Genomic DNA, 140,222 nt, shown 5'->3' with positions numbered 1-140,222 from the left:
AGGGAAGCCACGATCCCCGTGTCCCTGCTGGAATTCCATCGGCTTCTCCCACAGGAAAACACGACCTGCAGCATCTGGGGGAACAGCACTGACTACCGGAGAACCCCGGCGGAGGAGGACCTGTCCCACACCCCACACCTGGTATCCCCTCACGGGGCCAATCCCGGCTCCAGGATATCCCAAAACAGGGAAAAACCTGGAATAGGGATGGCCCATGGACATGGGAGGGGCACGTGGGCTCCGGAATTTTTTTAGGAGGATTTTAAGCCCTTCAGTCGTTTTATTTTTATTTTTTGTCTCAGCCACTGCAATTTAAGCCCCGTTAATACTCGGGATTTACGGGGAGTGAGGGGATTCTCCAGCTCACAAAGATCGGGATCGGTTTTTTTCCAAGGGAAAACTTGGAGGGAAAGAACAGCACAAAACCCAGCAACATTGGGAAGTTTGGGGGGGAAAATTTAAAGAATTGTGGGGATTTGGCCGCACAGGAGGACGGACACACGGGATCCTCCCTCCCTCAGTGCTGCCAGGGACGAATCCCAGTGGGATTTTCCCTCCTTTTCCAGCGTGATCCCACATTTCCCTTTGCAGAACCGCAGCAACTCCGACGTGGTTTCCATCGACTGCGAGGTGAAATTGGCCCCCAGCGAGGAGCTGAACCTGCACTTGCGTGGGAATCTGTGGATGAAGTCTCTGAAGGCAGTGAGTGCTCACCGGAAAACGTGGATTTCACCGGAAAACGTGGATTCCTGGGAGAAATCCCCCAAAGGAACACTGGCACCCCAAAAACGTGGGGGTTTTCCCTTCTTTGGGGTGGATTTTGTTCCCAAAGCCGCTTATCCTTCAGGATCGTGCATCCACAGCACCTCATAATGGATTCTTTCATTCCATAATTTATTAATTACTGCAAATTTAATTAATCTAAAACCGCTTTTTTTGCCGTCATTCCGCCCCCACTCCCTGCCTTGCATCCTCCTCTCCCATGGATGCAAACAGAATCCCTATGGATGCAAAGCCATGGGCATGGGATGGATCCCATTGGGAATGGGATGGATCCCATTGGGAATGTGGGCTCTTTTTCCATGTGGGATGCTCATCCCAGCCCCTGGAGATGGATCCCATTGGGAATGGGATGGATCCCATTGGGAATGTGTTCTCTTTTCCCTATGGGATGCTCATCCCAGCCCCTGGAGATGGATCCCATTGGGGATGGGATGGATCCCATTGGGGATGGGATGGATCCCATTGGGAATGGGGGCTCCTTTTCCATATGGGAAACTCATCCCAGCCCCTGGAGATGGATCCCATTGGGAATGGGGGCTCCTTTTCCATGTGGGATGCTCATCCCAGCCCCTGGGGATGGATCCCATTGGGGATGGGATGGATCCCGTTGGGGATGGGATGGATCCCGTTGGGAATGTGTTCTCTTTTCCCTATGGGATGCTCATCCCAGCCCCTGGGGATGGATCCTGTTGGGAATGTGTTCTCTTTTCCATATGGGATGCTCATCCCAGCCCCTGGGGATGGATCCCATTGGGGATGGGATGGATCCCATTGGGAATGTGGTCTCTTTTCCCTATGGGATGCTCATCCCAGGCCTCTCTGTGCAGCTGAAGTTCAAGGCACTGAAGCTCACCACGATCGCGGCGCTCCAGCGGCGCTTCCGGAGCCCCTTCGTTTTCCGGGAGGAGGATCCCAGCCGCCAGGTCAGCCCTGGGATGGGGGGATCCAAAATTTCGGGATGCTGCCACACCCTGCCCTGATCCCACTGGGAAAATCCCTGTGGAGGGAGGGACCCAGGTTTGGAGGAACTCGGTGCGGCCGTGGCCGGAGCCGAGCTCCGATCCTGGAATCTCCGCGATCCGCAGGGAAAGCTGAGCCAAATCCTTGGCGCAGCATTCCCAAAGGAAGGGCCAATCAGCATTCCCAAAGGAAGGGCTGCCCAGCATTCCCAAAGGAAGGGCCAATCAGCATTCCCAAAGGAAGGGCCAATCAGCATTCCCAAAGGAAGGGCCAATCAGCATTCCCAAAGGAAGGGCCAATCAGCATTCCCAAAGGAAGGGCCAATCAGCATTCCCAAAGGAAGGGCCAATCAGCATTCCCAAAGGAAAGGCTGCCCAGCATTCCCAAAGAAAAGGCTCCTCAGCATTCCCAAAGGAAAGGCTGCCCAGCATTCCCAAAGGAAGGGTTGCCCAGCATTCCCAAAGGAAGGGCTGCCCCGCATTCCCAAAGGAAGGGCCAATCAACATTCCCAAAGGAAGGGACAATCAGCATTCCCAAAGGAAGGGTTGCCCAGCATTCCCAAAGGAAAGGCTGCCCAGCATTCCCAAAGGAAGGGCCTATCAGCATTCCCAAAGGAAAGGCTGCCCAGCATTCCCAAAGAAAAGGCTCCTCAGCATTCCCAAAGGAAAGGCTGCCCAGCATTCCCAAAGGAAGGGTTGCCCAGCATTCCCAAAGGAAAGGCTGCCCAGCATTCCCAAAGAAAAGGCCGCTCAGCATTCCCGCTATCCCCTTCTCCCCACCCTTCCTGCCTGGAATCCGCAGCGTTTCCTCTCCTCCAGATCACGTTCGAGATCTCCAAGCCCGAGGAATGGCAAATTCCCATCTGGATCATCCTTGGGAGTACCTTTGGAGGTCTCCTGCTCCTGGCCCTGCTGGTCCTGGCGCTCTGGAAGGTGAGCAGCTTTTGGGGGATTTTGGGGGATTTTTGGAGATTCCCGTGCCTGGAGGAACCCTCTGGATCCGTGTCCAGCGCCCCAAAAGCTCCTCAACACCACCAAGAATCCTCAAAACCTCCTCCAAAATCCCCTTTCCCATACAAAAATGATAACCAGGACCAAATTCCAGCTGCTCTCCCATGAAAAGCTCCTGGAATCACAGCGGGATTTTGTTTCTCTTCCCTCCCCACAGCTCGGGTTCTTCAAGAGCGGGAGCCGGCGGCGAGCGGCCGAGCGGGAGCAGAATTCCCACGGGATGGAGTGACTCTGCCGGGGCCAGGAGCCCCCTCCCAGCTCCGGAGATTCCCGGGATCCCGCGGGATCTGGGGGCTGAGCTCGGCGTTGCAGCAGGATGAGGGAACGCTCCTTGTGGGACAGCACTTAAAAGCCATTAAAACCCCTCAAACCCACTGAAAATTCCCCAAAAATCTCCTCGGAGGTGCTTCCAACTGGGATTCCATAAAAACCACCTCAAACCTATGGAAAACTCCCCAAAAAACTCCTTAGAGGTTCTTTCAACGGGGATTCCATACAAAAACACCTCAAAGCAACCAAAAATTCCCAAAAGATCTCCTCAGAGGTGTTTCCAACTGGGATTCCATAAAAAACACCTCAAACCAACTAAAACTTCCCAAAAAAATATTCTCAGTGTTGTTTCCAACTGGGATTCCATAAAAAACACTTCAAACCACTCAAAAATTCCCAACAAATCTCCTCAGAGGTGTTTCCAACTGGAACTCCATAAAAAACACCTCAAACCAACTAAAAATTCCAAAAAAATTATTCTCAGTGTTGTTTCCAACTGGGATTCCATAAAAAACACTTCAAACCACCCAAAAATTCCCAAAAGATCTCCTCAGAGGTGTTTCCAACTGGGATTCCATAAAAAAATCCTCAAACCACCCAAAAATTCCCAAAAGATCTCCTCAGAGGTGTTTCCAACTGGGATTCCATAAAAAACACTTCAAACCACCCAAAAATTCCAAAAAAATCTCCTCAGAGGTGCTTTCAACTGAGATTCCATATACAAACACCTCAAACCAATGGAAAATTCCCAAAAAAATCTCCTCGGAGGTGCTTTCAATGGGGATTCCATGAAAAACACCTCAAAGCAACCAAAAATTCCCAATAAAATCTCCTCGGAGGTGCTTTCAATGGGGATTCCATAAAAAAACACGTCAAACCAAGCAAAAATTCCCAAAAAAACTCTCCTTGGAGGTGCTTCCAACCGGGATTTCAGAGGTGGCAGCAGCGGGGATGAGGGGACACCGACACGAGGGGTCCCTGATGTGGGGCTGGAAAACTCCTTAAAATAATAATATTATCCCAAAAAAAACCCTGGATTGCTCTTCCCGTGGCGGAGCTGTCGCAGATCCCGGGCTCTGCTGGCCACGGCTCTCAAACTGCCTTCGTTAAGAGGAGTAATTAAGCGGAGGAGTTAATTAGTCTGAATGCACTGAATGGAATTCTTGTGATTTCAAGCACCTTAAATAAATGCCCAATCTCCGGTGTCCAGCTGTACATAATTCTTCTAAAAACAGGAAGGAGAGGAGGGGGGGAAAATTTAAAAATCCTGCCAGAAATAATTAAAAAAAAAAAAAGAAGAAAAAGGGAAAAAAATAAAAACCCCAAACTTAGAAATCATTTGGGAAAAAAATTAAAATGGTTTGAAAAATGGATGAAAAAGCAGTTTGATGAGCTGTGTCCCAGCAGAGCAGTTTGGGGAGCCCACGTGTATCATACCTGTACATAGCCGGTGCCATGGAAATCATGGAATTTTGAGGGCGGGAATGCGCCCTCGGCATAGCGGAATTATTTATGCTAATATTAATTTTATGGAGAAGAGGGAAGCGGATTTTTCTGGATGCAGGATGAGGTTCGGGAAATACTGTTCCTGGTATTTTTTAAGGAATAAAACTACGGTATTTTAAAAATTCCCGGTGTCTGCTCCCTTTTTTTCTGTGGGTATGAGGGGAGCTGCTCTGGGATCGGTGGGAGGACGGATCCGGGAATTTTTCCATCGTTTATTTCTGTGGGATGTGAGGCTGCCCCGGGAGGTTTGAAAGGGAGACCCAAACTTGGTACAAAATGGGATTGAAAAATTCCCAGATCAGATATTCCATGCTCAGCTGGAGTGGGAATTCTGCAATTCCCCATTTTTGACGGACTATATATAAAAATATATATACAGATAACTATATATAAATATATATATATATATATAATTTTAATATATTATAAATATAATATATATTATGTATTTTATATATATAGACTATATATTAAAATATATTACATATATTTTTATATGTAGACATATGTGTATCTATATATTTGAGTATATATATTAAAAATATTAAAAATATATCTATGTATATAATTAGCTATATTTGTATGTATTTTATATATACATTTATATACACAATTTTTATATATTTATATTTATATTTTTATATATACATTTTTATTTTTATTTAGATTTTAATTTTTATTTATTATTATTTATGTGTATATATATAATATATATATATCAGATAGATATATATATTTTATATATATATCTGATATATATATATCTGATATATATATATATGATATATTTTATATATATATATATATATATATTATATATTATATATTATAGATAGATAGATAGATAGATAGATAGATAGATAGATAGATAGATAGATATATGACACTTTCCACTATCCCAGGCTGCTCCAACCTGGCCTTGGACAATTCCAGGGATGTGGAAGTCTCAGCTCCTAAACGTGGAGATCCCAAACCTGACCCTACAGCTTTTCCCTCCATGGACACAAACCCCGGACAAACACCAGGAATTCCAAAGTAATTCCACATTCAACGTTTATTTCCTTGTCATACAAATAGAAACGTGGGCCCCAAATCTCGCCTGAAAGTTCTACCCGGATTGTTCTTTAAAAAAACCCCCCGGAACATTCATTCATCCCGACGGTTAAAAAGCTGCGTGGGGAAGGAGCAGAGGGTTCCGGAGCCTTGTCCCAGCGAGTGACGTTTTCCTGGCGGAGCATCTGCCACTTCTCCCAAAGTTCTCAAGCGACCACGTCCCCGCACAACCACTCGCTCATCAGCACAGAGCTCGATGAGAGGAGAAGTTTTTATTTTTTTTTGGGTTTTTTTTTTTGGTAAAAAATCAGTTTTAAGAAGAGATTTTTTTTTTATTTCCCCCACTGGAAGGAGTAAAAACCATGAAAAAATCCTCGAGTCCGACTGAGGGAGGCACAGACTCCAACGCCTCTTGGAAAAGCCAGGTTCAAGGAAGACTCTCTTTGGCGGCAGGCGGCTCCGGTAGGCAGACGCAGCATCTGGAATCCAAGAGTGCAGCTGGACAGACGTCGAGTCAAAAAAAAAAATAAAGGTGCGTGTTGAGCGTCGAAACAAGAGGAGAAAACCCAAGTTCAGAGCAGTTTGAAATGTCGGGACGCACACAAACACAAATTCCCTACCCACTTCCGAGGGACTTCATGATGTTTGGATAGGAGCGACGGAGCTAGGGAAAAAGAAACTATGATTCTGGCGTGGAATTTTGGGTTTTTGTCCAAAGGTTCTTCAATACTTACTGGAGCAGTATTGAAGAGCTTGATAATGGAATTCAGCCCCTCAGAGCTGAATTTCCACCTGCATTTCCTAACAGGGCATCCCTCACGTCTGTAGCTGTAAATTTTGATTTAAAACACAACTTTTAAAACGCTGCCGACACCTTCAGCGCGAGCTGGAAGGCGTAAAAGCGCGGTGAGGTGTGAGAGCGCCGCGCTGCTCTGGGCGTGGGCACCCCGCTTTTAACCCAGCTACCACAGAATTCCCAATTTTTCTTCTCCCGCCTCGCTGCGAGGAGTTCGAAATCCAATTCCACGAATCGCGTCGGACACGAGACGTTCGACGGGAGTTACCCGGGGGATTCTTCTCGCGACGTTTAGAAAACCGAGAGCTAACGAAGGGATCCTTTAAATCAACAAAAAAGAAAAGGACCAAAATCTCAAACACCGGATTCAGCGACGGGACGACGATGTGGCTTTTCCTGCCCCCCGCCCTCCACCATCTCCACCCGAGAACCGAGGCCGCAGACGGAATCCAGAGGAACCCAAAACCAAAGGAATGGAGAAAAACAATTTCACGGACACGGGTGTATTCTGCTGTCTGGTGTTGTCCCGGGATAGCACCACCACGAAAGGTTGGACAGGGCCTAGTGGAACTGGACAAACTCCTCCAGAGTTCTGGGGATCTGGTTTTGGTAGCTGATGTTGTAGATCCGCACGGCGCGGGCAGCCAGGCACTTGAGACTCAGCTTCATTTGAGTTTTAAGGAGGATTTCGGACACCCCGGTGGTGCTTTTATCCAGAGGGGTTTTCTTCTGCTTGTTGGTCATGTCCGTGTGGGCGCCAGCCTCCACCAGGCTGATGATGATGGAGTGCAACGTCAAGAAGTCGCTGATGGGCCGGTGGTACTGCACGATGATGTGCAGAGGGCTGTTGCCCTCGTTGTCCACGGCGTTGACGTCGGCGCCGCAGTCCAGCAGCAGCTTGGTGACCAGGGCGTTGGGGAAGCTGCACACGTCGTTGGTGTGGAAGTCGTCCACGGGCGTGCCGGAGTTGACGGCGTGGTGCAGCAGGCTGGAGCCGTCGCGCGTGCGCGGGTCCAGGTGGATCAGGTTGTAGATCTGCTTGTTGATGCGGGACTGGTCGTCCTCGCTGCACTGCGTCTTGGTGGAGATGCACACCAGGTAGAGGAAGGTGAAGATGTTGCACTCGTAGTTGTCCACGGCCGTGTGGATGTCGGCGTCCGGGGTGGTTTTGATGCGCGCCATGCCCTGCTCGATCTCCAGCACGCTGCAGCGCAGGACGCTCTCGATGTCCTTGGCTTTCACGGGCTCGTTCAGGTGGATCATCTGCGAGAAGACCTGGGCGAACCTCAGCAGGTCCTTGTGGGTGTTCCTGTTGCCTTTCTGCCGCAGGTGCAGGGCGTGGAGCCAGAGCTTGATGCACTGCTCGAACTCCATGTTGTCCGCGTAGACCGCGCCCCGGTAAATGATGGGGTGGGAGACGTCGATATTGTCCGAGCCCAGGATTCTCTCCCGCACTATGAGGCCTTCCATGTGAAGGGCGTCTCTGTCCTGCCTAATGGACTCTAATTCCTGAGGGGTCCTGCATTCCGACCTGTTTCCGTAGGCCTCGATCTGGGGAAGCACCTCCTTCTCGATGACGTTCTCGCTGTCGCGGTACCTCTCCAGCATGGCTAAATATAAATAGTGGTAAGTCTTCAAAATGTCGTAGTTCTCCCTGTCGTTGGCAAACGAGGCCCCCAGCAGCTCCAGAGCTTCGATCCTGCTCCTCCTGTCGCAGTCGGCGTGAGCCAGCAGCAGCTCCACCACGTCGGCCTTGCAGCTCTCGGCGGCCACTTTGAGCGGCGTCATGCCGTGGCCGTTGACCATCATGGCCGCCTTCCACTTGACCAGCTCCCTGACGATCTCCAGGTGGCCGGCCTCGGCGGCGAAGTGCAGGGCGGTGGCCCCGCAGTGGGCCTTGGCGTTGGGGTCGGCGCGCTGCTCCAGCAGGTACCGCACCACGTCCGTGTGGCCCTTGTAGGCCGCGATCATCAGGCAGGTGTTGTCGTACTTGTTGGCGATGCTGATGTTGGCGTTGTTCTCCACCAGGTACTTGACGATGTCCAGCCGCCCATCGAAGCAGGCCGCCCGCAGCGGCGTCGAGTTGGTCACCGTGGTGTGGTTGACGTTGGCGCCGTGGCTCACCAGCAGCTTGACCACCTCAAAGTGGCCGGCCCCGGCCGCGCACCACAGCGCGGTGGCCCCGTCGATGACGAAGCTGGGGACGGGAGGACAGGCAATTAGGCTGGCGCTCTTCCAGAAGCATCCCACACCCAGCCAGCCCACCCCTGGATCTCAAGGAACCCGTCGGGATCACCACGGCCAAGGAACGAGGCCAACGGAGCCAACGCTGGAAGTTGGAGCTTCAAAGCAGCTCAAAGGGGTTTGGCCGCCTTGAAGACCCCACTTACAAACTCCAGCCTCAGTGTGGAGAGCTCTGGCAAGAGGAGTTCTAAAGTTATCCCTTCGGTGCCACAAAGCGACCAAGAAAAACCTTAAGGTGGACATTTTGACCTAAAAAACCAGATTTAGACCCTGGCAGCAAAACTGGCTCCAAGATTTCTGCTCACTTCCCCTGGCCCCTCTCCCCGAGCTGCAGCTCCCCAGCGCTTCCCTGTTTGAGATCCCGTGCCCTGAACCTGCCCGGCAGCCTGGTGACACGAACGGAACCTCGGGAAGAAAATAAAACCCAAAAAAGCAGAAGTTCCGAGCTGGGCTGCTCCACAGATCTGTGTCACGTGGTGGCCCTGAAGAACAGGGAAATGAGGAGACAGATCCTTCTTTCCAAGCTGTTTTCGTTCCCTTAAACCCAGCACACAAAATCAAGGATTTGTCTTTCCCATCCCCTGGTTTCTGAAGGATTTAAATGAAGAAACGGGCAGGATTCACACACCCTCAAGGCACATCCCAAACACACACAGGAAGGACAAGTTTTGTCAAAAAAGCCACGCTCCCCAAAGTTAAAATATGGTAAGATCAGCTTAAATTTCACTTTCACAGAGATTTTTAATTATTTGGTGAAGCCCTCGCAGCTCCACAGCAACTGTTTGTAAATCCAACACCTCCAGAGGCTCTTTAAGATCTCAGAGAGAATTCCCAATGAGAAGTTCCTGATTTTGTAAAGAATCCCATGGAAATATTTCTGTATCGAAGCAGGAGGAGAGTCAGGAGGGGGGATTTCTTTAGGACCACGAGGTGATTTGTTGGTGTTTTGAGGCTCCGAGTGGAAAGCCCAAGGGAGAGGAGCTGCTGGGCCACCTTATCTGAGGAACAACAATCCCTGGGGATCACATGGGCTCTGCTCCTCTCTCCGCATCCATCGTGCCTCCCACAGCTCCTCCTTCGATCCGTGCCAGGCACAGCCTCTGGAAAACATCCCCGCCCCAGCCAGGCAAAAATCCAGCATCTGCTGTCTGCCAGGAGAGCCTTCCTCCAGGAATTCTCACCCCAGGAATTCTCAACCTGCTTCTGATTGGGGGGGAAAAAACCCAAGAAACAAAAAACAACAAAAAACAACAAAAAAAAAAAAAAAAAAAAAAAAAAAAAAAAACAAAAAACAAAAAACACAAAAAAACACAACAACAACAAAAAAAAACTGAACAAAAAACCCACAACAAACAAAAAATAACCCAGCTGGAAGGGAAAAGGAAGGAATAAAAATCAAACCACACAGGGAAGTGGTTCTCTGTGTGAAAACTGAGAGGTGTGAGAACCCTTCTTGATGTCACTGTCGCCTGCAGTGGCAAAAATGTCCCAAAAAGGCCACTGTGGCCCAGCAGAAGCTCTCAGGGCTGTGGATATTATCCTGTCCACAGCTTTAGGGGAATTCCTAAATGGAAAAGGCATTTGTGGCTCATCAAGGTGGGATCTCCAAGCACACGGGCATTTCCACCAGGAAGTCACCGGATCGTGACCTCGTTGTGGCCTCCAACACCCTCGCGACGTTTAGGTGGGGATGTTGTGAATTAATTTCTAAAAACAGCAGCAAGGAGGGCCCTGGGCACTGCCAACCTGCCAGCCTGGGAAAATCAGAGAGCAGATCCTCCTGGGAGCTCTGCTGAGGGCAGGGAAGTGGTCACGGACCATGGAACAGCCCCGGGAGGGACCCACAAGGGCCACCAAAGCCCAGAATAATCTGGGCTGGAAGGGGTCCACAAGGGCCACCAAAGCTCAGAATAATCTGGGTTGGAAGGGGCCCTGGTCATGGAATTATCTGAGGTGGAAGGGACACACAAGCACCACCAGGTCACAGAATTATCTGGTCTGGGAAGGGCTCCCAAGGCCATGGAGTCACAGAACAGCCTGAGCTGCAGGGGACAGTGAGGCACAGAACCAGAACAGCCGGGGGTGGCAGGGGTCCACAAGGACATCAAGGGACAGAACGCTGAGCTGGAAGGGCCCGTGAGAACCACCAAGTCAGGGAACAGTCTGAGATGGGACCACAAGAACCACCAAATCCCAAAACGGCCCGAGTAGAAAAGAACCCACAAGGACCATCAAGTCACAGGACACAGAGCTGGAAGGGCCCCACAAGGGTCCATCAAGTCAGGAATAATGTGAGCTGGAAAGAATCCATAAGGACCATCAAGGGACAGAATCTGGAGCTGGAAAGAGACCCACAAGGGTCACCAAGTCACAGAACCCTGAGCAGGAAGAGACCCACAAGCACCACCAGGTCACAGAACACAGAGCTGGAAGGGCTCACAAGGGCCACCAGGTCATGGAACAGCCTGAGGTAGAAGGGACCACAAGGACATCAAGTGACAGAATCCTGAGCTGGAAGGGCCCCACAAGCACCACCAAGTCACAAAACAGTCTGAGTCGGGAAGAACTCACAAGGAGCACCAAGTGACAGAATTCTGAGCTGGAAGAGACCCACAAGGGTCACCAAGTCACAGAAAACTGAGCTGGAAGAGATCCACAAGCACCACCAAGTGACAGAATTCTGAGCTGGAAGAGACCCACAAGCACCACCAAGTCACAAAACAGTCTGAGCTGGAAAGAGCTCACAAGGACCACCAAGTCACAGAATCCTGAGCTGGAAGAGATCCACAAGGACCACCAAGTGACAGAATTCTGAGCTGGAAGAGACCCACAAGGGTCACCAAGTCACAGAAAACTGAGGTGGAAGAGATCCACAAGCACCACCAAGTCACAAAACAGTCTGAGCTGGAAAGAGCTCACAAGGACCACCAAGTCACAGAATCCTGAGCTGGAAGAGACCCACAAGGACCACCAAGTCACAAAACAGTCTGAGCTGGAAAGAACTCACAAGGAGCACCAAGTGACAGAATCCTGAGCTGGAAGGGCCCACAAGAGCCACCAAATGACAGAATAACCCAAGCCAGGACCACAAGGACCACCACATCCCAGAAGATCCGGCACTGGCACGACCCCACCACCAAGCCAGGAGCCGCAGCAGCACCATCACCATGGTCTCACGGACACTCCACACTGGAGACGCTCCCGATCCCCACCAGCCCCGGAACACCGGGACCACCGGAGCCCCGCACAGCCCCGGAACACCGGGATACACCGGGACCACCGGAGCCCCGCACAGCCCCGGAACACCGGGATACACCGGGACCACCGGAGCCCCGCACAGCCCCGGAACACCGGGACCACCGGAGCCCCGCACAGCCCCGGAACACCGGGACCCACCGGAGCCCCGCACAGCCCCGGAACACCGGGATACACCGGGACCACCGGAGCCCCGCACAGCCCCGGAACACCGGGACCACCGGAGCCCCGCACAGCCCTGGAACACCGGGACCACCGGAGCCCCGCACAGCCCCGGAACACCGGGACCACCGGAGCCCTGCACAGCCCCGGAACACCGGGATACACCGGGACCACCGGAGCCCTGCACAGCCCTGGAACACCGGGATACACCGGGACCACCGGAGCCCCGCACAGCCCCGGAACACCGGGATACACCGGGACCCACCGGAGCCCTGCACAGCCCCGGAACACCGGGATACACCGGGACCCACCGGAGCCCCGCACAGCCCCGGAACACCGGGACCACCGGAGCCCCGCACAGCCCCGGAACACCGGGATACACCGGGACCCACCGGAGCCCCGCCAGCCCCGGAACACCGGGATACACCGGGACCACCGGAGCCCCGCACAGCCCCGGAACACCGGGATCTACTGGAGCCCTGCACAACCCCGGAACACCGGGATACACCGGGACCCACCGGAGCCCCGCACAGCCCCGGAACACCGGGACCCACCGGAGCCCCACCGGAGCCCCGCACAGCCCCAGAACACCGGGACCCACCGGAGCCCTGCACAGCCCCAGAACACCGGGATACACCGGGACCCACCGGAGCCCCGCACAGCCCCGGAACACCGGGACCACCAGAGCCCCACCGGAGCCCTGCACAGCCCCGGAACACCGGGATCTACTGGGACCCACTGGAGCCCCGCATGACCCTGCCAGCCCCGGAACACTGGGACCCCCGGCGCCCCACCGGATCCCCGCAGAGCCCCGCCAGCCCCTCCGCCCGCCCAGCCTCACGTACCCATCGAAGCGCACGGTGCCGGTCTGCTGCGTGTGGACGCGGTAGTGCTCGAGCAGCAGCCGCACCACCTTGGCGTGCCCGTTGCGGGCGGCGATGATGAGCGGCGTGGAGCGCTGCCCGCCGTGCTGGCTCACGTAGCCCAGCAGGTACTTGATGTCGCTCTCGGAGCGGTTCAGCAGCAGCGCGGCCAAGGTCAGCACGCGGCCCTCGCTCGCCGCCTTGTACACGTACCCCGCCAGCCCCTCCATGGCCGCCGCCGCCGCCGCGCCGCCCCGGCCCCGCTCCGTCCTGCCGCCCGGCCCCGCGGGGCGCACATGCGGCCGCCGCCGGGGCGCGCCGCCCCCGGTACCAACCCGGTACCGGCACTCGGCACCGGCAGCCGATACCGGCTCGCACTACCGGCAGCCGGTACTCGATGCTCGGTACCCAGCTCTGGATCCGGCACCCGGTCCCGGCCCTGGTACCGGCACCTGGTACTCGGTACCCAGCCCTGGTCCCGGCACCCGGCTCCGGTCTTAGCCCCGGCACCCGGCCCTGACTCCGGCCCCGGCCCCAACACCCGGTACTCGGCTCCGAAACCCGGCCCCGACACCCGGTCCCGGTCCCGGTACCCAGCCCCGGCCCTGGCTCCGGCCCCCGGCCCCGTCACTGGCACCCGGCCCTGGCCCCGGTACCCGCTCCCGGCCCGGCCCTGGCTCCGGTCTTAGCCCCGGTACACGGCCCTGGCTCCGGCCCCCGATCCCGGTACCCGGCCCTGGCCCCGGTACCCGCTCCCGGCCCGGCCCTGGCTCCGGTCTTAGCCCCGGTACCCGGCCCTGGCTCCGGCCCCCGATCCCGGTACCCGGCCCTGGCTCCGGTCTTAGCCCCGGTACACGGCCCTGGCTCCGGCCCCCCGGCCCCGGTACCCGGCCCTGGCTCCGGCCCCCGGCCCCGGCCCTGGCCCCCGGAGCCCAGCCCGGCCCGGCCCGGCCCGGCCCGGCGGAGCGCAGCCGCCGCCCGGCAGGCAAGGCGCGGCCCCCCCGCCGCAGCGCGGCCCCGGAACCGCCCCGGAACCGCCCCGGAACCGCCCCGGAACCGCCCGGTGCGCCCGGCGGAGCGCGGCCCGGCCGGCAGCGGGGACGGAGCCGAGCGTTCCGGGAGCGGGGACGGAGCCGGGAGCGGGAGCGGGACAGACCCGGGCTGGTCCGGGAGCAGGGACAGACCCGGGCCGGGAGCGGGGACAGACCCGGGCCGGTCCGGGAGTGGGGACAGACCCGGGCCGGGAGCGGGACAGACCCGGGCCGGGAGCGGGGACAGACCCGGGCCGGGAGCGGGACAGACCCGGGCCGGGAGCGGGGACAGACCCGGGCCGGGAGCGGGACAGACCCGGGCCGGTCCGGGAGCAGGGACAGACCCGGGCCGGGAGCAGGGACAGACCCGGGCCGGGAGCGGGGACAGAACCGGGCCGGGAGCGGGGACGGACCCGGGCCGGGAGCGGGACAGACCCGGGCCGGGCAGGACAGACCCGGGCCGGGAGCGGGGACAGACCCGGGCCGGTCCGGGAGTGGGGACAGACCCGGGCCGGGAGCGGGACAGACCCGGGCCGGGAGCGGGGACGGACCCGGGCCGGGAGCGGGGACGGACCCGGGCCGGGAGCGGGACAGACCTGGGGCGGGAGCGGGACAGACCCGGGCCAGTCCAGGCAGGACAGACCCGGTCCGGGAGCGGGGACAGACCCGGACTGGTCCAGGCAGGACAGACCCGGTCCGGGAGCGGGACAGACCCGGGCCGGGAGCGGGACAGACCCGGTCCAGGCAGGACAGACCCGGTCCGGGAGCGGGAGCGGGGACAGACCCGGGCCAGTCCGGGAGCGGGGACAGACCCGGGCCGGCAGCAGGGACAGACCTGGGCCGGTCCAGGAGTGGGGACAGACCCGGGCCAGTCCAGGCAGGACAGACCCGGGCCGGTCCGGGAAACCCTGAGCCCGGCTGGGACGGAGCTGCAGGACGGGCTGGGACAGGGCCCGCAGGGTTACGGGGATAAACTGGGTTTTGTTGGGTCCCTTCGTGGGACACCTTGGGAGCTTGGCCTGGCTCCAGAGCAGATGGATCCCAGGTCATCAGTTGTCACACTTCTAGGAGTTAAGGGAATAAAGCAGGGCTTTGTTGAGTCCCTTCATGGGGACACCTTGGGCACTACAAGAGCCTGGACTCCCACTCACGAGTTTTCACACTTTTAAGAGTTAAAAGAATAAAGCAGGGGTTTGTTGAACCCCTCATGGGGACACCTTGGGTGGTACAACAGCCTGGCCGTGGCTACACCCAAGTTGGACTCCCACTCACGAGTTTTTACACTTTTAAGAGTTAAAGGAATAAACAGGAGTTTGTTGAGTCCCTTCATGAGCACACAGTGGGCAGTACAAGAGCCTGAGCGTGGCTACACCCAAGCTGGATCCCAGGTCATGATTTTTCACATTTTTATAATTTTAGTCCATTTCCATATTGGGGTTCATTGTCCAATTGCAGCTCCAGGTTGTGCAGTCCCATCCTGCCGGGTTGCTCTCCTCAATTTATTGTTTGCACTTTTTGGTGCTGAAGCTGCAGCGGTGTCCTTGGCTCCGGGCTGGAAAAGGATTGCTCTGTGTGACTGAGCTGTGAGGGAGCTGCTGACACTCTGTAGGAAGCTCCGAGCTACAGCCTAAAGCAGTGCAGAATCCATAAAATAGGAAAGCTGAAATTTAGGGCATCAGCAGCACCGCCAGGGCACGGCCCAGTGTCCCCAAAACACAAAAACACAGACAGCTGCCCGTGCCACCAGCCCAGTTTTCCGTCCTCATTCCCCTGCACCACCACTGAGGTTGGAGAACATCTCCGAGGTCACCATGCCACGTCCAGCCCTCCCCTGGGCACCTCCAGGGATGGGCGCCCCAAACCTCCTGGGCACTGCTGCCAGTGCCTCTCACCCTGCGCTCTTGAGAGTTTTCAAGTGTTTTTCTAAAAGTTGTTTACACTTTCTGATATTTACATATTTTAACTGAATTTTCTCGCACGTGTTTATGTAATTAATGATTGTTTTGTGTTCTTTTTTGTAGGTAGAGAGAATTGACGGACAGTTTGACCAGTGTGGTTGGAGAGGTGGAAATTTCACCCTCCAATCCACTGTCACTTTTATTATTGTATATATTGTAGAGTTAAAAAATAAAGTTTGCTTTTTAAAGTTATTTTTCTTTCCTTTTACATCTAGCCTGCTTCTGTGACTTATTTCGTGTCACGGCGTGACACCTGACCACCCTTTCCACGGAGAAATTCCTCCAGGTGTCCAACCTAAATCCCACCTAAACCTCCACTCCGGTGCAGCCCAAGAAAATATCTTGGAATTCCGGGAGCTGAGCCTGACCCTCCCTGGCTGCCCCCTCCTGCCAGGGAGTGTGGAGGGCGAGATTGGGTTGGACTGGGCTGGGTTGGTTGAGTTGGGTTGGTTGGGTTGGACTGGGTTGGGTTGGACTGGACTGGGTTGGGTTGGTTGGGTTGGGTTGGACTGGACTGGGTTGGGTTGGACTGGGTTGGGTTGGGTTGGACTGGACTGGGTTGGGTTGGATTGGGCTGGGCTGGGCCAGGTTCAGCTGGACTGGGTTGGGCTGAGTTGGCTGGGCTGGGTTTAGTTGCGCTGGGTTGGGTGGGTTAGACTGGACTGACCTCAGCTGGGTCCAGCTGGGCTGGGTTAGACTGGGTTAGACTGGGCTGGGTTAGACTGGACTGACCTAAGCTGGGTTAGACTGGGTTAGGCTGGACTGACCTCAGCTGGGTTAGACTGGGTTAGACTGGACTGACCTCAGCTGGGTCCAGCTGGGCTGGGTTAGACTGGGCTGGGTTAGACTGGACTGACCTCAGCTGGGTTAGACTGGGTTAGACTGGACTGACCTCGGCTGGGTCCAGCTGGGCTAGGTTAGACTGGACTGACCTAAGCTGGGTTAGACTGGGTTAGACTGGGCTGACCTCAGCTGGGTTAGACTGGGTTAGACTGGGTTAGACTGGACTGACCTCAGCTGGGTCCAGCTGGGCTGGGTTAGACTGGGTTAGGCTGGACTGACCTCAGCTGGGTCCAGCTGGGCTGGGTTAGACTGGGTTAGACTGGGTTAGACTGGACTGACCTCAGCTGGGTTAGACTGGGTTAGGCTGGGCTGACCTCAGCTGGGTCCAGCTGGGCTGGGTTAGACTGGGTTAGACTGGGTTAGACTGGGTTAGACTGGACTGACCTCAGCTGGGTCCAGCTGGGCTGGGTTAGACTGGGTTAGACTGGGTTAGGCTGGGCTGACCTCCAGCTTTGGGCTCAGTTTGGGTTTTTAAGCCAGAACCAGCAACTCCCATCCCCTCAGCACACGTGGGACCCTCCGCCCTGGCTCTGGGGCCACCATCCCCGGCCTTGTCCCCTCCAGCCCCGCTGGGCCACCTCCCTGGCTGGCTGCTGGTGACACGAGCCACCCCTGCCACCGAGGGGACACCGGGGACACCGGCGGCCCGTGGCGGATCCGGTCTCAGCCCCGTTAATTTTTAACTGCGAGTCCTGACACCGGAGCCGCGGCGCTCCGTGGGACGTGAATTATTCACGGAGCAGCAGCCGGAGCCCGGAGAGCCTGGAGGACACCAGGGGACACCAGGGGACACGAGCCACATCACCGTGTCAGGCACCGGGTGACAAGCAGGGTCCTGGCAGGATTCAGTGGCTCCGTTATCTCCGTGATCTCCTCCACTTTTCAGGGATATTTTCCCAGGTGCCACCCTGGGGGAGCAGGGATGGCGTGAGGAGGGTTCCCTGCTCCTCCAGAGGGACAGAACCTCCCTTCTGCTGCTTCTGGGAGCTGCCTCAGCTTTGGTAGCACCAGAACTCCAGGCCAGAATTCCTCAGTGGAATACACGGCAGCTCCCAGGGATTGTCCTGTTCCCATCCCGTGTCACACCCAAGGGAACGGGGACAGGGTGTGACACCCAGGGGTGATGGAGCCTCCGTGCCCACACCAAGCCCTCCACGAGGGGTTTGGAGCCTCCTTCCTTCCCTGTGAGGGTGGCGAGGCCCTGGCTGTGGCTGCCACATCCCTGGAAGTGTCCGAGGCCAGGCTGGACAGGGCTGGGATAATCCTGGGATAATCCTGGGGAGATGTCCTTGCCCATGGCAGGATGCACCTCCGGATTTAGACCAAAACTCCAAACCCCCAGCGAGAGCAAATTCAGCCCCGAGGGCTGCAAAAAGATCCCGTCCCGATGGATTTATCCCAGAGCAGGAACAGAGCGGGGCATCCCCGTGGCCCAGGGAGATGGAAATCCGGGAAGAGCGGCGCTTGCTCGTGCCCAGAGCAGCCGCGGCTCCTCATTCCCAAAAAACCGGGGCTCGGAGCGATGGGTTTGCACGGAATGTCCCGAGCGTTCGCTGCCAGCCGCTCCGATCCCCTCCGAGCATCCCAGCGCCGCCGGGAGCTCCCAGGGCCGGCACAGCCGCGGTCAGCCCGGCCCGCCGCTCTCCGAAAGGGCCGGGACAGCGGGGCCGGGACAGGGACAGCGGGACCGGGACAGCGGGGCCGGGACAGGGACAGGGACAGGGACAGCGGGACCGGGACAGCGGGGCCGGGACAGGGACAGCGGGGCCGGGACAGGGACAGCGGGGCCGGGACAGCGGGGCCGGGACAGGGACAGCGGGACCGGGACAGGGACAGCGGGGCCGGGACAGGGACAGGGACAGCGGGAGAGGGACAGCGGGACCGGGACAGCGGGAGACGGACAGCGGGACCGGGACAGGGACAGCGGGACCGGGACAAGAGTGGGACAGGAGGAGCGGGGCCGGGGGACCGGGAGAGGAGCGGGGCCGGGCTCCCGGGGCTGGGCTCTCCCGGTTCCGGTCTCTCCGGTCTCTCCCGGTTCCGGTCTCTCCCGGTTCCGGTCTCTCCGGGTCCCGGTCTCTCCCGGTTCCGGTCTCTCCCTGTTCCGGTCTCTCCGGGTCCCGGTCTCTCCCGGTTCCGGTCTCTCCCTGTTCCGGTCTCTCCGGTCCCGGTCTCTCCCGGTTCCGGTCTCTCCGGGTTCCGGTCTCTCCGGTTCCGGTCTCTCCCGGTTCCGGTCTCTCCCGGTTCCGGTCTCTCCGGTCTCTCCGGTCCCGGTCTCTCCCGGTTCCGGCGCTGCCCCCGCCCCACGGGCGGGCCCGGGGCCGTCCCCGCGCAGCCGCCGCTGCTCCGCGGGCCGGGCCGGGAGCGGCCCCGGGATCGGCACCGGCGCAGGAGCGGCAGCGGCCCCGAGCGGCCCCGAGCGGCCCCGAGCGGCCCCGAGCCCCCCCGAGCGGCCCCGAGCCCCCCCGAGCGGCCCCGAGCGGCCCCGGGCCCCGCGCCGGGCGATGCAGGGCTCGGCGCGGCGCCGGCCGCTCCCGGGCCCGGCCCCGCCCGCCGGGCCGCTCCCCCCGGGCAGGTGAGCGCGGCGGGGCTCGGGAACGGGGAAATCCATCCCGGGATCTCTGGGGAGCCTCAGCCCATCCAACCCCCCGGCACAGCCTGGCCTGCGCCCCCCGGGACGGCCCGGCCCCTTCCCGGGACCGCCCCGGATGCTGCGGGTGCGGGACGGGCCGGGGTCGGGTCCGGGACGGGCCGGGGTCGGGTCCGGGACAGCCCCGGGGTCGGGATCCGGGATATCCCCAGGTTTGGGGTCCGGGATATCCCCAGGTTTGGGGTCCAGAACATCCCCAGGGTCGGGATCCAAAACATCCCCAGGGTTGGGATCCAGGACACCCCAGGGTTGGGGTCCAAAACGTCCCCAGGGTTGGGATCCGGGATATCCCCAGGTCAGGGTCCAGAATATCCCCAGGTCAGGGTCCAAAACATCCCCAGGGTCAGGATCCAGGATAACCCCAGGTTTGGGTTCAAAACATCCCTAGGGTTGGGGTCCAGAACATCCCCAGGGTCGGGTCTGGGACATCCCCATGGTCAGGATCCGGGATATCCCTAGGGTCAGGTCCAAAACATCCCCAGGCTTGGGATCCAGGACAGCCCCGGGGTCAGGATCCAGGACATCCCCAGGTCAGGGTCCAGAACATCCCCAGGGTTGGGATCTGTGACATCCCCAGCGTTTGGATCTGGGATATCCCCAGGTCAGGGTCCAAAACATCCTCAGGGTCGGGTCCAGAACATCCCCAGGTTTGGGGTCCAGAACACCCCAGGGTTGGGTCTGGGACATCCCCAGGTCAGGGTCCGGGATATCCCCAGGTTTGGGGTCCAGAACATCCCCAGGGTTGGATCTGGGACATCCCCGGGGTCAGGATCCAGGATATCCCCAGGTTTGGGGTCCAGAACATCCCCAGGGTTGGGATCCAGGACATCCCCAGGTCAGGGTCCAGAACATCCCCAGGGTTGGGATCTGTGACATCCCCAGCGTTTGGATCCGGGATATCCCCAGGGTTGGGTCCAGACCATCCCCAGGTCAGGATCCAGACCATCCCCAGGTCAGGGTCCAGACCATCCCCAGATCAGGGTCCAGACCATCCCCAGGTCAGGGTCCAGACCATCCCCAGGTCAGGATCCAGAACATCCCCAGGTCAGGGTCCAGACCATCCCCAGGTCAGGGTCTGGGGCATTTCCAGGGTCGGGGTCCCCCAAGGTTCCCCCACTGGGCTGTGTCCGGGTCATCCCGGCGTACCTGGGTTATCCCAGCCGATCCAGGGTTTGGCAGACTCTTCCAGGGAGCCGCAGCATTCCCGGCTCACCCAGGGTACCCCATCCTCAGCCTCCGGCTCTCGGGGTGCATTGAACCATCCCAGAGTGGTTTGGGGTGGAAAAGACCTTAAAGATCCTGGGCAGGGTCACTCCGTGGACCTTGGGCAGCCCCAGGCTGCTGCGGCTGATCCCGTTCTGGCTTTGGCACCAGGAGAGGCGCCGAGCCGCTTTTCCTGCAGGGAGGTGAAGATCCAGAGGTGCTGCGGGGCATTCCATGGAAAGGCTCTGCTGGGCTTGGATCCTGGCAGGAGGCAGAGGGAGCCGGGAGCAGGAGCTGCAGGTGACGCTGCTGCGTCCCGAGCATCCCGCTGCTGGGACTCCAGCTTTTAGCCCTCGGCCCAACTCCTGGGAGCTGGGATTTTGCTCCGTCGTGCAAAAATTAAAAATAATTGCACTGAATTCAGCACTTTTCACCTTGCTAAGAGACCAGAGGAGCCTCCCCGCAGGGATGGTGACAGCTTGGTGCTCTCCTGTCCCTGCTGCTCCTCAGCTTTGGCTTCCCAGAGCCGGGCAAGAGCAGCTTTGGCGTGGGGTGAGGGCTCTGCCTCCTCCCAGAGCTGCTCCAGGGCTCCGTGTCCCTCTGTCCCCTCCAGGCACGGGGTGGGCAAGGCCGAGGACACCTCCAAGACGTCCCCGTTCCACCTGGACCTGTGGTTCTCCTTCACCCTGCAGAACTGGGTGCTGGATTTCGGGCGCCCCATCGCCATGGTGAGTGAGGGGACAGGGCCAGGGGCTGTCCCCTGCACCAGGGGGTGTCCTGGAGGAGCTGGCACTGGGGCCAAGCCCGCTCCAGGCTCTGGGAAAACTCTTCCCCTTCTCTCTCCCACACCTTTGTTTTCACACCTGGGAGGCTCCTCCTGCTCTTCCCCATTCCTTGCCTGCATCCCAGAGCTTGGGGCTGCTGCTTCCATTCCATTTCAATGGAATTTTTTTCCCAGCTGGAAGCTGGCAGAGGGTTCAGGAAGATCCAGGAATCCCAAATGCCTTCCTTGACCCCCACAGCTTGGGCTGGGAGTGAAAACTTCCAGAGGGTGATTTTCGGGAAGTTTGCTCCACGATGAGCTGCCCAGCTTGGTCCCTTCCCAACCCCCTGAAGCCCAGCTGAGCATTCCCGAGCAATCCCAACATTTTCCCTCTCCCGTGGCTGCTGACGTGCTGCTCTGCCCTCTCTCCTCAGATCATCTTCCCCCTGGAATGGTTTCCTCTGAACAAACCCAGCGCTGGGGATTATTTCCACATGGCTTACAATGTCATCACCCCCTTCCTGCTGCTGAAGGTAAAGGATTTCTGATGGCACCTTTTAAAGAGCGCCTCAATTTCCTGCATGTCCAAAGCAAATCCCCCTGGAATTCTGGCTCCAGGAAGAGTCAGAGCTGAATTTAAAGCTGGGAATGTCCAGGGGGTTCCCATTCCTGATTTTGTGACGTTTCAGAGGTTTTGAGGGTGTTGGTTATTCCCAAATCCCTGTCAGCAAGGAGGATTTCTGATGGCACCTTTTAAAGAGCACCTCAATTTCCTGCATGTCCAAAGCAAATCCCCCTGGAATTCCAGCTCCAGGAAGAGTCAGAGCTGAATTTAAAGCTGGGAATGTTCAGGGCTTTTCCATTCCAGGTTTTGCAAAGGCTCAGAGGTTTTTAGGATCTTGGTTGTTCCCAAATTCCTTCCAGCCAGAGTTCCCCACTCCAGGAAGGATTTGTGATTCCACCTTTTAAAGAGCACCTCAATTTCCTGCATGTCCAAAGCAAATCACTTCCCCCTGGAATTCTGGCTCCGGGAGGAGTCAGAGCCCTTTTCCCAAATGATATTTTTAGGACAACACCCACCCTGGGCTTAAAAGGCAGCTGGAATTTGAGTGGATTTTCTAAATTGTTCAGAGCTTCGTGACACTTGCCCTTTGACATTGGAATTGTGGCTGGAGCTGGGATTTATCCGGCTCCAGCTGCCAACCTCTGCATCCCATAAACCACTCATGAGGTGTCAGACCATTAGGAATCTTCTCCCATTAAACTCTTGAGGAGAAAGCAATTATAAATCTATTTTAACCTTCGTTAGCTGGCAGTTCAGTTGTGGCCTGAGGTGGAAACGATTCCCTCTGGATATTCCGGGAGGATTTCAAGGCTCTGGGCGAGAAGGGAATGCCCAGGATGTGGGAGCTGACCTTTCCCAGGTGATTTCTGCAGGGCTGAGCCTCAGGAAAATCCAGGCTGCATTTCCCTGGCCCAGGGACGTGTCCCAGCCCTGTCCCCTCTCCTTGTCCTCCCGTGACATCCGTGGGCAGCTCCGGGGGAAGGGAAAGTTAAGCCTCCAAATTAAACCCAAATAAGTTCAAAATGAAACACAAATAAGGAGCTTTTTTTTTTTCCCCTGCTCAGGGAGGGCTGCAAAGCTGATTCAGGGAGAGGAGGGTGCCCTGGCAGATCCCAGAGCTGAGCCAGCCAAAGCTGGAAAACTCCTGGAGCTGGGATCTGCCCCGGGAGCTCTCCCTGCTTTGCAGGCTGAGTGTGGAGCTGCATCCCAAAATTCCTGCTGCTGTCCCAAGGCTTGGCCCAGGCCCGGAGCCAGCCCCAGGTGCTTGGCATGGGGCAGGGAGAGAGCCCAGCACTGAAAGAGGTGCCCAAAAATCACCCCGAGGGGTTTGTGGCACTCGGCTCCTCCTGGCTGCGGGGTCCAACTGTGGGGAAAATAGGGAGCAGCACCCCAAAATGTTCACCTGGGGGATCCTGAAGCTCTTTCTGGAGCTGAGTCCTGATCCATGGGGAAAATAAAAGGGAACAGGACCCCAAAATGTTCACCTGGAGGATCCTGAAGCTCTCTTCAGAGCTGAGTCCTGATCCGTGGGGAAAATAGGGAGCAGCACCCCCAAAATGTTCACCTGGGGGATCCTGAAGCTCTCTGTGGAGCTGAGTCCTGTTCCATGGGGAAAAAAGGGAGCAGGACCCCGAAATGTTCATGTGGAGGATCCTGAAGCTCTCTTCAGAACTGAGTCCCATTGCAGTGGGGAAAAAAGGGAGCAGGACCCCAAAATCTTCACTTGGGGGATCCTGAAGTGTCCTGAAGCTCTCTTCAGAGTTGAGTCCTGTTCCATGGGGGAAAAAAGGGAGCAGGACCCCAAAAAGTTCATGTGGAGGATCCTGAAGGTCTCTGTGGAGCTGAGTCCTGTTCCATAGGAAAAAAAAAGGAACAGGACCCCAAAATGTTCAGGAGCTGGGGGATCCTGAAGTGTCCTGAAGCTCTCTGTGGAGCTGAGTCCCATTGCAGTGGAGAGAAAGGGAACAGAACCCCAAAATGTTCACCTGGAGGATCCTGCAGCTCTCTGTGGAGCTGAGTCTGATTCCATGGGGAAAATAGGGAACAGCACCCCAAAATGTTCAGGAGGACCTGCAGGAAGCAATCACAGCCTCAGTGTCAGCTCCTGGTGCTAAAACCACAAAATCCTCACAGGAGGAGATGGATGTGATGATTTTTTTAATCCAGATTCCAACTCAGGATATTTTGGGATTTTTGGTGATGAATTTCTGAACGCTCTGGCAAACAAAAAAATAAAAATCCCAAAACGAGCACGGGCAGGAGCTGCCACATCCCTGCTGCTCCTCCTCCTCCTCTCCTCCTCTCCCCGTGCCTGCAGCTCATCGAGAGGTCCCCCAAGACCCTGCCCAGGTCCGTGGTCTACCTCAGCATCATCACCTTCGTGATGGGTGCCAGCATCCACCTGGTGGGAGACTCGGTGAACCACCGGCTGATCTTCAGCGGGTACCAGCACCACCTGTCCGTGAGGGAGAACCCCATCATCAGGAACCTCAAACCCGAGACCCTGGTGAGGGTTTGTGAAATTGGAATTTGTAAATGGTGAAGGAACCTCAAACCCGAGACCCTGGTGAGGGTTTGTGAAATTGGAATTTGTAAATGGTGAAGGAACCTCAAACCCGAGACCCTGGTGAGGGTTTGTGAAATTGGAATTTGTAAATGGGGAAGGAACTTCAAACCAGAGACCCTGGTGAGGGTTTGTGAAATCAGAATTTGTAAATGGTGAAGGAACCCCAAACCCGAGACCCTGGTGAGGGTTTGTGAAATTGGAATTTATAAATGGTAAAAGAACCTCAAACCTGAGACCCTGGTGAGGGTTTGTGAAATCCCAATTTGTAAATGGTGAAGGAACCCCAAACCCGAGACCCTGGTGAGGGTTTGTGAAATTGGAATTTATAAATGGTAAAAGAACCTCAAACCTGAGACCCTGGTGAGGGTTTGTGAAATTGGAATTTATAAATGGTAAAAGAACCTCAAACCCGAGACCCTGGTGAGGGTTTGTGAAATTGGAATTTATAAATTATAAAGGAACCTCAAACCCGAGACCCTGGTGAGGGTTTGTGAAATCTCAATTTGTAAATGGTGAAGGAACCTCAAACCCGAGACCCTGGTGAGGGTTTGTGAAATCTCAATTTGTAAATGGTGAAGGAACCTCAAACCCGAGACCCTGGTGAGGGTTTGTGAAATTGGAATTTGTAAATGGTGAAGGAACCTCAAACCCGAGACCCTGGTGAGGGTTTGTGAAATTGGAATTTATAAATTATAAAGGAACCTCAAACCCGAGACCCTGGTGAGGGTTTGTGAAATCTGAATTTGTAAATGGTGAAGGAACCTCAAACCCGAGACCCTGGTGAGGGTTTGTGAAATTGGAATTTATAAATTATAAAGGAACCTCAAACCCGAGACCCTGGTGAGGGTTTGTGAAATCTGAATTTGTAAATGGTGAAGGAACCTCAAACCCGAGATCCTGGTGAGGGTTTGTGAAATCTCAATTTGTAAATGGTGAAGGAACCCCAAACCCGAGACCCTGGTGAGGGTTTGTGAAATCTGAATTTGTAAATGGTGAAGGAACCTCAAACCCGAGACCCTGGTGAGGCTGAGCTGGGTTCAAGCATTTCTAAAATCTGAATTTATAAATGACCTTAGTAAGGGGCTGAGCTGGGCTGGACATTTCTAAAATCTGAATTTATAAATGAGCTGGGCTGAGCATTTCTGCAATGTGAATTTATAAATGACCTTGGGAAGGGGCTGAGCTGGGTTCAAGCATTTCTAAAATCTGAATTTCTGAATGACCTGGGAAGGGGCTGAGCTGGGTTCAAGCATTTCTAAAATCTGAATTTCTGAATGACCTGGGAAGGGGCTGAGCTGGGTTCAAGCATTTCTAAAATCTGAATTTATAAATGACCTGGGAAGGGGCTGAGCTGGGTTCAAGCATTTCTAAAATCTGAATTTATAAATGACCTGGGAAGGGGCTGAGCTGGGTTCAAGCATTTCTAAAATCTGAATTTATAAATGACCTGGGAAGGGGCTGAGCTGGGTTCAAGCATTTCTAAAATCTGAATTTCTGAATGACCTGGGAAGGGGCTGAGCTGGGCCCGGGCGTTCCTGCAATCCGAATTTCCCGATGGTGACTGTGGCTGCTCACTGGGATTCTCCTCCCATTCCCATTCCCGTTCCCGTTCCCATTCCCATTCCCATTCCCATTCCCATTCCCATTCCCATTCCCATCCCATTCCCATTCCCATCCCAGATCGATTCCTTCGAGCTGCTCTACTACTACGACGAATATCTGGGGCACTCCATGTGGTGAGTGATGATTCCAGCAGAGATTTTGGGATGGCTGAGGGGGGAGGGAGAGCTCAGGGTGGATAAACCCCGGCTGGCTCCGCTGGCCGGGGCTGGATTTGGATTAGGATCCAGATTAGGGTGATCCTGGAAAATCCCCCCTGCTCAGGGATATTTTGGGATTGGAACGCAGGAGCAGTTTGTCCTTCCAGGGCTGGGCGGAAGGTTCCTCTGGTTCCTCCTCCAGCAGCCCCAGGTGTGCCCCAGACACCCCAAATATCCCCAAATACCATTAACAAACACCCCAAATATCCCAAATAAACACCCAAATATCCCAAATAAACACCCAAATATCCCATATATCCCAAACAAACACCCCAAATATCCCAAATAAACACCCAAATATCCCATATATCCCAAACAAACACCCAAATATCCCAAATAAACACCCAAATACCCCAAACAAACACCCCAAATATCCCAAACACCCCAAATATCCCAAATAAACACCCAAATATCCCATATATCCCAAACAAACACCCAAATATCCCCAAACACCCCAAACAAACACCCCAAATATCCCAAATATCCCAAAATCCCCAAACACCCCAAACAAATACCCAAAAAACCCCAAACACCCCAAATATCCCAACTAAAAATCCACTTCCAGTTCCACGCCCCATTGTGCCAAGAGGTCTCTCCCCCAAACTGGGATGGGCTTTTCCAGAGCCGGGATCCCACAGCGGGAATTCCACAGCGGGAATTCCACAGTGGGAATTCCACAGCGGGAATTCCACAGTGGGAATTCCACAGCGGGAATTCCACAGCGGGAATCCCAGAGCAGGAATCCCACAGTGGGAATCCCACAGTGGGAATCCCAGAGCAGGAGTCCCACAGTGGGAATCCCACAGCAGGAATTCCAGAGCAGGAATTCCACAGCGGGAATTCCACAGCAGGAATCCCACAGCAGGAATTCCAGAGCAGGAATTCCAGAGCAGGAATCCCTGATTAGGGAATCCCTGATTAGGGAATCCCAGAGCAGGGATCACTGATTAGGGAATCCCTGATTAGGGAATCCCTGATTAGGGAATTCCAGAGCAGGAATCCCTGATTAGGGAATCCCAGAGCAGGAATCCCTGATTAGGGAATCCCTAATTAGGGAATTCCAGAGCAGGAATCCCTGATTAGGGAATCCCAGAGCAGGAATCCCTGATTAGGGAATCCCTAATTAGGGAATTCCAGAGCAGGAATCCCTGATTAGGGAATCCCAGAGCAGGAATCCCTGATTAGGGAATCCCTAATTAGGGAATTCCAGAGCAGGAATCCCTGATTAGGGAATCCCAGAGCAGGAATCCCTGATTAGGGAATCCCTAATTAGGGAATTCCAGAGCAGGAATCCCTGATTAGGGAATCCCTAATTAGGGAATTCCAGAGCAGGAATCCCTGATTAGGGAATCCCTGATTAGGGAATCCCTGATTAGGGAATCCCGGATTAGGGAATCCCAGAGCAGGAATCCCGGATTAGGGAATCCTGGATTAGGGAATTCCAGAGCAGGGATCCCTGATTAGGGAATCCCGGATTAGGGAATCCCAGAGCAGGAATTCCTGATTAGGGAATCCCGGATTAGGGAATCCCAGAGCAGGAATTCCTGATTAGGGAATCCCGGATTAGGGAATCCCAGAGCAGGAATTCCTGATTAGGGAATCCCGGATTAGGGAATTCCAGAGCAGGAATTCCTGATTAGGGAATCCCAGAGCAGGAATTCCAGAGCAGGAATCCCTGATTAGGGAATCCCTGATTAGGGAATCCCAGATTAGGGAATTCCAGAGCAGGAATCCCTGATTAGGGAATCCCTGATTAGGGAATCTCAGATTAGGGAATTCCAGATTAGGGAATCCCAGAGCAGGAATCCCGGATTAGGGAATCCCGGATTAGGGAATTCCAGAGCAGGAATCCCTGATTAGGGAATCCCTGATTAGGGAATCCCGGATTAGGGAATTCCAGAGCAGGAATTCCTGATTAGGGAATCCCGGATTAGGGAATTCCAGAGCAGGAATTCCTGATTAGGGAATCCCTGATTAGGGAATCCCGGATTAGGGAATTCCAGAGCAGGAATCCCTGATTAGGGAATCCCTGATTAGGGAATCCCGGATTAGGGAATCCCGGATTAGGGAATTCCAGAGCAGGGATCCGCAGCTGCTCCATCCCCTCCCCAGCCCGGGAGCAGCTCAGGGTGTGGGGTGGCTTTGGGGCAGTTCAGTCACTTCCAGGCTGATCCCAGCGCTGGGAATTGCTGGAATTCCTGGTGTTTTTCCCAGGTACATCCCGTTTTTCCTGATCCTCTTCATTTACTTCTCCGGCTGCTTCGAGCCGGCGGCGCGGCGGGGCCGGATGCCCGCGGCCGCCCGGCTCCTGCTGGGGCCCAGCAGCCTCTACTACTGGTGAGTGCCGGGATGGGCCGGGAATGCCCCGGGAATGCCGGGAATGCTCCGGGAATGCCCCGGGAATGCCCCGGGAATACCCCGGGAATACCCCGGGAATGCTCCGGGAATACCCGGGAATACCCAGGAATACCCCGGGAATGCTCCGGGAATACCCTGGGAATGCTCCGGGAATACCCCAGGAATGCCCCGGGAATACCCAGGAATACCCCGGGAATGCTCCGGGAATACCCTGGGAATGCTCCGGGAATACCCCAGGAATGCCCCGGGAATACCCAGGAATACCCCGGGAATGCTCCGGGAATACCCTGGGAATGCTCCGGGAATACCCCAGGAATGCCCCGGGAATACCCAGGAATACCCCGGGAATGCTCCGGGAATACCCTGGGAATGCCCCAGGAATGCCCCGGGAATACTCCAAGAATACTCCAGGAATTCCCTGGGAATACTCCAGGAATTCCCCAGGAATACTCCAGGAATTCCCCAGGAATACTCCGGGAATACTCTGGGGATACCCCAGGAATACCCCGGGAATACTCCAAGAATACTCCAGGAATTCCCCGGGAATACTCCAGGAATACCCTGGGAATACCCCAGGAATTCCCCAGGAATTCACCAGGGAGAGCTGCTCCATTCCCCCGGGCAGCTGTTGCTCTGTGGGGCTGGGAATGCTCTCCCTGGGATCCCAGGATCAGCATGATCCCAAAAAAGCTGGGAATGTCCTCCCTGGGATCCCAGGATCAAAACTGATCCCAGAACAGCTGGGAATGCTCTCCCTGTGATCCCAGAACAACTGGGAATGTTCTCCCTGGGATCCCAGGCTCACGGCTGATCCCATAATCCCATAAACCCGGGATCACTCTCCCTGGGATCCCAGGCTCACACAGATCCCATAATCCCATAAACCCAGGAATGTTCTCCCTGGGATCCCAGGCTCACGGCTGATCCCATAATCCCATAAACCCAGGAATGTTCTCCCTGGGATCCCAGGCTCACACAGATCCCATGAAAACCCAGGATCCCTCTCCGTGCGATCCCAGGTTCACACAGATCCCATAATCCCATAAACCCGGGATCTCTCTCCCTGGGATCCCGGGCTCACACAGATCCCATGAAACCAGGAATGCTCTCCCTGGGATCCCAGGATCAGCATGATCCCAAAAAAGCTGGGAATGTCCCCCCTGGGATCCCAGGATCAAAACTGATCCCAGAACACCTGGGATCGCTCTCCCTGCGATCCCAGGCTCACAGCCGATCCCATGAAACCAGGAATGTTCTCCCTGGGATCCCAGGATCACACAGATCCCATAAAACCTGGGAATGTTCTCCCTGCAATCCCAGGCTCATGGCCAATCCCATGAAAACCCAGGATCCCTCTCCCTGGGATCCCAGGCTCCCGGCTGATCCCATGACCCCGGGATCGCTCTCCCTGGGATCCCATAAACCTGGGATTGCTCTCCCTGGGATCCCATGACCCCGGGATCGCTCTCCCTGGGATCCCAGGCTCCCGGCCGATCCCATGAACCCAGGAATGTTCTCCCTGGGATCCCAGGCTCCCGGCCGATCCCATGACCCCGGGATCCCTCTCCCTGGGATCCCAGGCTCACGGCTGATCCCATAATCCCATAAACCTGGGATCACTCTCCCTGGGATCCCAGGCTCCCGGCTGATCCCATGACCCCGGGATCCCTCTCCCTGGGATCCCATAAACCCGGGATTGCTCTCCCTGGGATCCCAGGCTCCCGGCCGATCCCATGAACCCAGGAATGTTCTCCCTGGGATCCCAGGCTCCCGGCCGATCCCATGAACCCAGGAATGTTCTCCCTGGGATCCCAGGCTCCCGGCCGATCCCATGACCCCGGGATCCCTCTCCCTGGGATCCCATGAACCCAGGAATGTTCTCCCTGGGATCCCAGGCTCACACAGATCCCATGAACCTAGGAATGTTCTCCCTGGGATCCCAGGCTCACACAGATCCCATGAACCCAGGAATGTTCTCCCTGGGATCCCAGGCTCCCGGCCGATCCCATGAACCCAGGAATGTTCTCCCTGGGATCCCAGGCTCACACAGATCCCATAATCCCATAAACCCAGGAATGTTCTCCCTGGGATCCCAGGCTCCCACAGATCCCACGACCCTCGGATCTCTCGGGGCGCTCTCCCCGCAGGTACCTGGTGACCGAGGGCCAGCTCTTCATCCTCTTCCTCCTGACGGTGCTGGCCATGCTGGCGCTGGCGCTGCGGCGGCGGCGCCGGGGGCTGCTGCCCGACAGCAACGGGCGCTTCCTGCTGCTCTCCTTCCTCCTCGGCCTCCTCCTCGTGGGCGCCTGGGTGGGCTGCCTGTGGCACGACGGCGTCCTGCGCAGGAGGTACCCGGGGCCCATCTACGTCCCCGAGCCCTGGGCCTTCTACACGCTGCGCCTCGCCCGCGCGGCGCCCTGAGCAGAGGAGCTTGGGGGGATGGAGATCCCCCGTTGGGAATAAATCGCCTTGGAATGGTGGTGCTGCTGGTGGTTTGGTCACGGAGGGGTTAATGGGAGTCGGGTGGTTGGCGCTCGGTGCTGAGGGAAGGGATGGGGGGGGAACGGACCCAAAATTTGGGGGGATGGGGGAATTCCGGGGGTTGGGGAACCAACTGGTTCAGGTGTCACTCATGGGGTGGGAATTCTGAGGAATTCCCAAAAAACGGCACCAAAATTTGGGGGGAAAGGGGAATTCCAGGGGTGGGGAACCAACTCGTTCAGGTGTCGCTGGTGGGGTGGGAATTCTGAGGAATTCCCAAAAAATGGCACCAAATTCCATCATGATGGGGGAATTCCGGGGGTTTGGGAACCAACTGGTTCAGGTCTCGCTCGTGGGGTGGGAATTCTGAGGAATTCCTGAAAAATGGACCCAAAATTCAGGGGGAAGGGGGAATTCCGGGGGTTGGGGAACCAACAGGTTCAGGTCTCGCTGGTGGGGTGGGAATTCCTCAGAATTCCTGAAAAATGGACCCAAAATTTGGGGGGAAAGGGGAATTCCAGGGATCTGTGCACCAGCACCTTCTGCTCTCACTCAGACACAAGAATTCCACAGAATTCCCAAAAAATGGCACCAAATTCCATTTGGGATGGGGGAATTCCAGGGATCTGCACCAGCTCTCACTAATGGCAAATTCCCAGAAAACAGCCCCAAAATTCAGGGGGAAGGGGGAATTCCGGGAGTTTGGGAACCAAGAGGTTCAGGTCTCGCTGGTGGGGTGGGAATTCCTCAGAATTCCCAAAAAACGGCACCAAAATCCATTTGGGATGGAGGGAATTCCTGGGGTCTCTGCACCAGAACCTCTTTGGATTTTGGTTTTTTTGGGATTTTTGGAATTTTTGGATTTTTTTTGATTTTGCAATTTTTGTATTTTTGACTAAAAAAATTACAAACATTCCAAAAGAAAAAAAATATTATTTTCATTTTTGAATTTTTTGACTTTTGACTTTTTTCATTTTGGAAATTTTGGACTTTTGGCCTTTTTTCATATTGGAATTTTTTGACTTTTGGCTTTTTTAATTTTTTAATTTTTGGACTTCTGACTTTTTTCATTTTTTAATTTTTGGACTTTTGATTTTTGTCATTTTGAAATTTTTGGATTATCGACTTTTGTCATTTTGGAATTTTTGGAATTTTGAATTTTTTAATTTCTGAATTTTTTGACTTGACTTTTTTAATTTTGGAATTTTTGGAATTTTGACCTTTTTCATTTCTGAATTTTTTGACTTTTACTTTTTCATTTTTGAATTTTTGATTTTTTTCTCTTTTGAATTTTTGACCTTTTTCATTTTTTAATTTTTGGTCTTTCAACTTTTTTAATTTTTGAATTTTTCGACTTTTGACTTTTTTTATTTTTTCATTTTTGTCTTTTTTCACTTTTTCATTTTTGACTTTTTTAATTTTTGTCTTTTTTCATTTTTTCACTTTTTCATTTTTCTATTTTTCCATTTTTTCTTTTTTTTTTTTCATTTTTCCATTTTTGACTTTTTTCATTTTTTCATTTTTGTCTTTTTTCATTTTTTCACTTTTTCATTTTTCCATTTTTGACTTTTTTCATTTTTTCATTTTTCCATTTTTGACTTTTTCCATTTTTCCATTTTTCCATTTTCCATTTTCCATTTTTTCATTTTTTCATTTTTCCATTTTTGACTCTTTTCATTTTTCCATTTTTCCATTTTTCCACTTTTCCATTTTCCATTTCCCATTTCCCATTTCCCATTTTCCATTTCCCATTTTCCATTTCCATTTTCCATTTCCATTTTCCATTTCCATTTTCCATTTCCATATTTCCACTTTCCCTTTTCCATTTTCCATTTTCCCTTTTCCAGTTCCATTTTCCATTTCCATTTTCCATTTCCATTTTCCATTATTTTCCACTTTCCTTTTTCCATTTCCCATTTCCATTTCCATTATTTCCATTTCCATTTCCATTTCCATTTCCATTTCCATTATTCCCATTCCCATTCCCGTGCTGGACTCTCCGGCCGTGGCTCTGTCGGTTCCGCCCGTTCCCGTCCCGCCGATCGCGATTCCCGCACGGGAAACTCCGCCCGAGCTCCGCCCGCCGCGGACTCTGCCCGGGAACCGCGGAGCCGCCCCGGAACCTCCGCGACTGCCCCAAAATCTGCTCGATTGGCCCCAAAATCCGCGCGATTGGCCCCAAAATCCGCGCGATTGGCCCCAAAACCTCCGCGACTGCCCCAAAATCCGCGCGATTGGCCCCAAAACCCGCTCGATTGGCCCCAAAATCCGCTCGATTGGCCCCAAAACTCCGGGACTGCCCCGGCCATGGTGAGTGAGCGCTGCGGGCTCTGCGCTCCGGGATCTCCCGGGAACCCGCTCGGGATTCTTTAAATCGATTTATTTTCTCCTCTCCCTTCCTGCTCCAGGCGAAGTTTCTGTCCCAGGATCAAATTAATGGTAGGTGGGGTTTGGTCCGCTTCGGGCGTTCATTAGCGAGATTATTTACTTTTACTTTTATTTTTATTTTTATATATATTTTTATTTTTATTTTTATTTATTTTTATTTTTATATATATTTTTATTTTTATTTTTATTTTTATTTATATATTTTTTTTATTTTTATTTTTATATATTTATATTTATATACATATATTTATATATTTATATTTATATTTATATTTATATTTATATTTATATTTATATTTATATCATTTGTATTTATTTCATTTATATTTCTATTTTATTTCTATTTTATACATTTTTATTTATATTTAAATTTAGAGTTATCTATTTAGCGTATATTTATATTTATATATTTATGTATATTTCTATTTATTTAGATTTATGTCTTTAGATTTTATTTATAGCTATATTTATATTTAGACGTATGTTCATGTATTTAGAATTGTCTCGATTTAGGTAGATAGAGAAATGCCGCGTTTCTGCCCCGGAGCGGCTCAGCTGCGCTCGCTGTCCCCCAATCCTTCCTGCTCCCGGCTTTCCCGGGATGCGCTGCCTGGGAAAAAAAAATCTGGGAATTCTGCCCAGGTCCTGCCTGGGAAAAAAACAGGGAAATCTTCCCCAGGTCCTGCCTGGGAAAAAAAAAACAAAAAAAAAAATCCCCAAAAAACCAGGGAATTCTGCCCAGGTCCTGCTTGGGTAAAAACAGGGAATTCTGCCCAGGTCCTGCCTGGGAAACAGGGAAATATCTCCAGGTCCTGCTTGGGAAAACAGGGAAATCTCCCAGGTCCTGTTTGGGAAAAAAAAAACCTCAGGGAATTCTGCCCAGGTCCTGCTTGGGAAAACAGGGAATTCTGCCCAGGGCAGGAAAATATCGCAGCGCAAAAGCAGCAGAGGGAGCAGCGCTCCAATCCCACCGGAGCAGCGGAATTCCAGGGAAAAGCAGCAGCAGCCCCGGGAATTCCAGGGAAACAACAAACTGCCCCGGGAATTCCAGGGAAAACAACAAACTGCCCCGGGAATTCCAGGGAAAACAACAAACTGCCCCGGGAATTCCAGGGAAACAACAAACTGCCCCGGGAATTCCAGGGAAAACAGCAAACTGCCCCGGGAATTCCCGGGAAAACAACCCTGGGAAAGGGGAGCGGCGCCCGGGGCTGGCCAAAGGAAGCTGAACTAAGGGTTTGAACAGGAATATTAATGAGAGTATTATTAATGAGAGCATTAATGAGAGTATTATTAATGAGAGCATTAATGAGGGCATTATTAATGAGAGCATTAATGGGGGTATTAGTGCCAGTCTGAGCGGCTCTGCCGGGGATTGGCGAGCAGAGGAGGCGGCGGCCGGGCCAGGGGAGGTCACGGTGCCCACGGGCACGGACTGGCCCGGGATAGCCCCGGGACAGCCCCGGGAGATGCTGGGGACAGCCCGGGACAGCCCGGGACAGCCCCGGGAGATGCTGGGGACAGCCCGGGACAGCCCCGGGACAGCCCCGGGAGATGCTGGGGACAGCCCGGGACAGCCCCGGGACAGCCCCGGGAGATGCTGGGGACAGCCCGGGACAGCCCCGGAGCATCCTCGGGGCTTTTGTCCCCTGCAGCAGGAGATGGGGGAGAACTCGGCAGCCTCCGCCTCCAAAATCTTCCACCACCTTCATCCATCATCATCCTCCTCTCCTCTCCTCTCCTCTCCTCTCCTCTCCTCTCCTCTCCTCTCCTCTCCTCTCCTCTCCTCTCCTCTCCTCTCCTCTCCTCTCCTCTCCTCTCCTCTCCTCTCCTCTCCTCTCCTCTCCTCTCCTCTCCTCTCCTCTCCTCTCCTCTCCTCTCCTCTCCTCTCCTCTCCTCTCCTCTCCTCTCCTCTCCTCTCCTCTCCTCTCCTCTCCTCTCCTCTCCTCTCCTCTCCATTTTTTCCTCTCCGTTTTTTTCCTCTCCCTTTTTTCCCCTCTCCCGTTTTTCCCTCCCCTTTTCCTCCTCCCTCATCCCCCTCCATCCCTCTCCCACCCCCTCCAAGCCACAAAAATCACTTTTAACCAAAATCCGCCGCTTTCCCAGCCCTTTTCCCCCCCTTCCTCAGCCTGGAGCGCCCCAATTAGCGCCGCTCGGGGCTTTAATTACTTTTAATCACCTTAATTGCGGCTGGTCCCCTCCCCCCGTGCCAGTCAACCTCGGGAAAGGCGACACCGAGAGCGGATCCGGGAAAGGCGACACCGGGAGCGGGAACAGGACCGGGAACGGGAACGGGAGCCTGACCGAGCTCTGCTCCTTCATAAGGAGCTCAAGGAACGACCTGACCGAGCTCTGCTCCTCCTCAGAGCTCAAGGAATGGCCTGACCGAGCTCTGCTCCTCCTCAGAGCTCAAGGAATGGCCTGACCGAGCTCTGCTCCTCCCTAGAGCTCAAGGAATGGCCTGACCGAGCTCTGCTCCTTCTGAGAGCTCAAGGAATGGCCTGACCGAGCTCTGCTCCTTCATAAGGAGCTCAAGGAATGGCCTGACCGAGCTCTGCTCCTTCCTTAGAGCTCAAGGAATGGCCTGACCGAGCTCTGCTCCTTCATAAGGAGCTCAAGGAATGGCCTGACCGAGCTCTGCTCCTCCTCAGAGCTCAAGGAATGGCCTGACCGAGCTCTGCTCCCTCTGAGAGCTCAAGGAATGGCCTGACCGAGCTCTGCTCCTCCTCAGAGCTCAAGGAATGGCCTGACCGAGCTCTGCTCCTTCCAGGAGCTCAAGGAATGGCCTGACCGAGCTCTGCTCCTTCCTTAGAGTTCAAGGAATGGCCTGACCGAGCTCTGCTCCTTCTCAGAGCTCAAGGAATGGCCTGACCGAGCTCTGCTCCTTCCAGGAGCTCAAGGAATGGCCTGACCGAGCTCTGCTCCTCCCTAGAGCTCAAGGAATGGCCTGACCGAGCTCTGCTCCTTCATAAGGAGCTCAAGGAATGGCCTGACCGAGCTCTGCTCCTTCTCAGAGCTCAAGGAATGGCCTGACCGAGCTCTGCTCCTTCATAAGGAGTTCAAGGAATGGCCTGACCGAGCTCTGCTCCTCCCTAGAGCTCAAGGAATGGCCTGACCGAGCTCTGCTCCTCCCTAGAGCTCAAGGAATGGCCTGACCGAGCTCTGCTCCTCCCTAGAGTTCAAGGAATGGCCTGACCGAGCTCTGCTCCTCCCTAGAGTTCAAGGAATGGCCTGACCGAGCTCTGCTCCTCCTCAGAGCTCAAGGAATGGCCTGACCGAGCTCTGCTCCTCCCTAGAGCTCAAGGAATGGCCTGACCGAGCTCTGCTCCTCCCTAGAGTTCAAGGAATGCTTTTCCCTGTACGACACGAAGCAGAAAGGGAAGATCCGAGGCTCGGAGCTGCTGGCCGTGATGCGCTGCCTCGGCGTCAGCCCCACGCCCGGGGAGGTGCAGAGGCACCTGCAGCTGCACAGGATCGGTGAGGCACAAGGATTCATCCCGGGAAATTCCCTTTTCCTGCACCCCAGGCAGCAGGAGCTGTTGTGGTGTGTGAAATCCAGCCCGAGGATTAAACCAGCGCTGTTAAAATCCCTTAAAAAAAAAGCAGGAGGCAAAGGTTGAATATGGATTTGGAGGGTGGGAGGCTGTCCGGGCCAGAAGGATGTTCAGCTGAGGGTCTGTGGGAAAAACAGAGCACAGAAACCGAGGAATTGTGAGATTGGGGTGTGGGGGGATTGAAAATTCAGGATCCGGGTTCAGAGAACAAATTTAACAGAGTTACAAATGGGATTTGAGGAGGAAAACCCCATTAGTGCCATGGCCTGATCCAGGTCAGGGACAGGGAAAGGAAACCCCAGGAAAGGGAAAGGAAACACCAGGAAAGGGAAAGGAAACATCAGGAAAGGGAAAGGAAACCCCAGGAAAGGGAAGTGGGGGAGGACGAGGAGGGGTTTTTTGGGATCCAGCCCCCAACCAGAGCCGTTCCCACAGGACCTGCCCTTCCTTTGCAGACAAGAACGCAGAGCTGGACTTCTCCACCTTCCTGAACATCATGTACAGGCAGATGAAGCAGGAGGAGCCCGAGGAGGAGATCCTGAGGGCCCTGGCCATGCTGGACAGGCAGAAGAGAGGAGTGATCTCCGTGCCCGAGCTCCGCGCCAAGCTCACCCGCCTGGGCGAGAAGCTCTCCGAGGAGGAAGGTACCCTGCAATTCCCCCTGGGACTTTTCCTTTTCCTTTTCCCTTTCCTTTCCTTTCCTTTCCTTTCCTTTCCTTTCCTTTCCTTTCCTTTCCTTTCCTTTCCTTTCCTTTCCTTTCCTTTCCTTTCCTTTCCTTTCCTTTCCTTTCCTTTCCTTTCCTTCCCTTCCCTTCCCTTCCTTTCCTTTCCTCCCTCCTCTCTTTCCGCCGCCGCCTCTGGGGTGAGGAAGGTCCTGAGCCAGCAGGAGACACCAAAGTAAAAAACAGCCCAAAAAACCCCAAATTCCTCCAGTTTGTCAGAAATTTGGCTCCGAGGGGCACAATAAACCCAAAAGCCCATCTGGACTAAAGCTGTGATGAACTCACAGAGATGGACATCCACGCTCCAGAGATTTTTCCACGGAATTAAAATCCAGGTGCTGACTGAGGCCACCCTGAAACTCCCACCTGATCCCAGAGGAGATTCCCAACAAACCCCCCAACCCCAACCCCGCAGCGCTGCTTTCCTCCCGAACACCCCCAAACCCCAAAGGTCCCATCCCAACGGGATTTTCCCGTTTTCCAGTGGATGACCTGCTGAGGGAAGCCCGGGTTGGGCCCAATGGAACCATCAAATACGAGGAATTTGTGCGCCTCGTTTGCCTTCCCTCGGTGGATTACTGAACCCTGGGTGGATTCGCTCGGAGCAGCACCTGCAGCGCTTTTATTTCCATTTTCCACTTCCTAGTCACACTCAGGAACCATCAACTGCCTTCCAAAACCCGATTTTGCCTTCATTTACTGCTGACCCTTCCATAGGTTCCCCCCTGATTCCTGGAAAAATCAAGAAATAATATTATTATTATTATTATAGCTATTTTATGATAGCAATAATTGTTGAAATAAACTGAGTGTGGTAACGCGTGCCGAGCTTTGAGAAGATGATTTGAAGAACGTTTGAAGGTCGTGGCACAAGGAGCTCGTGGTCGAGGTCTCCTGGTCCTGGAGAAACCAGCACAGCCCAGCAGGGTTTGGTGTCTGCATAAGGGAAAAACGGGGCCAGGAAAATTCCCCTTTTCCATACCAGGAAAAAACTCCCCAGGAAAATTCCCCTTTTCCACACCAGGAAAAAAATTTTCCCAGGGAAACTCACCTTTTCCACACCAGGAAAAACTCCCCAGGAAAATTCACCTTTTCCACACCAGGAGAAAACTCCCCAGGAAAATTCACCTTTTCCATACCAGGAAAAAAATTTCCCCAGGGAAACTCACCTTTTCCACACCAGGAAAATTGCCTTTTCCACACCAGGAAAAACTCCCAGGAAAATTCCCCTTTTCCGTATCAGGAAAAAACTTCCCAGGAAAATTCCCCTTTTTCATATTAGGAAAAAACTCCCCAGGAAAATTCTCCTTTTCCACAACAGGAAAAAAATTCCCCAGGAAAATTCCCCTTTTCCACACTAAGAAGAACCTCCCCTGGAAAATTCTCCTTTTCCACACCATGAAAACCTCCCCAGGAAAATTCCCTTTTTCTACACCAGGAAAAACCTCCCCTACTCCCAAATTTTCCACACCAGGAAAATTCCCTTTTCCATACCAAGAAAAACTCCCAGGAAAATTCCCTTTTCCACACCAGGAAAAAATTTCCCCAGGGAAATTCACCTTTTCCACACCAGGAAAATTCCCCTTTTCCACACCAGGAAAAATCTTCCCTAACCCCAAATTTTCCACAACAGGAAAATTCCCTTTTCCACAGCAGGAAAAACCCCAAAATCTGAGCAAATCCCAACAAATCCCAACCTCCCACACATCCCTGTGAGGGTAAAATGGGGATTATCCTCATGGAATATCAAAAGTGGGGGAAAATACGGAAAATTAAATGGCATTGCTGAAGTGTTCCCAAGGCATGGAAGCAGATCCCGGGATTTCCGTCCTGCAGGGAAGGAAAACATCCCGATCCAAGCTCTGATCCAAGCTCTGATCCAAGCTTGGATCCCTCTGTTCTCCCAAAAATCCCCATCCCAGCGAGCTCAGGCTGGGATCCCCACGCTCCAGGCTCTCTGAGCAGCTTCTTCCATGGAAAATCAGCTTCTTCCATGGAAAATCAGCTTTGTTCCATGGAAAATCAGCTTTGTTCCATGGGAAATGAACTTGGTTCCATGGGAAATGAACTTGGTTCCATGGGAAATGAACTGTGTTCCATGGAAAATGAGCTTGATCCATGGACAATGAACTTGTTCCATGGAAAATGAACTTGGTTCCATGGAAAGCTAATTAGGAGTTGAAGGGAGTGGCATGTCACACACACCTGTGCACACACCTGAGCATGTCACACACACCTGTGCACACACCTGTGCGTGTCACATTCACCTGTGCGTGTCACACACCTGTGCACACACACCTTGCACACACACCTGTGCATGTCACACACCTGTGCATGTCACACACACCTGTGCACACACACCTGTGCGTGTCACACACACCTGTGCGTGTCCCACACACCTGTGCACACATACCTGTGCACACACACCTTGCACACACACCTGAGTGTGTCACACACACCTGTGCATGTCACACACATCTGTGCACACACACCTGTGCACACACACCTTGCACACACACCTGTGCACACACACCTGTGCACACACACCTGTGCATGTCACACACATCTGTGCACACACACCTGTGCACACACACCTGTGCATGTCACACACACCTGTGCACACACACCTTGCACACACACCTGAGCGTGTCCCACACACCTGTGCACACACACCTTGCACACACACCTGAGCGTGTCCCACACACCTGTGCACACACACCTGCGCCCCCAGGTGTGAGCACCCCGCGGGCACAATCCCACCTGCAATTCCAGGGATCTCGCTGGAGAGCTGGAGAGCCACCGAGGCGGAGTTCGGGAATTTGGGAGTTCGGGAATTATTTGGGAGTTTGGGAATTTGGGAGTTCAGGAATTTGGGACTTTGGGCATTTGGGAGTTTGGGAGTTATTTGGGAATTTGGGAGTTATTTGGGAATTTGGGAGTGATTTGGGAGTTTGCGCCTTTGGGAGTTTGGGAATTTGGGAGTTTGGGAGTTTGGGAATTTGGGCCATGGATCGGGAATGCTGCCGGGCCGTGGATCGGGAATGCTGGCAGGGCGTGGATCGGGAATGCTGGCAGGCCATGGATCGGGAATGCTGGCAGGGCATGGATTGGGAATGCTGGCAGGCCGTGGATCGGGAATGCTGGCAGGGCGTGGATCGGGAATGCTGGCAGGGCATGGATCGGGAATGCTGGCAGGGCATGGATCGGGAATGCTGGCAGGGCATGGATCGGGAATGCTGGCAGGGCATGGATCGGGAATGTTGGCAGGGCATGGATTGGGAATGCTGGCAGGCCGTGGATCGGGAATGCTGGCAGGGCATGGATCGGGAATGCTGGCAGGGCATGGATTGGGAATGCTGGCAGGGCATGGATCGGGAATGCTGGCAGGGCATGGATCGGGAATGCTGGCAGGGCAGGGATCGGGAATGCTGGCAGGGCATGGATTGGGAATGCTGGCAGGGCATGGATCGGGAATGCTGGCAGGGCATGGATCGGGAATGTTGGCAGGGCATGGATTGGGAATGCTGGCAGGGCGTGGATCGGGAATGCTGGCAGGGCATGGATTGGGAATGCTGGCAGGGCATGGATCGGGAATGCTGGCAGGGCATGGATTGGGAATGCTGGCAGGGTGTGGATTGGGAATGTTGGCAGGGCATGGATCGGGAATGCTGGCAGGGCATGGATTGGGAATGCTGCCGGGCCATGGATCGGGAATGCTGGCAGGCCGTGGATCGGGAACGTTGGCAGGCCGTGGATCGGGAATGCTGGCAGGGCGTGGATCGGGAATGCTGGCAGGGCAGGGATCGGGAATGCTGGCAGGCCATGGATCGGGAATGCTGCCGGGCCATGGATCGGGAATGCTGGCAGGGTGTGGATCGGGAATGCTGGCAGGGCATGGATCGGGAATGCTGGCAGGGCATGGATCGGGAATGCTGGCAGGCCGTGGATCGGGAATGCTGGCAGGGCATGGATCGGGAATGCTGGCAGGCCGTGGATCGGGAATGCTGGCAGGGCATGGATCGGGAATGCTGGCAGGCCGTGGATCGGGAATGCTGGCAGGGCATGGATCGGGAATGCTGGCAGGCCGTGGATCGGGAATGCTGGCAGGGCGTGGATCGGGAATGCTGGCAGGGCATGGATCGGGAATGCTGGCAGGGCATGGATCGGGAATGCTGGCAGGGCATGGATCAGGAATGCTGGCAGGGCATGGATTGGGAATGCTGCCGGGCCATGGATCGGGAATGTTGGCAGGGCGTGGATCGGGAACGCTGGCAGGGCGTGGATCGGGCCGGGCTGCAGGGCCCCTGCCCCTCCTGGCACGGCACAGGTTGGCAGTGCCAGCCCGGAGCCCGGAGCCTTCCTCCCGCTGGGATCACAGGGAATGGGGAATGCTGTTCCCAAAGTTCCAAACCCCAGGATACCAAATCCCACCACATCCCATTTCCCATGGGATTTACAGGGCTTTGGACCTGGAGCCTTTCTCCCAGTGGGATCACAGGGAATGTGAACACCAAGCTGAGCTGCCACTCCCCAAATTCCAAATCCCAGGATACCAAATCCCACCACATCCCATTTCCCACGGGATTAACGGGGTTTCGATCCCACTGCTCTTCCCAGCCTCCATGGAAAGGTGGGAAAAGGAGCCCCGAGCAATCCCAAATTCCTGCTGGATGTTCCGGGAGCTGGGACACGCAGGCTCCAGGCAAACCAGGGCACTCACAGCCCCAATTCCAGAAAAATCCATGAAAAATCTCCTCCTAAACTGGGGAAGAGACATTGCTAGCAGAGGCTGAATCACATCCAAATCAGACCGTTTCAAAAATAAGTCTTTCCCATTTTCTATCCTTTTATTTCTTTTTTTTTTTTTTCCTCTTTTTTTTTTTTTTAACTGACATTTAATAAATTATAAAATCGGTGTATGGTGAAATAGAATATATCAGCCAGATATGTATGAAATACACATGCATGGGAAAAAACTATTGAACTCACCTGGAACTCACACACACGGATCTATAAATACATATATACACACACATATACATATAAACACCAACAGTTTCCTTTTTTCCAAAATTCAAGTCAACTATTTAGTGGCAGAGGGATGCTGTAAAAACACTAAAAACAATTTTTGATGCCACATCATGTGAACCTTTCAAATAACCATACGACTGATCAGACAGCAATATCTAATGCTACTTGGATTAAAGATTTTTTTTTCTTGATTTTTTTTTTTAATTTTTTCCTGTTTTTTTTTTTTTTAACTTTTTTTTAAATCAATGCAAGATTTATTTTTTTTTTTGAGACGACTTCATAGGCAAAAGGTGGCCCTTGTCAATGCTTGAAGCAACTATTTGCAATCAACAGTTTTTTTGGACATGAAAAGAATTCAGACAAGTTTCTGCTAATTTTAGTATTCCTTAACTCTCTTTTTTCCTGATAAACTCAATACCTGCACTTTCAACCAGTTATAAAAATATTTTTCACACCAGAGGAAATATTTACTCTCTCTGACATGGACTTTGGGACACAAGAGAATCACTTCCTTCCCTCCCCCTTTCTCTGACTTTAAAGAATCTCCTGAAAAAAATCTGCATTCCAGCTATTTACACATTCCACTCCTTAAAAAGAAAGGATCAGCCCAAATAACCAAAAAAAAAAAAAAATTTCCTATGTCATGCATAACTTCAAAACAATGAGAAAAGAAACTAGGAATTAAATATGGAAAAAAATCCGAAATCATTCTGAATTTTGGAAGCTGCTACCCCTAAAGGAGCTGGGTGGGGAGGCACAAATTTGGGTTTTCCTGGGGGTTTTTTGGGGAGCAGGGAACGCCCACGGGGCAGCTCTGGCCATGCAGGGGTGCTGGGCACAGCAGCAATGCAGCTGCACTGCCAGGCAGCAATGCAGCAGCTGCACTGCAGGGGCTGGTTTGGGGCTCCACTCCATAAAAATGAAATATTTTATCCCATAAGTCACTCCTCAGCTGGGGTTTGATGTTGATTTGGGGTTTCACCCCATAAAAATGGAACACTTTGTCCAAATCTAATTCATTTCTCAATGAATTCCTCAACAAGTCACTCCTCAGCTGGGATTTGGGGCTCCACCCCACAAAAATGAAATATTTTATCCCATAAGTCATTCCTCAGCTGGGATTTGGGGCTCCACCCCATAAAAATGAAATGTCTTATCCCATAAGTCATTCCTCAGCTGGGATTTGGGGCTCCACCCCACAAAAATGGAGCATCTTGTCCAAATCAAATTCATTTCTCAATGAATTCCTCAAGAAGTTATTCTTCAGCTGGGGTTTGATGTTGATTTGGGGCTTCAACCCACAAAAATGAAATATTTTATCCCATAAGTCACTCCTCAGCTGGGGTTTGATGTTGATTTGGGGTTTCACCCCATAAAAATGGAACACTTTGTCCAAATCAAATTAATTTCTCAATGAATTCCTCAAGAAGTTATTCCTCACCTGGGGTTTGATGTTGATTTGGGGTTTCACCCCACAAAAATGGAACACTTTGTCCCACAGGTCATTCCTCAGCTGGGATTTGGGGCTCCACCCCACAAAAATGAAATATTTTATCCCATAAATCATTCCTCAGCTGGGATTTGATGTTGATTTGGGGTTTCACCCCACAAAAATGGAACACTTTGTCCCACAGGTCACCCCTCAGCTGGGATTTGATGGGGTCAGGCCCTCAGGAGTTACTGGATCCCAGAAATGTGGAATATTCTGAGCTGGGAGCATCCAAGTCCTCGCTCAGAGCATCTCCAAGTCCCTCCGTGTGCATCCCTGGGAGCTCTCCCAAAATTCCTGCAGCTCTGCAGCCCTGGGGAGCCTGGGCAGTGCCCTGCACCCTCTGGAGGTGGAATTTTCCCTGAAATCCAACCTAAACCTCCCAGTCAGCTTCGTGCCGTTCCCTGGATGGATTTGCATCATTCCTGATTAAAGCATGGAATTCAAAATTTGAATTTACCCCCTGGGGTAGAGGGGCAGACGGAACCAGAAATGCCAAAATCCCAAAAAACCAACCCCACTCCTGGAAGGCTCCGGGCTGCTCTGCTGCCAGAATTACACAATCTGCACTAAATATGGGATGGGGGAATTAGATTCCACCAGCCAAGGGAAATGTCTCCAAGGGGAGAAAAAACCCTCTCCCCAAGCTTGAACTTTAGAAGCTCAGCTCCTCTCCCGTTTCTTTAACTGTGGAGAAAATAATGCCATTGATGTCCAAACTATAGGGGGGGAAAAAAAAGGAAAGAAAGAAACTCACATGACAAATGCACAGGTGTAAAATCTTCAGCATCCATAAAAATGAACTGAAGCTCCTTGTTTTTCTTATTTTTTTTTTCTCTTTTGTCTTTTTTTTTTCTTATTTTTACCAGCGAGGCCATCTTAGGTTTATATACAAAAGTAAAACTGAAAATAGACTTTTTTTTTTTTGTTCTCTGTACACATAAATTTTTTTTCCCCTTTTTTAAAAAAAGGAAAAAAAAAACCAAAAACCACCTTGTCTTAACCTTTTTTTTTTTTTTCTCAACAGAAAGGAAAACCGAGCACGAAGATTTCCTCTGTTCCCCACCCACCCCCCCAAAAAAAAAAAAAAAAAAAAAAAAAAAAAAAAAAAACAAAAACCAAAAGAAACTCCCTCCCCAGCCAAAAATAAAATAGAAAGGGATCAGTCCAAGGAGATAATGTCTGGTATGATACCAAAGATTGAGGCCGTGTCCGTGGTGCTCCTGCTGGGCACGGGGTGCCCGTGGGTGTCCCGCAGGCTGGTGGAGGACACCAGGCTGCTGTTGCTGCCGCTGCTGCTGCCGTTGGTGGCTGGCAGGGAGCTGCTGCCCCCCGCGTTCAGCTGATCCAGGAACATCTGGGACGAGGTGTAGGGGAAAAAACGGGAGTGCAAAAGTTCCTGGTCGTCCGAGGCGGAAACGGCGGCGGCGGCGAGGAGGGAGGTGTTGTAATGCTGGCGGGAGACGAGGGGTTAAAATTCGGGGGGTTTGGGAAAGTTTGGGGTTTCACAGCAGCTCACAGCACGAGGTGAGATGGGTTTTTGGCTCTGTGGGCGCACAGTTTTGAAGCCAAAAGGAAATGGGGATGCTGGGGGTGCAAATGTGGTTTGGAAACCCAAACCCCACAAACAGCAGGGAGGGAATGGGATCAGAGCACAGAAACAGGGAAAAGGGTAAGCAGGAATGGGATTAGAGCACAGGAACCAGGAAAAGGGTGAGCAGGAATGGGATCAGAGCACAGAAACAGGAAAAGGGTGAACAGGAATGGGATCAGAGCACAGAAACAGGGAAAAGGGTGAGCAGGAATGGGATCAGAGCACAGAAACAGGGAAAAGGGTGAGCAGGAATGGGATCAGAGCACAGAAACAGGAAAAGGGTGAACAGGAATGGGATCAGAGCACAGAAACAGGGAAAAGGGTGAGCAGGAATGGGATTAGAGAAACCAAACCAGGAAAAGGGTGAGCAGGAATGGGATCAGAGCGCCCAAAGCAGGAAAAGGGTGAGCAGGAATGGGATCAGAGCACAGAAACAGGGAAAAGGGAGAGCAGGAATGGGATCAGAGAAACCAAACCAGGAAAAGGGTGAGCAGGAATGGGATCAGAGAAACCAAACCAGGAAAAGGGTGAGCAGGAATGGGATCAGAGCACAGAAACAGGAAAAAGGGCAAGCAGGAATGGGATCAGAGAAACTAAACCAGGAAAAAGGGTAAGCAGGAATGGGATCAGAGCACAGAAACAGGAAAAGGGCGAGCAGGAATGGGATCAGAGAAACCAAACCAGGAAAAGGGTGAGCAGGAATGGGATCAGAGCACAGAAACAGGGAAAAGAGTGAGCAGGAATGGGATCAGAGCACAGAAACAGGTAAAAGGGTGAGCAGGAATGGGATTAGAGAAACCAAACCAGGAAAAGGGTGAGCAGGAATGGGATCAGAGCACAGAAACAGGAAAAGGGTGAGCAGGAATGGGATCACAGCACACAGACCAGGAAAAGTGAGAGCAGGAATGGGATTAGAGAACAGAAACCAGGAAAAAGGGTGAACAGGAATGAGATCAGAGCGCCCAAAGCAGGAAAAGAGCAAGCAGGAATGGGATCAGAGAGCCCAAACCAGGAAAAGGGTGAGCAGGAATGGGATCAGAGAGCCCAAACCAAGAAAAAGGCTGAGCAGCAGCATTTTTGGGGCTTTGTTTTTTCGTTTAGCTGTTCAAAAAGTTCCTTTGGGGTGCTCCTTCCCAGCACCACTGAACGTCCAGGCTGCCCCAGCCTTCTTCCCAAAGATTTCTCCACAGCCAGGGCAGCATTCCTTGGATTAGAATCATTCTCAGGTCTTGGATATTTGGATTTCCTGACCCAAATTCCCAGTGCAGGCTCTGCTCTCCATGATACCCAAGTATCCCTCAGCTTTTAGGGCAATTTTAGTGCAATTTCCCTCCTTGGGAGGGCAGGGAGACATCCCAGCTCCCTTTTTTTGGAGGAAAAGGGACCAAGCTGCACCTTCATTCCACAATGAAGTGGCTGCCGAGTTTAACATTTTAAAATCCCCAAATGTTTCTCTTTGCTGGGCCTCATCCCACACGTGTGTTTAGACAATGCTGCTGCTGCTTCCCACACAGCAAATTCTGCTGAGAAAAGTGTTTGCCACAGGATTTGCTTCTCCCTGACTTACCTGATTGTCACCTGACAGGAAAGGGAAGAAATCCAAACCTGTCAAGAGATAAAAAACAAAATTCAGCTCCTCCAAACAGCCCCTCTCCATTTTTTCACCACTTATTTTGAAAGAAACCAGCCTAACATCGACGACACTTCCAATTCTCTTTGCTACCAGTGGTACCAACCTCATTATTTTTGTTTTATAATTAGGTGAGTGCCTGGAGAGCTGTGCAGGTGCAGCCAGAACTCACCTTGCAGGTCATAAGGCATGGGTGTCATATGGAATGGATGCCTGTAGTCCTGGATGAGTGATGTGTTGATGTAGCTGGTGTCCACAGCAGGAAGGCTTGGGGTTCTTGACACAGGAGAAGCTTGGTGGGGTAAATTTAAAATGCTGGAAGGGGAAAAAAAAAAGATGGTTAAAAAGCATAAAATACACTCTTGTTTGTTGCTGTCCCATCACGGGATGCTTGTTTGCTTATTTTCAAATTGGACTTCAATTCTAAACAATTCAAAACAACTCAAAACCCATTCTGAGCTTCCTGGGGGATGTGCAGCCATCCCAAAGCTGCATCACACACTCCCCAGGCTTCCTCCTCCCAACATTCCAGCAGGAACATCCCTCCAGTCCAGGAGAGCTGAGGTGTAGGAAAGGAAAGCTCAGCCCCGAACAGCAGGAACTGGAAATGCTGCTGGGATCCCCAGAAATGTGTTTTCAACAAGGACAGGAGAATCCTGAAGGAATCCTGACCCCAAAACCCCCCCAGGACCTGTGGGACCCCAGCGCTGACACCCCACAAGGGGGTTCCAGCTGGAAAAGGCCCTGGGGGGTTGCAGCAATTCCCACTGTGGAGCAGGAACCTCTTCCCACAGGATCCCTGGCTTCCATCCCAGAATATTTATGCAAACCAGGAGCTATTTCCAGCCTGGCTGCCCAGGTGTGCCCAGGTGTGCCCAGGTGTGCCCAGGTGCTTGTGGCATCCCCAATTCCCACAGCCCTGCCCCTCCCTGGCTGCTGCTTCTGCATTTCCCAATGGAAGAAAAACATTCCCGGCTCTGCAAAATCCACATTTCTGTGCCTTTTGCACCATTTTACACTCTTATTTTTTTTCAAATACAACTTCTTCATATTTCAATTTTCGTATTTCAATATTTCATTTGTGTTGCACACTCAAAGCTGTGATTCTCTGTGCTCCATTTCACAAACACAACTGAAATATCTGTGTTGTACACGTAAATCTTTGATTCCCTGTGCATCATTTCACAACTGAAATATTTAATTTGTGCTGCACACTCAAAGCTGTGCTTTTCCTTGTACCACTTCACAAACAGACCTATTTATGTTGCACACTTAAATCTTTGATTCCCCTTGCACCAATTCACAAACACAACAGAAATATTTCATTGTGTTGCACACTCAAAACTGATTCCCCTTGTACCACTTCACAAACGTAACTAAAAACTTTAATCTTTGATTCCCCTTGCACAATTTCATAAACAGAACTAAAATATTTATGTTACACACTTAAATCTTTGATTCTCTGTGCATAATTTCACAAACACAACTGAAATATTTCTGTTGTACACGTAAATCTTTGATTCCCTGTGCATCATTTCACAAACACAATTGAAATATTTATGCTGCACACTTAAATCTTTGATTCCCCTTGCACCAATTCACAAACACAACAGAAATATTTCATTGTGTTGCACACTTGAAACTTTGATTCTCCTTGCAAAATTTCACAAACAGAACTAAAATATTTCTGTTGCACACTCAAATCTTTGATTCCCTGTGCATCATTTCACAAACAGAACTAAAATATTTCATAGTGCTGCACACTCAAAACTGATTCCCTTGCGCAATCTCACAAACACAAAAGAAATATTTGTGTTGCACACTCAAATCTTTGATTCCCCTTGCCCCAGCCCACAAACACAACTGAAATATTTGTCCTGCAGCCTCTGAGAGCCCTGCAAGGCTGCTTTGTCCTGCAGGGCTGCATTGCTTTGCAGCCTCTGAGAGCCCTGCAGGGCTGCATTGTCCTGCAGCTCTGAGAGTCCTGCAGGGCTGCATTGCTCTGCAGGGCTGCATTGCTCTGCAGGGCTGCATTGCTCTGCAGCCCGAGAGCCCTCAGGGCTGCATTGCTCTGCAGGGCTGCATTGCTCTGCAGCCTGAGAGCCCTCAGGGCTGTGTGCTCACCCCTTGCTGTTCATGGGAGATGCTGGGGAGATGGAGGGACAGCTCCTCTTGGCCGAGGGCTCCTCGTCCTCCTCGTCGGAGGAGCTGTCGATGGTCAGGTCGATCACTTCCACCTTCTTGTTCTTGTTGGATTGTTGGTGAGAGGACACCTGGTGCTCCAAGGAGGAGCTGATGCATCCTGCACAGAACCAACACTCAGCTACAGTCACAGCTGGCTAAAAAAGCTCAAAAATTCAAAACAAAAATCATCACGGGATGTTGGTAACTTTAAACACCGTCAGACCCAGACAGGTGTGATCCAATTAACTGAATATAAATGATGAAAGCTATAAATGTCTGTTTAAAAATGAGAATTTTGGGAGGTGAAGGAGCACAAACACAACTGTTTGTGTTTGTGTTTGAGCCCAGAGTGTCCTGCACAGCCCAGCCATGGCTCACCATCCACTCCATTGTAGGATGCTGTCACCTCCTGCACCTCCTTCTTGGACCTCATGGGAGCCCAGGATCCATCCTCCTTGAACTGGATCTCATCACAATCTGTGCAGAACTTCAGGATTTCCATGAACAACCTGTCCATAAAAATGTTTCATATCAGTGATATCAGTGCTAAAAAGAGCTTTTTCCCCTTTATTAGTCAGTGTAAGTCTGAATTTGTGGCAAAGCTTTGTTCTGCTCTTCTCTCAGCTGCCTCCTTGATAAAAAGGAATCACTGACAAAATTCGAGTATTACCTAAAATAAAAATCTGCAAAAATGAAGATTTTTATTGAAAAGCACTGAGAGGGCAATCCTGCAGAGTCTGTGACACAGAACTCTCTATTTCCCGTAACAAAGGAAATCTGTGAACCAGAGCTGATAAAAAAAAAATCCTCTCCTTACCCGCTTTGACAAAACCTAACTGAGCAAACCTCTCTTAAATCTGAGGATTTAGGGACTTGTGAAACTTCCTAACAAATGCTGAGCATGGGAATCTCAATTTGCAGCCTCTTCTCCCACAGGCACCTCCTAAAATTTTCGGATGCTGGCAGCACATCACTGCCAGTGGGAATTCCAGCTTCTGACCAGGCCCATTCATGTGGTTCTGCAGGGAAGAGCTTGGCTTTAATTAGAGTTTGGCTTTAATTAGCTCCCTCTTTCCCAGACTGGAGCATTTTCTACCAATAATCTTCTCTTTGGGATGCTCCAGTTAGATCAGATCCAACATCTGCACCTGCCAGCAGCAGGAGAAGTAAGGGAAATGTGGGGTTTGCATTTTTCCTGGTTTTTGGCTCTGCTGTTTCAGGCAGGAACCTCAAGCATGAACCCCCCAGCTCTTTGAGCCAAGGCAGATTTATCCTGGAAATTTGGGTTGCAGAACAGAACAGCCTGAGGGTCACCTCAGGAGCTTTTTACAAGGCTCCAAAGGGATCCTGAGTGACCTCATCCTTCCCTGGCAAAATAAAACACACATTCCCTGAAAGACTCAACGTTGATGAGGTGGTTTTTTAAAAATTTTGGGGTTTCTTGGGGTGTTTCAGCTTTGCTTTTGGTGTTTTTTTGTGTGTGTGCTTCATCAACTTTTGAGCTTTGTTTTTATATTCAGAGTATTCTCAGAAACCTCTACTTGTTCTCTCCCTTTATATTAAAAAACCCAAAAATTTCTCTCTTAAAAGAATTAAGAGGCAAACACAGAAACCCACACTTGGCCCAGGCCGGGGTGATATTTATTTTTTTTTTTTTAGTGTTTTGCAAGCAGGCAGAGCCAGGGAATCAATGTGTGTGCCACTTTCTATAGATAGCAGCTCCCCGAGTGTGAAATTGCACACGGAATTGTGCAGGCACTCCCAGGGGTGGCACCATCCATCTGCTCTGCCTGTTATCAGCCCTGCCAGATGTGTGCAGCTGCTCCATGAGAAGAAAATCCAGCACGTGCTGTCTGCACCTAGGAAAATTCAGGAATTTCCAGAGAACTGCCCTCATTATTATCAAGTTGAGTTTGAAGGAGCAGAGTTCTTGCAGGAGCTGCTCAGGAATTCCTGAGGGAATCCAACAGGGGAAATTCAACACGGGGAGCTCCAAAAAAAGAGGGAAATCAACTCCATTTCAGGCAGGAACACCCCATGTGGGCTCTGATTTCAGCTTCACTCACCCATCGATGATGAGATGCTCGTAAGGAGCTTTCTTGTCACACACAGGGCACACCCAGGTGGGTTTTTTCTCGTTCATTTGGATATAGAGAGTGGCATCAAAACACTGCAGGTGGGAGCAGGTCAGGGCCCTGCAGGGGATGGTCAGGCGCATCTTGCCAAGCTGGAAGAGGAAAAAAATATTATTTTATTACTTTAGGATTAAATGAACCACCAGGGCCTTCCTGCCTGGAAAGAGACAGGAGTTAGGTTGAGTTTCATTCCACAAAGAACTCTCAGAAATCTGAGTTTTGTCACATGCACAGTTCACTCCTTCCAGTATGTTTGAAATGGCATAAAAGTGAATAAAAATTATGTTTTGAATTATCTTGATCCAGGAAGCTGAAGAATGCACCCAGCCATATTCCTGCAACAAAATGCACTGAGCACCTGTAAACAGCAGTGTGCTGGATGGACCAAAAATAGAATTGTTATGTATTATTCCGTGTATTATATGGACCAAAACCAGAATTATCCTGCATTATCATGAAAGTATAATCAGACTGAAAGGATAGCAGACAGCGAAAGCAATTCCACTTTAATCTGAAATAAAAATCTCCTCACAAAACCCCACCAGAGTTGCAAAACTCCAAATGTTCTTGCTTGCTATATTATTGCCATTTTTTCTGCTTTCAGATTTTGCAGCCGTTTTTCTCTGCTCTGCTTTTTTTATTTTTATCTTTCTGAAATCCTTCTTACCTTCGCTATTTCTGTGTCCCCAGAATTCCCAGGGGACACAGAATTCCCACAGGAGATGCTCTGGTGCCAGGTGTTTGGCACCTCCTCCTCTCAAATCCATGGCCAAGCACATGATTCCCATCCCCAAATCACATTATTCCCATCCCAAAAACCACATTATTCCCATCCCAAAACCACATTATTCCCATCCCAAAATCAGCTCCCCCTGCCCTGTGTGTGGCAGGGATTCTCATCTCCCAGGTGCTGGGGCAATTCCTCGTTTGATTTTTGGGCACAGTCCCCCAGCTCAGGAGCATCAGAGGGAAAATCTGGATGCTTTAAAAGCAAAATAAGGGAATTCAAAGGCAGGAAGGATTTAAAACCCCATCTACTGAGAGGAAAAAAATTAAAAACCAGGAAGATTTTTATCAAGCCAAGCCCAACCTGCCCTCTCAGAGGATCCAGTGACACATTTAAATGTATGCTTACGTATATTTTGAGTAACATTTCCAAGTTAATGCAATATTCATTTTCCCTGGGGGATTTCAGGAGCTTTTCAGCACACAGAGAATTTCAGCTGCTCTCTGTCCCCACCAAAGTTACACCAGGTAAACACGAGGTAATTTCCACCAAAATCACTTTTGAAGGAATAAAAATCAACTTACTGGACAAAGCAGAGACACTCTTAGGCTGGTTGTTGCTATTTCACTGTCTGGATCAGCAGTTAGTTTCTCTTTAACTGGTATTTGAAAGAAGAAAAGGTTTATTTTATGTTAATTCAAACATGAATTGGCTGATAAAGAAATAAAATAAGTCTGAAATGGTGTGGTAAGCTTTGAATTCAAAACCCCTAAAAATGTGTTTATCCAGAAAGGTTTTAACTATTTTGCATGCAACTTTGTACCTGACCATTATTTAATATTTAATAGCACATTAATTTAATTTCTAACTCCAAGCTGAAGTTGGTACATTTGTTAACAACTCTCACATGGACAGGCACCACTATAAACCCCCCAAATCCTCATCAGGTGATTGCAAACTGAAAAGCAAATTGAGCAACAGGCAGTCAGCAGTACCCTGAAAAATATCTGAGATTTACTGCAGTGAAATATTGAAGTCTTTCATTCCTGGAGTTTTTCATCCTCTATTTTTATTGACAAGGGCTGTTTCATGAGCAGTCATTGGCAAAATTAACAAATCAGACTCATTTTATTCCTGCTCCAAGAACTGGACCTACGCCTTCATCCTCACCTGGCAGAGCAGCAGCCACCTGGAACTTGGTAGATTTTTGTGCATTTTGTGCATAAATCTGTATATATTTCTGCATTTTGTGCACAAATCCGTAGATTTTTGTGCATTTCATACAAAAATCCGTAGATTTTTGTGCATTTTGTGCACAAATCCGTAGAAGTTTGTGCATTTCATGCACAAATCCATAGATTTTTGTGCATTTTGTGCACAAATCCGTAGATTTTTGTGCATTTTGTGCATAAATCTGTATATTTTTGTGCATTTTAATGCATTTTGTGCACAAATCATCAAACTGCATTAGGACAAATTAATGTCCAGCATTATTTTTTACTGCTGCACTCATTTCTTCCCCTCTGGAGAAGGTGCAACACCTGATGAGAGCATTAATTAAGGAGTAATTCTATATGGATCAGGTGTTGGGATTTTCCTCTCTCCCTGAAAACCAACCCCGCAGTACTTTGTGCTGGTTTTATGCCACAAACTTCCACCAATTTGTTGTCAAGAGGAAACAAAAATGCAGCAAATTCACTCTGGACTGAGGAGGGGTTCTGTTCCCACAATTTTGGGAACACAAAATGCTCAATGGAGCTGCTCCTGCCCAGGCCCAGTTTGAGGCCTTCAGCCCTCAATGCCCACTGTATAAATCACATTTGTGGCCATTTTGCACTATTTTTTACTGCTGTACTATTTTTTTTTCCCTCTGTAGAAGGTACAACACCTGATGTGAGCATGAATTAAAGAGTAACACCACTACCAGGGGCTGGGATTTTCTTCCTCTCCCTCAAAACCAACCCTGCAGTACTTTGTACTGTTTTTATGCCACAGATTTCCACCAATTTGTTGTCAGAGGAAACAAAAAGGCAGCAAATTAACACAGGAACTTTGTGCTGGCCACACTCTCTGGGCTCACCCACAATTTTGGGAACACAAAATGCTCAATGGAGCTGCTCCTGCCCAGGCCCAGGGTGAGGCCTTCAGCCCTCAATGCCCACTTCCCTGTAAATCACATTTGTGGCCATTTTGCACTATTTTTTACTGCTGTACTATTTTTTTTTCCCCTCTGTAGAAGGTACAACACCTGATGTGAGCATGAATTAAAGAATAACACCACTACCAGGGACTGGGATTTTCCTCTCTCCCTGAAAAACAACCCCACAGTACTTTGCACTGTTTTTATGCCACAAACTTCCACCAATTTCTTCTCCTGAGGTACTGAATGCCCACTTGACTGCAGAGCACAGTTGTGCCATTCTGCACAAACAAAGCCAGGATGGCTGAGCTGAAAGAGATTCTCTTGCATTTTTCCCCTCACAGTGTCAACAGGGTTCCTGGCCTGGCTCCTAGTGCAAACAAAGGCTCTGAGTCTTTGAATTGCAGCTGAGCACAAAGAACACCACTATCACATTCCCAGAGGGCTGTAGGAAGTCCAAAGCTTGGTTAGCACAGTCCTAATTTCAAATATCCCCTCACAAAAGTGTGGTTTTTAAATTTTTTTTTGTATTTTTTTTTTCCTTTTTACAAAAGCCCAGCAGACACGTACTCAGTGCTCTGGAGTGATCTGGGTTCCGGATTCCCTTGGCCCGCAACCGCTGCAGGAGCACCGTGGAGGAGAGCTGCTTCACCAGGTACACTGCCATGGAATAGTTCTGGAAAACAATACCAAAACATCAGGGAAAACCCCAAAAACAACCCCAAAACCATCAGGGAAAATCCTGTCTGCAGCACATAACAGTTTGATACAGGATTGCTGGAGAACCATGGAGGAGAGCTGCTTCACCAGGTACACTGCCATGGAATAGTTCTGGAAAACAATACCAAAACATCAGGGAAAACCCCAAAAACAACCCCAAAACCATCAGGGAAAATCCTGTCTGCAGCACATAACAGTTTGATACAGGATTGCTGGGGAACCATGGAGGAGAGCTGCTTCACCAGGTACACTGCCATGGAATAGTTCTGGGAAAAAATATCAAAATATCAGGGAAAACCCAAAAAACATCAGGGAAAACCCCAAAAACATCAGGGAAAACCCCAAAAACCATCAGGGAAAATCCTGTCTGCAGCACATAACAGTTTGATACAGGATTGCTGGGGAACCATGGAGGAGAGCTGCTTCACCAGGTACACTGCCATGGAATAGTTCTGGGAAAAAAATATCAAAATATCAGGGAAAACCCAAAAAACATCAGGGAAAACCCCAAAAACATCAGGGAAAATCCTGTCTGCAGCATGCAACAGTTTGATATAGGATTGCTGGAGAACCATGGAGGAGAGCTGCTTCACCAGGTACACTGCCATGGAATAGTTCTGGGAAAAAATATCAAAACATCAGGGAAAACACCAAAAACAACCCCAAAACCATCAGGGAAAATCCTGTCTGCAGCACATAACAGTTTGATATAGGATTGCTGGGGAACCATGGAGGAGAGCTGCTTCACCAGGTACACTGCCATGGAATAGTTCTGGGAAAAAATATCAAAACATCAGGGAAAACACCAAAAACAACCCCAAAACCATCAGGGAAAATCCTGTCTGCAGCACATAACAGTTTGATACAGGATTGCTGGGGAACCATGGAGGAGAGCTGCTTCACCAGGTACACTGCCATGGAATAGTTCTGGGAAAAAATATCAAAACATCAGGGAAAACCCCAAAAACAACCCCAAAACCATCAGGGAAAATCCTGTCTGCAGCACATAACAGTTTGATACAGGATTGCTGGAGAACCATGGAGGAGAGCTGCTTCACCAGGTACACTGCCATGGAATAGTTCTGGGAAAAAATATCAAAATATCAGGGAAAACCCAAAAAACATCAGGGAAAACCCCACAAACATCAGGGAAAACCCCAAAAATATCCAAGAAAACCCTGTCTGCAGCATGTAACTGTTGTTATGGGATTGCTGGGCACCACGGAGGAGAGCTACTTCAATTTTATGTTGATAATATTCAGTACTACACTTGTGCCAGTACACTGAATTTCATATTGATAATATTCAGCACTGCACATGTCTCAGGATATTTAGTTTCATGTGGATAATATTTAGCACTGCACATGTCTCAGGATATTTAGTTTTATATGGCTAATATTCAGCACTGCACGTGTGTCAGGATATTTAATTTTACATGGATCATGTTCAGCACTGCATTGGTGTCAGTGCATTTAAGGAAAGCTGTCAGGTCAAATATGATCTGATTTATTTATTTATTTATTTATTTTAATAAAAGCCTATTTTGTTTTCAAAATAGGAAAATGAGCAGCAATGCCTCTTCACAAGATGCATATCTGGAAGCATCTTTTTCTTCTCCTCCTGCACTCAATTGTCTCTGAAATGTGAATTTCATCACCAAAGCAGCTCAGAGGCAGAACCCAACTCTGGCAAGTGCCACAGCTCAGGTGAACCTTCCCTCATGGAATGAATTCTTCCTGCCATGGACTTCAAATTCCTGGGATTTCTGATGCTCTCATTTTTCTTATCATCTCCAAAAAAATCAGGTTATAAATGTCTTTCTGATAATCTGACTCAGCAGCAACGCCTCTCAACCCCCAGAATGGAAAGGACCAGTTCTCACATTAGGGTACATCTATTATTTTTTGATTTGAACATCGGCTAAACCTGGAGCTGCATTCCTACAATTTAAATAGAAAAATAAAAGTCTTCCCTCAGCAACTGCCACATGTTTCCACTTTAAAAAAATCCATGTAATTGTGACAGCCCCCATCCTTTATTTAGGATCTGAAGGCAGGATCTCGGTGATATATCTCACCACAAAATCACACCAATTGGAGCAGCATCAGAAACACCACATTTTAAATATTTCATTCTCACAGTGAACGCTTCTCACGTCGTTAAAAACCACTACTGCCTTAACTTGTTTGTTTAATGCCTCAATTAGGAGAGGAGTTAGAAAAATGCTAATTAACGTTGTGAAATTATTTACAGACAGCTTGAATCTACAAAGGCAGGAACTTGCCCCAGGCATCTTGTACAGAAGAAACAGATTGTGCAAAACCCTGGGTGAGGGCTCCAGCAAAGGTAGGGAGCACAGCTGGGACAAGAACTGCCTCTTGAGGGATGGGGGGAAAAGGAACTCAGATTTTGTGCTACACAGGCACAGCCAAAAAGAAAATAATCCTTCACATTTCATTGTCGAAGTCTGAAAAAATCAAATTAAGAAAGGTTGTGTCTTAATATCTATTTAGGAAGGGTTGTGTCTGAAAGAATGTGTTGAGGAAGGGTTGTTTTTATATAGAATTCCAGGATGGTTTGGGTTGGAAAGGATCTTAAATGATCCCATTCCACCCCTGCCATGGGCAGGGACACTTTCCCCATCCCAGGCTGCTCCAACCCTGTCCTACAATTCTGGATAAAATGCTTATTTATGCCAGAAGTTACCCAAAATGCTCTTTATAAACAATTAAATCTGTGAAATTATGAGAACCAGGTTTCACAGATTAATCTGCTCTGAGGGATTCACACCTCAGGACTTAGGGACAAGAAGTGCCTCAGGTTTGAGTCAGTCCCTTGGGAACTGGGGCACTTCTTGTCCCTAAATCCTGCAGTGTGAATCCCTCAGAGCAGCACCTGGCACCTGCACTTCAGCACGCAAAGCCAAGCAGGCTGATTTGGAACTGCTTCTTTCTGATACCTGCAGCTCTCATTAGGTAACAGAGGATTATTTTTTGGACCAGAATGACTCAGCCATCCTTGATGCATCATCTGAATGGGGATTTGTTTTCTGCTCCACAAGAAATCCACCACGAAATCCCACCCTGGTGTTTCAGAGCTGCCCATTGTCCCTGACTGGAGTGTAAGCATTTTTCCACGCCGGGCTTTGCACGCTGACAAATTCTTGGCCAAAGTTTCACCTCAGGACAATTCTGGGCACTTCTAAAAACAGGCTGGGGGCAGTGGCAGCAGCACACGGTGCCTCTGGAATGCCCACCCAGCAGCTTTGGTGCCAGCACTGAAAGCAGCTCAGTAATTCATGGCTGGTTGAGCAAAGTCACTTTTTGCAGCACGTTCCAGATTTCATCAGCCCGCTGGAGCATCAGCGATTTTCTGACACCGGGTGTAACACAAAAATGATCAAAACGTGAGGTTTTAAATGGGAAGGATGAGGAGAGCAGCTAGGAGAAATGTAAAAAAGGCCAATGGAATCAGGTGTGCTGTGTCCACACTCACAGGGTCGATGGTGCCCGCTCCTTGCCAGCCCAAGCCAAGCTTTGGCAAGTCCCTGCAGTCAGGAAAAGCTTCAAAGCCTGAAGCTCGGCCAAATCAACAAACAAAAGCTTAGAGGATGCCTTGGTCTCTTGAGCTGAGCCCTCCCTGAGTGACAAAGATGAGGAGGGAGAGATCCCACCCTGAAGGTGAGGGGGGATTTGAGGGAGCACGGAATTCCAGCTGAACCAGGGCATCTGAAATTGGAATTCCAGCTGAACCAGGGCATCTGAAATTGGAATTCCAGCTGAACAAGAGCATCCAGAATTGGAATTCCAGCTGAACCAGTGCATCCCCAGCAGGATGTTCTGCCCAGGATCATCCCCAAAGCAGCCAGGAGGGACCCCAGGGCACTCACTCTGCCAATCTCTGCAGTCCAGGACACCACGATGGTGTTGGGGACCGTGGTGGACAAACGGACGAGTGAGGTAATGTTGATTGGTCGGCTGGGGCGCTTTGGTTCCACACCGTTTTTGGTTGGTGGTAGGTAGCCCTAAAAAACAAAAATTCAGCTCTCAGAAGAAAGAATCCCACAGGGCTTTTGCCTCCTAACACACACAGATTGAGCTCTGTGTTTAATTCCAAGAGAGAGGGATCAGACAGTAAAATATTGAGCATTTTAGAAGCTCTTTTTCCTGATGGAAATCCAAAATCCTCTCCTGTCTCAGCAAAACTAAACAAAAAAAAACCCAGACTTTGGACCAGAGTTTCTAAAATTCAGTCATTTTTTCTCTGTTCATGTTAATATTATTAAATATATGATCTTGAAAAGGAGTTTTTAACTTCCATATGAACTTGTGGCTCTACTGGCTAGAACAAATTATCTGATATTTTCTATTCATTCCAATGTTCCAGAATGTGGAAACAAAGATTGGGATAAATTTTCAGGCAGGGTAATTCCTAATAATGCATCCCAAAATGAGCATTAAAAGGAGATTTTACTTACTGGAAGGCTGCATGGTTTCCCATTGACTTTCACACACAGATTGGGTGGGAAGTGATCTTCTTGTGGACAACTGGTTTCTGATAAACAAAACCTAAAAGCAAAGAGCTGCCATCATCTTTCACTTTTAAAGCGATTTCAAGATCATCTCTTCCTAGAAAGAATTGTTTCTCCACTGAGCCATGAAATCATGACAGATCTTGCTAAACACAGCCCTCAAACGATGTCACTAAGCAGGAAAACCCCCCAAAATTACAGTGCAGCCTGGAGGTTCCTCCTCAGATTCCTTGAATTCCTCAGCCTGACTCATTCCACCCCGATTTCTCCTCTGCCTCTCCTCCAGCCTGACCTCTCCACACAAGACCAAGGTGCCACAAATGACATTTCCCCCACGCCAGCTGCACTTCCAGGCAGTTTCTGCTGTTGGATTTCTTTGTTTCCCAGTCCCCAGAGGTGTTTTTGCTGCTGATCTCCAGCAGGACAATGAGAATTCCAAGGAGCAGCCAAACCCCTCAGCCCCCCTGGATTCCTTCCAGGACCTGCCCATGCAGAATCCAAGAGGGGCTGGCTGCTTTCCCTCCTCACTCCCTTGGTCCATCCCACCCCACCAGGCTGAGACAAAGGATTTAATCCATATTTGATGGATTAAAAATCCTCAAATTCACCAGGCTGGTGATTCCTAAAGTGCCTAAAGAAGGAGATCTTGGGATGTCCATGGAATCCATCCCTGCTAAGAAAAAATCCCACTCATGGATTTTTCCAGCCCCGGGCCATGGAATGATCAAGGTGGAGTTACTGGAAGGATTCCCTGACAAGAAAATCAACCAGGATGAGGAAAATCAGCTCTTTTCCATCCAGGAATTCCCAACCTGGCTGATAAATCCTAAAAACCAACAGGCAACAAAATCCCTACCTTAGCTGGACCTGTACTGTGAAGTCACATTTGGTCCCAGAAATATCCCTGGAAACAAGAGGAAAAAACAGATTAAAATATCCTGCTTTTGACAAAATTCCTCAGTATTGCAATACAGATTCCCCAGGAGTTTGCTGGAAGTTCAATTAATGGAAAACACTTCATTTTGACACAAAGAATTGGAAAATTCCCAATTTCAGGTATGTATGATGTACAGCAGACTTTGCTGCTCCTGCTCAGACCACCACTCTAAAGAGAGGTTAAAAAGAAGAGATTTTAATTTTTGAGGCAAATAAATAAATTTGTGTCTGACCTCTATTTTTGTGGGGGCTTTTGTTTGATGTTTTTTTGTTGTTTTTTCTGGGGGAGGGTTATTTGATTTTGTTTGTTTGCGGGGTTTGTTTGCTTTTTTTCGTGGGGGTTTTTGGTTTGATTTTTTGTTTGTTTGTTTTTTGTTTTGAGGGGGGTGTGGTTTCCTGGGGTCATTTATGTGGGTCTTTTGGATTTTTTAGTGATATTATATATATAATATAGGTAATTACAGGTATTTTATATATAATACAGGTATATTAGAAAGAAAATTCTGATGGGTGCCCACAAAGTCACAACTTTGTAATGAATTAACAGAGAAACTGATGGCAAGGAAAAGCTGCAGGAAGAAGAATTCTGGATTTGCAGGGAGCTCAACCCCAGAGAAACCCATCCAAAACTCACTGGTGGGGTCGAATTCTCTCCTCCCCACACAAGGAGACACACAAATCCCCCAGAGGAGTTTCCCCTGCTGTTCCCAAGCAGGGCTATGGGAAGCTGGGTGGATTTGGGGTGAGTTATTGTCAGAATCTGGGGTGTTGATGATTCCGAGATTGTAAAAGTCTCTGTCTGTCAGCCCCGCTGCCAAAGAAGAAATCATAATTCCTCTGTGCTGGTTCCCAGGCTGTTTATTCTGTTTATCTCTCACATGTTCTGCTGCCCTGCCCAGCTCTGTCCTGCAGGGCAGCGTGTGGGGCTCTGCCCTCAGTGGGATGTGACAAACATTAAATACCAGAAACTCCCTGGGCTGCATTTACAAGAACGTGCCAATATCTGTCACCTACGTTGGACAGTGTGTCCCCAGCCTGAACCAACAGAAAAATGCCAACACCACAGTGAGACATGGAGGGCATGAAGGAGGAGAAAAAGGACAAGGCACACCCAATTTCCTCCAGCTTGTCCCCTTTGGACCCCTCATCTAGAATCCTAAAATTTTACTTTTGCACCCGTGCCACACTTAATTATTACTGATATCAAACACTCAGAGCTGGTAATTGATCCTGTAAGATTGAAAACTCTTTTCCATGGGCAGAGATCACAGCCAGTGTCTCTGGGGCTCTGTCCAGGGGGTTCTGAGCCCTGCCAGGGTCCCAGGGCAGCCAGGGGGAATTATTTGGATTTCAGTGCTTTGGCTTTCAGGGCTGCTGAGCCCACTCACATGGAGCTGCTGATCTGCTGCACTTGCTGCGGCGTCAGCGCGAAGGCGAAGCAGGTTTCCCGAAACCTCTGGCTGTTATCTGAGGCTGCAAGAGAGCAGAAACATCAAAAAGCAGCCAGGACAAGCAGGAAATAATTCAATCAAGTCAGAACACACGTTTTTGGAAACTCCAGCAGCATCAGACACGTCTGGCTCTGAAGAGCTTTTGAGGAAGTTGCTGTTGGAAGCGTCCTGTAAATAAAAATACAATGAACAACATTTATATGCCTGTAAAATGTACATTAAAATAGGGATGGAGGTAACAGCAGAGCTGAGGCAAATCAAGGCTTTTATCGCTGTAATTCCACGTCAAATTGCTCTGATATGAAATAAAAATTCATCTGAGGATTCTCAGCAGTCACTTTTTATTTCCCTCCGTGCACCAGATCAGGCTGGGCCTGTCAAAGTTCAGAGAGGGGCTGAGCACATCTCACATTTCACTCGGAGGTTTTATGGACTTCAGTGCACCAAATCTACCCAGAACAAGCCCAGAACTCGTGAGACCTGCAGCTATAAAATCTGATTTTAAAGCCTTCCCACTCTGTGCCACGGCGCTCCAGAACCAAACAGTGCTCAAGAGGAAAATGCTCCTGCTGGAAATTAATGTTAAATATCCCTGAAATCGTGGTTGTAGCCGAAACACAGCCTTTCACAGGGCCACTGCTGCAATGAAAAGGGTTTTTTAAATAATAAATTGAAAGAAAGCATCGTCTCCCAAGATGAGGATTCCACACACTCACCAACACACATGGAATGAAAAGCTGCTTGTAGGTTGCACTTCAATCTCATTATTCTTCATAATTTTGTAAGTTCTGAATAAATTTGTAAGCTCTGAATAAATATGATATAATATAAATATTCTGAATAAATAAATAAATATCATTTTCTGTGTGATAAGTTTCCCATTTTTTGCTTTACTATAATGCATTCCTGACTCATCCCTGAGTGACAGCTGAGTGAGGATTTCAGGGTGAGAATTGAGATTTTGTTCCAAGCAGCGTGTGGTGGGCCGGAACCAACAATAGCAAAGACACCGAGTGTAAATATTACAGCAGGAGCTTCCCAAAATTCCATTTTTTTATCTTTCCTGCATCACACTGCTCCAAAAATCCCTGATTTATCCCATTATTTGCTGTCGTGCATGAGCAGGAATGGGGACATGGAGCTGCTGTTCGGAATCTTTGAGAAAGAATGAAGTTTTATAAATATCTCAGATTTCGAAATGCATTCGTTTCCTCCCTGCTAGCACAACGTCTGCAGGAAGCAGACACAATGTACACAATTAACAATGAAAATCTGCTTCCACGTTGGCTCTTCCATAGAATTTGACACCTATTTTTAGCTATAAATGGCAGGATCACAATTACAAACTCTAATTAACAAAAGCTGAATTAGCGAAGCTCATGCAGAGAAATGAGGGAATTCCAGTTATTGTTTCCTGCTTTTCCATGGGTTTTTCTGCTGGGTTGATTTTTCTCCCAGGTATTATTTGTTTTAGCCTGGAAATTGTCAATTTTGGCTTTGTTAGAAAAGTTCTGGAAGGTTTTTGGGAACCTTTGGTGTGAACTCCAGTACTTCATTAATTAAAAACTGCTGACTGCTTAACTAAAGCCACCTTCATTTAAAGCTCAATTATGCAGAGAAGCTAACCAGCAGCTACCAAAATTCCTTGGATTTCCCAAGGTGGAAAATCCATCTGCCCATCTTTTTTTGCAGCAGCTCCAATTTTGGGAATCCAGCAGGGAAATGGGCAAACGGGAAGAACTGGAATTGTGTGCAGCAGGAAAAATGTGACAAAGTTGGACCAAAGGCTCTGAAATTCCATATTTTTCCCTCTGCTCCTGTGGATAACAGATTTATTTTTACTAAACTGTGATGTGAAAAGTGGGGTTCGAGCTTCCATATTCATGGAATCACTGAGTTATCACAGCTGGAAAAGACCTCAGAGCTCACCAGGTTCAACTCCTGATGAACCACCTTGGCAATGAAATCAAAATCTGATTTTTGAGCCCTTGCAGTGATGGTGATTCCACACTTCCCTGGGAAATCTGCTCTCCCAGGAAAGGAATATTTCCTAATATTTCCTGGTCAGATTACAGAATTTATACATTTATTTGGGAGAAACCGAGGAAGGACACCCCTGAGTGCTGCCACGGGGTCTTTCCCTCCTCCAGCTCTCCTCAGGAGCCTCTGCTAGAACCAAAAACTAAATTCAGAAAGGCCTCTGCCATTTCCTCCTGAGATTTGGGGGTTTTTTGTGTTTTCAGTGTTTTTTGTGCAGCCTCAACAAGGAGACTTGGAGAGGGACCGAGCCAAGGGTTTCAATGGTCAGTGGGTGGGGTTGGGTGGGATTTGGGAAGGAATTCCTCCCTGGTGCGGTGGGGAGGGGCTAGGATGGAATTCCAGAGAAGTTCCCTGGATCCCTGAAATGTCCAAGACAAGGCTTGGAACACCCTGGGATAGTGGAAGGTGTAGGGATGGGATGGAGATGGGCTGGGATGGGATCCCTGGGATGGGATCCACAGGATGGGGATAGGATGGGATCCATGGGATGGGATCCATGGGATGGAGATTGGGATGGGATAGGGATGGGATCCATGGGGTGGGATCCATGGGGTGGGATCCATGGGAAGGGATGGGATCCATGGGAAGGGATGGGATCCATGGGAAGGGATGGGATCCATGGGGTGGGATGGGATCCCTGGGATGGGATCCATGGGGTAGGGATGAGATCCCTGGGATGGGATCCATGGGGTGGGATCCATGGGATGGGATCCATGGAGTGAAATCCATGGGGTGAGATGGGATCCCTGGGATGGGATGGGATCCACGGAAAGGAATGGGATCCCTGGGAGGGGATGGGATGGGATCCACGGGAAGGGATGGGATCCCTGGGATGGGATAGGATCCCTGGGATGGGATACCTGCGATGGGATAGGATCTAGGGGAAGGGATTAGATCCCTGGGGTGGGATGGGATCCACGGGAAGGGATGAGATCCATGGGATGGAGATGGAATGGGATGGGATCCATGGGATGGGATGGGATGGGATGGGATCCATGGCATGGGATGGGATGGGATGCATAGGATGGAATCCATGGGATGGGATCCACGGGAAGGGATGGGATCCCTGGGATGGGAGGGGATCCCTGGGATGGGATCCCCGGGATCTCAGCTCCCTGCCAACCCCACCCCAAAGTATTTCCGAGCTCCCGAGAGCCGGAGCAGAGCGGGCGCAGGGAGGGGCCGAGGAAGCTCAGCTGAGCTCTGCCCAGGCTCCTCAGGACACAGCTCTGCCCCTGGCAGCTGAGAAAGGGACAAAATCCGATTTTTCTTTGTGGTTTTCTCCAATCTTCTGCCTTCTCACCTCCTGATGCCCCCACGTGTCCCTGCAGATCTGCTTACCCTACAGACCACGCGTGAAGATCCAGCAAACCACAGCAAAGAGAGCTCTTCCCTAAAAACCAAACTCTGCCATCATCTCCGCCTCCAGCTCCTCTCTTCCCAAAGATCTGAGACCCTGCAAGGCAGGAACACTGGGAATTTGGAATTTCAGAGGGCAGAAAAGATGACAGATTTCTGTTAATTCATCTGGTGTATCTGCCCTGCTTAAAACACCAAACAGATCCTGGCAAGTCAAGCACATATAATTTACTTTTAGAAGTTCAGGAAGATGATTAAAACCAGAAAAATATTAAATTTTAGACAATAAAATCATTCTGATGGCTACAAACGCAAGCGTGCCCTGCAAACAATGATTATTATTTAACAAAAGAAAGGTAAAAATAGATCTGCAATTGAAAACCAAGAGGATGGAAATAGAATTTATAATCCAATAAAGCTGGAATCAGGCCAGAATAACAGAGTTAATATGGACATTCTTCAGAAAGATGCCAGGAATGTTTCTGGGGGGTTGGGTTTGTTGTTTCTTTTCCAAAACTATGGTTTATTAAATATTAAAACATTTTCTTTTGCACTGTGAACGCAACAGAGCTTGGAAGAGTCAAAACTACTAAAAAGCCACAGAGTTTCTTCTCCCAAACTTTTCTTTTCCTAATTTCATCACCACCATTTCCAGGCTTACCTCACTCCAGGAATGATCCACGATTAACTGAGGGACAAAATTATGCCTTGCTGGTTGTGGATTTTCTTAAAACACTTCACTGAGGTAAAAAGTTTTCCAAATTTGAGGGAAAACTGTTTTAATATATGGTATTCGCATGGCCAAAGCACTTAAAATTGTATAGGAATGGAAGTAAATAACTCTAACTCTAACTCTAACTCTAACTCTAACTCTAACTCTAAATATAAATATAAATATAAATATAAATATAAATATAAATATAAATATAAATATAAATATACTATGTGTATCCACAGATCACCTGTTTAATAAATAAAAATGATACAGAAAAGCCATTTTCTACTAATTCTGCTCTTTATTTTGGAAAACCCCTCCAGCACCAGTGTGAAAAAAAGAGCCCAGCTTGAGTGGCTGCATTTTCTACAGCTCTAAAAATATTCTGTTCCACCTCACCAGTACCCAGGGTTAAAAATAGCCACACAATCTTTCTGCAGTAAAATACCTCTTGCTGTCTTGAGAAAAAAAACACTCTCTGAATTTCCACTCAGGCACCTTCAAACCCTTCGGGAATTTTTTGGGATCACGGAGTTGAGGTTTTGGCGCTTCCTAAACCCCAATAAACTGAGGCTCACCTTCCCATCAGCATCACCAATGCTTAAATACGAAGGGAATGTATTAAAGAAAGGCTTGGACTAAAATTAAACTTGTGTAAAGTACACAAGAATTATCGAGGATATCACAAAATGGGCCCTTTCCCAACGATTCCCAATAATTGTGTTTATCTCCAAAGGCAAAAAGAGCTGTAAGGAAGAGGATGAGGAGCAGAGGAAATTTTTGCTGTAAGAAAGACAAGAGATGCCCAATTGGTAATTCACTAATGGCCTGGATTAGCTAAATTTGTCCAAATTTTAACCAGAAATGTGGCAAAGCTGCCTGGGCCTTCCTCAGGAGGGGCAGCTCTGCTCCCTTGGCCAGGGACAGGAGGGTTTGGGATTTGGGGTGGGAATCAGGACAAGTTCCTCCCCAGAGGGTGGCGGGGAATGGGACATTCCCAAGAATTCCGGGAATATTTGGGTAATGCTCTCAGGGATGCACGGGGGGGACTGGGCTGGAGAATCCTCCCCAGCTCAGGGCATTCCCCAGTTCTTGTTTTCCCTCCCCACACAGGTGAGGTGCCTCATTTTGCTTTTCCTTTAAACATCAAAATTATTGATTTATATCCGCTCCTCTATCAAACACTGCTGCAAACTTCATCCCCACTCCCCAGACGGACCAAAAACCGTGCACAGCAAACACCTGAGCTTTGAAAATGTGAGAATTCTGAGAGGTTGGACTGCAAAGCCTGCTGCAGGGCAGGGAATCCAGGGAATCCAGGGGGATCCAGTGCCCAGGGATCCCTTCCCTGCTCTGGGAGCAGCAGCCGAGGCTGTGCTGGAGCTGTGGAGCTGCACAGTCCTGGGGGTTTGAGGGAGGAAAATGCTGAGAGCATCCACCTTGATGGGGGAGCTCATCTTGATGCTCTGGGAAGGCTGAGCTGGAGCAGAGGCTGGGCAGAGTCACAGAACAAAGCAGGGATTTATTCAAGGATCTCCTCCATGGATCCACCTTGGGCAGCACCAGAGCCCAGCCAGGGCTGCCCCAGGAGGAACCAAAACGGTCCCAAAACGGTCCCAAAATGGTCCCAAAATGCACGAGCGCTCCCGGGGGCTCTCCCTGGGATCAGCTCTGCTCCATTGGCACCTTGGAGTTCATTGTCCCATTCCAGCTTCAGCCCAGGCAGTCCCATCCTTGTTTTTCTCTCTCCAGCCCACAGTGTTTGTGCTCCTGGGCTGAGATTTGGATCATTGTCCTTGGTGCCCAGCTGGAGCAGGAATTGTTTTGTCTCTGCTCTGTGCACAGAGCTCAGCATCCCCTGATGTGGAGCCCAGACCCACATTCTAAAGCAGCACAAAATGTGAAAAATAGAAAATCTAAATCTGAGGGATCCATCTCAGGATGCACCGTGAGGTGTTTAAACCCACCCCAAATTCTGGAGTTCTCTGGTTTATTTACACACCAGCACTTCCTGCCTCTCACCACAACCCCTGAGCCCCAGGCTCGGTCACCTCCTGCAGCCAGCAGCACTTGCAGCCCACACCCACCATTCCCTGCATTTCCTGCTGCATTAAATGCAGCTGGAGCCAGCAGCACGGGGCTGGGAGCAGATCCCCTCTCAGTCATCACTAAATCCATCCCAGCCCACGCCAAAGCAGGGCTCTGCACCCCAAAATCCAGCACCTGACATCCCTCTTTGTAGTTTTCTCTAATCTTGAGATTTGGGGTTTTTTTTTGTGTTTTCACTGTTTTTTGTGCAGTTGATGCTGCAGCCTCAAAGAGGAGACTTGGAAAGGGACTGAGTCAAGGGTTTAAATGGCCAGGGGGTGGGGTTGGGTGGGATTTGGGAAGGAATTCCATGCCCTACACAAGCTCAGGGATTCAGGAGATGTGGGCTCCAGAGCCAAGAGAAATCCCAAATTCCCACTGCTTTCAGTCCCACCCTGGCCATTCTGCTTCATTCCATGAGCACAGTGGATGCTGCCTCCTTGACCTTTCCAAACGCTTCAAAGCCACTTGAGGGGAAGCATTTTGGTGAGCACCCAAATCCTTCTTCCCCTGATGAGCCCTTCTGCCATCCCACAGGTGCCCACAAACACCCTGAGAGGGGGGAAGTGCCAGGGCCACGCTCTGCACCTTGGAGCAGGTGAAAAACTGAAGCCTGGCTCTGGTCAGCTGCTGCATTCATCCCTTTAAACCAATTTTAGATCCTGTCCAACTCACAGTTAATCCTCAGGAGGAACAGGCAGAGCCACCCTGGGGCTGGGAAAGGAAGGGAGTAAAGAGATGTGAAGGAGCTCACTTGAAATTGTGCCTAAAGATATACATGAAAATAGCCTGGAAATACTCCAAGGGCTACAATTAATCCATAAATATTACGGATTTTAGAACTCTTTCTGATATGTTGTATAAACAGAACACAGAGGGGATCAGCTGGAAATGATGTGCAATTGGACAGACATTTATGTGGTTATTCTTTAAATCATTCCTGAAGACCTGCAGGAAGATCAGGGGACACTTCCATGGCCAAACTCTTCACCCTCCCAACCACCTCTGTGGATGGATCCCAGCTCTCCTCTCCTGCATCCCTGGATCTCTCCTGAGCCAGCATTTTTCCAGAGGGAAGGAACATCACAGGATCCTCCTCACTCAAATTCAGCCCTTGATTCCTTCAGACACCTGAATTACACCCCACAGCTCCAGTGCTGCTTTCAAGGGCTTTGATATTTTGACTTTTACTCCTAAAAGCACCAAGTCAGCCACTTCAAAGGAGCAGCACAGAGGCAGCACTGCCCCGTCCCTGGCTCTGGAAAAGTTTTCCTCTCAAGGAGAAAAGCTTTTTCCTCAGAGATGGGATTGTTGGGCCTGGGAGATGGCATTTGTCCCTTGTTTGTCCTAACTCAGGATATTTTATATTCTCTGGAAGCCAAGTGGCTTCTTGCTGTGTCTGGAAACGTCCGTGTCTTCTCAGGGCCTGGAACCTCGGGACATCCATGGCCTGACAGCACCTGGAACCTTGGGACATCCATCTCCTGGAATCCTGGGACATCCATGGCCTGTCAGGACCTGGAACCTTGGGACATCCATGGCCTGGAATCCTGGGACATCCATGTCCTGTCAGGACCTGGAATTCTGGGATATCCATGTCCTGTCAGGACCTGGAACCTTGGGACATCCATGGCCTCCCAGGGCTTGGAATCTTGGAGCATCCATGTCCTGGAATCTCAGGACATCCATGGCCTGAAAGGACCTGGAACCTTTGGACATCTGTGTCCTGTCAGGACCTGGAATCTCAGTATATCCATGTCCTGGAATCTTGCTCACAAATATCCTGACAGGGCCTGGAATCTTTATCAGGGATTGGAATCTTGTTCATCCATGGCCTGGAACCTCAGGACATCCATGGCCTGTCAGGACCTGGAATCCTGGGACATCCGTGGCCTGGAATCCTGGGATATCCATGGCCTGGAACTCTGGGACACCCATGTCCTGTCAGGACCTGGAAACTTGGGACATCCATGGCCTGGAATTTTGGGACATCCATGGCCTGGAATCTTGGGACACCCATGTCCTGGAATCTCAGGACATCCATGGCCTGGAACCTTGGGACATCCATGGCCTGGAACCTCAGTGACCTCAGCTCCAAGCATGAGGAGATTCAGCAATGAGCTGAAGAAAACCTGAATAAATCAGGTTTTTTAGGAGTTACCCAGTTGCTCAAAGCCCTCTCAAAAGAAACTCTTGCCTGTGGAAAGCTCAAGTGAGGCCCAGCACATGGAAATGCAAATAAAGAGCCCCAAATGTGCTGTAATTCCAGCTCAGCCCCAGCACTGAGCCAATATTTCACCCCGTTCTTGCACAATTAAAAGCTGCAGGGCCGGAAGTCAGAGAACTCAAAGCTGAGTTGAGAATTTAGTGTTTTGTTGAACTTCCTCCCACAAAGTACATTTCAAAAAAATAATAAACACAGAAGACAGTAAAAGCGTGACTTTCATATAAACCATAATAGCAATTGCACAGAGCACGAGATCAGCTCGCTGATAGAGAAAAAGGAGAAATTCTTGCCAAGCAAAACTTTGGTGGTTTGCAGCCCAGCCTTCTCGTGCACTGAATTGTTTAATTGTTTAATGGCTGTACCTTGAACTGCAGGCACCCTCAAGATTTTAGGCAGCTCAGCTGCAAGATCTGGCTCCGAGTCTGAGGCACCAGGATTGCTCACAGCCACAGGAAAATCCATGGGAAGTGCGAGGCAGGGTGGGAATCAACCCCCGAGGGGGAAATCCTGCTGCTCACAGAAATCCTGGCAGTGGAGCACAGAAATGAAGGAATTAAAGTGAGCCCTCCATCAAGAGAGCCTCGCTGGAAGCTCTGATGGAGCTGGAATTCTGCTGCCTCTGAGGGATAACGACTGATCTGTGCCTCTTTCCTTCCAGGAGGCTGCAGGTAAAAAAAAATAAATAAATAAAAAATCTCATTTCTCTGGCTCAGATCCAACTTCCAGCGCTGTGTTTGTATCACTGAGAGCTGAAGCACAGCAAATAAACTGCAGGAGGATGATCCTGGTGCCATTTGGACCGGTTTTACACAGGAGGAGAGCTCACAGCCTCTTTAATCCTTTCAATTGGGGAAAAAAAAAAAAAAAAAACCAGCTTCATTTCCCTTACAGGTAAGTAAAGACCCCTAAGCCAGTTAAAATGTTTTTTGGAACAACTACACAGCTCCCAGCAATTAGGAATGACATTTGCTGTAACAAGAGGCGTTTTTAAGATGCTGTTTAACTATCTCATGTCCCTTCCACAATAATCTGGCAAATTCAGGGCCTTGCTCCTCACAGTAAACACATTTCAGCACACAACAGAGATCTTATCTGTGTGTTAGGAGTTACTTTTAGAAAATGTGCTTCAAAAACAACCAATTAGCAACGCCTGTGCTCCGGGGGCTGGAAATGGGGGAATTAAGTGAGAGTTGCAGCTTCACTTGACAAACAACCTCAATTCTCCTCTTTGGACGCTGTCAGGAAAACAAGAGGGGCACAGGAATAAGGGCATCCCTCAGAGCCAGAGCGCACAGTTTTCCTCCAAAGATTAAAAAAACAACTTATTAAACAATTCAGCTCACTGAAAATGGTGGTTAAGAGAGCTGCAAGCAGACATTTGGAGCACGAGGAGCTTTCCTGGCTGGGTGGGACACAAACCCATCCCATCCCCATGTTCTGCTCTTGGCAGAGGGCGACCAATAAATGTGGATCAAATTCAGCAGCTCCGCTGCAGAGGAACAAATGGCTCTTTGTCTCAGCCCAGCAAGGGCCAAGGAGCACTGGACAGGGCCTGGGCTGCTGACAAGGTGATCATCAAAGGCTGGACGCTGATCTTGGAGGGCTTTTCCAGCCTCAGGGATTCTGGGATTCAGCCAGCTGTGCTCCAGAGGTGCAGGGATGCAGAAATCCCTGCATCCCATCAATGCAGCCCAGCACATCCCTCTGAATCCCAGGCTGGAGCTGCATTCAAATAGAAGAATTTCTATTTCCTCCTTTTGTTCCTGTTTTATTCCTTTTTTTTTTTCCCTACAAATAAGAGCAGATTTCACGTCCTTATCTGTTCCTCGCATTAGCTGTGTGCTACCCACCCACACGAAATATTTGGGTACAGAATGCCTGCTCAAGTGCCCTGCTGGGCAACTCCCTGCCCTGAGGCTGGCTCAAATTATTGCTTCTTCATCCAAACATGCTGCTCAAAAGGGACAGAAAACTGGAGCAAACCTCCCCCAGCTGTGCCACCTGCACTTGGGAACAACCAGGGGCAATCCCAGCACCCAGGGGTGCGCTCTGCCCTCTGTCACGTCATTTCAGGAGGGTGTGAAATTCGAATTATACGAATTCTCTCTCACACACACATTTTCTTTCCCTTCTGTTTCAAGCAGGCAGGGAATGATTCCAAACCCCACATCGGGTCATCAGTTCATCCTTGTGGGGGAGGGACGCAGAGTCAATTCAAAAGTCCTTCATCCCTATCCCATGAGTAATCTGATGGGAAAAAGCAGGCAGGAGATGCTGAAGCACTGGCTAAATTCCAGGTTCTGAGTGGCTGCAGCAATCTCTGCCAGTGGAAAACAAACCAGGGAACCCACACACGGGACACTGGAGGGAACCCACACTGCTGGCAGCACGGAGAAGGATGACCAGACCATCTGGGGGAAACGTTCTACAAATTATTTCAGATTTTGGAGTCAAAGTATCAGTAAATGCACAAATGCAGAAAATGAATCTGAGTGTGAACAGGCTGGGATGAATTCCCACAGGAGCTGTGGCTGCTCCTGGAGTGGCCAAGGCCAGGGATAGTGGAAGGTGTGGGGATGGGCTTTGAGGTTCCTCCCAACTCAAACCATTCCAGAATTTTATGATGGATACTGAAGCTCTTCCCCCAAACTCTCAACTGCTTCAGACAAACAGAATTCCCACACAAAAACAAGCCCCAAATATTCCTGAAGTTACCAGAAAGGCCAGGGATTGCTTCCAAAGGCATCTCCTTGGAACTGAAAATGGAAAACTTCCATTTTCTCCCCCTGACACTCCACACAGGGGAGAAACATCCAGCAGGGAGAGAGTGATGATGATCCCTGATTTGGGGTGCCCTGTCCCACTCAGAGCTGCCAGCAAAGGGCTCTTCCCACATCCTGAATAAATAAACAAATGCACACCACCACTCCTGCCCTGGAATGTCTTGTGGGAATTAAACCTCACCCTGCAGGATTCCTGCTGTGAAAGTGCTGAGGCACATCCTGAGCACCTCATTAGGTGCCAGCACCCAGCACTGCCCCAATGGTTATTCAGTAATTAATTAGGGCTCGGGTCAAAGCTAAACAGATACGGTGCACCTCTGCAAACACCAGAAAATCCAATTACCAAAATCTCTCTGCTTCTCCCTCAATTACAGCAGCTAAACCAAAAAAATAGGTAAAATACTGTGCCAGATTCTTCAGAAATGCACAGCCAACCTCAGCAGTCACACAACAGGTGGAAAAAAACACCTGAAAAGGAAAATCTAATTACCAACATCTCTCTGCTTCTCCCTCAACTACAGCAGCTAAACCAAAACCAAAGAAATATTCAAAATACTGTGCCAGACCCTTCATAAATGCAGAGCCAACCTCAGCACTCACACATCACGTGGAGAAACACCTGAAAAAGAAAATCTAATTACCAAAATCTCTCTGCTTTTCCCTCAACTACAGCAGCTAAACCAAAGAAATATTCAAAATACTGTGCCAGACCCTTCAGGAATGCACAGACAACCTCAGCACTCACACATCAGGTGGAGAAACACCTGAAAAAGAAAATCTAATTACCAAAATCTCTCTGCTTCTCCCTCAATTACAGCAGCTAAACCAAAAAAAATGTAAAATACTGTGCCAGAGCCTTCAAGAATGCAGAGCCAACCTCAGCACTCACACATCAGGTGGAAAAAACACCTGAAAATCGTATTACAAAAATCTGGTTTTCCCTCAATTACAGCAGCTAAACCAAAAAAATATGCAAAATACTGTGCCAGACCCTTCAGGAACGCAGAGCCAACCTCAGCAGTCACACATCAGCCTCCCACACCCCCAGACTGTCACTGGAGGTACCTGCTCAGCTTTGTTTACAAGGGATTTCTTCTGCAAAGGACTTTTTTTTTCTCACTCACCCACCCTCTCTCCCCAGATCTCCTCTCACCAATCTGCTCCTCCCACCAGCAGGGAATTTTTCCTGGGGTTTTCGAGCCAGCAGAAGGTTCCACCACACCGAAATAACCTAAATGTCTGCTGCATTTAGGCAATAGTGAAGGGTATTAGGAGTTATCCTTGCTGTGGAGCCAGGAAAATCAACATTATATCTCTGGGAGCACCAGATTCTCCTCAGCAGCTCCACCAGTGATTTACACCTTCACACAAAAATCAGCTTGCAAGGAAAGTAGCCACAGCTGCAAAAGAACCCTAAATTCAGATGCTCACACTGTAATGGATCCAGCAAATTTCCAGCCTGGCACTCCTTCCAGCACGGATGAGAACATTCTAGAAGCCTGGCGGATTTGGGGATAGCTCTGTTTGCTTTGGGTTTGTTGTTTTTTTTTAATAGTGAAGCCCTGTGGTTTATAGAACTACTGAAAGCAGACTGTTTTTTTTTTTTTTTAAGATTTAGTTTGTTTTTTTTTCTCAAAGCCCCCCCTTAAAAATAACGGATGTTTAAACCATATTTAGAGGCTCAGCTAAAGCAACTAATGAGTGTTAGGTAAGATGTTTCTCCATGCAGAACAATCTGTTCCAAAAGTTCCCAAAAATAGCAATTCTCTAAACACTGCTGTGATGCAATATTTAACCCCTTGCTGACAGCAGCAGCTGAAATGTGACCATTTCCCCCCCCCCAAAAAAACACGAGGCTGCGGGAGCTCTCCTTACCTAGGCTGGTAGGTTTGATCAGCTCGTCCAACAAGTCGTAAAAAGGGAGTTTCTGCAGCTTGATGTCGGGGTGCACGGGGTGCAGGGCCGAGGTGAGGTGGGGCAGTTCCAGTTCGTGTTTGGGTCCCAGCAGCGAGACGGGGAGCAGGGGGGACGTGGCGGGGTGGCCGTCGTAGCCCAGCTGTGGAATGGTGGAGGGCGACAGCGTGGCCGGCATGGAGCTGGAGTGCACGCTGGAGATGGACAGGTCTGCCGGGGTCATGATTTTCTGGGGGAACCTCCTCCTATAGAGTTCTTTGATTTTCATCTGGACGGCGGGGCTGCAGCCAGCCTTCAGCAGGTGCAGGGCTTTGGTCAGCAGTTCGTGTTTGCGGCCGTGCTTGTTCCTGCCCGCGTAGCCCAGCAGCACCTGCAGCTCCGACACTCGAAGGCTCATAACCATTTGCTTCAAAGAAACAAAACAAAGGGTTAGCGTGGTGCTCACCAGGAATAAAACAAAGGGTTAACAGAATCCTCACCAGGGATAAAATAAAGGGTTAACACGGTCCTCACCAGGAATAAAACAAAGGGTTAACAGAATCCTCACCAGGAACAAAACAAAGGGTTTACAGGTGAATTCCAGAATCCTCACCAGAAATAAACCAAAGGGTTAACAGAATCCTCACCAGGAATAAAACAAAGGGTTTACAGGTGAATTCCAGAATCCTCACCAGGAACAAACCAGAGGGTTAACAAAATCCTCACCAGGAATAAAACAAAGGGTTAACAGGTGAATTCCAGAATCCTCACTAGATACAAAACTGAATTAACAAGTGACTTCCAGAATCCTCAACAGAAATAAAACAAAGGGTTAACAAGTGAATTCCAGAATCCTCACCAGAAATAAAACAGAGTTAACAGGTGAATTCCAGAATCCTCACCAGAAACAAAACAAGGGATTAACAGCTGGATTCCAGAATTCTCACCAGAAATAAAACAAAGGGTTAACAGGTGACTTCCAGAATCCTTACCAGGAACAAAATAAGGGGTTAACAGAATCCTCACCAGAAACAAAACAGAATTAACAGGTGAATTCTAGAATCCTCACCAGGAACAAAACTGAATTTACAAGTGACTTCCAGAATCCTCACGAGAAACAAAACTAAAGGTTAACAGCTGAATTCCAGAATCCTCACCAGAAATAAAACAGAATTAACTACTGACTTCCAGAGTGCTCACCAGAAACTAAACAATGGGTTAACAGGTGATTTTGGCATCCTCACCAGAAACAAAACAGAGTTAACAGGTGAATTCCAGAATCCTCACCAGAAATAAAACAAAGGGTTAACAGGTGACTTCCAGAATCCTCACCAGAAACAAAACAGAGTTAACAGCTGAATTTCAGAATCCTCACCAGAAATAAAACAAAGGGTTAACAAGTGAATTCCAGAATCCTCACCAGGAATACAACAAGGGGTAACAGAATCCTCACCAGAAATAAAACTGAATTTACAAGTGAATTCCAGAATCCTCACTGGAAACAAAACAAAGGGTTAACAGGTGATTTTCAGCACCCTCACCAAGGTTCAGAACCGTTCACTTCAAAGAACCAAAACAGAGAATTAAGAGGTGCCTTCAGCTCCTCAGGGACACCAGAGAGGGCTTGAAACCCATCTAGCATGAAGATTTTCAGGGCCCTGGGCCACTGCTCTGCCCCTTTTACAATGCTCATGTATTTCATACAATGTTCACACATTAAATTCAATGCTCATGTTATTTATTACAATTCTCAGTGTTTATTTTCAAGTCTGCAATGAGAGATTTTTAAAGGCATTTCCATTCTGTGGGCAAAAAGCTGAGAAAAGGACTCAGTGCAAAATAAAGGTTAACTCTAATTATTTTTGAATAACTTGCTAGGATCTTTCCCTGCTCTGGCTGGATGTAAAAGCAGTTGTACACTGACAATATCCAAGCTGTGCCAATCCCCAACTCCAAACAGCAATTCCAAGTGCCTCCCTCAGTTTCTGCCATGCAGAACTGATCCACACAGGCTGAAAGGAAGGAGATCAATGACATTAAAACAGAGTGAACATAATCCCATGTGAGCCCCTGTCACCATTCCTGGGTTAAAGGAAACTTCCTCCCATTCCACCTCTGCTCTTCTCCCAGCGGAGCTGCCCATCCTGTTTGGATGGGAGCTGGGCTTTGCCCTCGGTTAATTAGCATCTTCATTAACACAGCCATTTAGTGCCTCCCAACAGGATCTAATGAATCACACCGGTACAACTTGTCACCTGTTTCACTTCTTCAGGAACTGGGAAAAACACTTCCCAAACCAGTGAAACCAGTAATCACCAGTGTGCATCAACTGGGCAGGTAGGAGCCAGAAAATCAACTTCAGGGCCTGGTTTTGATTGGAAAATACATTTCAGTGCTTGACAGGGGCCTGCTCATCATCAAAAAGGCCTGAGACACAGCTGGAATGAGGATAACCCTGCAGAAGTCTGGATTCCCAAGGAATAATGAAGAAATGCAATGCCTAAAACCCATGGATGTGACAGGCTGCCTTCATCTTCTGCAGGAAAGCATGAAACTCCCTGAATATTCTGTAGCCAATCCCAGATCTGATTCCAAACAACACTTGATGGATGGATTTGGGACCTAAGCAGCTAATCACACCAGGGAGGGTTCTGCAACTTCCCAGCCACTGAAGGATGAGGACCCAAACCAGAATTTGCATTTGTAATCTCTGAATTTGACTACAAATGCTCCCATCCTCTCTTGGTCCTTCAAACTCTGCAAATTCTCAAACATTGCTCTGATTTTTTCTCACGTCAATTCTCAAACCTGAAGTGCCAAGATTAGAAAGGTGCTACCCCTGGTTTTAACAAAACCAGCCCCAAAACTCCCATCATCTCCTCAGAGCTCCAGCACCTGCAAGAGATCTTCAGTGCCCAGGTGTCCACGGGAGGATTTCCCTCCACTGAAACTGCTCCTGGTATTTAAAAGCCCTAAATGAGATGATTCATGTCTTTGATGAGATCTGCAGCAGCCACACTGAGGTCAAATTGGTCACAAAATTTCTGCTCTGCTGAAGCACAGCTCGAGAACCTCGCTGCAAATCCCTGCTGCAGCCTTCCACAAAGCCTTTGGATAGAACTGGAGTCGTTTTATTTCCCTGTATACCCCAAGAACCTTCTTCACACTTCACTCTGAGACTGCCACAGAGCCACTAATGAGAACAGACGAGGTACTTGGTAAGGAATGAAGATGTCTTAAAAGAATAAGGCATTTCAGCTCCAATCTGAAGTGTTGACAGCTGAAAGGAAAGTGAAACAAATAGATTTGAAACATGGAAAAACACTATTTATAATGCTATACAAACACTTCTTCAACAGAATGAGTAGTTACAGCTGAAGGGTTTAATGCCATCACCATTAAAAGTCACTTTCTGAACAGGCAGAACCTCTCAGAGCTTCACTCTGTTCTTGTTTTGTGATAAACTCCCAGGCTCAGCTTGCCAAGAGCACAAGAGGATGAAGAAATAACTGAGGCAAGGGAGAAGCTCCTGCTCCACGCTGCCTAATTTCCATTTTTAAGGTAAAGGCGAGCTGGAATGAGCACACAGAGAGCAGGGACCATGCTGGAGCCAGACTCAGAGACCAAAACAAACAAAGTCCCCACATCTTCCCCACCCCGGCACATTCCTCACCCACGGGGACAAGAACAATTCTGTTTGCAGCGGTCAGGGCACTGACAGAGCCATCCTTTAAACCAGCAAAAAAGCCCTGTGGGTTTATTATACTTGTATAATTTAGAGATAAACCTTTCATCCACATCGTAGGGAGGCAATGCCTCGCACCTTCCCCACCTTGCACAGGGCACTGCCAGGGAGGGGATGGTGTCCCTGGGAAATCCAGCTGGGAAATTCTCCTAAGACACCAACAGGAGAATTCCTGTCCCCTCCTCCAACCCAGCTGTGGTTTGCAGGACCCAACCTGTGGGAAATGGATTTGTAAGAGAGAAGAAATGCTGGTTCAGAAATGCCATGGAATAGGACAGACATCGTTGAGAGAGAAAAGGAACTAGAAGAAGTTTCAAAGGATGGCCTTGCAAATAAAACTAGATATTTTAGAGAAATAGAACTTTGAAAGATGCATTGCAGCAGGACCCACAAAGGGTAATTTTAGATGATTGGCTTTAAGGCATTTACAGCATGGTGTGGCTAAAGCTGATAGACCAAGAAACACTTATAGTGCGTTGTAATTAGGAAACTTCTGATTGTGTTGGTGTGAATTGTAACACCTGTATTGTCTCACCCTTCTCATGACACTGAAAATGGAATTAAAGTGTTTAAACACCTCTTGGTTGCCCCACCTCTGGGTGAGAAAAGGGCATCATCTGACACCAACCCAGCTCCACCAGCAGAAACCCAAACCCTCTCCATGCCCTGATCCATGGTATCCTGACCCTGGGCCAGGCAGGATAACACCGCAGGGAAACCACCCAAGTGCTGCCAAACACAGCAAGAAAATCCACAAAAAAGCCTCAATTTCTCCAGTTTTCTCTGCCACATCCCAACTCCAAGCCCTTGCCGGCTCAGCTGCAGCAGCAGAGCTGAAGGGCAAAGACACAAAGAGTTTTGGTGCAGGAAATGTTGCTTTTCTTTCCTGTTGCCTGCAGCAGCGGAGCACAAAGATCACTGGCACCTGCCAGGTACAAACCCCAGCACAAAAACTGCCCCCAAATAACAACAACAGCAACCCACCCCCGGCTGCTGAGCACAACTTCCAAAATGTTTGGCTTGCTCTATCCTAACAGGAAATAAAGTCACCAAACAACAACAAACAGCTGAACTGCAGGGAAATGAAAGGCCAGGCCCAGCTCCCAAGGACTGGCTGCAGAGAAATCCTGCAGACTGCACCTCCAGGTGTTTAGTTCTGGGAATATTCATTCCTGCAAACAGCACTGCACGAGGAATTGATGTTGTTTAGCTCTAAAAAGGTTGAGGTTTTGGCACCCGGCTTCAAATTGAAAGAAATTTTCAAGAAATCCCAGCATCAAGCACACAGTGGTACTGTGTGTTCCGGTACTGAGAGAACACCCAAAATTCAAAAAGAGGATGAGGATGGTGAGAAACATTTTTCAGAGAGTAAAAGCTGGAAGAAGCTTTCCAGACATCCAACTTAGCTGGGGATGGTGGCACATTCCTGTCCCGAGTGCCTGCAAAAGCCTTCCTGGAGCGAGGAGGGGATCCCTGAACACGCCTCTGACATTTCCTGCTCCACAACCCAGCCCAGCCTCACATTCCTGCTCCCTCAGATTCCTTATCCTGCACCCCAACTGCAGCACAGCCTTCCCAAATCCCTCCCCAGCATCCCCAGCACTGTCTGGGTGAGGGGGGAAAGTGCCAGGCTGTTTTGCCACCTCCCTTTTTCACCTGTCCAACCTGGGCTGTTTTCCTGGCTCCCTCATCCCAAGCATTTGGCTGCCATTCCTGCTGCTGCAGGAATCCCAGATTTCTGTTTGTGTTGGGGAAACACTCTGAAACAACCCACCTGGAAACAAGGAGCATTCCCACCAAGGAGATCTGGGGAGAAAATAATTTAAATACATGGGAGTCATCCATGGGCAGCACTGATGTCATTCCCCTCAGGAATCCCCAGTGATTATCCACAGGGAAGGGATGTCCTACCCACAGCTCCTTCCCAAAATAATCAGGATTTTTTTTAAAAAAAAAAAGCTTTTAGAGATGAAAACTGGTTTTCATCAAGAACCATTTACTTGGATTTTCTCTGCAACAGCAACGGCAAAGATGAAATTTGTTTTTCCACACAAACCCAGCTGTCCCAGCCAAGGAAAGATTCCCAAACTAAACTCAAGGAATTCCAGCCCTCAGCACAGCTTAACAGCCCAGAGCACTTTCAGGAGTTGCATCTTGTCTCCATCACCTATGGAAGCTGGGAATTAAGCTTAAAAATAAATAAGATACAAGTGTTGGTGCCTCTGGATAAGAAATTCCCTGGATAACCTGTGGCTGGTCTCACAGGCACTGACTATTCAGGGAAATAATTGATGAACTTGAATTATTTTCCCCATTTTTAGAAGGAGGGATTTGTCTGAGAGGTAAAAACCAGGCAGAAACCAGTATTAATTTGTATTTTTAATGAACTGAGCAGCACCCACAGAGTGATGGACAAGACTAAACATTTTTCACCCATCCAGCAGCACCAAAACTGCCCTCAAAGCAAAATATTCAAATCCAAGTTTAGTGGCTCCAAAAAGGATATTTCTCCAGTTATCAGCCCTAGGATCTATCAGGAGAATCCAATGAGTTATTCCTGGATGTTTATAATAAGTAGAAGCAGGGAATAAGCTCCAGAACATATTTAAATTATTTGCCAGAACAACAAGAAGCATTTGGCTTGGGCCCACACCACATTCTGTGCCTAAAGCAATCCAGCAGCTCCTCCCCAATCCTCCAAGCATTAACCTGAGAGATAAGGGGGAGAAAAAAACAGGAATGAAAAAAAAAAAAAATATCACCTCAAACCCCAGTGAAAAGATAGAAGAGAATGAGAAAAAAAAGAGATAAAAAAAGAAGATCATCAATTTATAAACAGGAATTTCAGGCAGTGACAGTAAATTTCTGGTTATTAAAACCAGAATTTAGAGATCTTTTAGAAATTAAGTCATTATGACAGAAGAGAGCAAGCCAATTCCTTCAAAGGTGAAGGACAACACAAATGGAAATCTCCCCCTTATGAAAAAGGAATTCTGCAATCACTTCCAAAAGATAGGTTAAAAAACTGAAATTGATCTTTTTTTTTGTCTAATAAAAGCTACAAGGAAGTGTCAGAGAGTATGGAAATGGTTCTGAAAGAATCCCAGCAAACTCCAGGCCCCAGCTGTAAAAATACAGCTCCTGCAAGCTCTTAACCCCTGAGAGGAATGTTCTGGAAAAGGGACTCACACACAACTCTTGGCTCCTTGGGTATTTGAGATCTGTGATCACGGAGGTTAAAACATCCCCATTTTTAACAACCCACATCCCCTAACCCCAAATCCCACCTGCAAGGCTCTCCCAAGGAATCCCTCGAGGCTGAACTATGAAAATGTTGAGAAAACTCCCAAAACCCTGCAGGAGAAGGGAGTGAAGCAAAGCTGGAGCTGCCTGAAACTTCTGCCTTTGTCCCAGCAGCCACAACAGCCACAGGTTGCAATTCAGAGCAGAGCAGAGGCAAAGGCACAGCAAAAAATCATAAATATGCAACATCCTCCAGGCTTTAAGGAGGGTTTCGTCAGGAAAAACTCCTTTTTTTTTTGGCTGCAGTGGGAGCTGCAAGGGTTTGGGAATGAAGGCAGAACTAGAGGAGTAAAGGGACAAGGCAGCTGCAGGTATAAATATGATTTTGTTGTATAAATATGATTTTGTTGCACATACAAGAGGATTGGGGGTTTCTTCTGTTTCCACAGGGTATCGGTGCTCAAAAAAAAACCAGGTTGTAATTGTAGGAGTAAACTGAAGAGCTAACAAGAAAAACAAGCTTGAAGCCAGGGAAAAATCAGGCAAGAAAACAATGCTGGAAATGCTGAAACAGCCTGGGCAGAGCTGCTGATGGCACCTGCAGGAGATCTGGGCATCCAGAAGCTGCAGTGCATTCCTGACGCTGCCCAGTAATGCATGCCCTGCCACAGAGCTGCAGCCTGCAGGTGTTTTTTACCTTGTTTTACCTTTGCAGGCAGATCTCCTCGGGAATCCAATGGCTGCAAATGTATTTACAGAAACATTCTGACCCTTGAACTGGGAGGGATGAAGTTTTCTCAGCCTTAAGCACTCTGTGATTGTGCCACTTGGAGCTCAGGTGCTACGACTTGAAGCTGGCAGGGAGGAGATGATAAAAACTGAAGCACTTCAGGTGGAAGATCTGGGCAGGATTTCCCACCAAAATCCTTCTGTACCAACCCCTGGAAGCACAGAACTTGGAATTCCACAGATCATTAATCCAATGAATATTCCCCTGGCAAGCACTTCTTCTAGTTTATATCTGGTATGTTGATAAAACCTGACTATCCTCAAATTCAGTGAATTTAGGAAGCTCGGCGATGCTGTTTCTTACCTAAACACAAATAAATTCCCAAATTCAGTGAATTTAGGAAGCTCAGTGATGCTGTTTCTTACCTAAACACAAATAAATTCCCAAATTCAGTGAATTTAGGAAGCTCAGTGATGCTGTTTCTTACCTAAACACAAATATATCCCCAAATTCAGTGAATTTAGGAAGCTCAGTGATGCTGTTTCATACCTGAACAGCAATAAATTGAAATTCCAGCCAGAGTTCTCCATCTAATCCCAACCCAGTGATGTCACCAAGTTCTTTGAGACGTCTGTCAGTGCCTGGATCCCAAAAACCCACGGTGATAAAAGTCCCAAAAATCAGTGATGAACGACGGGACACTGGAAAAGCAAACACAGGCAGCTCCAGCCCCCCCCGACTGCTGCTGGGAAAAGGCAGAATTGGGAATTTTCAACACAATCCCCACCTCTTAAATCTTGTCCTGTGCCTTTGGCAGATGCTTGTGGGATTTTGCTGCGCTCTGGGAGATGGGAAGTACCAAAACCTGGCATTTAGTGCCCTTCTAGACCCCAAATCCAGCTCCTTTCTTAGAGTTTGCTCCTCTGGGAGGGAGATCCAGCCAAACTGGGCAAGAACAGGCCCCAAAATCAGGGTTTGCCACTGAATCCTTGGGGGTTTTTGTGGGTTCAGCCACAGTGAGTGACCAGACCCCCCAAAATCAGGGTTTGCCACTGAATCCTTGGGGTTTTTTGTGGGATTCAGTCAAAGGGTTGTGATCAGACTCCCAAATTCAGGGTTTGCCCACTCAACCCTTGGGGTTTTTGGTGAGATTCAGCCACAGTGAGTGACCAGACCCCCAAATTCAGTGTTTGCCCACTGAATTCTGTGAGGTTTTTTGTGGGATTCAGTCATAGTGGGTAACCAGACCCCCAAATTCAGGGTTTGCCCACTGAATTCTGTGAGGTTTTTTATGGGATTCAGTCACAGTGGGTAACCAGACCCCCAAATTCAGTGTTTGCCCCCTGAACTCTGTGAGGTTTTTTATGGGATTCAGCCAGAGGGTGTGACCAGATCCCCAAATTCAGGGTTTGCCCCCTGAACTCTGTGGGGTTTTTGGTGAGACCCAGTCAAGGGGTGTGACCAGACCCCAAATTCAGTGTTTGCCCCCTGAACTCTGTGAGGTTTTTTATGGGATTCAGCCACAGTGTATGACCAGACCCCAAATTCAGGGTTTGCCCCCTGAACTCTGTGAGATTTTTTATGGGATTCAGCCACAGTGTGTGACCAGACCCCAAATTCAGGGTTTGCCCCCTGAACTCTGTGGGGTTTTTGTTTGGTGACAATGTGGACACACCAACCAAGCCAGGCAGAGCTGCTGGGGCAGGGATTTGCTCCAGCTGTGAGAGAGATTTTTTAGGAGAAGTCTGCCAAGACTTAAGTCATGTCTAAAGCAGGTTTGATTTAAAGCAAGTCCCGTTGTATCTTAATCCGTAACGAAAGTTTTACCAGTCCCAGGAGAGTTTCCCTGCTAGGTGAAGGATATTATTACTTTTGCTCTTAAATAAGCTTGCTGACACAGTGGTAATCTCCATTTTCTTGGAGACTCCAGGTTCTTTTCAGCCACGCTTAAACTTAATTGTCCCTGGTGTTTTTTCTCTTAGCAGCTGGGAATGATTTCTGCGCCAAGCCAAGGCAGAAATCCAGTTCAGGAATTCCTGGATCTGACACAGGAGCCTCCCTGCAAACACACCTGAGGCTAAGGGTGAAGACAATTATTTGGGAGAGGGTCACTGCCAGACAAATGGATTTTTAATGAAGAATATTCTTCATCAAAGCCTCGCTGGCTGACAGAAGAGCCAACTCCTTCGGGATGAGGTGCAGGGGAGCCCCAGGCAGATGCAGACAGATGTGCAAAAAAAAAAATCTTCCTAAACCCAGTGTTCTCTCAGAACCACACTTCTAATCAAAATAAAACTGTCAGAGCACTCAGGAGCAGTCTGAAATGCTGTCTGTTTGTGTAAAAAAAGACAGGACCCAGAAGCCACCATCAAAGGTCACAAATTCACACTGATTTCCCCTCCCTCCGTGGTTTAAACCAATAAAACATCCACGTTAGAATCCACAATTAGCACAAAACCAATGGTCCCACCGACTCTTGGGGTGATTTGGGATTTCCAGGCAGGATTTTCCTGCCAGACTCCCTTCCAGCCATCCTTTCCCAACCAGATATAATTTCCTAAATATCTCAAATACCTGCAGGAAGCACAGGGAGCTTTTGTAAGTCAATCTGGAGGGAAAGCTGGAGAAGAATGCACCTGGAATTCCATGAATGTACTCCAGGAGCAGGCCACACTCACCAGCATTCCCACATCCAGGGGTGATGTTTGCTTGTAAAACTCTCTCAATCTCTGCTGCACCAACAGCCAGCATTGCTTGGCTTGTGTTTGTCAAACCCAACTCGATTCAAATAAATTCCTGACATAAGAGATGCAGATTTTCCTCCAAGATTTGAAAATAAAATCTTATTTCTGTACCTTGCAAAGTGATTTATTCCCCACGTGGCCTAAGTGAAAAATTAGTTATCCACTAAAACTTTGCTATTAATTAGCTCCAAATGAGCTAACACTTCAAGAGATGAGATTATGCACTCAAATATACCCAAACTATCCCCTTTTTTCTCCTCATTTGTCCCATTTTCTAGGATGGAGCACAGGAGACAGACGACATCATCCCTGACTATTATTCTGGCATCTCAAGAAGGTTTAATTAAGAGTGATATTAAATTTGGATACTGAATTGCAGAGTGCTGAACAGCAGGGTGAAGGCAGTACATAATTGAATCTCATTTCCCTGAAAAGTAACCAATGGCTCTGCTAATGCCCCAAGAGAGGAAAAAACTGCAAAACTGGAGTGATCAGCTCACAATTCACACCAGAAAAAGGAAAAAATCGTGAAAGGCAAAATGGAGTATGACAAAATTCGTGTTTTCTTTTGGAATTTGAGGCAAAATTCCCTTCAAGAAATGAATTCCCAAGATTGGAGCTCAGGCTTGGTCAGTGGTACCAAGGGCCAGGATCAGCCTGGTCACATCCATCCCACAGGAGGTTTTTGGGAAAAGCCTCCACTAACAGCTCCAAAACTGCTAAAAATGGGGGAAAGGAGAGGGAAAAGGGAAAAAAGAAGAAGGGGGAAAGGGGGGAAAAAAGAAGAAGGGGAAAAGGGGGAAAAAAGAAGAAGGGAAAGAGGGGAAAAGAAGAAGGGAAAGGGGGGAAAAGAAGAAGGGAAAGGGGGAAAAAAGAAGAAGGGAAAGGGGGAAAAAAGAAGAAGGGAAAGGGGAAAAAAAGAAGGGAAGGGGGGAAAAAAGAAGGGAAAGGGGGAAAAGAAGAAGGAAAGGGGAGAAAAAAAGAAGGGAAAGGGGGGGAAAAAAAGAAGGGAAAGGGGTGGAAAAAAAAGAAGGGAAAGGGGGGGAAAAGAAGGGAAAGGGGGAATAAAGAAGGGAAAAGGGGGGAAAAGAAGAAGGGAAAGGGAAAAAGGGAAAAAGAACTATGACACAAGCTAAAATATCAGGCATGGGAAATGCTAATTGATCACTAAAAGATTCCCCTTCCCAAAGGAAATGAAACTGCTGAGAACAAATCCCTCTGCAATGCCCTGCCCAAACAGGCTGTGCCCCTCTAGCAGCTCTGCAATAATAATTGATTATTCCCAGCAATTAGCCCGAGTGTGGTCACAGAAATCAGCCCCGGAGTTCCCACTGCAAGGAAAGGATCCCAGCAAGCACCTCCATGGAAAAAGGCAAATTCCAAAGAAAATTCCACATTTCTTTATTTCCTAAGGTCTTCAAAGCCATGCACAGCAATCACCTCAGGCAGCAAAGTACACTGTTTTCTTTCTTTTTGGTTTTTAAGCAGCCATATGGCAATAAATCATCAAGATTAATTAAAAGCTTGCGGGGTCATGAGAAATTGTCTTTTTACATTCCGTTTGTATGATATTTAAATAAAGGATTTGCACCTCTGAGATGCTTTTGCATTTTGGATTGTTACATTAGAAGAATTGCTGCCCCTTTTCTATTTTATAGAAGCACCTACCTGTGAATCCACAGGGTCAGGGTTTAGGTACCAGCACCAAGAAACTCATGTTCCCATGAGTCTGGAATGATTTACTTATTGCAATTTATTTTTTTATATGGTAGAGAATTTGTGTTTACATCCCATATTGACAAAGATTAAAGTGCTAAAATATAGTTTATGATTAGAGAAAGCAGCAAAAAAAACGAACAAACTTCTGTGATGTGAATGCAAGCCCAGGTGAAAATCCTGGCAGGGAGTTCAGCTCCCATTAAAAAAATTCATAATTTATTTATTATAAATAAATAAATAAATAAATAAATCTATATTTATAGTATAGAACTTATATTTACATCACATTCTGACCAAAAATTAAGGTGATAAAATGTATTTTATGATTAGAGAAATCAGCAAAATAAATTCTGTGATGTGAATTCAAGCCCAGGTGAAAATTCGAGCAGGGAGAAGTTCAGCTCCCACTGAAAACCTCCTGTCCTCACAGAACTGCAATTTATTCATTTATTATAAATGATAAAGAAATAAAATAAAGCTAATAAATAAATATAATGAATAAATTCTGTATTTATGGTATATCATTTATATTTGCATCCCAACCTGACACAGATTAAAGCACTAAATTATACTTTATGATCAGAGAAATGAGCAGCAGAAGTTCTGGGAGGTGAATCCAAGGCCAGGGGAAATCCTGGCAGCTCCCAGGCAGGACTGGGACCCTCAGCCCCATTAGTGCCCGGGGCTAATTAGTGCCATTAGCCCCAGGCACTGATGGCACAGGGCTCTGGCTGCTGCAGAGCCAGGAACAGGGAGAGATCCTGCCAGGAGTGCTGGGATCCCAGCCTGAACCCCAAATTCCAGCCCGAATCCCAAATCTTCCATCCTGAACCCCGATCCCATCCCGAACCCCAATCCCATTCCAAACCCCCAATCCCAGCCCAAACCCTGATCCCATTCCAAACCCCCAATCCCAGCCCAAACCCCCAATCCCATCCCAAACTCCAAATCCCAGCCTGAACCCCAAATTCCAGCCCGAATCCTGATCCCATCCGGAACCCCAAATCCCAGCCCGAACCCTGATCTCAGCCCAAACCCCAAATCCCATCCTAAACCCCGGATCCCAGCCCGAACCCTAATCCCGTCCTGAACCCCAAATCCCAGCCCAAACCCCAAATCCCATCCCAAACCCTGATCCCAGCCCAAACCCCAATCCCGTCCTGAACCCCAAATCCCAGCCCAAACCCCGATCCCATCCCAAACCCCGATCCCAGGATCCCATCCCAAACCCCGATCCCAGGATCCCATCCCAAACCCCCATCCCAGCCCAAACCCCGATCCCAGCCCAAACCCCGATCCCAGCCCAAACCCAGGATCCCAGCCCAAACCCCGATCCCAGGATCCCATCCCAAACCCCAATCCCAGCCCAATCCCAGGATCCCATCCCAAACCCCGATCCCAGGATCCCAGCCCAAACCCCGATCCCAGGATCCCAGCCCAAACCCCGATCCCAGGATCCCAGCCCAAACCCAGGATCCCATCCCAAACCCCGATCCCAGCCCAAACCCCGATCCCATCCCAAACCCTGATCCCATCCCAAACCCCGATCCCAGGATCCCATCCCAAACCCCGATCCCAGGATCCCATCCCAAACCCCGATCCCATCCCAAACCCCGATCCCAGGATCCCATCCCAAACCCCGATCCCAGGATCCCATCCCAAACCCCGATCCCAGGATCCCATCCCAAACCCCGATCCCATCCCAAACCCCGATCCCAGGATCCCATCCCAAACCCCGATCCCATCCCAAACCCCGATCCCAGGATCCCATCCCAGACCCCGGGGCTGCAGCACACGGACAAGGGAAAGGGGAGCAGGGAATTCCCTTTTCCAGCCCAGCCCAAGGCAGGGCTGCGCCCCGGGGTTCAGGAGAAGCCGCAGGACTCCATCGCTCTCCCTGCCTTCCTCAGCCCCCAGCGAGGAGGAAGACGACGGTTTGGAGTTAAAATGGAGCCCAAGATGCATCCTCAGCAAGGCCTGAGCTGCTGGCAAAGCTGATCCCAACCCCACAGTCCTGTCTCACCCCTCACAATCTGGGATTTTCTGTCCTTGCAGCTTCCCGAGCTGTCCATGCCAGAAAACGGCATTTTTATGTGTATTAGCAGAGGGTTACCTATAGGCTCGAGCACGCAGTGAGGAGGAAATTCTATATATTCTGTATGCAATATTTTCCTGGCCCACACAGAGCCCAGCAGGGCCTTTAGGAACATTTTCCCAGCATTCTGGCACATGCTAAGGACATTGCTTGGTGGGAAGAGGGAGATTTCACTCCCCCAAGCCACCACCTCACCCTCCAGACGCTTTTCCTTACAGTCAGACTGAATCCAATTCATTTATTCCCACAATAACCCCTGCCCTGCATGGAAACAAACCCCTTGATGGAATGAGGGGTTTTTAGAAGCCAAGTTTCAGCCACACCTAGGATTTCAAATCCGTGCAAACCGCTGCAAGTGAACTCCACCAGGAGCCTGCATTCACTGGGAATAAATCAGGACCCAAAGAGAAAACTCTGACAGCAAAATTATCAAAATCCCAACCCAGTCAGAGAGACAGAGCTGCAGTTTCTGATTCAACATTCCCTCACTTTTCCAAGCGTCAGCCACAAGAATAAACCAGGATCCACAGAGCTGCCTAAGAAAACTGCACAGAAAAACCAAAATCCCAAATCCAAGTTTGTGATTCAACATTCCCTCACTTTTCCAAGCTTCAGCCACGAGAATAAACCAGGATCCAAAGATCTGCCTAAGAAAATTGTGATAGCAAAATGATCAAAATTCCAACCCAGTCAAAGACTCAGAGCTGCAGTTTTAAACATTCCCTCACTTTTCCAAGCCTTCCTCCCCCCATTCCCATCTTTCCCAATCATTCCCCTCACTTTTCCAAGCTCCAGCCACGAGAATTAACCAGGATCCACAGAGCTGCCTAAGAAAACTGAGAGCAAAATTATCAAAATCCCAACCCAGTTAGACTCAGAGCTGCAGTTTCTGATTTAAGCATTCCCTCAGTTTTCCAAGCTCCAGCCACGAGAATAAACCAGGATCCAAAGATCTGCCTAAGAAAATTCTGATAGCAAAATGATCAAAATCCCAACCCAGTCAGAGACTCAGAGCTGCAGTTTCTGATTTAAGCATTTCCTCACTTTTCCAAGCTCCAGCCACGAGAATAAACCAAGCTCCACAGAGCTGCCTAAGAAAACTGCATAGAAAAACCAAAATCCCAAATCCAAGTTTGTGATTCAACATTCCCTCACTTTTCCAAGCCTTCCTCCCCCGGTTCCCATCCCACTCTGGGGGCAGGATGTTCCACCACTGCTCCTTTCATCCTGACTGACCAAACCACGGCCCCGCCTCATTAACCACCTCATCCAAATCCCACCCTGAATAGGAATTTGCATACAGACAAGGCTTTTGCAGCTCATTAATGGCCTCTGAATAACTCTCACACGTTCAGGAGTTTATACCCTGCCTGTCCCTTTGACACACACAGGATTATTTAGGGTCTGGTGACAAAACAAGGCATTTTTGGGGGTTCAGCAGCAAGCTGGCTTCACCTTCGTGCCTCCTGATCCATTCACTAGGTAACAACCTACAGCTCCTACTTGCACGTAAGGATGTTTTAATTGCTTCACAATACTGCTCAGCCTCTATGTCAAAAGGAAAAATACAAATAAAGGCATCAAGACATCATCGCGTGGGCCTGAGGAATGGAGTCCATGCCATTAATCAATTATTAATTAGCTCAAGCTTTTTCCCAAACTGTGTGCATGTCCTCTAAAAAACAAAGCCACATTCTACCAAATTTTTTTGAGTGAACTGAACATGGGAAACAAGTTCCAACACATCTCAGCTTTCCCTGCACACAGCTTGGCACCACCTCAGAGTCCTCCATGTGTTTAGAAACAACAGAACAGCACAGGTCAAAGGAAACTACAAAAATCCAGTCTGCACACACCAAGCTGAGTATTCCTCCAGCATCAAAAACTCCTTTAAAAAAAGGAAGCCAGGCCCTGGATCTTCAGCTGCTATTCAAAGTTCTTCTGTTACCATCAGGCTGAGCTGTTCCAGGGGCAAACAATAGGGGAAGGTCATGCGTGGAGAGCTGCAGTGGCACTCTGGGCTTAACCTGTTCCTGGACACCCAGAAAAGGCAGCAGGAGCAGGGTTTGAGGGATGGAGCATCACTGGCAGCGCCCAGTTTCATGTCCAGAACTCGTGGGGAAAGCAGAGCAGCACCCCAGGGCTTTGCAGAGCGACCTCTGCCACGGCTGGCCCCAAGATAAACACAGGTAGGAGAACATCAGCTCAGCTGCGAGCACAAAAACCACTGGGAGAAATGGCTGGGAGGGAGCAGAGGGCAAAAAGACAAAAAATTATTCTGAATTATGTCAATTCCTGCTTCACCCAAATGTCCAAGTACGGGTGGGTTTGGTGGTCTCATCATAGAAAATACGTTAAATTATTATATCTACACACATACACAGAGATGAGAAGTGGAAATGTCAGAAGCCCAGCATGACTTCCCTAATGAAGAAATAATGAAAGCTCAGAGTTTTCAACCTAAAAATAGAGGACCTGGGGACAGCTGTGATCCAATGTAGAAAACCACGAGCAGCACACAAGAGACGGACAGGGAGGAGCTGTTTGTCCTCCTCCATCACAACATCATGGATGGAACCAGGCTCCAAACAACACCCAAAATCCAAAATCAGAAATCCCACCCAAAATGCTGGGAACAAAATCAGGTCATAAAGGTTCAAGGAAAGCTGGAAAGGCACTTGAAAATAGATTGATTGGTTCATGCACCCCTCTGGATTCAGAGGGCTGAGCTGGAAGTGCCTGGGCACGGAGGAATAGTGCAGGGAGAGGATTTCTCCCACTTTGCCCTGTTGTTGCTCTTCCTCACTCATTTATTTCCAGAAGCTGCAGGAGACACCACCAGGCTGGATGGACCCTTGGTCTGAACCACCACAGCCACTTTTCCAACCCTAAGAATCAGTTTCTAACACATTTATTTTCAGTCATTTCCTCTGAAAGCCAAGCGACATTGTCGAGGGCCTCAAATAAAAATGTCACTGCAGAACAGAGAGAGTCACATTGAACAGCAAAGAGGTAAAAGTAGGAATTAACTGAATGAAAACCTGGGTGGACACCCTTTAGAAAAATATTATTTCAAATCCTTGTGATTCAAACCAACAACAGTTCTGATACTTGGAAAAAAAAAAAAATATTTGAAGCCCTGCCATGGAGTGGCCTCAGCAGATTCACAGATGAGAGGCTGTTAAATCAACACAGAACCTACCAAAAAGAACAGCTTTGTTTGTGTCCCACGTTCCTGCTGCTGTGCATTTCTAGGTGCACTCACAGCTCCATCCAGAGCCTCAGCAGAGCTGCCTCCAACAGCTTTTCCAAGAAGCTGAAAATCTCCACAAATACTTGGACTGCTTCAAAGGCTCTTCTTTTGCACCAGGGAAACGAGCTACAACATCTGCACAGAAGTGAGATCATTTTGTCAAGGGACTCTCGAGAAACAAGATGAGGAATGAACGTATCAAAAACATTCTCATCCACGCAACTTTTTACAGGACTCTCCTGCTGTTCAGATTAGTGATTTTACCTGAACCAAACTGTCCCTACTGCATTTGGCTTCTGCTTTTTACAAAAAAATACAGAACAGGGAGCTGCACCGAAGCTGAATTGTCAAGGCAAACTCACTTTGCTGTTGTTTTCATCCTATATTCTATTTTGCACACTAACTAACCATTTCTCAGTTGAGTATCTTGTAGAAACCATCCTGTATATCCCATTTTTCAGCTGAATGTCTTGTATAAACCCAGCTCAGAAAAGCCAGGCCTCCAAGTTCTGCCCAGCACGAATTTCTGAGAACATTTCTCACGTGTTTGCACACTCCACTGACCGTGGCCACAAAAGATGCAGCTTCAGGTGCTGCAGCCAAGCAAGGAGGAGACTGAGCTCAGTTCTCCTCATGCTTAGAACCAAGGATTTCATGGGAGAAGGGGAAGGAGTGGGAGAGCTTCAAATGGACAGTAACTTCATGGAGCCTCCTGGTGAAGAGCTGTGTGTCACCACCTCCCCTCTGAAGGTTCACTGCTTATGAAATTTCAATTTTTGGAAGCAATTCCCACCGGTACCAGTGCACAGCCCCAGGAACTACTTTTGCACAGTGCTGAGGATGTGCACAAACAGAAATCCTGAGGAGTAAAAACTCCTCGAGAACGACATCGTGGCATGGGATCACCTGCCCAAATCCCATTCCCAAAATTCTTTGTGAGGTCCAGCAGGATGACCTGGCAGAAGGTTTGGGAACAGGGTTCTTTCAGCCTGGTGGTGAGAAGGCTTTGGAGCAACCTCCTGGCAACCTCCCAAAGTGTCCAGGAGGTCCTATGGAAACAGCCCTGAGCTTCCCACTGGAACACAGCACAAGCTGAAGGAGGAGGTCCAGGATGGAGATCCGAAAAAGCCAAACCAACCCTATTTTCCAGGATGGAGATCCGAAAAAGCCAAACCAGCCCTGTTTTCCAGGATGGAGATCCAAAAAAGCCAAACCAGCCCTGTTTTCCAGAATGGAGATCCAAAAAAGCCAAACCAGCCCTGTTTTCCAGGATGGAGATCCAAAAAAGCCAAACCAGCCCTGTTTTTACCATGAACACAGCCAAGCCATGGAAGAGGCTGTCCACGGAGGTGGTGCCATCTCCATCCCTGGAGGTTTCAGAGCAGACTGGACCAAGCCCTGAGTGAGCTGTTCTGGCCCCACAGCTGATGCTGCTGGAGATTCCCCACAGTCCCTCCCAGCCAGAATCACTGAATCATTTGGGAGCAAGGCAGCAAGAAGGTGTCCAACAGAAAGAAACACCATGAAAAACCAACGGGAGAGCCCTGCTGAGCTCTGGTTTAAAGAATTCAGCATGGCAATTTCTCTCAGGGCTGGAGACTGGGAAAAAGCACTCGGGACACACCACAAACAGCTAGAGCAGAGGGAAGGAAGTGTCTGCAGGGATGAAGGGATGCTCCACCACTTCAGCAGGAGGAGCTGCTGGCTGTGAGAGCCCCAAAGCAGGGCAGACACGGGAGCTGCCCCTTGCTCCCTGCCCTGCTGTCAGCCAGGTGTCCTTCCCAGATGGAAAGAGCCACTGGAGCATTTCCTGCAGCCCAGGCAGAGCAGGCAGAGCCCCATCCATGTTTACTCCCAAGGGTCCAGCCAGCTCATTCCCATCTCCTAACCCAAACACGGGAAGTTCACTGCAGAGCATTGCAGTGCAGCCCAGGAGGTGACAGCACTTATCTGTGTCCCCTAAATAAACTTCCACATGGCCACGGAGTCCCTGCTCTGCTGCAGAGCCCAGGGCTCCCTGCTCCCCAGGCACAGGCTTCAGGAGGCTCCTTTTCCTTCCCATTAATTATCCTGCCACTTCCCATATAAATCTCTTGTATATCATCTCCCAGAGACGTGCAGGTCAAGCTCAAGCTGACCTCTGGTCTAATTGTACCCTGGCTTTTCATTTCTTTGTTTCCCATATTCCAGACAAGCCCATAATACCCTCCCACTCTTCCCTAGCCCTGGAATCCAATCTCCAGAGCGCTCTGAAGGGACACAACAGAGCAGCAGGGACATCCACAGCCAGCCCAAATCCCAAACAAGATGAAGCAAATTGCTGAGCAGCCCCTGGATCAACCCAGCTGCACCAGCCAAAGAGGGGGAAGAAAAGGTTTGTAGGGACAGTAATATCCTGTTCAACTGGCTCCATGGAATTCTACCTGAAAACCTGCAAGATCAGAACACAACTACCATCTCCTGGCCCCAAGCTCAGCTCCACGTGTTCTCAAAGCTTTAATACTTCCTAGTTTGTCTTGTAGCCCCCAAGCTTTTAATTTACTTTGAAATAGCCACATTTTATGGCAGTGGCAACGTTTGAAATGGCTTTGATAGTGTTGAGTAAAATTACAGAAATAAGCAGTCTTTTGTAAGCTCCTTTCTCCTCCTCATCCCCCTCCCTAGCAAATGATTTTTAAATATCTACTCTCTCTACTCACTCTACTTTTAAGAAAGGCATTTGTTTCCATGAACGGACTGGCTACTGAAGGTACTACGTGCAATCCCAGCATCATAAAATCCAATCATCTCCACTTTAAAAAGCCCAAACCAACACTCTCAGCACTCACTGGTCTGCACAGGCCTGGAGCAGTGACAGAGCACAATCAATACCTGAGCTCCAGCAGGAGGATCCCAAAATCCAGCTGCCCCAGCAGCCACTCCAGATGGGCATTTCCCCTTTTCTCCTGCTCAAGAACAGGACAAACATTTATCTGTGATTCTTGCAGGCACGATTCTGTCAATCAGAGGTGAAGGGGGACAGCCCAGGCTGAGGCATTTACAGGGAACTTTTTTCACCTAAAACCCATGTTTGCATTCTTCCCTGAACTCTGGGGGTTTCAAAAGGCTTTTACTACTTTTTATGGAGGGTGATGAAGCCCAGTTTTCCATTAGAAGGGCACCTGTAAAACCAAAGTTTCTATGCTGGAAACACAGTAGCAAAAGCAAAGACACATTTTTGACACAACTTCAGCTCTGGAGGTGAAATTTTCTCTTGGTGGAGTCAAGGGCCAAACACCAACACCCCACGTAAGAGAAAAGCCCCAGGGGAGAAAATAATTCTCCAGCCTTTGGGGCACTGAGTGATCCAAAAATGAACCCTCTCAAAATGTTGATTCCTAAGCAACCAAGGGACTGTGGCTTCAAATTCCATCGTTTCAGCAGAGCCCAACAGGGATGGGGAGCACCAGCCCACCTCAGCCAAGCTTTAGGACAAACAGGAATTCCAGGAGATGCTCTAAAGGGTGAGCCCTCACCTCACTCCAAGCTTTAGGACAAACAAGAATTCCAGCAGATGCTCCAAAGGGTCAGCTCCCAACTCATCCTAAGCTTTAGGACAAACAGGAATTCCAGCAGATGCTCCAGAGGGTGAGCTCCCAATTCACTCCAAGCTTTAGGACAAACAGGAATTCCAGGAGATGCTCCAGAGGGTGAGCTCCCAAATCACTCCAAGCTTTAGGACAAACAGGAATTCCAGGAGATGCTCCAAAAGGTCAGACCCCATCTCACCCCAAGCTTTAGGACAAACAAGGATTGCAAGAGATGTTCCAAAGGGTCAGCTCCCAACTCACCCTAAGCTTTAGGACAAACAGGAATTCCAGGAGATGCTCCAAAGGGTCAGCCCCCAAATCACTCCAAGCTTTAGGACAAACAGGAATTCCAGCAGATGTTCCAAAGGGTGAGCCCCCAAATCACTCCAAGCTTTAGCACAAACAAGAATTCCAGCAGATGCTCTAGGGGGTCAGCTCCCAACTCATCCTAAGCTTTAGGACAAACAGGAATTCCAGCAGATGCTCCAAAGGGTGAGCCCCCAAATCACTCCAAGCTTTAGGACAAACAGGAATTCCAGCAGATGCTCCAAAGGGTCAGCTCCCAACTCATCCTAAGCTTTAGGACAAACAGGAATTCCAGGAGATGCTCCAAAGGGTGAGCCCCCAAATCACTCCAAGCTTTAGGACAAAGAGGAATTGCAGGAGATGCTCCAGAGAAAGGAGGGCTGGGGCTATCTCAGAACAATTACAGGGAGCACTCCACTCTCAAGTGCCTGGAGCTCTGGTTTGGTTTTCACTCTAATGGCACTGAGGAGAGAAGTGATGAGAGGCTGATTTCCCCGAGAAGGGATTCCAGGAACTCCATCCCACCCTGCCAAACGCATTAGGGACAAGTCTGCCCTCCCTGGGCTCTGCTGGATGCAGGGCAGGGTATAAACCACAGCACTCAGAGCCTCCATCCCTATAAATAACTCCAATATCAGAGCTATCCCAGCTCCCCACACCCTGCTCGTGGGCTGCTGTTAACTATTTCTCTCGTGTGCCTGCTCTATGAATATTCTTCCCAATGGCCAGGCAGTCCTGAGCACTTCTCCTCCCTCCAGGAACATTTTTCTCCTGCAATAAAGCTGAATAAGGGGCATCTCCTACCTCCTTCTAACTGGGATTTTTAAATACCTTTATAACCAAAAGAAAAGCATCTGTAAATCCATTAAAAATAACTACTATGAAATGCTGGAGCTGATAGGAACATTTTTCTCCTGCAATAAAGCTGAATAAGGGGCATCTCCTACCTCCTTCTAACTGGGATTTTTAAATACCTTTATAACCAAAAGGAAATCAACTGTAAATCTATTAAAAATAACTACTATGAAATGCTGGTGTTGAAACCTTCCTCCTCAATGAATTTGACTTGCACAGAACCTCCCTGGATGGGGAAGGTTTACCCAAAGTTCTCTGGCACTGTATTCATGTGCATGCAACAATCTGGGGTTTCTTGGCAATAAAAAAGGTTTATGGATTGAGGCTTGGACAGCTCCAATTTTACCCCTCTGATATCTGCAACCCCGGTGTCGATGACCAAAAGCTCAAAAACAAAAAAGATACCCAGCCCAAAAATCAGTGAAAAATACAATTCTGCTGGCACACAGCAAATTAGAGCACGAACAAACGTAATCCACGGGCTCAGCTAACAATGAAAAGTAGATTATATTTACTTTAATCTCAGCAACACACAACCTCAGCAACTTATAAAAGGATTAAGGAGAAAGAGCTCGTAATGCAGAAGTGTAAAATTCTAATTGAACGCTGAAACAGGTAGATTATGTTTATTAAAATTAGGGATGCAATTCCACAAGTCCATTTGTCACTGTTATCCCAAAACTGCTTCCCTGGATTTCAGGGAGGGGCATTTCCCAACTGAGAATATTTCTGAGTGGTTTGTGTTCCTCACCATTGTGTGGAAATGCTGTGATGAATTTTCATTCAAACTCTTGGCTCACTTTTTTTCTTTTTTTTTTTTTTTTTATTTTTAAAGTATAAATTATGTCTAACAAGAAACACACCAGGGATCTCTTCAATCCCCCAAAGGCACTTTCTTAAAAGGAGAGAGAACAAAGGAGAAAACCTCCCAGCATGTGCTTTCCAAACCAGCTTCTTAGGACAGTATCAAGAATGACAATACTTGAACATAAGCTTTTCTTTTTCACTCTTTGATCCGTGGTTAATTGAATTGATTATTGCAAACTGTGTAATGATTTCCAAAATGCTGGAGTGGAAGGCGAAGATCACAACAATCTAATAACCAATTTAAAGAGATGTAAGAAATATTGAAGGAAAGATTTAATCACTCAAGTATACTCCTTCCAATTAGAAAGAGCTTTAAATAGCTTACCTTGAGATAAATTAGAGTCTGGGTGCAATTAGACAGGAATAGTAATTAAGATCAGGAAAATTCACATACGCCTCAGCCTATGGAGTGAGGGAGAACTCTGCAGCAGAACAAACTTTGCAGTTACCTTGTTTCAGCAGCAGAAAGGAAAACATCCTGCTTCAATTTACCCCAACCTTCCCAGTCCCAGGAATTCAGGAACCTCACCAGGCCGGGATCTGCAAAGCCAGGTTTCACCTTATCTGATTTTTTTTTTTTTCCCCTCCACAGAACAAACAAAAATGGGGGCAAAAAAGGCTGAAAGGCCCTCGCTTGTGGTAAGGAAATAAATTAGAGGAAAGGCAATTTCATGATTAAAACGCCATGAAAAATTGTGGCAAGTAAGACTGACCACTGTTTTTCTGAGGGAGCAACAACTTTAATTTTCCTTTGGCGATAGCACCCATCATATCACATTCCCTAATTTCCACATGTCACATTCCCTAATTTCCCCATACATAGCCCCAGGGTTCTCTGCACAGGAAGGCAACAAAGTTTTAGAAACTTGAGTAAGTTTTTCTAACAAACTTTTTCTGGCCAGGCAAAAGAGTCCCTGCCCAAGTATTACAGTTGATTTTAGTTTTTTAAAGTCACTAAATCTGAAATCAATCCCATTTGCTAATTAATCAGAGGAGAACCGTGCAAGGTTTTACCTAAGAAAATAATTAAAGGAATTCACTGGTCATTCTTCAAAGAGCAGAGTCTTAATCACAAACCGTCCCTTAGCTACTTTCAACTCCCAAAAAAAAGAACTTAAAAGCACGTTTTCTGGGGATTTACTCCTTTTTAAAAAATCCCCAGTGTCCCCAGCCACGATGTCAGAGCTTTCCACATTTTTCTGAGGAGCTCCTGCAGCACCTGAGAGCCTGGAGAGCTGCAGGGTGACAGCTCCCAGCCCAAGCAGGAGATTCTGTGTCCCCTCTCCTTCCTGACGGAGCGGCTCCCACCCACGCAGCTTTTTAATTCTGTACAGTCTAAAGACAAAAAAAAAACAAACAAAAAAAAATCAGAATGTCCTGAGGTCTTCCAAGCATGAATTTATGAAGTAATTACTTTTTTGTTAAGCAAACTGCCAAGCTCCCGTGGCTGCAGAAAAAAAAAATGCCCAACTTTTCACTGCCATCCTCCAGTCCCTGCCTGCAAGTACCACTCCAGCCGCAACCTGAGCAGAAAACTGAAACTGAGAATAAAACAGCAACTTTGGCATTCACCCTCCACATCCCTGAGGCAGCAACAGCACTTTACGAAACATAAATTTTAAAAACTCTGATTTTTCTCTACCGGTTCTCGAGAAGGAGACTTCTAACAGTGATCAATGAAGGGGTTTGGAATGACTTTATTCCCTATCTCCCATCTCTTTGAACTCCCTTTGAGTCACTCTTGCTAATAAAGGCATCACGTAAAGCCAAGCTGGCTGCTGTGCACCACCAAACTCTCGCTGCTACTTACCAAAACACACTATTCCATTTGCCACGCTAAAATTGACAAAAACTTGAGCACTGGAATCACATCTTAACCCTCTGATCTCGTTATGTGGGAAGCAGAGCTTGAAAAGAAAAAAGGCTTAAGGACTACACAGCTCAAGCAATACAATGTGGTCTGAAGACACGCAGAAAAACGAAGGCCAGAGGAGGATTTAAAGGAGGATCTGAAGGGTCCTGACCCACACAAGTCAGAACACACCGAAGATTTAATATTTCTTAACCCGCTGACAGCTCCTTAAGCATCTAAAAACGAAAGCGCACGGTACCTTTGATAGTCAGAAAACCGAGATCTACCAAACCTCTAGGAAAAGACCAAATATTTCCTTAGTCATACCCGAGCCATTCCGTAGTTTATGTTACACGTTTAACACGCCTGTGCCCGTACCCATTTCAGACCCACCTGATTCCAGCCCTTCACTCCGCGAACTTTACAGGAGGAGGAGGAGGAGGCAGGAGCCCTCCCGGTGAATAAGGAGCCTGTGAAAAGTGCGAGGAAACTCCGCAACTTTTCACACCCTGCAGGGTGTGCGGGGCACAAAGTTTCGGGGGGGTCTTTCCCTGGGATTTTCGGGTGGGTGCCTACCACCCTCTACCCTGCCACCGCTCTTCCTCAAAATCGCTTTAGGAAAGCCCAAGTTCCGCGTCGGGCAGAGCGGGAGGAGCTCCTTCCCTCCGGGCTGAGCGCCCGAAAAATCCCCCCAAATCCCCCCCGAAACCGCCCCGGGCGGAGCGGCCGCCGGCCGGGCGGCTCGGAGCGCCCCGTCCCCCCGCGTTCCGCAGCATGACAGGGACCGCCGCCAGCTCAGCGCCGCGGAACTCCTCCACATCTGCCTGTGACGTTCTTTATTTACCGGCGGGCCGCGCCGCCGCCGCTGTCACCGCCGCTGCCGCTCCCGCCGGACTCCCCTCGCAAACTTCGCGGGGCGCCGCGGCGCCGTCCCCCCCGCCGGCCCCCACACCCCGCGGGGGGCTCCCCGCGGCCGCCGCCCTCACCCGCGGCGGCGCCGCCCGGCCCGGCGGCCGCGGAGCGGAGCCGCCCGCGCTGCCCCGGCTGCCGGCGGGGCCGCCCGGCGGAGCGCGGCCGGCGGAGTGTGTGTGTGGGGGGGTGCGGCGAGAGGAGGCAGCTCCGCGCTGCGCTCCGCACCCACCCCGCCTCTCAACCCGCGCTGCCAGCGCGGCCCCGCCGCGGCCGCTCCGGCGCGGCTCATCCCGCCGCGGGCCGCCGCCGGCCGCGGCCCCGGCGGCGCCGCGGGGGGACGCGGAGAGCTGCGCTTTACCTTTAGTTCCGCACTGTCCGCCATCTTGCGACTCCGCGCGCAGGCGCAGTGAACCCCGCCGGGACGCCGCCGCCCCGCCGCCGCCGCCCCGCCCGCCCGCAGCGCGCAGCGTTTGAATCGCGGCGCCATTTTGTGCCTCCTCCGGCCGCGCCGCTCCGCGCCCTCACGCCGGGGCTGCCGCTTCGCCGCGGCTCCCGGGGCCGCCCCGCGGGGCTGGAGCCTCGCCCTGCCCGTCAGCTTCGCCCTGCCCGTAGAGCTTCGCCCTGCCCGTAGAGCTTCGCCCTGCCCGTCGAGTTTGGCGCTGGTGGCGGCGCTCCGTGAGGGGAGCGCGTCCCTGCGGGCGCCCCGGCTGCTCCCCTCAGCCCCGCGGCGCCACAGGCAGCGCCTTCCTCCGGTGGTAAATGCGGTTATTAACACGGGACCGTGCAGCTGCGGTGCGTGAAACAACGCCGATCACCGCGTTTTTAACAGTTTTAGAAGTTTGGTCATAATAAAATTATTATTAAAATAGTAATATAATTAAAGTGTGAAAAACGCTTGGTTTTTAAGATTTTTTAGAAGTTTAATAATAATAAAATTATTATTAAAATAGTAATGTGATTAGAGTGTGAAAAAACGCCAATCACCTGTTTTTTTTAATTTTTTAGTTTAGTAATAATAAAATGATTATTAAAATAGTAATATAATTAAAGTGTGAAAAACGCTTGGTTTTTAAGATTTTTTAGAAGTTTAATAATAATAAAATTATTATTAAAATAGTAATGTGATTAGAGTGTGAAAAAACGCCAATCACCTGGTTTTTTGAATTTTTATGTTTAGTAATAATAAAATGATTATTAACATAGTAATATAATTAAAGTGTGAAAACTGCTTGGTTTTAAAGATTTTTTGAAGTTTAATAATAATAAAATTATTATTAAAATAGTAATGTGATTAGAGTGTGAAAAAACGCCAATCGCTTGGTTTTTAAATTTTTTTTTAAGTATAGTAATAATAAAATCATTATTAAAATAGTAATATAATTAGAGTGCGAAAAACGCCAATCACTTGGTTTTTAAAATCTTTTAGAACTTCAGTAATAATAAAATTATTATTAAAAAAAAATTATTAGAGTAATAAAATTTAGAGTTAGGACAAATGCAAGACAATAAAAAGCAAAGAATTACGGATGTCTGGATGCTCTCGGACACTAAGTCACAAAAAAGCAGACTTTGTGAACAAAGGAATAACCATAAAAGCAACAGCCTGTTGCATATTCATGTATCTCATACATGATGCATAAATTCTTTGCAAATTAAGAACTTTTCTCCTTAAGGTGGAAGAATGTTTGTTTTTTTCTGAGAAGGAGGAACTTTGTATGGGCCCCCTTCGCTGCCATCTCTGTGTGAAGAGTTTCTCGATTATCTCATCCTCCTGCTTGAGCTTGTAACAAATCCTGTATCACAGAGTTTCTATTTTAACATTGTGTTGTAACCTAAAACTGTATTTAACACGCCACTTAAGAGAATTAATACAGCAGAACTTCCTAATGTTACACATATAATATTCATTGTAACATTTGCGAGAAGCCAATCATAAAATACACATTTTTCACAGATTTTTGCTACTTAATGCACAGGTTTGAGACCTCTAGGAGTGGAAAGGGATGAGGCCGGGGTACCTCAGTGGACACCAGCTCCTGGTGTGCACCAAGCTGGAAATTATCAGTTTTTCAGGAAATTACAAGTTTTATTTCAGGGAATTTAAAGTAACAACAGATTTGAGGTCCAAATGCACCCATTTCATGTCAGTTTTGAGTGAAATTTGTGTTCTTCCAACAGCAAGCCAGAGGGGAAAATACCTACCAAAATCCTGCCTGGCAAGATGATGCATCAGTTGTGAATTTGGGAGGATTAAACGTTAGTGTTCAGGTCATTATAGCTTGATTCAGCTTCTTTCTACCTGGGTGTTATTCCCCAAATATTGATCACCATGACAATTTCTCTCCTTGGCCTTCACCTTAATGCACAGAACGGAACAAAGAACAAAATTTCCACTTTTTCCATAGCTGCCGTAAAATCCATCATCCTCCATTCCCAAAGCACTTAGAGGATGGGCACTGAAAATAAAATAAAGATTTCATGTCCCAACTCTGCAGATTCAAGCAAGGAGTGCAGGGAACCTGGGGTAATTACAGAATCAAAATTTATAACATTTGCCTCAGAGGGTTACCCAGGATTTAAAATTAAGTGGTTTGTGTTGAGGGAAGAATGGGAGAGAGGTGTCAAAAGTGTTTAAGGAGCTTTTTGATGCAATGCTGTTTATTGGTAAGAATATTTATGTGCAGTCCTGAGGAAAACAACTCCTAGTAAAGCAGGGATGAGAATGGAATGGTATCAGGATGTGTCACATTCCATCAATCCATGACAAAACTGTATGGATTTTGACCAAGGTGGACAGGTCACGTATACTTAACCTAGAAAGAGAACACATATAAATTATATGAGCATACATAAATAGATGAACATATATAAAAATAAATATATGAACGTATATATAAATGATACGTGATTTTTGATGGCATCATGTTTATGGTGAGCATATATAAAGTCCTGATACGCCCAGCAAAGCAAACAACTCATATCTCTTTCCAAACTTTCCATTTCCAAGCGTTTCACCCAGAAACATCCTCCAGACTGGCAGAAAATCGGGGGAGCTGACACCCCTCTTTCTTCATGCCTCATCCCAACTCCATCGGTGGCCCCGCTCTCCTGGATCCTGCCACACTCAGGAAACGAGCAGCAATTAGAGGAGGCTGATGAGCACACCCGGACAATCCTGCGTGCAATGAAGATTTCTCTCCGCGTCTGAAAGGCTGGTTTGGGGAGGGGGCAGGGTGAGACAGCTAAAAAAAAATAAAATCAGATGACTCCAGCACGCCCACAGCTCCCAGAATTAGCCCATCTATTTCAGTGGTCTGAGGCAGCCCAGTGCAGAACCCTTAATTTGAAATTATTAAATACGTGTCATAATCGTCATCTAACATGATCAATGAGTTCATGGCGAGCTGAAAGAATTCGGCCTTAAAGCTCTGTAATTGTGTGGAGAAAAATCCTTGCTTTATTTCAATTACTTTTGATTTTTTTCCCCCCCTGAATGAGGCTGCTGCACAGCCAAACAGCTTTTCCTCTGCTTCTCCACTTCCTACCAAATTCAGTGGGATGTGGACGTGTGCTCCGAGTGTTTTGCTAAATCATGGCACAACACTATCAAACTTGACACGTGGCCATAAACCACAGCGTCCTCTCTCAAAACTGCCTTCAAATAAAACAGCCCCAGAATGGCTTCGGCTGCATTAAAATAAGGAAGCGAACTAAAAAAGGGGATACAGAAAATCGGGTTTAAAATGCTCCTGCCGGTGTTTTTTACAGCCAAACCTCGCCCAGGCTCTTCATTTTTTTTTTTTCAGTTTGGGCTTTTTGATAGTCACTCCCTTTTCAGTGCAGAATATACTGGAGGATGGAGAAGGAACTTAATGAGAAAAACAATCTGCGCTTCTATTTTTAGGCCATTATTTACATGTAGTGAAATTTTGTTCCTCTCTGCTCCCGAGGCTCGGCTGATGGTTTATTGCCAAAAAAAGCCTTTGTCAACACTCAGTCATTTCCAGAGGTGCTCGCAGTGGCTCCAGCTGTGGCAGTCATGGCAGCACTCAGATCTTAAAAATTAAATTAAAATTAAATCTTCAATTTTTCTCTCCATTTCCAAAAGAAAATACTGGGATGCAGCTGGAGTAAGGGAGAACAGCCCCAAACAATCCTCAGGTTGTCTTGCTTCTGAGCTAAAGCTAATATTTTTTTGAGCTTTGACCTCTGCGGAGAGAGAAAATGAAAGATCAAGATTTCCCTCAAACCTCCACAATTTTGATATTTTCAATTCCCAATTTTCCAAAGTTGTGTTTCCCCCTTTTGGCCGCATCGCAGTAAAATAAATGACTTGAGAATTTGTCTCTTACCCCCCCATTTCTTTTATTCTCCTCTTCTGTAACTTCCCCAAAAACGTATCGTGTCACATAACTCACATGCTCAAAGCCATGTTCAGACACAATAATATTTTTAAAGATATGCATTTTTTTCTGTGAACATGTTGTTTTCATTAGTCCGAGTAGCCAAGAGTTTCTCCTCTTTGTCTAATAATCCAAATTTGCTCTTTGCCTAAAAGTAACACAAGGGCATTTCTGAGCCTGAATAAAACTGATTTAATGATAGACTCTCAGCTATTATTTCTTGATAGAAAACACGACCAAGCCACTAAAATACCTTTACTGCTGAGGCTGTTGCAGGCATGAAATGTGTGAAACACCCTTTTCTGAGGGACAGAAAGAGAAATATTTTAGTGAAAACTACTTGGCTAAAGGAGGAGACAATGGAGTAGCCAATATCTGATTTAAAAAAATACATTTTTTAACTTTATAACAACACATGTGCTGAGCAGGAAGTTGGTGTGTAGCGGGCTGGCACAAACATCTCCCCAAAATCTGCATCCAAGAGCAATATCAGCCCAAATCAGACAATAATTTGTACAAGCTGGGCCCAGACGAGGAATGTCAGAATCTGAGGTATTGATCATTCTGAGATTGTAAAAGTCTCTGTCTGTCAGCCCCGCTGCCAAAGCAGAAGCCATAATTGGTCTGTGCTGGTTTCCAGGTTGTTTATTCTGTTGATCTCTCACATGTTCTGCTGCCCTGCCCAGCTCTGTCCTGCAGGGCAGCGTGTGGGGCTCTGCCCTCAGTGGGATGTGACAAACATTAAATACCAGAAACTCCCTGGGCTGCATTTACAAGAACGTGCCAATATCTGTCACCTACGTTGGACAGTGTGCCCCCAGCCTGAACCAACAGAAAAATGCCAACACCACAGTGAGACATGGAGGGCATGAAGAAGGAGAAAAAGGACAAGGCACACCCAATTTCCTCCATCTTGTCCCCTTTGGACCCCTCATCTAGAATCCTAAAATTTTACTTTTGCACCCGTGCCACACTTAATTATTACTGATATCAAACACTCAGAGCTGGTAATTCACCCTGTAAGATTGCAAACTCTTTTCCATGGACAGAGATCACAGCCAGTGTCTCTGGGGGCTCTGTCCAGGGGGTTCTGAGCCCTGCCAGGGTCCCAGGGCAGCCAGAGGGAATTATTTGGATTCCCAGAAGGGCTGCTGCTCAGAAATTAAACTTTCCTGCCCGTGCTACAAAAACCCCCAGAGGGGCAGCTCAAATCTGAATTTAGGGAGCGATCCTGGGGCATTTTGGGGATGTCACCCCAGCATTTGGGATGCGCATGCAAATGAGATTCTGCAGCTGTTAATTAGGTGAGCAGTGCCAGGGTGGGACTCATCCCTGTTTCCCTGTTTTCCCTCCTCTGACATCCAGGCTCTGCTCCCGCCCCGCCCTGGCTGTGCACAAAGTGTCCCTCACTGCGGTCTCTGCAAATGTTGACAAAAATTCACATTTCTCACCTCGTTTTAGGACTGCCCTGCAGCCTCAGATGGTATTCCCAGCCTGGAGTGACAGAATTCCCTTCTTGGAATGACAGAATTCCCAGCCTGGAGTGACAGAATTCCCACCTGTTTTCACAGCCTGGAGTGACAGAATTCCCAGCTTGGAGTGACAGAATTCCCACCTGTATTCCCAGTGTAGAGTGACAGAATTCCCAGCCCTTATTCTGAGCCTGGAATGACAAAATTCCCACCTGTATTCTTAACCTGGAATGACAGAATTCCCAGTCTGGAATGACAAAATTCCCAACCTATTTGACTTATTCTATTTTGTTTTTTCTTATCCTGAAATGAAAACTGGAACAGTTCTCTCTCTGAGAAGAAATGGTCATTCCTGAGATATTCATCTCCAGTTGGAAAAGCATTTCCTTTGGCTGAGTTAAATCCCCTTTTTTTTTGGTCAACAAAATTCCATTTCCATGAATCACGAGTGGGAATTTTTTTTTTTTTTTTTTTTTTTGGTCATTAGCACCCATTTTCATAATTTGTGGATGCAGCACAAGAAGAAAGAGTAAAAAGCAACCACAGCAGGTCCTGGGGAGCTGAGAAATCCAAAGCCAGGCAAGACTTAAAACATCACATCCTCCAAAAGCTTCGAATTGGCCAAAAAAACTATTCAAACACGAGGAGAAAAACTCCAGAAAGCTGCATTTATTTCCAAAATATCATCACTGAGGTGAAGGAAGCTTTTAATTGCACTCTCCAGACTTCCAGCATCAACAAACCCGGGCTTTCACTGCGAGGAACTCTCTCATTCCAATTAAAAGTGATTTTTGAAGGCCCCAGTGCTTAAGTCAGAAGTTGTTTCTACAGACAGTAAATGATTCTTAATAAGCAGAGCCCGTGGCAATAAAACAAAGAAATAAAAATAATTCACATTTTCCACAACTTGGAGAGTGAGTCCTTAGGATGTGCCCCCATCCCTCCACTCACACAGCGCATGACAAATACTGATATTTTCATATAAACTGAATTTAAAATAGTTTTTCCCAGAGAGTCATCTAGAAAAAGACCTGTTCCAATTTGACTCTCTTTCCTATCCTATAATTCCCATTATGGACCACATATGGAATTCCTCCGGAGTAGATTTTGCTGCAAATTTCCTTTTTTTTTGTTGTTTTTTTTTTTTGCCTAAAAATCAGGATAAACTCAGGATAAAGCAGCAGCAGCCAGGCTGTGCCCCGAGATGGGCTCAGCTAGGAAAAAACAAAATAAAAATATTCATTTTTCACCCAATCCCTTGCTCCAGCATCCCCAGAGTCATAGGAATGCTGCAAATAAAGCTGAGCTCCAGCAGCAAGCAGAGCTCATTTCAGATGGCTCATGCCAAAACAACCCAGCTAATTATGCCGCAGTAATTACCTGAAAATTATATGTATGTTGTTTTTGCAGCAGTCAATAGTGCTATTTTTGATCTTCTCATTGTTCTCATGCCCTGCTGGAGTCACGTTGTCTCAAAATCCTCTTTCTTTTTTGGCTCATCACTCACTCACCTCTGGACTGGGGAGGGTTTTTAGGGGAAGTTTCACCTGCAGCATTTCTCTGCAGCTCAGATCCTCACCTGTGCTGCTTTTCAGAAAATATTTCCATTTTAATCATCTCTTAAATAGGAATTATGAGATTCTGGCTGAACACCCCATCAAGATTTTCTCCTGAAAAATTAAAATATGAAACATCAAAAATCCTGAAAATTCCGGGATCCCTGACTAGGATTATCCTGATTTTCAAAACTTTCATTTCCTTCAGCTCAGATCTTCACTTGCACTGCTTTTCAGAAAATACTTCCATTTTAATGGCCTTTCCAATAAGGACTACAAGATCCCGACTCAACATCCCATCAAGATTTCTCCCTGAAAAATTAAAATATGAAACATCAAAATCCTGAGAATTTCTGGATCCCTGACTAGGATTATCCTGATTTGGAAGAGTTTAATTTCCTTCATCTCAGATCCTTACCTGAGAAAATATTTCCATTTTAATAATCTCTTAAATAGGAATGACAAAATTCTGGCTCAACAGCCAATCAAGATTTCCTCCTGCACATCACAAATCCTGAAAATTCCTGGATCCCTGACTAGGATTATCCTGATTTTCAAAACTTTCATTTCCTTCAGCTCAGATCTTCACTTGTGCTGCATTTCAGAAAATATTTCCATTTTAATCACCTCTTAAATAGGAATTATGAGATTCTGGCTCAACATCCCATCAAGATTTTCTCCTGAAAAATTAAAATATGAAACATAAAAAATCTTGAAAATTCCTGGATTTCTGACTGGGATCATCCTGATTTGGAAGAGTTTCATTTCCTTTAGCTCATATCTTCACTTGTGCTGCATTTCAGATAATATTTCCATTTTAATCACCTCTTAAATAGGAATTATGAGATTCTGCCTCAACACCCCATCAAGATTTCCTCCTGAAAATTAAAATCTGACACATGAATAATCCTGAAAATTCCTGGATGCCCAGTAGGGATCATCCCCACCTGGCAGAGTTTCATTTCCTGCCCTGCTCTGGGTGGGGCCTGTGCTCCTTGTCTGGTTTTTTTCCTTTCCAGAGCAGCTGAGTGCCAATTCCCAAGGAAGGGAATTTTGTCAGGCACCAAGGCTGGGAAAACGCCCGGCAGGAATTCTTGGATCAATCCCAAAAAACTCCTGCCACGTTCCCTGAGTTGGCCCAAATCCATGGGGTAAAACGCACGGGGAGCGACTCCTTGGGGAAAGGAAGATGCCGGTGATAAAAGGTGTTTCCCTGCACTGCTGGGAGGAAATTAATTAATTAACATTTGGAAAAGCACTTGGAGATTCTTGGATGAAAGATGCTGGAGCTGGAATGCTGGCAACGTTCAAATAAATTGGAATAACGTTAATATTTATTGCACGCGGCGCTTTCATCTTCAAAGCTCTTTACCAGCATCAGCGAGTTAACAAAGGAAACATCAATAAAGATTATATTTACCCATTAAATTACGCTCCCAGATCACAGAAATAGAGCTGCCTCCAGATAAAAAATAGTATTTAAATCAAAGCTGAGCCCCACTCCGGTATCAGGCACTCAATCCCTGGTTAGTCCATGGAAAACCAACTTGGAACGAGGAATTATTAGCTTATATTCTGAATGAGGAACTATTAGTTTATATTTTTAATGAGGAATTATTAGTTTAATAATTTTAACTTCTAATGAGGTTGACTGGACCGTGGGCCTAACCCACCACGACCAGGGTGAAAAATCAGGATGGCAAAAGGGGAGGAAGAAAAGTGCTTGGAAAATGGCTCTGGTTGGTGAGCAGGAGTTCCAGAATTCCAGAGGTTGGAAAACCCCTTCAAGGTCATCAAGGCTCCCAAAAATTACCCAAAAATGATTTATCACAGACAAATAGAGCTGCGTCCAGTTAAAAAATAGCATTAAAATAAAAGCTGAGCCCCCACTCCAGTACCAGACACTAAATCCCTGATTAGTCCATGGTAAACCAACTTGGAACGAGGAATTAATAGTTTATATTCTTAATGAGGAATTATTAGTTTATATATTGAATGAGAAGTTACTACTTTATATTTTTACTGATGAATTATTAGTTTATACTTTTAATGAGGCTAATTGGACCCTGGGCCTAACCCACCATGACCAGGGTGAAAAATCAGGATGGCAAAGGGAGAAGGAAGAGCTTGGAAAATGGCTCTGGATGGTGAGCAGGAATTCCAGAATTCCAGAGGTTGGAAAAGCCCTTCAAGATCTTTGAGTCCTGGCCATGCCCCATGCCCACCTTGTCACCTGAGCACCACATCCAGAATTCCCTGGACTCCTGGGACAACGTGGAGGACAAGGAGAGCTTCGAGGAACCTTCCAAGCCACCTTGTCACCTGAGTGGTACATCCAGAATTCCCTGGACTCCTGGGACAATGTGGAGAATGAGGAGAGCTTCGAGGAACCTTCCAAGCCACCTTGTCACCTGAGCACCACATCCAGAATTCTCTGGATTCCTGGGACAACGTGGAGGACAAGGAGAGCTTCGAGGAACCTTCCAAGCCACCTTGTCACCTGAGCACCACATCCAGAATTCCCTGGACTCCTGGGACAACGTGGAGGATGAGGAGAGCTTCGAGGAACCTTCCAAGCCGAACCATTCCAGGATTCTGGAAGCTCAGCATCCAGGGCTGAGACCTCCCTGAGCTGGCACGTCCAGGAGGAGGAGGAGGAGGAGGAGGAGGAGGACGTTTGGGTTGGTTGTGTTTTGGGATAAACCCCAGGGAAGGGAGGAACGCTCTGTTCCACGGCAAGAGGAGGTGCAAGCCCAGGGGAGCTCCCCGACTGAAGCATCCCGAGGAGTCGCGCTCCCATTTTTCCTTTGGAAGTCAATCCTTGCTGGCACGGGCTCAGCTCTGCTGTCATCTCCAGGAAGATCTGCCCAGCAATTTACGGAAAGCCAGTGAAGGAGAGAACACTTCCAAGTGCACGATGTGCATTGATCGCAGCTCACGGGGCAGCCAGGGCCTCTCCCTCTGGAGCTCACCTCCCCTCCCTTCAGCTGAGAAGATAAATTAAGACATCAAGACGAAATAATAAATAAAACAAAAAACCCCCAAGCCCAGTTTATCCCAAATTCCACCCATTTCCATCGGTCTCCTTGAGCAGAGGCTGCTGGCGCTGGTGCACTCGGATGAATTCCAGCACATCGTGGGCTGGAATCGATTTTTTACCGACCCGCCGTGCTCGGCACGGGCTCTGCAGGTCATTCCAGGCAGTCGAGGGGTGCTCAGCAGAAATCTTTCTGGCCAGCGTGCTCCGGGGCTCGCCAGATGTGCACCCCACAGACCCAGAGCCCTTCCCTGGCTTTTTTCCAGGCTTGCTGTGAAAAACACCACATTATTTGGGAAGGGGTTTTGGGTCTCGTCAGGACTGGGGAAGTTTCTGCAGAGCCGGCTGAAGGTTTTACAAACTCAGCCATCAAAGTGCCCCAGTCTGTGGCAGGCGTGTTTCTCTCCTCAGGATTTTTATAGAGGAGCACAGAGAGAAGAAAGGGAAAATAATTTCTATTTCTGCTCCTTGTTTTCCCATGTGGAATGTCCTTGGAGAATTGTTTCCCTGGGGTGATGCTTGGTTGGATTCTGGTGAGGACTGTTTGAGCTGGTGGCCAATCTGACCCAATCCAATCCAATCCAATCCAATCCAACCCAATCCAACCCAATCCAACCCAATCCAACCCAACCCAATCCAACCCAACCCAATCCAATCCAACCCAACCCAATCCAACCCAACCCAATCCAACCCAATCCAATCCAATCCAATCCAATCCAATCCAACCCAACCCAACCCAATCCAACCCAATCCAACCCAATCCAATCCAACCCAATCCAATCCAACCCAATCCAATCCAACCCAATCCAACCCAATCCATTGCAATCCAATCCAATCCAATCCAACCCAATCCAACCCAATCCAACCCAACCCAATCCAACCCAATCCAACCCAATCCAACCCAATCCAACCCAATCCAATCCAACCCAACCCAATCCAACCCAACCCAATCCAACCCAATCCAACCCACCTGGGACTGGACTCAGAGAGGGTCACAAGTTGTGTTAGAATCAGAGAAAGTAGTTTGTAGTTTGAGTATCCTCCTTTTATATAGTAAATTAATGTATTTTAGCATAGTTATAATAAAGAAATCATCCAGCCTTCTGAATGGAGTCAAACATCAGCATTTCTTCCCATTGGGTTCTCCTGCGTTTCCAATACCAGCCCATCTCCTGTACAGCCCCGGCCCTCAGAGCTTCAAATGGTTTTGTTTTGGAGAGAAATCAGATGTTACCTTTGGGAAATGCATTTATTGTTAGCGATAGCCACAATTTTAATTTTTCTTTATTTTTGTTTTTTACTTATGATATAGAAATTTATAGCATTATATTTTAATTTTTTCTTTATTTTTGCTTTTTACTTAACATCCCACTGAGGGGTGTTACATTGGCACGTTCTTGTAAATCTAGCACAGGTACTTTCTGGTATATAATATTGTAAATATAGCACGGGTAGTTTCTGGTATTTAATGTTTGTAACATTATATAATGTTTGTAACATTCTATACCAGAAACTGGGGACTGGGTTCAGGCTGGGGACACACTGTTCAACGTGGGTGACAGATATTGGCATGTTATTGTAATATATTAAATATATTTAAATAAATAAATAAATAAATAAATAAATATATATATATATATATGTATAATATATTGTCAATCCAGCCCAGGGAGTTTCTGGTATTTAATGTTTGTCACATCCCACTGAGGGCAGAGCCCCACACGCTGCCCTGCAGGACAGAGCTGGGCAGGGCAGCAGAACATGTGAGAGATAAACAGAATAAACAACCTTGGAACCAGCACAGAGGAATTATGATTTCTCCTTTGGCAGCGGGGCTGACAGACAGAGACTTTTGCAACCTCAGAATGATCAATACCTCAGATTCCGACAGGGAACCAACAGCTTTTGGTTATTATTTCACTTCTCCCAGCAAAGATTTCTGTTTTTCCCGGAGCCCGCGAGGGGTTGGGCTGGTTTCGTTCCCCGGGAGTTTTTGGGGTGTGGAAGTTCAGCCTCGCCGTCCCCGCTGCTCCAGAGGAGGGAGGAGAAGGGGAGGAAATTCTTATCTGCCCCTGGAGCCCTTATCTGAGCCGGCCAGCTGGGCCAGCAGGACAGAGCATCGGCAAGGGAACGCAACTGTCACAGGAAAAGGGGTTTCTGCACCCAAAATGCCCCTGGGACACCCAAAACATCCCCTGGGACACCCAAAACCTCCCCTGGGACACCCAGAATGCCCCTTGGGACATCCAAAACATCCCCTGGGACACCCAAACCCCTCTTGTGACACCCAAAACCTCCTCTGGGACACCCAAAACCTCCCCTGGGACACCCAGAATGCCCCTTGGGACGCCCAAAACACCCCTGTGATGCCCAAAACATCCCCCAGGACACCCAAAGCGTCCCCTGGGACACCCAAAATCCTTCCTGGGACACCCAAAATCCCTAAGAACCCTTATCTGAGCCGGCCAGCTGGGCCAGCAGGACAGAGCATCGGCAAGGGAATGCAACTGTCACAGGAAAAGGGGTTTCTGCACCCAAAATGCTCCTGGGACACCCAAAACATCCCCTGGGACACCCAAAACCTCCCCTGGGACACCAAAAATCCCTCTTGGGACACCCAAAATCCCTAAGAACCCTTACCTGAGCCGGCCAGCCAGGCCAGGATCTGCAAGGGAATTCAACGTTCCAGCACCAGGTCTCAGTATATTATATAGAATAGATTATTTTTATATGTTGTAACATATTATGAATATATTATCTATATTAATATAATATAATATAATATAATATAATATAATATAATATAATATAATATAATATAATAATATATAATAATATATTGTGTTGAGATTAATATATATTAAATAATATTTATAATAAATATAATATAGACTAGATTATATTTTTATATTATAATATATATTATCTAGTGTAATATATATTATCTATTATAATTTTGAAATTAAGAAGCTCTCAGGCAAAGATACAGGAGCGGGAATAGAAGGTGTGAATCAGGAAAAATAAAAATAAAAATAAAATAAAATAAAAATAAAATAAAAATAGAATAAAATAAAATAAAAATAAAATAGAAAAATAAAATAGAAATAAACTAGAAAAATAAAACAAAAATAAACTAGAAAAATAAAATAAAAATAAAATAAAAATAAACTAGAAAAATAAAATAAAAATAAAATAAAAATAAAATAAAAATAAACTAGAAAAATAAAATTAAAATAAACTAGAAAAATAAAAATAAAATAATAAAATAAAAATAAAAATGAAATAATTTTTTAAAATATGAGTAATATAAACCTACGCTGCCAGAGCTCTGGGAACGCAGTGGGCAAAGGCTGCTGTGCTGTTCCCAGGTCAGATTGGATCCAGGTAGGAATTTTTGTCTCTTCACCCTGGGCAGAGCATCTCCCTGTGGGATGATGGAATTTTATCAGCCATGCAGCGACACTGGCCCATGAGCAGAAGATAATTAATAATTAATGGTCCATGAGCAGAAGATAATTAATGACCCATGAACAGCAGATAATTAGTGGCCCATTAACAAAAGATATCTCCAGGAGGGAGGCTTGGCTCTGTGGGAGGAGAAATGAAAGTGCCCGAAGAGCAGCGCCCCGACAGCTGCTGACAGAGCACACACCCCCGCCTCATCCTGCGTTCCCAGCCTCATCCTGCATTCCCAGCCTCATCCTGCGTTCCCAGCCTCATCCTGCGTTCCCAGCCTCATCCTGCATTCCCAGCCTCATCTGCATTCCCAGCCTCATCCTGCATTCCCAGCCTCATCTGCATTCCCAGCCTCATCCTGCATTCCCAGCCTCATCCTGCATTCCCAGCCTCATCTGCATTCCCAGCCTCATCTGCATTCCCAGCCTCATCCTGCATTCCCAGCCTCATCCTGCATTCCCAGCCTCATCCTGCATTCCCAGCCTCATCCTGCGTTCCCAGCCTCATCTGCATTCCCAGCCTCATCCTGCATTCCCAGCCTCATCCTGCATTCCCAGCCTCATCCTGCGTTCCCAGCCTCATCCTGCATTCCCAGCCTCATCCTGCATTCCCAGCCTCATCCTGCATTCCCAGCCTCATCCTGCATTCCCAGCCTCGGGCAGTGCCACATCCCACGGGGACACCCCGGGAGGACAATGGCTGGTGGCATGTGGGAACCCCGGCCTTGCTCTGGGGTCCCACGTGGTGGTGAAATTCCTCCTCCGAGCTGAGCTTCCAAAAAACTGCTCAGGCTCTTGCTGCTGGGTCTCAAGGCAGTTTATTGTGAATTATCTAAAAGATTTTCTTCTGGGTTTGCTCACAGCTCAGGCAGAGGCACACACACACCCTGACATCCTCCCTGTCTGTGTCTTCTTCTCCCTCCCCACCCAGGGCTGCTGCTAGCTTTTATAAGATATATTATGTATTACATGTTTACAGTTATTCCCTAATACTTATTACCTATATTGCAAAGTGCTTTTCTACTCTGAACCAACCTGTGAGTGCCAACATCACCAAGAACATGGAGGGGAGGAAGAAGAAGGAGGAAGAACAGGATCAGCCCACTTTCCTCCATCTTAGAACTTCTGACCCCCATGTACAAAGTAAAAACCCCCCTGTACAAGTGTTAAAACCCCCCTGTACAATACTAAAATAATTTCCCCTCTGTTTTGTAACTACTTTTACTATCCCATCTAACCCTTTGTGACTGCTTGTTCCACCTCCAAAGTTGGTAACTCATTCCATGGCTCAAACTCAAAATCACAGCTGTTTGCAGCTGCTGCCAGGGTCTAAAATGCTTCTGACCAAGGCCTGGAACCTCCAAAAATGTCTGAGAGACATTCTGAGTTCCCACAGTGGCACACTCAGGATTGCCTCTTCCCTCGGGATCCATCCCGGAACTCGGCAGCCCCGTGAAGGAAAATCTCACCGCAGGTTCCAAGGCTCAACCCTCCACCCCTCTCAGCTCCCTTCGGGCAAAACCCCCGTGGCTGTGGAGGCAGGATGGGAATGAGAGACTGATTCAGAAGCTGCTGAGAGTAAAATTCCCATTTATTCAAAATACCCTGCTCTTTAATACAGAGCTTCAAGGATCAAATCCGTCAGTTCTGAATGAAAACAACGCAAACCATTGGTGTACAGTGCTTGACGCACAGTGATAGAACTTAACTATAAACAATGTGAAAAACAGGAGAGATAAAGAATTATTTACATTCTTTCCCAGCTTTTCCCAGGGTTCTGCCTGGATAGAAACTCTCAGTTTCTTTCTTTGACTGAATCTGAGTCCCACAAACCCCACCTGCACTTTTAGCCTTTTCCCCCCTTCTTTCAACCATTTCTTTGCCCATGGACATTTCCTTGGAGAAAAAAATCCCAAAAAATCCAAACCAGCTCAAACCCAGCCTGCTGTTTTCACAAAACCGAGCTGCGGCGAGCTCTCAGAGCGTGCTTGTGATTTGCCACATCTGTTCTTTTTACGCGTTGTTTTCGTGCCAAGAGCTCCACAAAAGGTGATCTGCAAACCTGTGCTGCCCCAAAATCCGGCGTGCTGCCCCAAAATCCGGCGTGCTGCCCCAAAATCCGGCGTGCTGCCCCAAAATCCGGCGTGCTGCCCCAGTTCAGAGCCCACGGGACCATTTCAGCCCCACTCTCACCTGGGGTTTTTGTTTCTGAGCAGGTTTTAGCCCAGCCAGACACGAAGATCAAGCGTGGCGTGGATCCTCCTTTCACAGACAGACTCAATGGACAAATCCATGGAATTAGGGAGCTCTGGAATTGTCCTCTTCCACGGGCAGGGACACCTCCCGCTGTCCCAGGCTGCTCCAAGCCTTGGGAATTTCCAGGAGCAGCCACAGCTTCTCTGGGAATTCCACCCCAACCCCTCCCAGGGGACAATTCCACCCCAATATCCCACCCAAACGTCCCATTTCCCACCTTGCAGCCATTCCCTGGCTCCTGTCCCTCCATCCCCTGTTCCCAGTCCCTCCCCAGCTCTCCTGGAGCTCCTCCAGGCCTGGAAGGGCTCTGAGATATTCCCAGAACTTTCTCTTCTCTTCTCCAGGCTGGACAATCCCAGCTCTCCCTGAAGAGCCCTGCAGAGGAGCCTCTCCCTGCTGGGAGCAGGAATTTGGTTGTGGCAGAGTTTTGCTGTGCCAGGAGCAGATTTCCTGGGGCACCCCAGGGCTGAGAATTTTGGAAATTTCCAGCCTGGCGCTGCTGTAAAGGCTCCATCTCCTTCTCCCAGCTCAGAGATTCTGTCTGCAGTTTCTCATTTGGGCCACAGCTCTGGAAAACTTGATTCGAGCTGCGAAAATGGAATTTTTATTGGGGAGAACGGAGCTCTTGCCAAGGTTTATTTTTCAAGGGAGCAAGACCTAATCCTGGAGGTGGTTCCAGGGCCGTGCTAGCCTGGATGCCCTTGCAGGGTTTATGGAATCACGCAGCCAGGGCTGGGCGTGCTGCTGGTGTTTGCTTTGGCCACGTGCTGCAGATGGAAACCAGCTCCAAATGTGCTCCTCAGCCTGCTGCAGGCATCGCTAAAATCCATTTTCTCCCAGGTTTCTCCTTTTAAACCCCTTTTTTTTCCCCCATTTTTACGCAATTGGCACGCTCCCAAACCCACCCTACCTGAAAGCAAGGAAGTGTTTAAATCGGGCAGCAGAGCAACGACCCTGAATCCAGACAGAATCGCCACAGACACGTCTCCCAGCAGCTTCCAGAGCCCAAATCCTCACAAAATCCAGCCTAAACCCCCCGTTCAGGTGGAAATCCTCCAGGGATCACACGTCAGCTTCCTCCAGGGAGCCCACAAAGGCCGTGGCGACCCTCTGGAGGGGGATTTCCGTGCAGAGCTGTAACTCCTGGGAAAGGAGCAAATATAAAATTAAAATTTAAATTTAAAATTAAAATTTGCTGTGGGAGCCTCGGCAGGGCCCTGCGAGCTGGGCAAGGGGAGGGTGACATGAACCTTCCAGCCCAGGAGCCATTCCAGAGCTGGGGCGGCTCCAAAGGATTCCCAAAAATTGCTCCTGGCCTCTTCCAAAGGGTTTTCCTCCAGGCCAGGAGTTCTGCAGAGCTTCCCAAGGGGTTGGGGAGGGATCCTGGATCCTGCCCCTCATCAGCCCTCACCTGCAGGAGTGTCCCAAACCCGGGGCAGGAGGGACAGGGAGCTCCTGGAGCAGCCCAGGGGTGGCTCTGGAGGTCCCTGGGGGGACACGAGGAGGAGATGGAGCTGCTCAGCCACAAAAACATCGAGATGTAAAATTTTATCGTCTTAAGGTGCAAGATCTCCAGAACAATCCCTCCAAGAGGAGCAGATCCCACAGCTGGGTTAAGAGTCGGGAAGGAGATCAAACAGAGGGATTGGCAGCTTTTGAGGGGAAAAAAAAACAGGAAAATGTGTTTTAAGTTTCCAGGAGGATCCCAGAGTTCAGTTGGTTACATGAAATGAAAAGGGGTTCTGTAAGCAAGGCAGAGCTGCCCTGTGCATCACCTTCTCACAGCGCCAAAAAGTCGTGTTAGCACCCAAAATTCAACCCATTTAATTAAACCCACGTTTCCTCACGTGTGGACACCCCTGTTTGTGCACAGCTCCTTGCTGTCCTCTTCGCATTTGCCCCTTTTTAGGATTTTTAGGATTTTTTTAGGATTTCAACCCAAAGGACACCAGCCAGACCCACCATCGCTCAAATTAAATGAGCTTCCCAAAAAACACGAAGAGAAGGCAGGAGGAACCTCCAGCCAGGCAAGGACTAAACATCACCTTGTCCTCAGCCAGACCCTGGGACAGCTGGGATTTCTCCCAGGAAAGATCTTTTTTGGATCTGCAGGCAGCCAACAGCTCACGGCACGGTTTGGTCCCACCTGAACCCTCCAGATCCTCCATGGACAAACATACCCAGGGTGGGGAGAATCCCTGTGGGACCACGGGATCATTTTGGTCACACCTGAACCCTCCAGATCCTGGACAAACACATCCAGGGTGGGCAGAATCCCTGTGGGACCGCGGGATCGTCCCCAGAGGGTCACAGCAGCGCCGGGGCTGGGAAGGAGCAGCCGGGACTCGCAGTTTTGGGGAGGAGGAGGAGGAGGAGGAGGAGGAGGAGGAGGAGGATGCCCGGAGCACACCTGGAGGAGATGGGGCAGATCCTGCCCGAGCGCATCCCCGGGCTGGAACCGCAGCGCATCCCCCGGGCACGGAGCGGCCCCGAGGATGGAGAAGGGACATCAGGGATTGCCCGCCGTGGCTCCGGCAGGATTTTTGGCACAGCCTCCGCAGGATCCTCGCGGCCACGGCGCCGATTTGGGGGCTGGATGCGGGAAGGAGCCGCGGAACCGGGCCGGCGGTGCCCGGGGCACAGAGCCCAGCGGGCACCGGGGCAGCGCCGTCCCTGTGTGCGGCCGGGCGGGGACAGCGGGTGGGACACCCCGAGACGCGGGGACAGAGAGCTCGGCAGGGCAGGGACGCGTCCTGCCCCGGGCTGGCATCGGGCACTGCCCGCGGCCGCAGCGCCACAGCTCCGGAGGGATGCGCCCAGCTGAGCGGCCGCCACCGCCCGGCGCCTGCTGGAACCAGGGATTGGGGTGGGAAGGAGCTGAAATCCCACCCAGCGCCACCCCTGCCATGGGCAGGGACGGCTGCCACCACCCCAGGGTGCTCCAGCCCGGCCCTGGGCACTGCCAGGGATCCAGCGGTGCCACAGCTGCTCTGGGAATTCCAGCCCAGCTCACCCTCCCAGGGAGCAATTCCCGATATCCCGCCTAAAACTCATCCGCAAGGGCATCAGCGGAGCTTTGCGACACGCTCGGTGCCCGGTGGCACATTCCCACCCCATCCTGCCCCCTGCCCAAGCCTGGCACTGCTGGAGACGCTCCCGAGGGCATCCCCCGGGCACGGGCATCCCCTCCCACCGGGAAAAGCTCCTGGAATTCCACCCCAAGGGGGGAAATCGCCGCGGGGGCTTCCCGGGGTGTGTGCACCCGCCGAGGTGGGAGCTGCTCCGCCCGTCCTGTGCCCGAGGGCCGCTGCCAGCCGGGCACGGGAGCATTTGGGGCCAGGGCTGGGCCGGGCTCCTCCATCCTGCAGCTCCATCAGCTGCAGACCTCCTGCTTCCCCCATTCCAAATTCCTCACGCACAGGCTCCTTCCTGCTTGAATTATTTAAAAATCCTGACTCTCGTTTATTTTCAGGGGCTGCATTCAACTACTTTGAGACTAAACAACAACAACAACAACAACAAAAAACTATAAAAAATTTGAAGCCTTTCCCTCATTCTGCCGGTGAAGTTTAATTCACTCTAATTATTTCATATTACTTAGACTGTAATAGTTTCATAATTTCTAGTATATTAAGCACTTAATACGTTGTGTCATTTCAAGGCGCATATTAAATTCTGCAAAGCACATTTTAATGAGCACTAAGTAGTGGGGCAATATTAATACAACCTAATGGCTCATTTCTGTGCCCGTGGTGGGCAGGTGGGCACAGCGGGGCCTGGGTGGAATTATGGGCTGGAGAGACACCCAGGACACCTCCACCACCTCTGCCAGGTGCCACCCACGACCCGGAGAGGCACAAAATGCAAAAGGGAAAAAGGTTCAGCTGCTCCTCTGCAAACTCCAGAAGGGTGCAGATGTTTTGTTCCCTCAGGTGAGGCCTCTCAGCTCAACTCAGAGCCTTCAGTCACCTCCCCGGGCCACGCGTCCCCTCCGTGTCCTGCACGGTGACACCCCTGTGCTCACCTGCGTGGGGGTGCCACCAGCCCCAGGATCTCGGGTCACTCTCGGCGTGTCCTGTGCGGGGTGGCTGTGACCAAAGGAAGAATTCCCGGATCCCAGAATGGCTGGGAAGAGACCTCAAAGCTCATCCCAGTCCAGCCCCTGCCATGAGCAGGGAACCTCCCACCGCCCCAAGCCTCATCCAGCCCGGCCAGGGACGGGGCAGAGAAGCCCTGAGAACCTTCTCTGAGACCCAGACCAGCAAAAACCCCAAAAGCCTCCTCTGGGCTCTCTCCCCAAGGGTTTTTAACCTCCATCCCACCCAACCGGGCCCACCTGCGCTGGCTGGGAGGGACCTTCCCCTCCTCGGGGCCGGCTGGGGGATGCTGCTGCCGCTCAGCCGATCCCGAGGTGGGAACTGGGGGGAGAACGGGGGAGAACGGGAGAGAACGGGGGAGAACGGGAGAGAACGGGAGAGAACGGGGGGAGAACGGGGGGAGAACGGGGGGAGAACGGGGGGAGAACGGGAGAGAACGGGGGGAGAACGGGGAAGAACGGGAGAGAACGGGGGGAGAACGGGGGAGAACGGGGGAGAACGGGGGGAGAACGGGGAGAGAACGGGGGGAGAACGGGGTAGAACGGGAGAGAACGGGGGGAGAACGGGGGGAGAACGGGAGAGAACGGGGGGAGAACAGGGGGAGAACGGGGAAGAACGGGAGAGAACGGGGGAGAACGGGGAAGAACGGGAGAGAACGGGGGATCTGCAGCTCCGGCTGCGCCCACGCGGTGGCGGCCCAGGCCGCGGAACGGCCTCGCTAATGAGCCCAGGCGCTAATTAACAGCGGCTCCTTCTCCGCCGAGCTCCCGGGGCCGCTCGCAGCGCGGCCACCCCGCGATGGGCAGCGATGGGCAGCGATGGGCAGCGATGGGCAGCGCGCAGCCCCGCGCAGCCCCGCGCAGCTCCGCCGCCACCCTGATCCCCGGGATGCTGCGGGCCCCGCATCCCTTCCCCCGGTCCCGCTCCCGGTCCCGGTCCCGCAGGTTCTCGCTGCATCCCCCTCCGAGCCCCGCAGCTCCCCCGGTGCTGCCGGGTCCCGTTCCCCATCCCGGCCCCGCTGCGGTGATTTCTGGGCTAAAAACGGCAATTTCGGGCTAATAGGTGTGCGCGCACCTCCGCGCCCGCTCGGCGAGCTCATTAGTGCGATAGCCTCAAGTGTGAAACGAGCATAGAAATGGGCACTAATGAGCTCCGGCTGCGGGGGGGAGCGGGCGGCACCCCCGGCCCATCCCCGGCACCGGGGCACCCCCGGCACCGGGGCACCCCCGGGCCAGCCCCACGCACCAGGCGGCTTCTTCCAGCGTGTTTTTATTAAAGAACCAAAATCACGTACAGAGGGGGCTGTGCCCAGAGCGGGCGAGCGTTGTTGTGCCTCGGGAGTCGCGGGCCGCCCGTTAAAGTGCCTTACATCCAGAATTTACAGGGGACGGGGAGGGGAAGGAAGGGAGGGGGAGATAAATATACATCATAAAGAAATAAAAATCCGACCAATACTGTACCAAGAGAATCACAGTACATTTATATATCCATTGCACATAGCCACTTTTGTTTCCAGTCTGGACGAGGGTGGAAGAAGCGGACACACAGGGAAGGGAGGGGGAGGCGGAGCGGGGGCCGCCCCCCGCCCTAGCGCCAGTCCGAGCAAAGCCGGGCTCCGAGTCCTCTATGTACAGGTGGCTCCTCGTGGGAATGGCTTGTGTGGGCTCTGCCCGCATGGCTTGGGGTGGGGGCCCGGGGGGCTCACTGGGGCAGCAGCGGCGGCTTGAAGGAGCAGTTCCCGGTGCAGTGCCGCGGGGTCAGCATCTTGCAGGAGAAGTGGTGCAGCGCGTCGTGAGCCTCTGCAAGGGACCGAGCCGTCACCCCCGGAGTCCCCCCGGGTGGGGAGGAACCCCCCGAGACCCCCTCCTCACACTGCGGTACCTTTCAACTTCTGCTGGATGGCGTAGCGCGCTTTCCTCTCCTGGTCCAGCTCGTTGCACAGCGTGTCTGCGGTGGGGAGCGGCGCTGAGGGTGCCGGGGGGCTGAGCCCGCCCCGAGCCCACCGAGGGGAAGGGGACGGGGGGACGGGGGCGCAAACCCGGCGCGGCTTTCCCGGCTCGCCCGGTAAGTCGTTTCACGGGCGGGATTTTTCATTTAGCCCGAGTGGAAACGACAGCGGGAGGGAAGGTTCGTTCGCTGCCGTGCAAGCGGCGCCTCGCAGCCCTTGGAGGGGCGGCTCGGAATCGCGAGAGGAGTTGGAGGGCAAGAAAAGATACAGAATGAAACAAAAACAAAACAAAAAAAAACCCTAAACAAAACCGACAACGAACAGGGAAAAACAAACAAACAAAAACAAAAGCAAACAAACAAAAAAACCCCTCCAAACAAACAAAAACCCAAACAAACAAAAAGCCAAACAAACGAACAAAAATCCCCCCAAAATAAACGGAAAAACGCCTCGGCCAAACAACCAAAATAAAGGAAATAAATAAAATAAAATTAAAAAAATGTAAAGGAAATAAAATAAATAAAAGAAAAATAAAAGCACGGCCTTACCTCGGACGATCTGCAGCTGCTGCACCATCTCCTCCCGGTACGCCAGCTCCCGCTTCATCTGGTCCTGGAAGTTATCTGCGGGGCCGGGGGTGAGCGCCGCGCCCGGGCCCGGAGCCGCTGCCCGGCCGGGCCGGGGCGCGGGCAGGGGTCGGGGCACCGCTACCTTTCAGGCTCTGGAAGTCCCTCTCCAGCTTTTTCCTCAGCTCCATTTGCTCCAGGACCAGTTTTTGTAACTCATCTGTTCAAAAACACACGGCGGGGTTGAGGGGAGCCCGCACTTTTCCATCCGCAGGCGGCTCGGCGCGGCGCTAATCGCATTACGTTGCATTAATCACAGGAGTTAATCACTCCCGCACAAAACACAAAGACCTCGAGCGGCGGGGAGAGGCCGGGGGGTGCCGCGACCCCCGGCCCGCACCCCGAGCCCCGCTCCCGCCTCACCTCGGGCCAAGTTCTCGATGTCCTTCTCCACCAGCTGCGTCCCGGTGACATCCATGGCCAGCCCTTCGTCGCCTGCGGGGGCCGGAGCGGAGTCAGCCCCGCCGGGGGGAGCCGCGGAGGGGCCGCGCGTCGCCCCGCGGAGCGGTGCTTACCTCTGTCGGTATTTACAGGGCTGGGATGAGAGACATTCCTTTGGTCCTGATAGGATTTTCTGCTCTCTAAATCCTCCGCCGCGGAGTGATTGTCTTCTTTATCTTGCTCTTAAAGTTAATAAACCGATTTTCAACCGTAAGCAATGAAAGTACGGTTCCTGATATATCCTTAATTACATAATTACGGACAAAGCCCTCGTTAAAACCTTCTTAGCGGACATCCTAATCGCTTTGCCGTTGGAAAGTAGCTTGCGGGCGGGAGCTTGGCCCCGCCGGCCCATCCCCGCCGCACCGGCCGCGGCCCCGGCGGCATCCCCGGGCCCGGGGACGGGGGGGGCCCGGCCCCGTTCCCCGCCCGGATCCCGTTTGTCTCGCTTCTCCCCCGAACGCCCCCGAACGAAAGCGGCCCTCGGGCGGCCCCCGCGGGGCCGAGCCCCCGGTGCGCAGCCCGGCCCCGGCCCGCGTTACCCTTCGCCTCGGGGGTGCAGAGGAAGGCGGCGGGCGCTCCCAGGGAGGCTGCGGGCTTCAGCGGCTGCAGGAGCTCGCCCCTCTCGGCCGCGAACACCTACGAAAGAGCGAGTCAGGAGCCCGGGCCGGCGCCGCGGGCACCCCCCGGGGGCGCATCCCCCTCCCGGCCCCGCACCTCGTAGGCGCCGCCGCCGCCGCTGCGCTCGGGGCTGCCGTCGGGGGCCTGGCCGCCGTCCTGCGCGCCCGCCTCGCCCGGCTTCTCCTCGGGCCCGTCGGTCCCGGCGGGCGGCGGCGGCTCCTCGGGCCCGGCCAGCAGCCGCGGCGGCGGCGGCTCCCGGGGCTCGGCGGGGCCCGCGGCGGCGGCTTCCTCCTCCTCGTCCTCCGGGAAGCGGTTGGACTCCACGTCCACCTCGGGCTCCTCGGCCGTGTCGCCGCCGGGGGACAGCGAGCGGTAGCTGGAGCTGCCCTCGCTGAGGAAGTCCGGCGAGAGGTAGCCGGGGCCGCGGGGCCCCGCGCCGCCGAACGCCTCGCGGGTGCCGTAGAGCTTGGCGATGCTCTCGGCGTCCTTCACCACCGGGCGGAAGGCGGACAGGTAGCTGCCCTTCCTGGGCAGCGGCAGCGGGGCCAGCAGCGCCTCGTCCCCGGAGCGCTCCTCCTCGCCCGCCGCCCGCGACAGGGCGCTGGGGCAGCGCTCGCCCTCGGCGCCCGCGCCCTCCTGCGGGGTGGCGCTGCTCCGGCCGCTGCCCGAGGGCTCCGAGCCCTCCAGCTCCCCGTGCCGCCCCGCCAGCCCCGCCGGCTCGGCCGCCGCCGCCGCCGCCGCCGCCGCCGCCGCCACCACCACGGCGGTGGCGGCCGCCTTGGCCGGGCTCTGCGCGGGGTAGGGCGGCACGGGCAGGCTGCCGGCGGCCGGCCAGAACACGGGGAACGAGGGGTACACGCCGCCGTCCTTGGCGGCGCCGGGCTGGTGCGGCGGCTGGGCCGGCTGGTGCGGGTGCGGGTGCGGGGGTCCCCAGAACATGCCGGGGGGCAGCGCGCCGCCCTTGCCCGCCTCGCCGCCCCCCGCGCCGCCCAGCGCCTCCTCCTGCTTCTTGGGGCACAGTCCGAACGCGGCGGCGGGGAAGCCGTAGGGGTGCGGGAAGAGCGGCGGCGGCAGCTTCTGCAGCATCCCGAAGCCCTTGCTGGGCACCGGGATCACCGGGTAGCTGCGCACCGCGCCCGCCCCGCCGTGCGCGCCCGCGGCCCCGCCGTGCGCCGCCGCCAGCCCCAGCGCGCCGCGCTCGCCCGCCGCCTCCTGCCCGCTGCACCGGAGGCTCTTGTGCGCCGGGGCCAGCTCGGGCCCGGCGGGCGGCGGCGGGTGCAGGGCGGCCTTGGCGGCGGGGGAGCCGGCCCCTGGCCCGCCGGCGGCCGCTCCTTGCAGGGAGAAGGTCCGCTTGCGGGTGCCGCCGTTGAACATGGCCTTGACATCCTCCCAGGCGTGCGACAGCTCCTCCGTGGCCGTCTTGTCGCTGAGCTTGAGGTGGCGGCGCCAGGAGTTGAAGTTGGCGGCGTCGGGCTGGGTGTACTTGGAGTCCGGGGTGCGGTGGGAGTGGAAGATGAACTTGTTGGGCGAGAAGTACATGCTGCAGTAGCTGCACTTGATGCACTTGGCGCGGGAGCTGTTGTAGCGCGCCGGGATGAAGCTGCCCCGGGAGCCCCAGGCGCACTCGTGCACCACGTCGAAGGCGAAGTTCTCGGGCAGCTTGGGCGGCTTGTGCTCGCCCAGGAAGGACTTGCAGAGCCGCTCCGCCTCCCTCTTGGTGATCATGCCGCAGCGGCGGGAGGAGATGGGCATGGCCCCGGCCCGCCGCAGGATCTCCAGCTGCACCGGCGTGCACTGCACGCAGGTGATGCCCAGGGCCACGCGCCGGTTGTGGATCTCATTGTAGCTGTAGTTCTTGAGCAGCGTGTTGGAGATCTGCGCCAGGCACAGCCGCTCCTGCCCGTCGATGACCAGAGACACGATGGGCACGCCGTACAGGGAGGTCTCACCCACTTGGTTGGGCTTGAGGGTATTGGAGCCCTGGTACGGCTGCAGCTCTTGCTTTGAATTTGGGGAGGAGCTTGCATCTCTCCCATTTCCCATCTGACTGGCGATCGCCTCCATTCCCCCCCAAAACGCCCCTGCAAAACGAAATCGGGGAAAGGCTCGGGTCAGAGGCGCTCCCGGGGCCCCGCCGCCGCTCCCGGCCCGCCGCTCCCGCGGCCCCGCTCCGCGGCCCGGCCGATCCCCGCTGCGCGGCCCGGCCGCTCCTCGCTCGGCGCTGCCGGCCCCGACCCGGAGCCCCTCGGGCGCTGCCGCAGGACCCTCCCCGACCGCCGGGGTCCGCCGGGGTCCGGCGGGGCCGGAGCGCATCCCCCGCGCCGCGGCCGCCGGGACCGAGCGCCGCCGCATCCGCCCGCCGGGCGCGGCCCCGCGGCTGAGCGGTCCCGGGAGCCCGGGGCAAGGGCAGCCCGGGGGGGGTCACCACCTCCGCTTCCTCCCTCGCCGAGTCGCCGGGAGGTGCCGCGTCCCTTCCCTTTGTGCCGGCTCGCCGGGCCGTGCCGTGCCGGTTTGCGGCGGGCTCCGGGCGCGCTCCAACGAAACGCGCCGGGGGATGCTCGGTCCCGGGGGCCCGAGCCCCGCGCCGGAGCGGGCGGGCCCAAACTTGGCGCTCGGTGCCCGCGGGCGGAGCGCGGCGGCGGGCGCGGTGGCCCGGAGCCCCTTTGTCGTGTCCCCGGCAGGCGATTAGGCGCGGGCGGATTAGGGGCCGGGGCGGGCAGCGCCCGCCGCACGTAGCAGAAGGGCAGCAGCGAGCCGGGCAAATTGGCTTAGCGGGGAGAGCTCCCGGTGCTTAAGCCGCTTCCGTGGTAATTACACAAAATAACGGGGAGCCAGTCCCGAAAACGCGCCCCGCTTTGCGCCCCCCCCACCCCCCATCCCCATGCGCACCCCTCCATCCGCCGCCCGCTCGCACTCACCGCGCCGCGGAGCCCGGCTGGACGTGCTCGGGACTAGGGGCCGCAGCCCGGGGCCGGGGCCGCCATCGGCCGGGGGGGCCCGTCCGCAGCGAGCCCGGTCCCGGGGCAGCCGGAGCCGCGGGGCGGGCGGGCAGCGGGCGCGCCCTTCACCGACGCCTCGGGGCCGCCGCCCGCCCCGCCGCCGCCGCGTCCGCCCGGGCGAGATGCAACAAGAGCGAGTGACCAGCCGCGCCACCGAGGGAGGATCCGGATCCGTACTTGGAGACGCTGCACATTGATCCGGTGACAGCTAAAATAACGGGAAGACACACCCACTTAGCACCAGCATATTTACATTAACGGCCTCCGGGACCCCGCCGCCGTCAATCACCGATGCGCTCCAGTCAATCACGGCGCGGCTTTAAGGCACGGCGGAACGGGGAGGGAGCGGGAGCGGGGGGAGGGCGTGGGGGCCGCCACCGAGCGGGGACCCGCCCGGGCTGCCCGAGGTAAGAGCGGGGATCAGCCCCGCACCGCACCTGCGTGGGGCTCCGCGCCCCCGTGTCCCCCCCCGCGCCCGCCTCCCGCCGTGCCACCATCCCGGGGGGAGCGATGCTCGTTGAAAGTTTGCGTGGGGAGCGGGCGGTAACGAAAAGAGGAGCCCCGGGAGAGCGGCGGAGGGACCCCATCGAAATCGGGGATGCGCTCCTACCGCGCATCCCCCTCGCAGCCGGGATGCGCTCTCCGGTGCGGGGCGCGGGTGCGGGAGCGGTACCGGAGCCGAGGGGGGGACACCGGGCGGCAACGAAATCGCCGGGAGGAGGGGGCAGAAGGGGGCGAGCTCGTGTTTTTCGTTCCCCGTGGGGGCTCACGCCACACCGGCAGGACCGGCCGGCAGGACCGGCGGAGCGGCTTCGGGCACCCGGCGCTCCGGTGTCCGCCGGCCGTGCCGGCGTGGCGGGGGCCTCTCGCCGCATCTCTGCCCGGGTTGGGTTCCCGCATGCGGCGCTCGTCACGGCCACGTTAATTAAACTGTAATTAATCATCGCGTCCGGCCGCGATCGGCGCAATTACGGCGATCAAACAGAAGTTAATAACGGCGCGGATCGCCCCCAGCTATCACTTTTGTGTGTGCCCCCGCGCCTTCCTTCCCCGCCATCACCGGCGGCACCGGCAGGGTGCGGCGGAGCCGCCGCGGAGCGAAACGCGGGTGCGGAGCCACCCTCGTCCTCCGCGGCCGAGCCGAGCTCCGGCCGCGCTCCCACGCGGGACGGCGGCCGCGGCTCCCCCCGGGACGCTCCGTCGGGGGGGACGCGGACCGGGCGCTGCCGGCCGGGCCTTGCGGCTCGGCCTTCCCGCAATGACGGCAACCCGAGCCGGTAATTATTCCTCGCCTTTTAATTATTTATCCTCCCCAGCCCCCCTCCTCCAGGCAGACGGAGGCAGGAGCGCGGTGAGACGCTCCCGCGCGGGGTCGAGCCCCGCCGCCCCGCTCGGCACCGCGCTCCGGGTGCCCGCGGAGCCGCGCCGGGCTGCGAGGCACCGGGAGCGGGCGGCGGCGCGCACCGGGCCGGTACCGCCGGGGCCGCTCCGGCGGTGCCGGGAGGAGAGCGGCGGGGCTCCGGCGGGACGCGGCTCTGCCCCGGTTCCCTCCGCCGTGCCCTTGCCCGGGCCGCGCAGGGCTCTGCCCGGTGCCCGCGGAGCCCCGAGCGGCGGAGGCGGCCCCGGCTCGCCCCGACGGCGGCGCGGAGCCCCGGGCGGGGCATCGGCCCCGGGACCGACCCCGGCCCCGCCGCCCCGGCCGCGCTCCCCGCTCCACGCAACCGCCGTATCTTTTAACAGTTGGATTGACTGCAGTTTTTGTCAGTTAATTAGGTTTAATTTACATAATTAGTACAGTATAAAGAGTATTGGGGATAATCAGGAGGTACGTCTCGCTTACTGTGTAAACACGGATTCGGAATTAAAAATCAGATGTAATTAAGGCGTGTGCGCGCGGCTTTTAATTGTAATGAATTTCTAATTAACGCTCAACGATCGCCGCACGCGAGAACCGGGACGTTTGCGGGCTCCGCCGCCCCCCAAACCGGGGACCCCCCCGGGACACCCCCGGGGCCGGGGGCGCGGAGGGGCCGCGGCCGGCGGGGAGGGCGCAGCGGCCCGACGGGACCCCCCATCCTTCCCCGTTCCCCGGGCCGGTGCCGCCGGCAGGCGAAGCCGGTGGATAATTTAGGTTAAAACTTAGGGAGCCGTGTCACGGGTGTATAAATAAATAATCACGCGTGGCGGGCGCGGAAGGCCCCGCGCTCCTGGAGGGCTGAGCCGAGATTGCCACATAAATCACGGCGGTCTAATTCAGTGGAAGTTTAATAAACGCCTCCTATTGGAAATGAATGTTCCCCATTTAACAGTTGTATCAGCACCATATAAAACCATGACCCCAATAAATTTAATTTTAGAGGCCGATCAATCCGGGCTTCTCTCCATCGATCCGCGGCGGCTCTGCACCTCCGCAGCCTCTTCCGCGGCCCTTCCCGCCGAGGCGGGGGAAGGAGCGTTTCGATTAGACTCTTTATTAGGAAAAGATTGCTCCGAGAGGCCTGAAAATTAAACGGTGACATTTTAATTACTGGACATTGACAAAGGGAGCGGGCGGCGGCTCTCTGCAGGCCGGGCACACTCCGCCTGACCCGGCCGCTGAGCCCCGCGGGCCGGGGGGAGCAGCGGGAGCCCTGCGGGTCTCCGGGGAGCCCCGGGATCCCTTCCCAGGGCTGGGCACCCCTGATCCCCACCCCTGCAGCTTCTCGGTGCAGCCCGGCTCTTGCAGCGCTCATCCCGCAGCGTGCACCCCCTTTTCTGTATCCCCCGTGACACCCCCACACCCCATCCCCGCAGGCAGCCCCCGGCTCTCCCCAGTGAGCCCCAGGCGCTGTCACCTTGTCCCCCTGACCCCTGCGGGCACCCAAATCCCTCCCTGCCCCTCTGACCCTTCCCGCTTTTCCTGGGCTGCGGAGGAGCGCGGGATCGATAACACGATTTTATTGATCAGGTGGAAGCGAACAGCCGGGCGGGGATGGAGCGAGGGCAGCGCTTCAATCCGGGCCGGGATGGAGCCGCACTCACCTGCGCGGGCCTGGCAGCTCTGCCCGGCCGCGGGGAAGTTTTTCCTCCTCCTCCTCCTCCTCCTCCTCCTCCTCCTGCTGCTGCCCATAAAAGTCCCAGACATCCAATTGCCGTGAAACGCCTGCCGGGCTCTCCGGCTCTGACAAACCTTGAACTCGCCCCGCGGGCCCGGCGCCGGGAGCAGCCGCAGCGGGGAGCGGCAGGCGCAGCCGGGAAGGCTCAATCCATAAATCCTGTGCTGGGTGCTTTATGGACGGAGCCTGTGCTGAAGGTAACGCAGCTCCGGCTGCAGCTTCCCGCCGGGAAAGGCGCAGGATCACGGGCTCGCTGTGGCTGCTTTGAGTTAGGAGAGACCTTAAAGCTCCTCTCGTTCCAACCCCACCTCCATGGGCAGGGACACCTTCCACTACAGCAGCTCGCACAACCTTTTCCTTTTTTTTTTTTTTCTTTTTCTTTTTCTTTTTCTTTTTCTTTTTTTTTTTTTTTTTTTTTTTTTTAATTCGGTGTGATCAAATACTACAATTGGAGATTTTTTTTTTTTTTCAATTTCTCTTTTTCCCCCATTAGGTTTTCCCAGTCCAGGGAGCAGGAGGAGGCCAGAAAGTTGAGAGGACACCCCCCTGATCCCTCCAAATTTCTGGTGCCTGTGAGCCCCCCCGGGAATGCTGAAGATGAGTTATCCTAACATCCTAAAGCACCGGTTACAGCTCAGGAGCTCACCATCACTGAGGGGGCTCCAGCTCCTCTCCTGGAGGGTCCCTGTGCCCCCAGGCCTGGTGTCCCCGCAGGGACATCGCTCCCACCCAGCTGCAGCATCTGGAGCTGCTCCTTACCCGGCTCCCCCGGCAGAATTACCCTGCCCTGGGTGCAGAGGGGCCGAGGGGGGCACACCTGGATCCTCTGCAGAAATCGGGGAGCTGGGGGCGCCTGGGCTGCGTTTGTTCCCTGATGGGCCGGCCCCGGGGGTGTCCCCGAGTTTCTCTCTGTGTTGATGCCAGCAGGAGTGGCAGGAGGGCACGGAGACGTGTCCGAGGAGCTGAGCGGCCCGGGGAGCACCCTGGAGACGGGATCCGCCGTTCCCTGCCCGGGGAGGCCGGAGGGGCTCTGTGCGTGTGCCCTGCCCCGGGGGCAGAGCGGAGCCTGGGACAGTCCCTGCCCTGCCCTGCTGCCCTCCTGCCCCGGCTGCAGCTCCCGGGGGTGCCCAGCCCGGATCCCGTGGGCTGCGGTGGCTCCCGTGGGGTACGGTGGCTCCCGGGGGTGCCCAGCGCATCTCCCGTGGGCTGCGGTGACTCCCGTGGGCTGCGGTGGCTCCCGTGGGGTACGGTGGCTCCCGGGGGTGCCCAGCTCATCTCCCGTGGGCTGCGGTGGTTCTCGGGGGTGCCCAGCGCATCTCCCGTGGGGTGTGGTGGCTCCCGGGGGTGCCCAGCCCGTATCCCGTGGGGTGCCCAGCGCATCTCCCGTGGGCTGCGGTGGCTCCCGGGGGTGCCCAGCGCATCTCCCGTGGGGTGCCGTGGCTCCCGTGGGCTGCGGTGGCTCCCGTGGGGTGCCGTGGCTCCCGTGGGCTGCCGTGGCTCCCGTGGGATGCCGTGGCTCCCGTGGGCTGCCGTGGCTCCCGTGGGATGCCGTGGCTCCCGTGGGATGCCGTGGCTCCCGGCTGGTCCCGGCCACGGGCACAGCGGCGCCGGTGCCCGGCGCGGTGGCATCGCCCCCTCGTCGCCCCCTCTGTCACCGCTTCTCCCGCAGCTCTCGCTCCCCACCAGTGCATTTGGCTCCCTGCAGGAGTTGTTTTTGTTTTTTGGTTTTTTCCCTCAGCAAAGCCCCAAATTCCCAGGTTTTGCCCGCACCCTCCCGCGCCCCTTTCCCGTGGGTGCCTCCAGGTGAACTTTCCCTGCAGGAGCGGGAGGCAGGAAAGCTCCCACGCCTCCCGCAGCCCCGACCCTCCCGCTGGCTTCTCCTCTCGGCGATCCCGGGACCCCGGGGAGCCCCCGGGAGCTGTTCCCGACCATTGCTCCGTTCTTACGGCCGGCGAGGAGCGGAGGGACAGCGGCAGGTAAAGGAGCCCCGGCAGCGCCGCCTCCCCTCGCGGCGCTTCGGGCTCTTCCTCGGGAAACAAAGACGGACGCTTTGCCTCTGGAATGCTGACAGCCGGCTGGATTTGGCCACGGGATACGAGAAACAAAATATTTTCTAATTCTGGGCTGATTTAAAGGCGAACTTCCAGGGGCTCCTCTCAGCGGAGCTTTGCCTGGCAACGGGAAAGGAAAATGTGGAAAATATTGGAAGTTTTGGCACACGCGGGATATATTCAGTTTTTCCCACATCCACACTCCCATGGGAATCATCATCGCTGAGGTTATGGGAGGGGGGACAGAGAGGTGACACTGGTGTGGGGGAGCCCTAAATGAGCTGCTGGGGTGAGGAGAGGGATTTGGGGTCACTCTGCATCTGCAGGATCCTCTGCTGAATTCACCCCGGGGGCCATCCTCCGAGCAGGACTCAGCTGCAGGGTGTGATAGTGCTGCATTTCCTGCAATCTTTCCAGCCATGAAATGCCACAATTCAGACCCCAAAAAATTGCAGCAGGGAAGAGGAGAGAAGGAGGAAAAGCATCTTCAGGCAGCCCAGGTTTGGGTCAGCCCCTGCCTGCGGGGAGAGCAGCGCTGCTGAGCCCCTTCCCAGCACCCAGCGCTTCCAGGAAAATCCCCCTGGAGCTTCGTTCCCCTCTCTGGACATTTTGGGAACAGGATGACGTTACCCATAAGGCAGAGCCCTGGGCACGGTTCAGTCCTGGCCATCTCAAAGTCATTTTTGGGCGGCCCGAGGCAGGATTTGCTCAGCCCGGTGGTGCTGCAGTCCCGGGTGTTGGAACTCAAAATGTCCCTCAGACATTTTTGGAGGTTCCAGGCCTTGCTCAGAAGCATTCTAGACCCTGACAGGCAGCTGGACACAGCTGTGATTTTGAATTTGAGCCATGGAATGAGTTACCAACTTTGGAGGTGGAACAAGCAGCCACAAAGGGTTAGATGGGATAGTAAAAGTAGTTACAAAACAGAGGGGAAATTATTTTAGTATTGTACAGGGGGGTTTTAGCAGCTGTACGAGGGGGTTTTACTTTGTACATGGGGGTCAGAAGTTCTAAGATGGAGCAAAGTGGGCTGATCCTGTTCTTCCTCCTTCTTCTTCCTCACCTCCATGTTCTTGGTGATGTTGGCACTCACAGATTGGTTTAGAGTAGAAAAGCACTTTGCAATATAGGTAGTAGGTATTGGGGTAAAACTGTAAACATGTAATACATAATATATCATATAAAAGAGAGCAGCAGCCCTGGGTGGGGAGGGAGAAGAAGACACAGGCAGGGAGGATGTCAGGGTGTGTGTGTGCCTCTGCCTGAGCTGTGAGCAAACCCAGAAGAAAATCTTTTAGATAATTCACAATAAACTGCCTTGAGAGTGAGCAGCAAGAGCCTGAGCAGTTTTTTGGAAGCTCGGCTTGGAGGAGGAATTTCACCACCACGTGGGACCCCAGAGCAAGGCCGGGGTTCCCACACCCGGGGATCCCTTCAGGCAGGTTTGGGGGTTCCTGCGCTGCTGGGGCGCCCCGTGCCAGGCTCACCTGGACCCCCCAGGGCACAGGGATGTTCTGGGTGCAGGGGAGAGCCCGGGCTGGGTTTGGGATGTGGCTGAGCCCAATCCCATCCGAATTTCCTGCGCTCCCCCTCAGCTGTGGCCGCTGGCAGGAATTGGGGTCCAGGCAGGAGGGGAGCCCAGCAAGGCTGAGAGGAGCTGCTCAATCCCAAACTTCCCTCCTCTGCCCTCTCATCCAGCCCCGTTTTCCCAAATTCTGCTGCCGGTGGGGCAGATCCCTGGCTGCACCGAATCCCAGGATTTGGGAGAGGAAAAGGGCTGGAGCCCCAAAGTGCCCTGGGCTGATCCCACTGATGAACCACGTGGATTCTAATTCTGTCCCCGCTTTAACCAGGTTTTCCCAGCTCCATCAGCTCCATCCCACACGGATTTTTAGGGTGAATCCTCCCCTTCCAACCTCCCTGGCAGGAAAAGCAGCAGGAAAAGCCTTGGGATTGCTGAGTTTGAAACCAAATCCGAGAGAAAGAGAGAGAGAGAAACCTTTTATCCAGGGAGAGCTGCTGCGAACTGTTAGGGATAAATAAATGGCAGCGGCGCCGGTGCCCTGCCTGGCTCGCAGGGAGGGAATTTGTCTCACTTTAGCAAAAGGACCTGGAGGAACGGGGCTGTTGGCTCATTCATTGCCTCTTGTCTGCCAGCGAGGTTGTGACATCAGAGCAATTAAGACAAACTTTAGTCTCGAAGTTCATGCCTGCAACCTCTGCACTTCGAAAGAAGACAAACGATCCCTCCAAGGGAGGAAAGCAAGTCTTTTCCAGGCTGCTTCCAGAATAACATTTAGGATTTGCAGTGGTTCGGGAGGAATATTTCACTGAATTGGTGTGTGTGTGGGGGGGGGGGGGGGGGTTGAAGCTGCTGGCAGAAAATAAACTACCTGAGTCTTTTTTTTAATTATTTTTTAGCAAAAGTTTATTTCTATAGCAAAGACAAGCAAACAAACCCCAACCTCCTCCCACCCGACACATTCACCCCCAACCTGCCTCTCACATCCCTGGTTTATTTCTTTTTTTTTTTTCCTTTAATAAGCATTTTTACTCAAGAACTGAGTCAACCTGTGCTGGTCTGTTGTGGAAACGTCCCCAGGAATTGCAGGAGCCAGGGACACCCAGCAGAGACATTGCAGCCATTCCTTTTTCCTGGAACACCAAACCTGGAGCCTGTGCTTGACCTGGCTGAACCCACAGCTGTGCCAGGGCCTGCCCACCCTCCCCGGGAAGGAACATTCCCAAAATCCCACCCATCCCTGCCCTCTGGCAGTGGGAGACATTCCCTGGCTCCTGTCCCTCCATCCCTTGTCCCAAATCCCTCTCCAGCTCTCCTGGAGCTCCTTCAGGCCCTGGAATGGCTCTGAGGATTCCCTGGATCCTTCCCTTCTCCAGGGAACATTCCCAGGGCTCTGAGGATTCCCTGGATCCTTCCCTTCTCCAGGGAACATTCCCAGGGCTCTGAGCCCTCCCTGGATCCTTCCCTTCTCCAGAGAACATTCCCAGGGCTCTGAGGATTCCCTGGATCCTTCCCTTCTCCAGGGAACATTCCCAGGGCTCTGAGCCCTCCCTGGATCCTTCCCTTCTCCAGAGAACATTCCCAGGGCTCTGAGGATTCCCTGGATCCTTCCCTTCTCCAGGGAACATTCCCAGGGCTCTGAGGATTCCCTGGATCCTTCCCTTCTCCAGGGAACATTCCCGGGGCTCTGAGGATTCCCTGGATCCTTCCCTTCTCCAGGGAACATTCCTGGGGCTCTGAGCTCTCCCTGGATCCTTCCCTTCTCCAGGGGAACATTCTCAGGGCTCTGAGGATTCCCTGGATCCTTCCCTTCTCCAGGGGAACATTCCCAGATCCCAGCCTGGCTCCAGAGCAGAGCCCTGTCCTCTTTCCCCTCCCTTTTTCCACCTCAGAAACCCTCTGTGACCCCGGGCTCAGCCTGCACCCCGGTCCCCAGCACTGGCACTGGGAGCAGAGGGGCATTCCCAGTCCCTTACTGGTGTGATGCTGATCCACCTGCCCCCCTTTACCTCCTCACAGGGTGGGCAAGCCCCGGTATTTCTCTTTTTTTTTTGGTCTGTTTGCTTTTGTTTTACATTTAAACCCAGTATTCAGTGGCTGCCTGCACTCAGAGACAGCCACCAGCTCCTCAGGAATTCCTCTGGACGCTTGGACAGGAGTTAAAAAATACTGTGAAGTCAGGAAATAGAACATTCAGTAACCCAAAAATAGAGATATAAAACACTTGCTTTAAGGCTGTGTACAGTATAACTGAAGATAAACCTGGAAATTGCTCAGCAACAAAAGAAACCATTAAGAAAATTCCTTAATGCGGCGGCGAGGGAAAGGCAGCCAACAAATATCCTGGTTCTGCTGATGCTTCTAGGAAATAATTGGGAGTAAAATAGGATCTGGATACACCGAGAGTCCAAAGGTGGAGCTCCTGGAGGAGCTCTCGGGGTGCTGCAGAGCTCACTGGGCTCCCTGGGCTCGCCGCTCCTCCAGCATCCTGCACACCCACATGGAAACCACCTCGGCGTTGCCGTCGTTGTACTGCACCACGAAGGGGTGGCCCTGCAGAGGGGACAGAAACACAAATACAAACACAAATACAAACACAAAACACAAAACACCAACACAGCCCTTCTGCAGCAAACCCACAGAGCAATCCCCCGTGGGTCCAGCCTGTTCCGAGCAGGGGGAGGCAGCCCAGGCTCTTCGGTGTGGGAATCCAAATAATTCCCCCTGGCTGCCCTGGGACCCTGGCAGGGCTCAGAACCCCCTGGACAGAGCCCCCAGAGACACTGGCTGTGATCTCTGTCCATGGAAAAGAGTTTTCAATCTCACAGGATCAATTACCAGCTCTGAGTGTTTGATATCAGTAATAATTAAGTGTGGCACGGGTGCAAAAGTCAAATTTTAGGATTCTAGATTAGGGGTCCAAAGGGGACAAGCTGGAGGAAATTGGGTGTGCCTTGTCCTTTTTCTCCTTCTTCATGCCCCCCATGTGTCACTGTGGTGTTGGCATTTTTCTGTTGGTTCAGGCTGGGGACACACTGTCCAACGTAGGTGACAGATATTGGCACGTTCTTGTAAATCCAGCCCAGGGAGTTTCTGGTATTTAATGTTTGTCACATCCCACTGAGGGCAGAGCCCCACACGCTGCCCTGCAGGACAGAGCTGGGCAGGGCAGCAGAACATCTGAGAGATCAACAGAATAAACAACCTTGAACCAGCACAGAGGAATTATGATTTCTTCTTTGGCAGCGGGGATGACAGACAGAGACTTTTACAATCTCAGAATGATCAATACCTCAGATTCTGACACTTTGGGAATGCTCTTTTTGGTTCGGTTGTCCCGTTTGCTCCTTGTGTTTTCAGCAGCCCCTTTCCAGGATAGCTGAGCATTTGCTGAATGGTGTTTGGGTAAAAATCCCCCCAAAAAACCCCGTTAATCTGCTTGTAAATGTGTGTGACGCCCTAAAATTCCTCTCTTTAACAGTCCCCCATGCATCCATCCTTCATGTGACCTTCCAGAGCCTCGAGGGGATCCAGGAGTGCTGGACAGGGGCTCTGGACAAGGCAGGGAGTGACAGGATGACCCCAGCTCTGCCCAGCACTGGGGTGTTTTTGGGTGAGAAAGTGCAGGAATAAGATAAATGCTTTTATCTCCAACATAGCCTAGAAGCAGCTGTCCCACCTCTTCAACAAAACAGCCAAGGACACCAGAGAGAAGCAGGAGAGAACAATCAGGAGGCACAGACAGGGCAGAGAGAGGCACTGGGGCAATCAATCCCAAATATTCCAGCCAGACCCTTCCCCTTGAGCATGGAGAGACCCCCAGGATATCCCTGCATTGAGGCTGCTCCAAATGACATTTCAGCTCTGAGACCCCAGCTCTGCACACTGGTCAGCCTGTTTGCTTTGTTTCCTGAGGGTATTCCATCAAAGCCTGGGGGTTTCCACACTTTTCTCCCTAGGAATAAGTTTAATTTGAAATTACTCTTCAGATTTCCCATGTTTTTACTGTCCTGCTCCAGCGAGGATTTTTCTCAGGCTGGAGGGATGTTTCCACTAGAAGGTGTTTCTTCAGAATCTGGTGGCTGATTTTTCTGAGCTGTTTGCTTTGAAACTGAGAATGGGAGAACAGAGATTTCCACCAAAACTCAGCAGGACCCATCTTTGCAAATCCTGGTGGACAACCTGCAGCATTTTCAGGTCAGGCACCAAAACCCACAAGTGGCCCAAAGATATCCAGTGCCAAAAGGATGTGCCAAAATCTACTTCCAAACCCACTCTGCTGCTTTTAATACTCGCTCAGCAGCACCTGCAACGGCAATAAAACCATTTATCCCAGAGCCCCACAGAGCTGGGGGTAATGCAGGAGTCCATCAAACCTGGCCTTGACTTTTTGCAGCAAGATCTGGAGTGAAAACCAGCACAAAACTCCAAAAGTGGCACTTGCAGTTGGCTCAGCACCCAGAATGTCTCAGGGAATTATTGGAGTTTTCCTCCAAGGTCTCCAGCACTGCAGCTGCGGTGGTTTTCTCTCCCTTATGAAATCTCTTCCTAAATTCACCCTGCCCTCTATAATTTTGCAATTATGCAGCACCCAGTCCCACATTCCCCCTTTTCAGGCACCCTGAGCATTGCAGCCATGACCCAGAGCTCAGCAAGCAGTGCCTGAAACTGGAGATCCCCCCAAGGATGGGGGAGAGAGGGAGCTGAGGCAGGGAGGGAAGGAAGAACAAGGGAAAAACCCAAATAAAACCCCAAATAAAAACCCCAAATAAAAACCCAAATAAAAACCCCAAATAAAAACCCAAACAAAAACCCAAACCACCAAAGCAGAAATGCAGCAGGACAGAGCTGACACCTCAGAGAGCAGCCCCAAGAGTCAATAAATGCCACAAACACAAGTCCCAGCCCTGACTCCAGGAGGGCGCAATTATTTATTATTTATTATGTTCTCACCCAAAGCCAAGCTTAAATATTCCTGCAGGGATTTTCTGCAAAGAACACTGAGAAAAGGTAAATATGTGGAAGCTTGAGATGCATTTTCTGTTGCAGGGATCAGTTCCAGCTCTGGTGAGGTTCCCCTGTCAGCTTTATTTTTGGGGACACATGATGCCATCCCTGTGTATTTCAGATTTCCCCAGACTCCTACACACAACAAAACAATAACACCTCCTTCCCAATTTTAAAATACTGAGCCTTAAAAACACCTGGACACGGCACAGCCAGAGGGAAAGAGGTTGAAAATCAGCACCAAACTGGTTTTGCTTACTGGTTTAATA

General features: G+C 50.7%; 7 protein-coding genes and 2 long non-coding RNA genes across 10 annotated transcripts in view; 4 read left to right on the top strand and 5 right to left on the bottom strand.

Moving 5' to 3' along the window:
- The window catches only part of ITGA11 (integrin subunit alpha 11), a 45,158-nt gene extending 42,176 nt beyond the window's left edge, over positions 1–2,982 (top strand). Inside the window, exons 26-30 of the mRNA XM_077785962.1 lie at positions 55–141; positions 592–702; positions 1,611–1,706; positions 2,562–2,675; positions 2,911–2,982. Coding sequence (XP_077642088.1) covers positions 55–141; positions 592–702; positions 1,611–1,706; positions 2,562–2,675; positions 2,911–2,982 — 480 coding nt within the window. The remainder of the gene's footprint in view (positions 1–54; positions 142–591; positions 703–1,610; positions 1,707–2,561; positions 2,676–2,910) is intronic.
- Positions 2,983–5,568: 2,586 nt separating this feature from the next.
- FEM1B (fem-1 homolog B) lies at positions 5,569–13,152 on the bottom strand. The gene is made up of 2 exons (XM_021547895.2): positions 12,885–13,152; positions 5,569–8,575 (listed from the first exon to the last, which is right to left on the bottom strand). The coding sequence occupies exons 1-2, from the start codon at positions 13,130–13,132 to the stop codon at positions 6,940–6,942; spliced, it is 1,884 nt and encodes a 627-aa protein (XP_021403570.1). The 5' UTR covers positions 13,133–13,152; the 3' UTR covers positions 5,569–6,939.
- Positions 13,153–19,238: 6,086 nt separating this feature from the next.
- Positions 19,239–31,138, top strand: CLN6 (CLN6 transmembrane ER protein). Its single transcript, XM_077785957.1, has 7 exons — positions 19,239–19,309; positions 21,201–21,315; positions 21,785–21,883; positions 24,233–24,421; positions 26,162–26,217; positions 28,516–28,638; positions 30,807–31,138. Exons 1-7 carry the CDS (start codon positions 19,239–19,241, stop codon positions 31,078–31,080), a joined length of 927 nt encoding a protein of 308 aa, XP_077642083.1. The 3' UTR covers positions 31,081–31,138.
- A 2,041-nt stretch (positions 31,139–33,179) lies between these two features.
- On the top strand, positions 33,180–38,626 carry CALML4 (calmodulin like 4). Of its 2 annotated transcripts, XM_077785955.1 has the most exons (5): positions 33,345–33,450; positions 33,549–33,579; positions 36,865–37,005; positions 37,538–37,726; positions 38,289–38,626. In XM_077785955.1, exons 1-5 carry the CDS (start codon positions 33,448–33,450, stop codon positions 38,384–38,386), a joined length of 462 nt encoding a protein of 153 aa, XP_077642081.1. In that variant the 5' UTR covers positions 33,345–33,447; the 3' UTR covers positions 38,387–38,626. The 2 variants fall into 2 exon arrangements, with proteins under 2 accessions (XP_077642082.1, XP_077642081.1); XM_077785956.1 differs by lacking the exon at positions 33,549–33,579 and having other exon boundaries at positions 33,180–33,450.
- Positions 38,627–45,429: 6,803 nt separating this feature from the next.
- PIAS1 (protein inhibitor of activated STAT 1) lies at positions 45,430–101,854 on the bottom strand. The gene is made up of 14 exons (XM_077785954.1): positions 101,726–101,854; positions 75,460–75,904; positions 62,310–62,394; positions 60,842–60,889; positions 59,932–60,022; positions 59,344–59,478; positions 55,305–55,410; positions 53,179–53,252; positions 51,799–51,959; positions 50,111–50,241; positions 49,673–49,850; positions 47,721–47,863; positions 47,486–47,523; positions 45,430–45,777 (listed from the first exon to the last, which is right to left on the bottom strand). The coding sequence occupies exons 1-14, from the start codon at positions 101,852–101,854 to the stop codon at positions 45,487–45,489; spliced, it is 2,055 nt and encodes a 684-aa protein (XP_077642080.1). The 3' UTR covers positions 45,430–45,486.
- A 62-nt stretch (positions 101,855–101,916) lies between these two features.
- LOC116184003 (uncharacterized) lies at positions 101,917–105,726 on the top strand. Its single transcript, XR_004148724.2, has 2 exons — positions 101,917–102,122; positions 104,375–105,726. It is a non-coding gene; the product is annotated as an uncharacterized LOC116184003 (long non-coding RNA).
- A 17,374-nt stretch (positions 105,727–123,100) lies between these two features.
- SKOR1 (SKI family transcriptional corepressor 1) lies at positions 123,101–127,343 on the bottom strand. Its single transcript, XM_031505732.2, has 8 exons — positions 125,376–127,343; positions 125,201–125,297; positions 124,733–124,840; positions 124,581–124,652; positions 124,303–124,377; positions 124,140–124,214; positions 123,525–123,590; positions 123,101–123,442 (listed from the first exon to the last, which is right to left on the bottom strand). The coding sequence occupies exons 1-8, from the start codon at positions 127,341–127,343 to the stop codon at positions 123,345–123,347; spliced, it is 2,559 nt and encodes an 852-aa protein (XP_031361592.2). The 3' UTR covers positions 123,101–123,344.
- A 3,182-nt stretch (positions 127,344–130,525) lies between these two features.
- On the bottom strand, positions 130,526–131,374 carry LOC116184002 (uncharacterized). Its single transcript, XR_004148723.2, has 2 exons — positions 131,300–131,374; positions 130,526–130,776 (listed from the first exon to the last, which is right to left on the bottom strand). It is a non-coding gene; the product is annotated as an uncharacterized LOC116184002 (long non-coding RNA).
- A 5,907-nt stretch (positions 131,375–137,281) lies between these two features.
- The window catches only part of MAP2K5 (mitogen-activated protein kinase kinase 5), a 138,498-nt gene continuing 135,557 nt past the window's right edge, over positions 137,282–140,222 (bottom strand). Inside the window, exon 22 of the mRNA XM_031505717.2 lies at positions 137,282–137,499. Within this exon, the coding sequence (XP_031361577.1) occupies positions 137,398–137,499 (102 nt within the window). The 3' untranslated portion in view covers positions 137,282–137,397. The remainder of the gene's footprint in view (positions 137,500–140,222) is intronic.

Source organism: Lonchura striata, chromosome 11, assembly GCF_046129695.1.
Source record: "Lonchura striata isolate bLonStr1 chromosome 11, bLonStr1.mat, whole genome shotgun sequence".
In the NCBI taxonomy this organism is placed as follows: domain Eukaryota; kingdom Metazoa; phylum Chordata; class Aves; order Passeriformes; family Estrildidae; genus Lonchura; species Lonchura striata.
This window is presented reverse-complemented; position numbering and strand designations above follow the sequence as displayed.

Excerpts from the sequence above, each read along its gene's own strand:
- FEM1B (XM_021547895.2), bottom strand. The coding sequence starts at position 13,132 with ATGGAGGGGCTGGCGGGGTACGTGTACAAGGCGGCGAGCGAGGGCCGC. Across the intron at positions 8,576-12,884 it reads GGCACCGTGCGCTTCGATGG|CTTCGTCATCGACGGGGCCA; the intron begins GTACGTGAGGCT and ends TCCCGTCCCCAG.
- CLN6 (XM_077785957.1), top strand. The coding sequence starts at position 19,239 with ATGCAGGGCTCGGCGCGGCGCCGGCCGCTCCCGGGCCCGGCCCCGCCC. Across the intron at positions 21,884-24,232 it reads CCCCCTTCCTGCTGCTGAAG|CTCATCGAGAGGTCCCCCAA; the intron begins GTAAAGGATTTC and ends CCGTGCCTGCAG. Across the intron at positions 26,218-28,515 it reads TATCTGGGGCACTCCATGTG|GTACATCCCGTTTTTCCTGA; the intron begins GTGAGTGATGAT and ends TGTTTTTCCCAG.
- CALML4 (XM_077785955.1), top strand. Across the intron at positions 33,580-36,864 it reads GTCCCAGGATCAAATTAATG|AGTTCAAGGAATGCTTTTCC; the intron begins GTAGGTGGGGTT and ends GCTCCTCCCTAG. Across the intron at positions 37,727-38,288 it reads GAAGCTCTCCGAGGAGGAAG|TGGATGACCTGCTGAGGGAA; the intron begins GTACCCTGCAAT and ends CCCGTTTTCCAG.
- PIAS1 (XM_077785954.1), bottom strand. The coding sequence starts at position 101,854 with ATGGCGCCGCGATTCAAACGCTGCGCGCTGCGGGCGGGCGGGGCGGCG. Across the intron at positions 53,253-55,304 it reads AGATCACTCCAGAGCACTGA|TTAAAGAGAAACTAACTGCT; the intron begins GTACGTGTCTGC and ends TTCAAATACCAG. Across the intron at positions 51,960-53,178 it reads GAGTGTCTCTGCTTTGTCCA|CTTGGCAAGATGCGCCTGAC; the intron begins GTAAGTTGATTT and ends TTCCTCTTCCAG.
- SKOR1 (XM_031505732.2), bottom strand. The coding sequence starts at position 127,343 with ATGGAGGCGATCGCCAGTCAGATGGGAAATGGGAGAGATGCAAGCTCC. Across the intron at positions 124,841-125,200 it reads CTGCACCCCCGAGGCGAAGG|AGCAAGATAAAGAAGACAAT; the intron begins GTAACGCGGGCC and ends ATTAACTTTAAG. Across the intron at positions 124,653-124,732 it reads CCCTGTAAATACCGACAGAG|GCGACGAAGGGCTGGCCATG; the intron begins GTAAGCACCGCT and ends CGGCCCCCGCAG.